Genomic DNA, 144,179 nt, shown 5'->3' on the forward strand with positions numbered 1-144,179 from the left:
GCCGTGAGAGCACAGGCACTTCACAAAGATATTTTCAGCAACTTGAAAATGGTAATATTAGCTACCTCCGTAACATAATATTGCATTATTGTATGATTACCATTGATGTATCAATGGTATTAAAGGAAAAAACAAACAAACCCCAAAACAATTTAACTGCTCTTGCGGGCCCTCTGGTGTCCACAGGGGCTTTAAAGTGGTTATTGTAGTTCGTTTAGTTAACTCATATGTCAGGCAACTCTCATCTGAGTTAAGGAAAAATGGACAATGGTAAATTAAGCTCAGTTAAGTAAAGTAAAATATGTTGTCAACAATGCGCCAAGTTTCAGCAACAGCTGTGACTGTTCACTTAGTGTTATGTGTATATGCCATACCAAAATATTAATTGTTTATACTAATGTAATTATACATGGGATCAGATGTCAAATATTCTGCACCAATAATTAAAGATTCACAAAGATCCCAGCCCAACCACTTCATTCACGAACCCATGACCTCAAGTTCATATAAAGCATAGATGAGAAAAATGTATACATATGATGTCAAATATATAGAAAATCATTATATGTGATTATTATTAAGCATTCAAGTGCCTGTCACATTAAAAATACCACTAATCACGTATAATGATAATCATATTTCAGTTCTTGCTTTCGTTTTTTAAGTTCAGCTCAGTAAGTGATTGGACTAAACATGCCCAAGACATTTTGGAAAACATTCAGTCCATATACACTGCCTGGCCAAAAAAAGGCCACACACTCTAATATTTCGTTGGACTGCCTTTAGATTTTCTTATGGCACGCATTCACTATGGCATCGTTTTCACAAGCTGCTGCAGTGTCACAACATTTATTTCTGTCCAGAGTTGCATTAATTTTTTCCCCCAAGATCTTGTACTGATGATGGGAGATTTGGACCACTGCACAAAGTCTTCTCCAGCACATCCCAAAGATTCTCAATGGGGTTCAGGTCTGAACTCTGTGTTGACCAATCCATGTGTGAAAATGATGTCTCATGCTCCCTGAACCAATCTTTTCTTAAGGCTACACAGCTATTTAGTCCCAATCCCTTGAGTTCCCTTTGCATTGTACATGTGGAAATGCTCTTACTTTCACTATTAAACATATCCCTGAGTTCTACTGTTGTTTTTCTACGATTTGATTTCACCACAAGTTTAAGTGATCGCCGATCACAGTCATTCAAGATTTTTTTCCGACCACATTCCTTCCTCGAAGATGATGTTTCCCCACCGTCCTTCCACTTTTTAATAATGCGTTGGACAGTTCTTAACCCAATTTTGGTAGTTTCGGCAGTCTCCTTAGATGTTTTCTCTGCTTGATGCATGCCAATAATTTGACCCTTCTGAAACAGATTAACATATTTTCCACGACTACAGGATGTGTCTTTCGACATGGTTGTTTAACAAATGAGAAGCTACTCACTGCATCAGTTAGGGTTAAATAACTTGCTGCTAACGGAAACATTATCACCCATGCAGTAATTATCCAATGGGAGGCTCTTACCTATTTGCTTAGTTAAATCTAAGTGGTGACCCTTTTTTTGGCCAAGCAGAGTATATGGAGATGGCTATTGTAACGGAGGCGGTACAGAGGAAGTGAGAGGCGGGGTAGCAAGGAAGTGCTCTTTATTATCCACAGGATTTATTATCCACTGAACAAAACAAAACAAACAAAAAAAAAACTTTCTTCACGAAGACAGTGTGATGACGTATCTAGACTCTCAGGTCTTTAGTTCGCTAATGTGCAGTGCTGTCTTCTGGGACCTGTGGGTTTAAATAAGTGAAGCTCAAAATTTGGGTGAATTCTTGGTTCTGCTTTCTTGTGCATAAAAGAAAATAAAAACAAAAAGTGAGCTGTTTCTTGATACTCTCATTTCTGATTCAGTGCAAGAATCAAAGATAAAGGGTTGTTTTTTGTTTTTCTATTTTAGGATTAGAAATGGAAAACCAATTAACGACAGGTACATGGACCAGAGGACAGAGGGTAAATTGGAGGAGATCGAACCTGAAGGACTGGTCACTTTGAACCAGTTTCTAACAGTAAATTCTTCTGAGAGCTCCTCATCCTCAGCTTGGAAACTGGTGCCCTGGGCAGACAAGATCTCTTTAGGCTTTTGTCTGTGGGCAATGAAACTACGCAATACCATCAGAAATAAATCACTATCTACACTGTTAATGAGATGTATGTTAACACCTCTTGTAGATAGGCATTTGAAAATTATGCCACATCACTTTTCACTACGGCAGCCTACTCTGATAATAAAAGGCCCATAACAATCGAACAAAATTAATTTAAACACAAGGCGGGATGATGTCTGTGTTGTTGGAGACAGGTGGAGTGTAAGTCATTCCCTGGAAATGACCTGCAAATCGTTCTTAACGGTTCTCAGTGACAGGTTTTCTGGTGTGCCTGTTAATCCTAATTGTATTGCTGCTCTATGGAGCAAGATGGTCTTTTCAGACCCTTCATCTAGAATGGCATATGTCATCAAGGAATGTTATCCATGCTGTAGTCGAATCTTAAGGAGAACATTATTGTCATTGCCAGGCCTGTCCAAATACAAGGTCTCACTGGATGCCTTTGCTGCTACATTTACTTTCTCACTCCCATGTATTGGCCTATAAATGGAAGATAGATGACTAGCCTTGCAGGTCTGACAAGTAACCTTCAGTCTACACATCTCCAACACTTGTGACTCTACTTAATCCACACGGTCTTCTGCTCACTGGTTATTTGTGCGAAGTTACATTTACAGCATTTAGCTGATGCTTTTATCCAAAGCGACTCACAATTATGTCTGAATACAACTTGAGCAACTGAGGGTTAAGGGCCTTGCTCAGGGGCCCAACAGTGGAAACTTGGTGGTGATGGTGCTTGGACCAGCAACGTTCCGATTACTAGTCAAGTGCCTTAACCACTCAGCTACCCCTGCCCCTAAGTTGGTAATGGAACATAGTACTGGTATTGGTGGTGAGGTGAGACACCCCTTTCATTTACATGTCTGGAGAGTTGTAATTGGTGATCTGACTAAAGGAAAGCTACTACACGCTGACTTGGTGGTTCTGTCCATCTATTGGTCTGTAATGTGTCTGCTAGAGAGCTTATGCTCTCATTCAGTTGTCAGTTCGCCTCTCTCAGAGCTTCTATTGCATTCATCACCTCAACTGGTAGACGTAGCCATTGGTCTGCACTGTGTGTTATACTTACATTTTCAGCATTTAGCAGACACTCTTATCTGGAGCGACTTACAAAATGCTTTGTCATTTACTCATAGAATACATCCTAGCCAGTACAGTACGTTAGAGTCCAAGATACCATTAAACTGTTGAAATACAAGGATCAATGCTGATGCCTAGAAGTGCAAAAAACATAAGCTCTATCTCAGACAACAATCAGTGCAATAAACAATAAGCACTAGAGTTAGCCAATATAGGAGCAGTCAACATCAGTGCAATAAACAATACACTACAAGTAGTAGAGTTTTAATTAGTCGACATAGACGCAGGGTCAGTGGTCGTTTAAATAATCCACAAATAAATGGGTCTTCAGTCTGTGATTGAAGATCGCAAGGGACTCTGCAGTCCGGACAGCAAGCAGAAGTTCGTTCCACCATCTAGGAGCCAGGACAGAGAATAGTCTCAATGATTGTCTCCCATGAGAATTGAAACATGATATTTCAAACTGAACTGTACTTGAGATATGAAGTACTCGAGGTACAGATCGGGCTTTGATCATTGACATCATATATGGAGGGGATGGTCCATTTTTGGCTTTGTAGGTAAGCATCAAGGTTTTAAATCTGTTGAGGGCAGCTACTGGAAGCCAATGAAGGAATGTCATCCAAATCCTTAAATCTGTAGTCTGAAGAAGCTCCAATCTCTGAATTTGGAAAGTCCTGGCTGGAGGTATGACCAGGGGTTGTCGAGTCGGCTGTCTTACTTCCCCGTTAACCAGGGTACTCTACTTCATAATCATCCAGGTAGGTGGGAGGATGAGTCAAGTGTTGGGTCCTGATCACTGGCTCTGTTGCAGTCTGAGGATAGCTTTTTGATTTCACAGCAATCACTGTATCTGGCTCAAAGGACCACAATTATTAGTGATGTTATGGAGTATAGTTGTGAAAACTGTGGGTAATCCGATCATAATAAATAAAATTCCAGAATAACAGATTATCTTCCAGACTGAATTTCTTGTTTATTTGTTGATACAGAGGTTGAATGATACAGTTGCTTGTAGAATGTCCACTTTGTTTTCTATGTGTACAAGTGTGTATTGTGTGTGTGTGGGTGTGTGTGTGTGGTCCTAAGGCAAACAAAGACGCGTAATCAGAACATATACAGAAACAGTATATATTTTATCAATATACATTGATAAATGGCTCCACCTAGCGTCTAAACTGTTTTACTTACTCGTGACCTACACGTGTGCGTCCATAATCTTAAACTCATAAATCATGCAAGAAATATACCTCGACATCATAATATGATCGATATACTGTAGCATTGCCTATTATATCAATATATCCTTGCATAAAAACTCGAGGAACTATAGGAACTAGACTTAAACCCATAACCAATAACAAACCCGAAATTACCAATGCCTAGAATTACATAAATTGTACAAATTGTACATCTACTCACTTGTACACAAATAGCTAATCTAAGCACAGTTGAGTTCTACCAGGAACTAAATCAAGTTGAAACGTAAAGCATCCCGTATTTTCATTACACGACTACCACGACCAATCAGAACAACGTCCTTTTTAACAAACGTTAAAGGTAGAGCTCTTTTGTTTCCATATCTCATGTTGTGTCAGAATATCTTTCTTCATTTCCAGAACAATTCTGAACGTTATAATAATAATAATAATAATAATAATAATAATAATAATAATAATAATAATAATAATAATGTCTTTTCTTTCTTTTTTTTCTTTTCTTTTTAATTTTTTTTTTTATTTTTTATTTTTTATATTTTTTTACAGAACAGTGATTTGTGATTGGTTGCAGACGTCTATCATGTTTCGACTTAGGGCGTTGTAACCTAAATGCATTGAAAATGAAATGAAAAATGCAAAAGCCTACATATCAATGAAAATAATCACAGTCGTAGTGTCCATTATAGTTGCTGCGTTAGTTCAATACCTTCTTACTGAAAATCTGCACAAAAGCTGTATTAGGTCTTTTCTTGATAATCAAAAGTTATACTGTATCATAATGTATGATCATGTGTGATTCAAACGAGTTTGCGGGAGAGGAAAAAACATGCCCATTGTAATCGTTGCGACGTAATCCTTTTTATGATTTTTTTAAACCAAACTTTGTTATTATTGTTGTATGTCGAGAGGGAGTATGTGGGTGAAGGCGGTGGGCTGAAAACAGGAAACACGTCTCTACACTGTCTCTAGAGTGTACAAGCACAAACCACTTAAATAAAGTAAATAAATGACTAACAATTTTGAACGGGCGGAGCTTGCACGTGTATCCTGCGTATTGTCATACGCAGCTTGAATTCAGTTAAGATTTATTGATCGGTAAATTTAATTTTAGGTTACCCAAGTTACCCGCTGCTTTATATGCTCCATCTCCAGCAGAATTTAGGCTGCACTGTCTCTTTTGCCAGCTATGGATGAAAAAAGCGACGATATTGGTAAGTGACTGTATTTTTTTGTGGGTACAGTGATTTGCAGGTCTCATTAATATTAGGCAATATATTACGGTCATTTCGACACACGATAATCGTATATTAACGATATGTCTTTTAGAGTAGGCAATATAAAAGGTGAAGAAAACTGAAGTACTTCACACGTTAGCTTAGGCCAGATAGCCGTTTTACAGTACATGAGTATAGGCTACTTGTTCTAAACAAAAAAAGTAAACGTTAATTAAGGTTTCTCAAATTAATTGTGATTTTCGATTCATTAGTTGTCAGAATTAAGAATCTGGGAAACAACTCGTTTCTCCAACTTCCACGGGTACAAAACATTTGCGACATGTTTTGGGTGTAGGCTATACGTAGAAAACTGTTCTGGTGAGGATGCATTATACTATGTTGCCTGAAGAGGGCTGATGAAAAAATTAAAAGGTAAATTCCAGGTGAGCAACAACACTCCCCGACGGCTGTTTATCCTTAGAAATCGAAGCATTTAAAAGCAAACTGTGTGATGAACAGCCTACGTCACCAACGTGGTGAGCCTCCCACTAGAGTCCATGACTACAGAAACATTTGGAGATAGCTGTGTTGTCCATTTATAATTTAAAAACAGAACTCTAGATTCAATAACAGACGGATATAAACCTGAAGATGCGTTTCCTTTGTTGAAACTTGTTACACATTATAATGAGGAACATAGTAAACTCATACATTTATATTTGTATTCTGATCTCAGATATGGAGTTTTATCTCAGTTTAACTGTTCACTTCAATATAACTGCTCACCTGATTTCTCCAGGCGATCACGCAGATATTCATTTCTTTCAACATTAAGTCAAATGACTTTGGGGAGCTACAGATGTTTGATCTTGGAAAGCTTCTGCCTACAAACAGTCCCGGACCTCCTGATATAACAATGTAGCTCAAGCTCAAATGTTAGCTAAGTAGTGTGTATTTTGTCAGACATTCTAAGGAGTCTGATTGCCAAGAACACTCCTAGGAGTGTTGAAAGAGCTCCAAAGAGTTGATCATATTAAAAAAATACAATTGCAGCAGTCATACAATGAAAGAATTGTATGAATAATTTCTATCATACAACAAGAACAAGAACAAGTGAACAGCATTATATGGCCTATTAAGCCACTCACTGCCTTTAGAGCACCATTTTTTTTGGACATCTTCCATTATTTAGCTCATGTGACATCCCTGCATGGTAAAGAACACAATTTACTTTGTTTGCATATGACCTTAGCAAAGTTTAAAGCAAAACAGTGATAAAGTAGAGCATTCAGTTTAGTGCAAAGGAGTTCCATCATAGTATTTATTAGCAGTATTTAGTATTTATTACTGTTCTGAAAGGCAAGGCAAGGCAGGTTTAGATGTATAGCACTTTTCATACACAGGGGCAATTCAGTGTGCTTTGCAAGTATGTGAGCCTATATTGATTTCTTTCTCATGATAAATATCCACTGACACACTGTACAAACTACATTCATACTGTTTATGGAGAGCATAGACTCGCTCAAACATCTTAGGGCCCTCTTCGTCCCTGCTGTAAATAACAGACTGCAGTCTGTTTCAGATTTTGCCCATGCTCTGTAAGGGCTGTGGTTTTTACAGCTGTACCAGATTGATTCAGGATGATAGCACAGAGTTGATGCCAGAATTATTGGCACTCTTCAAGTAACTGCACAAAAAAAAAAAAAAAAATCATATAAAAGTATATGATTATTCAAATTTTCCTGAAAAATGTTTATTGCCGATTGCTTACTATTTATCTAAGAAATCATTTCTACAAGACTTGTTTTATGAATAGTGTATTCTTTCAAAAAAAAAAAAAAATTAGGATTTCCAGTAGTTGAATTGAAATAAATTGGGATTCTATAGCTACTATACAACAACTTAATTGTAAACAAATTATGACTGAATACAACAAATCAGTTATCTGCCATAGAATAGAGAAATCATCATTTAGCCCTGAGAGTGGACAGTGGTTAAGGTACTTAACTAATAATCAGAAGGTTTCCAGTTCAAGCCCCACTGTTGCCAAGTTGCCACTGTTGGGCACCTGAGCAAGACCCTTAACCCTCAAGTTGTGTAAGTTAGTTTTTTTCCCCTACTCCAACACAAATTATCCAACTAACCACCTCATTAACAACCCCTTCCTGAGCTGGAGTGAGTGTGTAAAAGCAGCTACAGCTCTAAAATGTCCAAGGCAGGAGGTCTGCAGTATGAAGGCTGGGAAACTGACACACTATCTACATGGAAAATGAACTTTGATATAGACTATAGAGATAGAGCACATTTAGGCCACACCTACACTGTGAAAACAACTGACTTTCCATTTGATTTGCATTGCATACTTATTTTTATTGCTTTTAAGAGGATCCATGAACATACTGCCCTCCATGTACAATAAGGAATATGATATGAGAGGAAAAGTGGAACCCAGAAATACAGTTTGAACACCATCATCACATTTGGTGAACAAAAGGGATTATTATACAAAAAAAATCACCTAATATCTACTGTCAGATTTAGTGGTGAATAGCGTAATTATTGATCATTCATTATTAGAGACTGTCAGATATGGTGCTGAAGCCTTGGATCTGTTTTGTTACTAATGGCGTCTGGTGAATATCAATGGCATAATCAATTCAACTAAATACCAGGACATTTTTGCTAAAAATTTGATTGCCTCTGCCAGAAGACTGAAATGTTCAGCAAAATACTGACCCCAAGCACATATTGAAAGCTACACAGAAATGGCTGGAAAAGAAAATCAAAGCTTTCCAGTGGCCTTCTCAGTCCCTAGACTTGAATCCAATCGAAACCTATGCTGTGTATTAAAGAAGGCAGTCCACAAGCAAAGACCTAAGATTATCAAGGAACTGGAATTGTTCTGCATGGAGAAGTTGTCTAAGTTGGCTTAGCACATGTTCTCTAACCTTGAGGGAGAAAAATTGGGAAGGTGGGCACTGAGGACACTGATGACATTATCTCAGTGTCACCAGTCTGCCTATCCGTAGTGGCCTGTTAGGTAGAGCAGATGATACAGTGGGCTTGGAGTCTACCATAGAGGCCTGTCAATACTTTGTGCATGAGGGTGTCATTGACTCAGATCTAAATAGCTGACTAGTGTTTCGGAGGGTACCTTTGCTGAGGCATTCATCTCCTTTTGAGTGTTTTATCCAGTCTCAGGTTCAGTTTGACATTCAGTCCTATATCCACTACTTTGTTTAGTCTTCTAGTCCTTTTTCCTTCCAGTCCCATTTTTACCTGGACCTTAGATGTGTTTGTGTTCCTGGCCCCTGCCCAGGATTAATTGCTGCTTTGACCAAGACAAGCCTCCCATGACCAATACAAGCCTCAATGTCTTCCTTTTTGTGCCTCTGAAGCTGCAAGGGCAGGTGGGTTGTTGTTCTGTTGTCATTCCCTTCTTTGGTGTAAACGCCTAGCCAGGTACCTCTTGTTTTTATTTTGTTTTTTTACCCCAATGTTTTGTCTTGCTCCTCATCGGTGGTTCATTTGATACAACTTCATTTGATACAACTTCATTGGTTCATTTGATACTGTTTAAGCCTGCACAGCTGTTCCTTGTTTTTTTGGCTGTGTTTTACTTCCTTGGTTCCCTGTTTTCATTGACCAGTAATAACTTTTGCAAATGCTCTATCAGGCGTTCATATTGTTTTGATGTGTATTTTTAGTGAGGGATTTTGTGTGTCTTTGTGGTGTTTCATAAATATTTTTTAATTCTGCCCTTATGCTAAGTGACTTGTTTGTGCTCTATAGATTTGATCTAATCTTATTTTGGTTTTGCTTACTTTTTGTAATTTCCTCTACTACTGTTATTAATTCTTACTATATTAAAGTCATTTATTTACTCTAGTACTCCTAACCGTGGATACATATTCAGTCAATAAAGGACTCTCACACATGAATCCAAATTCTACGATTTTGTTACCTGCCTACATTACGTATAATTTTTTTTTTATACGTAATAAGGCAGCTCATCCATTAGTTTAAGTCTAAAATATCACTCGTTGCATGTGTGTTGCATTTAATATACTCATTGCTGCTTATTAAGGGTCCCAGAATTTCTGGTGTTGACTCTACATATAGCTGATTTAAAAAAGCAGGTAGAAAGGTGAACTTCACACATGCAATCAACAAATAGAAGCCTTGATTACATAACAACATGCCATTCTCAATGTAGTAGTGCATACCCTTTTGCTATTAATATTGTCTGGTTAGTTTTTTAGTGGAACAGCAATAATGAAATACTTTGCGTAGTGTCAACTGAAACTTTTAGCAGCATATATCCATGAAATCCGAGTCCACATTAATTATATCATTAATTGATTTTTATAGAAACTTTACCAGTGTGAGCTGTTTAAACACAAGTTTTTTTTTTGTCAAATTCTGATGCTGAAAACCACTGACTATTTATGTAAAAGCCTTGTCACGTAAAGACCTGTTGTACTATGGCTGTTTTAGTTGTAAGCTTTCTTGTGCCCAAATGAAAGTAAAAAATCCTTGCTATTGCCTTTTAAGTATGGCTTGTTTTTACGTAAACATTTGATCTCTCCTGCTATCTTGATAGCTGCGGTTAGCTGATAGTTTGATAACTATAATATCTCTGCCTTTACCCTGACCTCTGGGTTGGGTGCCACTGATTGAGTATAAATATACAAAACCACACTTGTTAGTGATGCGTCGGTCATCAGATTTGAAATAGAGCCAAGACAGCCATGCTTAGATGTATATATTTTTAACCAAAAGGTCAAACATCAATGAATGGCATGCCAAACTCCAGCTCCAGAGTATCTGGAGTAGCTGTTGTGTAGATTATTGCTACTTACGTAATTGTAAATGGTGCAGTGGATGTAGTGCTATTGCATGTAACAGTTAGTAGAATCACAAATTGTGCTGCTGTTTACAGCCATAAAGATGCATCTATTTGCTCAAATTAAAGAGAAGGGGAATGGGGGTATCTGAAGGCAATACTCTCATGCCTCTTTACATATAAGGGGCAGCTCTAGTCACCAGGCCAATTATAGTGGGTGTCTGTAAGTCCAGCGATTCCCCTGCGTTCCAAATTGCTTGTTTCCATTTCAACTGTCTGTGCTCAAGTGCTATTTCTAGTGACTGATTGAACATCATGTAGCCAGGCAGATTTATAAAAGTCAAAATAAGCAATGAATCAAACAAGCCCTCCCCATCTGACTGACTAGCAACATGTTTAGCGTGATGTTACAGCAAGTTCATTTTCTGCTGAAAAATCCTGTACATGGTACCTTTTGAAGTGTTAACCTTTTTCTTGATTTCATCCAAGGATGCCAGATAGGTGTTGGCAATGCAGTGATATATATTATTGTGATACATTACTTTGTGATATGTATTTCTGATATTTTCAGTATTTCTAGAACTAGTTGGGGTGAAAGCTAGTAGTGTCATAATGTACCTTTCAAAATTGCACAGTAGCATAAAGTTGATTTAGCATCCAAAATATTGTTCTTCTGTTACTTCAGAAATAAATTATGTATTAGTGAAGGTTGGTAAATCATTGTACTCAGGTTTTGATGCCATTGTTTTCAATGAGGTCCGACTGTCATACTGGTGCATTGTGTCCTTTCCGGCTTCATATCAAACATCAGAAAAATATTGTGAATATCAGATAGCATAAAAATGTTTGCCAGTATTCTGATGTTTTATTTTTGTCATATTGCACACCCCTAACACTAAGCCCTTTTTTTTATCAGTTATATAGTTGCTGTGGTTTCTTTATGCGTCATTGTTACGTCACGCACCAGGCCACACTGAATAAGCGCTTGCTCTCTTGGGCCCATATTTATGTATATTTATTTTATCCATTGTTAAGCAGTAGTGCCTCATAGTCTACACAAATAAGTCTACCTGAGGTGAATTGGTCCCTGGGTAGGGATGTATTACCATCAGAGCAGTGTATACCTTTACTTTACCTCCTACACTAAACTCCTTAGAACTCCAGCACATGGAACCTAAATATTTGTGTCAGTGGCTTGGGTAGGTTTATAGCTTCATGTCACAAACACAACTCCACACAGCTCCATATTGTGCCACCGACTGATTTTTCTGGGGAAAGGAAGTCTACTGTCCCACATGGGTGAGAAAGGTTGGACTCCTCAGGCTTATTGAACTGTCCTACGTTCAACCACTTTTAGGAGCTTTCTGCCATTAATAAACAAACACAGCCTTGCAGTACCAATGAATGCCCACTGTCAGCTAAGCCCCAGAAATGCTCTCATTCTTTTTGGCAGCAGACTCAGCTCCTCGTATAGTGATGTATTTTGAGTGCATTGTTCCTGTAGCCACCAACTCTCCCTATTCTCCTTTAGCCAAAAGATCAATCTTAAGTGTGATCTCAGCTGGAGCAAAAGCCCATTTGTACAGCTATTTATGTCTGCTGATTACTGGTATTGTTTGCTAATTTCATCACACTAAGTGTGAGAAGTTCTGTATTTATAACTTTGTATGCCAGGGCATTCAAATAGGCAAGGGAATAGTAACATGAATAGCTGACATGGACTAATTGCTAAGTAAACCTAGAGAAGAATGAGGTTTCATGAAAAGGAAGGGCACATAAAATTCCAGCGCTCTGTTTATCAGCAGGAAAAAAGTAGAAATGTAGAATTTGAGGCTTATCTTCTCTTTGATTAGTTTCAGGTTTTTGCCTTGAATTTTTTCAGCACCCATGTCCTACTTCAGCTTCTGAAGCTTCCGAATCTTTTTGGATTCTCGGTGTCCTGCATTCCGAAGTGCTTTGTACTGAAGGGACGCACTGACTTGGCCTCTTGAAGTCCTGGCAAATCCCCATGTGTTTGCTTTTGTCTGTTTGTTTGGTATCAAATCAAATTAATCAGTGGTGATGAGGACTCAAGAAAAAACAACCGGCATGGCTCCAGATTACTGTTCCAACCAAACAGGAGCACACTTTATATAAGTAATCATATGTTGAACCTAACTAAATAAACAAGTGAGATCCGGCAAGCTCGTCCTGGGTTGGAATGAAAATATGTGGACTGAATAGCTGTTTGCAGAAAATATTACCTACACACAGGCTACAAGCTATATGTTTACAAAATGCACTTTTTAAGATAAGTGAAACTAATAAATTGGTCCGTGAGAGTAGGTACAAGGTAGGAGAGCAGGTACAAGGTGACAGGTGAGTGTATAATTAACTGGCTACCAACAGCTTTTACTTTCTCCTTAAAGCAGACATTCTTAATTCAGTCTTCCTAAAGCCCATTACAGATTTTATTTTTATTTTATGTTGTAAATCACATGTACAATTCTGATGATGAACTAAGAACTGGACTGGAACAAAAATGAGGACTGGATTGAATTCCGTTGCCTCAATTTTTTTTTGCCAGAAACCTGTAACTTCACAGTCTTTATGTCTTTCCACAGGCGAATTTGACCCCAGCATCCCTGAAGAGGGTCCATCAGCGCCCCCTCCTGGCTGGTTGGACAGCGTAGAAGGTTATGGGGACCCTAAAGATGACGGTGAGTGCTTTCTGGCATAGGGAAGGCAGGATATCGCATGCATAAGTGACAGTAAGTGACAATAGACTTTAGCCTTGCAGTCAAAGCAAGGGGATGCCACATTAAGACAGAGGAAAAAAAATTAAACACAATCTGCTTTGCAATTGTTTTGAGCTGTCCTGATTTAGCCCATATGTGTCATCAGATTGCACAGACCAGATCTGCCCTCTACCGGCTGACTTTGTCCCACACCCTGAACATGACAGGAATGCGTCTGTCCCCAATGTGAAGTACGCTCAGCTTTGTACACCTCACGTACAGCAAAACATATTATAGGATTTATACTATATTATTCTAATGCGCAAATATAGCACCATGACATGTAGGACAAAGAATTGCTTTGGTGTAAATGGTAATGTAATTGTAATTGGGTTGTAACCGGGATTGTAACTGGATTTGCAGGGTTCCTCAGGTATCTGAAGATGTAGCCCGAGAGGCCTTGCTCCAGTTTGTGGGGAAAAAGTGGACATACAGCAGCAAGCCAGCCCAAAACCTCGTCTTCAAGGACCTGAAGCCTTTCACAGTGTACCGTGTAAATCCTTCCCCTAAATCGTTTAGTCTTGATTACACTGCAATGATGACATTGGTCTAGTATTGTTAGAATATACCTGATTTTGTAAGGTTTATTTTCTTTTTGTGTAGTTCTTACTTATATGTCTCATTATGTACAGAGAGATATTGGCATGCTTTTCCAATGCTGCCATGTCATATGCAAAGTCTGTGACTGGTTATTTCTTTGATTAATTTGTTGTCACTGTCATCAAACTCCAACGGGTGTATTGCCTTATACATTTAAAGGCAATTCACATTCAGAGGATAACATATTTTTCTATTTTATTTTAGTACCGTTTGGAAACGTTTACTGAGTCAAGATCAAGCTCTTGGGAGCATGAGATATATAATGGTACTGTAGCTATGGCTTTTAGATACCATTTACATTTAGTGTTCCTTCTGATTTAAAGGAACAGTTGCACCAAAATGTAATATATAAATATGGCTTACTGTAAATTATTGACTTTTAATGGATGCATTCTTTAGCATATGTCACTGTTGTTGCCAAACTTCACATACAATAAATTAATGGCAATATTAATAAATTACTGCACTTCATATACAGTACCAATCAAATGTTTGGACACAACTGAATGAATGTATGATTTTCATAGTCTTAAAGGCATTTGATTCTTGTGCTTTGTTGAAATTTGTACTGTGTATATATATGAATTAATTTGTGTGCATGTGTGTGTGTGTATATATATATATATATATATATATATATATATATATATATATATATATATATATATAAATTAAGTTTACTTTAATTCATATGTGAATTCATTATTTTTCATTTTTGAATTAAAGAAAAAAATGAATAAAATTATTTTAAAAATAATTTTTAATTCTCACTCTGCAAATAGTTTTAATTTAGAACTTTATTTCCTCACCATACAAGTGCTCTGCATATATGAGAATGCCTTCAAGACTGATGGAAAGGCATCATAGGTGCCTGCCTCATGAAGCAGGTTAAAAGAGCACCAAGAGTATGGAAAGCTGTATCAAAGTACAGGATATTTACTTTGAAGAATCTAAGATAGCCAATATTTGTTTCACATAGCATAATCACATATTTATTTCATAGTTTTGAAACCTTCATTGTTTTTCTAAAATGTAGATAATATAAAAAATAAGTAGGTGTGTCCAAACCTTTGACTGGTACTGTATACTGCAGTGTATACAAACTTAATTTGCTACATGAATGATGGGCAATTGAGACTGAAGTTGAAAAAGGAAAATCCCAATCCAATTTTTATCAGAGAAGAAGTTCTCCATTTTTATATTTTGTTTCGTCTTCAGGGCAGGTTGTGGATGGACCACAGTATGGTATGGCCCCGCCCCCATGGCTAGTGGAAGTTCAGTATCCAACCAAATTCACTGACACAGTGCAGAAAGTGCATGTTCCACACACCTCATCTGTAAAAGTACGTCACTTACGTTGATGAATACAGACATGGTTACTGTGCATATTGTTTCTTCTTTTGATTTTTAAAAGCAATTTAGTCATTGTCAGCTGCCTCTGTTCACCAGTGATCTCTATCCTATTATGAGACAGACATCAGAATGACTTGTGGTTTAATGTCCAGATCCAGAGATGTGCTTTACCAAGCTGATATTTATGAGAGTGCTTTATGGCTGCACTGTTGTAAACAAAGAAAACCAGCCACAGAAAGGAAAGGAATTAGGACATTGTTATGGAAACCGTCTTAAAGGCGTATGATCCAGTACTACTGCAACTTCCTCAGTAACTACACTGAATCTGGCATTTGAAAAGTGAATATCGTGAGATTGGACCTACCGATGGGACTTTATAAGAGGTACCTAAGCTGCTCTGAAAACAAAATGCAGCAGAGCAGCTTATTAAAGAGACAGAATATCATTTATCTTTATTAGTGTATATTTTCTGCACTTCCTGTATTAGCAGGAAGTGTGCGGTCTTTCCAGCAACCTCCTAAGTGATCTGTAGAACGTGTGGATTGACTATTGGCCCTGGAGTACAGGTCTGGAGAACCACTGGGTGTTAATGTATTACTGTGGTTCAGTCTGCCCTTTTTCTCCTTTTGCCAATACACCTGCTCTCACCGGCTGCCACAGACTTGCTACAGATGTCACGGGAAGGGGCGGGTGAGATGCACACACTGTCACGGCAGAGGACGGGTAAGTAGATGTCTCACACCCCTTGCCACATCTAAATCCAGCCTACAGTACCCAAATCTGCAGGGCCAGGTTTTGGGTCATCTTGGCCTGTACTGGTGTGGCTCGCTTACCGCAGATACTCTTATTAGGAGTCTCTTGGATTTAGGCTGCAGTGTCACAGGTGTATACTATTAACTTGCCAAGGTATAACATGACATAATGCAGCTGTATATGTTACAACAGTTCAAAGAAATGTGTTCAGATAATTCACTGGTTGAGAATGCTTTTATTTTTTAAAAACAATAGCAATACCCTGGTTTTCCAGTCCTCATATATTGTAATTAAGATCGTGAGAAACATTTCCTTATTCCCTTTCTCTTTATTCTCTTTCCCTTTTTGTCTTTCCCCCTTCTCTCCTTTTCAATTTTCCCTATTCCTTTTCCCTATTCACTTTGTCTCTTCCTCATCCATTTTCTTTCCCTATTCACTTTCCAAATTCTCTTTTCCTTCTTCTCCCCTTTTCTGTTTCCTGATTCACTTTTCCTACTTAATTTCCCCTTTTCCTTTCCTATTTACCTGTTTTACCTCTGTCCCTGTTTTTTCCCTTCTCCCTTTTCCTGTATTCCTTCCTTACTCTCATTCCCTATTTTCTTTGCATTTTTCCATATTCTTTTTCCCTATAATCTTTCCCTGTTCACTTTCCCTATTTTGGGCCATCCATCACATATAGTACCGTCGATCGCTGAATCTAAAATCTCCATGGTTTGGGTCAAAAGATCCTCAGATTAAACCCTCTGCTCTGCCTGGCCCTTGACTTTGAATGAACTGAGCTCCAAGCCATTTTGCCCTCAGACTAGCTGCATGTCCTGCCACGGGGTGAGCCACGGCCGCAACAGAAGATGCACCAGCTGTCATGGGAGAGGAAGCAGAGTGTAAGTACCTCCCTTCATCCTGGAGAAACCATATCAAGTGCTTCTGTATATATTGTTGCCTAATGATAAACACTGGAGCTCACTTTACATTAGCAAGCTCTGTATTCCATAGGAATGTCACCTGCAATTGATTAGATGTGTTCTGTATTTATATATTGATGAATTTAGGTATTTATGAATTAATGTATTTACAAATTAATTAACATTATTCCAAAGACTCCAGTGATTAAGTACTGCCCTTCCCCTGCCTGCAGGTGTACATGGTGCCACAGTAGCGGACACAAAACATGCCGCAAATGCAACGGCAATAAGAAGCTTTTACACTTTATAGAGCTCAAAATCACATGGTAGGTTTGCGAGATGAGCGTGAGGTGAGCTGTTTAACAAATCTGGACACAAGCTTTGTAGACATTTGTTTAAATAAGGAATTCATTTCCAATAGCCATTTCAATGTTTCTGAATATCAAAAATAAATTTTGGTAGTGTTATGTTACATGATATTAGGTTGGCATATTAGGAACTGCCATGTCCCATGATGTTAGGCTGGCGTGTTCTGTAGTGTTATGTGACATGGTGTTTCAGTAATGGTATGTTATATGGTGTGTCTCAGGAAAAACCAGGTGTATGAGTTCATACCTGACCGACAGCTCGAGTTCCCCATGAAGAAATTTGAGAAGGTCTCTGGGGAAGTGTTCTTCACTGATGAAAGTATCCTGGTATTCATTCACTCATTCGTTCATTCATTCTTTCTAAAGCTGTGAGGAGACTCAAAGTTCATTCAGGCAGGGTCTGCTATAATCTTATGATTTCTACCACTGGAACATACAGAAAAAAATGCAGAATACAGTATACGTGGAAAGTATGCAAAACTGCAATTGAAAATTCAATTTTTGCATCAGTTTACTGTCTTTTTTAACATCCTTAACATTTACAGTAGGATTTACAACCAAAGTTTCAGTCAGCATATGTTATTACAGTCTCAGGGGAATGGTAAGATAAACAGCACTCAAATATACAGCTCTTTATTTATTTTATTTTTGTTCTTTTACTGTATATCAAGCATCAGTAGCTTATAAAAATGTATGGGTTTTGGCCTTAGCTTTCTTCAGCGTTCCCAAAGGGGAAAAAATGTTTAAAAGCATATGGTTATTTTTTATTATATTATTTGCAACATGGTATCATCTTATATTTTGAAATGCTTGTAAACCTTCACAGCCTATAACATAAACGCTGTTGAATGAGGTTCCCAGGAGCAGTATTAAACGCAGAGCCATGGTTGCAGGTCTATCCGATAGTGGGCTTCCCTGACCAGGATATCTGCGATGCCTCCAAAGGAGCGATCCAGGAGCATCTAACCAAATATTCTGTCGTCAGCCGCATTCTACAACAGGTGAACAAACCTCCGTATTAAGGCGCGATTATTACTCACAAACGGTTGCCTTGTTAACGACCGTTAGAGAGGTTGTGAATGTTGATGTCTCCACTAGGGGGCAGCAATTGCCAGCATTTTAAAGTTTATACTGGCTTGCTACAGCACTGCGGAGTGCATTGCTCTTGTGTAGTGGATTCAGTTCACTCATAAGCTGCTGAAAGAACTCTGTTCGAGGAAGGCCTACAGTATACACTGACGTGCTGTTGCTCTTCAGGAATGGGTTTGAACCAGCATGCTTAAATGCATCCAAATGGTTTGCTTTGTCATTTTGTCATTTTTATAATTCAAACTTGCACAATGATTATGATTTTCTCTCTCTCTCTCTCTCTCTCTCTCTCTCTCTCTCTCTCTCTCTCTCTCTCTCTCTCTCTCTCTCTCCGCCCCCCCCCCCCCCTCCCCCACAGCGGCAGACAATAGAGCTGGTGCCTCTTACTCATGCTTTCTACTCATACAATGGGAAAGACTATGACTATTTTGTTTATGGGACAGAAAACAGGGTTCACACCACTAAATATCCGTCCTCCTGCACTGTCCTGTAACCTTCCTGTCTCATCCCTTCAGGTCGATGAAGTTATTATTATCTGTTGTTTTATAATATATTTTAATATAGGCTGCTGAAAAACCTCTGATTGTTTATGCATTAATGTAACTCGAAAAGTCTGTTTAGTTGGACAATAATGGAACAAAAGACATAAAATGAGTGAAGATTTTTTTAAAACTATGCTTTCAAAAGCTCCATAATCATATTACAGTATAACTGTATGAATATGCTATACAACATTAATTCCACTTTTTTCTTAGCTCAAGTGATGGCTATATATTGTTTAAGATCTCCAGCTTTAAAAAATGGAGCTAGGAGAAGAAAATGATAAAACGTTAACATCTGCCAGTGGAACAAGTTGTTTTGGACCATTGCTATTGCTTAAGTCTGCATGAAATCTTCCCACAATATAAGGGTAACTGATGTTTTCAAATGGTATGTTACAATGAAACTGTGTATGATATATGAATAAAACTGGCAAAATGTCAGTTATGAGACTTTTTATGACTTTGATGATTTATATTTTGTTTGAGGGTGTGTATTTCTGTGCGCATCTCTCTCTCTCTCTCTCTCTCGCTCTCCTTCTTTGTGTGTGTGTCTTTATATGTATGTGTAATTTATATAATTTTCCACCCAAAAATGTTTGCTTGTTAATGACTGAAACACACCTGCACATAAAACACTTTTTGCCAATGACATACTGATATTCTCTTGCTCATCCTAATTACATCTCAATTCTCACAAAGCTCAGCATTTGTAAATGTTAAGAGCCCTAGAAGCAATTTAGTTTTAAACTAGTGGAACTACAATGGACACTCCCAACTGATATTACTTCCTTTAATTTGAATGCAGAGGACAAGCCCTCAGAATTTTAATGTCTATATACAATTAACTGATTTCCCCACTCCAACTACTTTTCATATTGTTAATAACATGGATTAAAATTTTAAATTATTTTAATTACAATTAATTTGAATTAGCATTTAACCAGCACTAGACACTATCTAAACGAATATATGCTAAATTAAAAGTGTTATCCCTTTTAAAAGTACTTTTTTCAGATCAGATTTATCAGTTTTGTCCTTCGAGTAGTTGTAGCATATCCGGCCATTAATGCTCTAGTACAGCATTTTTAACTGCTTGATGTTCTTGTGACGTTCCTGTTTGGTCTCACTTTAGATTTTGGCATTACGGCGAGTTCCTCGGCGTACCTGTCCCATTACATGCAAGTGTCTTGATTTCATGACATGATTTCAAATCCCCAAATCCCAGACGCCTGTAGGGGGAGACAGCGAGCAGATACTGCCCCTTCAAAACCTCACCAGGAGTTTAGTGGAAAATAAAAGGAATTTACAAACAACTTTGGCTTTTTTGGAGTTTTGCCAATAGAGGAGCTGTTTTATTCCTTGAAGTCAAATGCATAAAATACACATGTAGGAAAATAGGAAAATTCGCAAGCGTGTTTCTGAAGACGATGAAAACACATTTATTTTGGACTAACTACAACTCAAAGACATTACCTAATACCACACCACTTGCAATTCGTATTTGAGTTGTCCAAACACTGCTGAGTTGTCCAGTTACTCCAGCTCTTCTGAGCTAAGGCAGGTGTGTACGAGAATGAAAACCAGAAATAAAATGGAAAAACCTTGCATTGCACACATCTTTGGATGAAGATGGTAACCTACGTTAAATTACGAACTTTTTGCTGCTATTAAACGAATGTGAAGGCGCTGTAATCAGTAGAATGCCATTGCTCAAACCTGAAACAGCAACAGGAACACAGTTGCTGGCCAGCATTAGGCTACACCTGCATAAGAAGAATATGTCGGCACAATCTGCGTCATTAGCAAAGTGGACGGATGTGACTGGGAACAGAACGAAAGAGCGCCAAGGGCTTCCTCTCAGTAGGAGTGGCGCGCACGCACGTTGTCCGTTTGTTTATATTGTCTGGGTGAGGACAAGGTGTGGACATAGGCTACGCGAGACCCGAACGTCATAGTCCATTCCTGACCGGCCAGAAAGCTTCTCAAAAGGTGGAATAAATAATTCATTCAGTGACGAAAGAAGAGGAAATTTACAGTTTGTAAGTAAGTTTTGTGTAAGGCATTACGTTTCACTGTGTAGAGTTTTTAATCTGGATTTGTGCTAATATGACCTGCCGTGGAATTACATTTTGTAATGACCTTATATGAAGCTCAGACAAATCCTGTAAATTCCCAGTGTGTTTTTTTTTCTTTTAATTTAATAATTAATTTTGTTCCACTAATTTAAACAGAGCAAAACTGGTGGGAGTATGTTTAATTAATTTGTTCATATTTGGTGGGCAAATCAGTATAAATTAATTAAGAATAATTTCACACGGGTTATTTCACACATGACAGTAAAAAAAAAAGTAAACTAAAGAAAATAAAAAATGTTGTAAGCCCTAGTTTTAGCAAATATAAATGTAAACAAAGCAAATCGTATAATAAATGCTCTTGTGTTTGTTTTTGATACTTTCCTTGTCCTGTTATAGGGTTTACTTCCGTACATGGAAGTTACTGATTTATTTGTTTCCGCCGATGTAATTAATTTGGCACAATTATCTCTATGTACCACAAAACTACCTCAGATCGTGTTATCCGATTCATCGTTCTGTCATGTTTGACTTGATCTGCCAATGAAATTGATCACGAACTTTTTGCCAAGAAAAACAATTTTCTTGGCTGACCCATGTCAGGTGGCCAACTTTTCGCTAGTGCTGGCAACGTCTAGACTTTCGCAACAAATAAATCCATTGAAATCGAACTACTCATTCTTATAAGGGTTTTCACCACTCGTCTCTTGGTTGTAATGTTTACAGTTAACGATGATTAGATAGCCTTATAAATGGAGAAGAGCGGGTTTTCACGCACATCAAAGGGAGATGATGTGGGGAGAAGTGGAGTGGGTAGCTGGCATATTTGAACCTTTGCTTAGAGATGGGTTTGTTCTTGGCACTTATGCAGAAAGCAGGCTGTAGGATGCTTATGTGTGCTGGGCAGGACTTCAGTGCAAAATTTATTGTTCCTTATCTGTACTTTACTCAATTGATAATGATGATAACTCTCACAGCGGGGGCAACAATGGGCTGTAGATATCATGCTGTGAATCTACTAATGTCCTGTCTTAGCTTATTTTATATAAATCACATTAGCAAAGTGATTATGTGTAATTGTGTACTTTAAGCCTTACTGTAGACAGCTTATTCTAATTCTAATAATGATCAAACCCAGTGACATCTCTCACATATTTTGAAAGCTTTAACTTCCTTGATGTTTTTTGGGGCTGTTTAAAAGAGAAACAAGTAAGCTGCTAGTCAGATGGATCCCATTTACAGTTTCATGCTAGTGTCTTGTAAAAAACAGAATTCTTTTCAGTCAAAGGTCCCAATAGCATCGGTAAAAGAATACAGAAACTCTGGGGTTGTCAGCTTCCTCAAGGTGTTTAGCTGAGGTGAGGACATCCCATAATATTTAATAGGGTAGATAACAGAGATTTCAGTTTGTAAGTGAATCTTTTCCCTTTACCTCACTCTCCATTTCAAATGAACTGAGCTTTGTACTTGCCAAACTTTCTGGAACAAACCCATCTCATGCCAGTATGTGTCTGATTTATAACTTAAAATCATTTTCTGGTTGTCTGACCATCTGTACCCATTTAATGTCTACTTTGATGTCTCATCTGTGATGTTCCAAAAGAGACGGTGCTCTTTTACATGGCTGAAGCCAGTTGCATATTTATTCCGCTATTTAGAGCATCACTCCATTTATAGCGTTTCCATGCAATCTGTTTGACACATCACACATGAAGTTATGGGCTGTGGCAAATTTGAGTATTTTCCTTTCCTTTAACGTGCCAGAGGGATTTGGGAATTGATTGATAAATGTAATCCTTTGAAGTGCTTTAGATTGGTGATCGCACCAATCTCTGCAGTGCAATTAAGTCCTGTAGGTAAGGTGAAGAATGCACTGGGGAACAGAACACTGAACATGCCATTGGAGGTTTTCCTGGGATTCACTGATATGTTTCAAATCCCCAGTGCTTGGGGCCAGGTTAAATTCTGTAGCATCTGTGCCAGCAGCTGAGACCTTATAGTCTGTAATCTGATCTTAGCTAAAAAGACTTTGCCAGGCTTCTGCTGAAGCTGTCAGGATCAGCTCCTTTAAGCCCAGTTTGTTTTGTGGAAGGGTTACAGATGTATTATCCCCTCTGCGCTGTTTCCTGAGGCCCTTCTTTGATGTTCCTGACTATCAGTCTCCTCCAGCCACCTCCTCTGGATGTTTCACGCCTGAGGCTCTGCTCTGTACTCCATTAACTGAGACTAAAATCACTACAGGCAAGATGAGGCTGTTGCTGTTGCCATTGTAGGGGAGAAATGGGGTCATTGTCCCTCTTTTGACGATGAGCGCCCCCCCCGTAACATAAGGTCAAGATGCAGGATGTGCTTCTTGGAGCTCACTTTTCTCCTGCATTGTTCATGCAAGGAGTAGTGTTAGTGTTCATAACACAGGGCCATATGATGTCACAGTAAAGGAGATGGTTGCAAGGAATAGGCTTCATGCTCTTGCACCATGGTGCTACTCAAGCCTCTTGTGGGGCAGGAGATCTGAAGCATTTTCACAGGGGTTATTTTTACTGCATCTCTCTGGCCCTCCATTGTTCCAGAACCATATGAGCAGGCAGGAAAAAAAACACATTTACTGATCTGAAGAGAATTTGCGGCACAGGGTCATGGGCAGGCTTGGATTCATCCTGTGTGTAGTTGAAAGTAAATTTTCTACTTTCAAATCTGCCTAATCTGTCTTCATTTTTTTCTAAGATAAATTGAATGGCACTATACTGTCTTAAAACCTACTTTATTAATTTTCTGCCACATGAACCTTATGGCAGAATTCAGTGCCTTCTAACATTAGGGAGGAGCAATATCTGTTTTTATTCCCCTATATTGGTTTTGTTGATTCATACTGGTTGTGTGCAATAATGATGCTGATCACAGCTCACGAATCAGTGATATAAGCACCAACCCAAGGACTTCCCCTTTAAGGCACTTGGGGTTTGGGTGTTGGTCCATAACCATTCTGTTTCCTGGTCTAGGACTACAGCAGGTCTTACGCATGGTCTGTGGGAAACAAAGCTTGCACTGGAAGGAGAAATAACATTAGCAAGAGGATGTCATGTGCACTCAAGCCATTGTGAAAAGCCTATTGTAGCTATCGGGAGTCAGTTGTCTCAGAAGTCTTTCTTTTTGGTTTCTTCCTTTCCTGCTGTTTCCTGTGTGTGGAGGAGTGGAAGAGAGAGAGAGCGAGAGAGAGAGAGAGAGAGCAAATGTGAGTGGAGGACACTAACCACCCAAACAGAATGTCATCAGTGTCCTGCTCTCTCACACATCATGTACTGTGGTCTGCCTCACAAATGCTGTGTGTGTGTGTGTGTGTGTGTGTGTGTGTGTGTGTGTGTGTGTATGTATGTATGTGTGTATATATATATATATATATATATATATATATATATATATATATATATATATATATATATATATATATATATATATATATAATCAGCTTCTCACAGGAAATAATAACAAGAATTTTCAAATTTTTGTCTGTCTGGCAGAGTACATGGGATTGATGGTGTTGAGACAAAACAATACTGCTCATAAAATTTCTAGAAGAGCTACATTGCCTGTCACATATTTCTATCATTTAGGGTTAGAGCAGGAGTATTAGAAAGCAGGTGAGATGAGGATGTACATATCAGTGTTGAGAGTTGTGCTTTGTTGTGGTGGTATGAGTGGGAATGCATACCTGGCTTTGACACATTTGTTTGTTCTATATTAAACGTATTGATTCAAACCATTATATATAAACCCGTTGTTGAGAATTTACATTAAACACTTGGGATTTGTAAATACTGTTTTAATCTTTTAACAATTTTATGTTTTTGAAGGAATATTGATATTCAGTATTAGAAAAAATGTTTTTTGCCATTCCATTAACCTTTTGCAATCCAACATCATTTTTCAATTATGAATCTCATGACATTATTCAGTAACTGCTATGAATTATTCAGTATTATGCAATGAGACCAAGAGTGGTAAATGTAGGTGTGGAATTACTCATGGTTCCTTGGAGGTTAGGTTAAAAAAATAGCTCTTTCAAGTAATAGCTTCTGGTGACTTCTAAAGGCTGCTGTTCTTGAAAATGTTTTTGATGTGCTCTCCGGAGTACATGTAAATGTAGCAACACAGACAACACAAGTCAGGGTTGAAGTCTCTGATGAAATGTTTGCTCAATGGTCCTTAGTAGACACAGTGAGGTTCCCACACTCTATAAATGCACAAGGAATTAGTGACTTTGTTTAATGTTTAAACCTAGCTTGATAATGATTTGTTTCTGTGATGTTCTGTACAACACTACACCAATCCAGAGGTAATAACCTGGACTGATAAATTAACCTGAACAGTTGGCAGCTTTAGACCTCCAGCCAGAAAACCAGAAAACTAGCAATAAAACTAAGCCCAATCCTTCTCAGGTTCTCAATAAAACAGTCCGTCTGTTGGCAAGAATGAAAAGCATTATCCATGCCAAGTGGTTCAATTGTACTGCTACTTTATCACCTTAATTAATTGCCTCTTATCTTCATCAAGTCAACAGTTACAGAGATCTGCCAAGGAGTACAACTTGCTTCCCAGCATGCATCTGCTTAAACTTGTTGACTGACACCAACTTCAGGAAGATAGAAAGAAGAAGCTGGAAGTGACTCCATTTGGGGGCAGACAGTGGGAGGTTTTCTCTATACACCTGACCTGCTGCTGATCCAAAGAATAGACGAAGATGCTGCAATGTTGGAGTGTCCTAAATTCTACCATGTTAGTTCTGACTTGGAGAGGTGCAAAGTGTTATTTCCTAACCAGAAAGGTTAATTTAAGAAATGACAGTGAAATATGGTTGAGTCAAATTTTGTCCTCCCATATTTCCTTGTGAATGATTCCATGGTTTGGAGTGGATTAAACAGATGTTAGTTTTTATAACAGTGACTATGAGCTATGGTGCAGAAGCTTGCAGTGGTGGGGCCACTGGGCTCAGTGCACGTATGGCTTTGGTGACTGAATAACAGGTTATGATTTATGTGCTGAATGAAACAGGAAACAGTCCCCTCGATAACCAAACTGGTGTCCAGACTTTTGGTGAGTCACAGTTACATGCAGCCTTTATTCAGGGAGCCACTGCCAAACAGTCTCATGCTTCTAGTCTTGAGGTAACAGGAATCAGTTTCTGTAAAGCTACAAAGACTCCTCTGAGCTGCCAGGGTCTTTTTTGTTGTTGTAGCTACCGAGTTGTTGTTGCTTTTTTAAATCTTTTTGCTGAAGACTTTGATTTCAGGGTTAGTATTCATTTGGGTGGTATCCACATAAAATGTTTCCAGTGAAAATCTAGCAGTAAAATTCTTACCCATTCCAAGTGTTTAATATTTTATGTGTCAAAATTGGTTCAGTATCCTTGTCAGGGGATCTGTTATATATGTACTTTCCTCATAAACATGCTGCGTTCGGACACACAGTTTGTTACACCCCAGGCTCAAAAACTGGACTGAGCTATGTGATTAAGTGTCATTGCGACCTTTACATCTTAACCCAGCTATATCACTGCTGCTTAAGTAATTAACCATCTATTCCTCCTTACACACTCCAAGTGATGGGGGAGGAGGCCCATTCCTTGACCAGAGAAATAGATGGTTCCTTCTCACCCTGGCCAGACGGTGAGGCCTGGGGTGGCCCCCCGCTACCTCAATGCGTCAGTGGAAACGCTCTAGGGAACTTCGCTTCCCTGAACCAAGGTCTTGCTGCCAAGGTCTTATCTGTGTTTTCTCTTGCTTTTTAACCACGAGCGCTGGAATTCCTCGGGCCAAAAGAGCCAAGATAAATCAGGTGGAGATTAAGAAGTAGCACACGTGAGGTATGGCTCAGAAGTGGAGGTAAAAACCCATTGTCAGGAACTCACTTCGCATACCTGATTTACTTCCTTTCTTGTATCATCTTCCAGACTTAGGCTCTATTGTGAGATGTGCATAGTGGGGTGGCACTGAACGTTCATGGCCCTGATAGCTACAACCGAAGGGATTAAGGCTGTCATCATAATTTTGCATTCTGTCTGATGTCTGTTTTGGATTAGGTGCATTTGTGTAAATCATTTGCGTCATGCCACATAAGTACTGACAGTACTGACCTCCGGCAAGTTTCACCATCATCAGGCCTTAATGTCTATAACTTAGCTCCCAGGGCTTCATCTGCTATCCCTCGACAGGCCTCTGAAACAATGCAGGGATCAGCAAATCTCTCTCAAAGGCCTGGCACAGGAAGTTGCAGCTAACAGTTATTGTTCCTTTAGCTTGTGTCCCTATAGGTCTTACTGGGTATGAAATGTGCTTAAACTTTGCACCATTTCTCTTAATGAGGTGCATCTATGGATGATAGCATGACAGACCCCTGAAGTTGTAGTCAGTCATGGCTATAAGTAAGAGTCCTTGCTAATGCACCTGGGCTGTGGTTATGGATAAATGGGGTGCTCTGGAAGTACTTTGCTTACTTGCAGCAGAGGACCGTGCTTCATAATTAGGCTTCTCTGGCTCAAGAGTTATTTCCATTTTTAAAAAATGTGTTGGTGCTGCACATATGCAAACTGTGTTTGTTGTATGCAGCTATGCTTTATATTCTAACTAGCCTGCATGTGCACAGAGATTTTGGAAAAAGGAGAATGATGGTCTCAGTGTTAAGCGCCAAACACTACATGGAGAAGTGGTCAGACAGAGTGGGCTGTGAGACACCAGAGAGTGGATAGACCTGTTGTTTTAACCAAACTAGGTCCACTGTGAGTCTGAACTAATAGTCAGATGAATAGCTTGAACTTCCTCTGTGGGGAATTATGAGAGCATGTTTCAAGGGTGGAACGACACCCAAACTCTCGGGAGTGAGGTCACTCAGACCACCAGGGACGATATCTACTATAACACAATGTATATCATCTGTTAAGCAGCAGTGTATTATCTGGTGTTGGAGATAGAAAAAAGGGCTAAAAGCAACAATTCTATTAAAAAAGCTTCATGATAAGAATAAAACCTGCTATCACCTATGATATTGAAATATGTGGCATGCTCTTTTTATAGTAATTGAAGATTTAATGTGATAGGAATTTCAGCATGATATAAACCATTCAGCATCTTCAGAGGCTTCTAGTGGTCTGCCCATATAAAGTTCCTACAATAAACTTTATCTTGTGTATGCAGCGACATGTATTGTTTGTGTTGTATTGTTAATCATATCCACAGATTGCCTCTGATAATATGTGCATGAGGTTTTTGATGTGTTTTTGGCAAGGACATGCGTTTGTTGTTCATGTCTTCACAATGAAATGAATTGGTCTGAAGTGCAGCAGGTGATGTCTCTCTCTGCTCAGTGCAGACTAAACAAGAGCCTAAAGCAACATATTGTGTCTAGACAGCAATCTTAAAAAGCTGCCTTTCACTTGTGAGCCCCCCTGCAGGGAGAGGCCAAAGCAGCACCAATATTTATCAACTGTCTCAAAGCCTGTGAGCTGACCTTGCATCAGTGCCCTTATTCCTGCTTGGCTGAAAATCACAAATAAAACAGTTTCCAGATCTGTTTTTGGAGTTGAAGCATTTGTTAAAGATGAGCACTACCATGTGCACCTTGCATGTTGTCTGAGCAGGGCAGAGGTCATGGAGCTGTGGGCTATGCTGCTGTAAGTCTCTGGGAGGACATCTCCTGCATGAATGTTCTCCAAAACATCTAATGGGGAAAATGGCCACCATGCTCTATTACCACCGGCCCTGCCGTGTTTGTAGCAGAAACTGAGGAAAGCAAGTGGTCTCCCTCAGGCTGCATGCAAAGCGAGGCCAGCACATACAACATTGTTTTCAGAGTTTGCTATCTGCACTAAGGCCAGACTGAGTTCAGTTGCCATAGCCTTGGAAGAGAACAAGAGGAGTTTTGACATTGCATTCCTCTTCTTTCCTCTCACCTTGTAAATGCAATTGGTACAGTTGAAACAGCTTGATCAGTGCAGTGCTTGATCAGTTCAACAGCTTGAATTTTTCCGAGGTTGCCTGCGTTGTGTCTGAACAATAATTTGAATCTGTTGTGGGATGACACATTGTTTTGTTCCCTCGCCCTTCTATTTTAATGTCAACTGTCTGGAATTGAGCACTGTGACATTCCAATCATGTGCTTGTCTTTTAAATATGAGGATTTCTTTTTTTTCCACCCAAACCTTTATCTGACTCCTATCTATTTCAATTTCCATCTCATTCAAGCAGTAATCCTCTTTAAAATATACAGACCACAGTGTCTGTTTATTTTAGTACGGTCAGAAGAAGAGAGCCTCAAGAGTTGATAATTTATAGTATCATTTAGCAGTATAAATGAATGGCAAACCCCAGCAGTCGGGTGTTAGTCAACAGCTTGCTTGTTTGGAACTTTTCCCCAGCTGACATGAGCTGCTGTTTTATGAATCCCAGGTTGCACCAGGGGTGCTTTGTAATGGCAGCCACAGGGATGTACACTATAGAGTGACGGTGGAAGAAAAAGGCCTTTCTTTTCCTCTAAGGCTTTGTGGCGACATAAGACGTCATTCCGGGGGCTTGTATGGGAATCATGCAGCTCGGACCATAGTGAATGCCCACCTCCCATCTTAAGAAAGTGAGATGTGTTGAAATTATACAATTAGTGGCTTGTATAGGGCCTGGATGCATAGGGGATTAAGGTTGAGATTGAGCAGAGATGTGAGAACTGTCACATGGCCACACTCTAAATCAGCACTGACACTGTGCATAGACCTACTTGCTGGATGACATGTTAACCAACTCTGCATTAGTCATGGATGTTTGCAGAAGTTTGCAGAAGCTGTTTGTATGACATTTAGGAACCTCAGCACCAGCTGTAAATCTGTTAGGTGTGTTGGTGCTTGTGGGCTGCATTTTTTTCTATCACATTCGTTCTTGATTCCTTAAATGGACAGCTGCACACAGTGTTCCTTAGCAATAAGTCAGAATCATATATATATATATATATATATATATATATATATATATATATATATATATATATATATATATATAAATAATAGTGTGTGTGTGTGTGTGTGTGTGTGTGTGTGTGTGTGTGTGTGTGTGTGTGTGTGACATTTAAATTGTAGTAAGTACACATTTTCCAGAGAAACAACATTTTGAACAGAGGTCTTTCATCAGCTTTGCAAGCAGAGTGCTTCTGAATCATCTGGAATCACATTTCACATCTCTAAGATTTTAAAAAGTTTTATTTGCATATCAGCCAACCCACAAATTATTACTGCCAGCATGTTATAAATATGCTTTTAATTTCCATGAAATATGCTTTTAGCTTCAGTTTAGCTGAAACTGTAGAATCTGAAACGATGCAGTGTTTGCTTGAGATGGAATAAGCCCAGTAATGTTTATCAAGCCACTCGAAAAATGTTACCAGGAGAATAATATAATCAATTATAATGTTATTATAATATGTCATGTTACACCAGATCACACATATAATATGTGTTGTTACACCAGCATCTTATTTAGAAAATGCGTGGAAAGCTTGATTAGGGAAGGGAGCATGAAGGATGGAACTAGCCTACCAGAGAATCTTCTTTGCATATTTTTGCATAACATGGAAACAGTTGTAATGTTATGGTATCTGACACTAAATATACCTTAAAACAATCTTAAATCTAAAGTATTTTTACAAAAGTAGTTAATGGGCAAACAATTGTTGTTGATCATGAATTAGACATTAGTTCATACTTTAGTGAGGCATTTGGTTTTAACATTGGCTATCATTGATTCCATATGTAATTTTAGAATTACATCATCCCTAAATGATTGAACATGCTTTTTGAATCTTAGCACGGTAAATGTCATTTTCATCTTCAAAATGTTTAGTAGTTCAGCTACTTCTATCCTGCTTTAACTCACACATCCGCAAGAACACACACATCCTGAGAAACATCTCTCATGCCTTTGTCTTATTGTCTCTTGCTGGTAAATCCCTGGCAACAACAAAGGTGTTAGGAATTGCTGGAATTTGGTCATCAACATGGAAGTGAGCAATCCGGACAATGGTCACTTGTGAAAATGACATGAATTGGTTTCGCCAGTGCTCCTCATTTTTATGAGGCAGGGAAGTTGGGGGGGGGGGGGCAATGAAAGCCACCCTTTTGCCTCTATGTGGATAGGTACAGGCTAAAATGTTTGCACTGCTACTTTTTAAAAATTGCGCTTTTTTCTATTACTAATGGAAGTACTTTAATTCATTTTAGTTAGAGCCACCTTGTCTGTTCAGACAATCAGATTCAGTTTGAGTACTGGCTTGTGATGATGGCCTTTTGTTTTAATCAGGTGCTTCTGCCATAGGAAGCTCCCCAAGAAATGCCACCGAAAATGTCTACTTTTGACTTAATAGCAGCTCCTGGATCTTTGCAAAGTTTAAACTTCTGAAGAGGACAGTAAATCTCTTTGTCTCCGTGGCCGCTCCATCTTGCCAGATGTGGGTGTCTGGAGGTGAGGAATCTCATATTTTGGTTGGCCTTTTGGCCTGGCATGTGAAGGAGGGGAGCCTCGTCCGGGCCGTTACTTGTGGACTCCACCCCAGAGCTGCACTGCCTTGTTGCTGTTTGTTATTGCCGGATGTCAGATCACCGAGCTGGTGGTGTGGGAGGACTGCTGCTTTTACCTATAACAAAGGAGACAAAGGCGCTTCAGAGCTGTCATGAAGAGGATTAGCAAAAAGAACATAGGCAATATCACAGAGGCTCCAAATGGCTATAGTGACCATACAGAACCTGGACACAGAACTAGTAATGTTCCATTCATAAATAAATAAGATACAGTATGAAGCATTTTGAGAGTTACTGTACGATAGAAATGACAGAATTGGGAAATGGGTTTAGTAGCTGCAACTCCTGCTGTCTGCTCAACTCACCTTCATCACGGTAGTCAGAGATGATGCACACAGCATGCAATCATGCAAAGAAAAAAACCCTCACCTATGTCTTAAAGGCATGGCATAAGCTTGGCTGTTACAAGAAGAGTCAAGAAGAGACAAAGATAAGTAAGGCCTCTACAGGCACTAGCTTTAAAACCCACTGTATTTCTTAATTTTCTTCCACTGGATTATGCTTATGGTGATGAGCGTATTTTGCTTATGGGAGTATTCCTGTGGTTGTTGACAGCTGAGGTGAATAGACATTCATCATATTCAGATGAAATATTTTTGTTATGTTTGTAACTTTGCATGCAGAGATTAGCAAGGGTTGAGGTTCTTAGCCTGATAACTCCAGTGCCTCCCCTTCTACATGGCAACATTTTAAATGTTCTCACCTTGTTCTTATCAAACCCATCACAGATATCCTGACTGCCCTGGAGCTTGGGGAAAATTTTAACCTTGTGCTGTCTACTCCTGGTGCTTACTATACACATGTATGGCGAACAGCTGTTTCAAAAAATCCTGTTCCTGTAAACATGTTCATGAAAATAACCCTGGCTAGAGTAAACCTTTAAAATGTCTAAGCCAAAGGGTTACTGATCATATTTATAGTGATGCAGTTTGAGCAGGGATAATTATTGGCATTTGTCTGGTGCCTCATCCTTTTTTCCATCAAGATGTGTTGCCATTGGCTGCCTGGAGGAATCGAACAGTTACCAGACCTCCCGTCTACTTGGTTTTGTCATTCTGCACCCAATGGAGCAACTGGCAGACATTCAGTGGTGCTCACAAATTCCATGTGTGCTGTGTATTCTTCGAGACAATTCCTAAAGAAAGCCAAAATTCGAAGGTCATCTGCTGACTGTTGTCCGGACCGATCAGGCAGCATAGACCTGCTTTGAGCTATTTTGGCCAGCTGGAGGGTGAAATACAGACCCTGTGTGCTAAAGGCCCGCTATAGAAACAGTGTTCCTTCCAAGTGCTTGCGTTTCGGCTTTGCTATGAAAAGAAGCACTTTGAATTAGTCTGTGTTTGCTCCTAAAGCTCTCCGGGATCCCCGTCCCGCCTGCTTTAATCCTCTGCCTTTGTGTGGGGCTAAGCGACGGCGCTGACTGCTTGTTCTCCGCCTGGTTGACTCTAGTGTTGCTCACTCACAGGGTGCCTACGGTTTTCACAACTCAAGACGGGATCCCAATATCTTAATTGCTTTATACCAGGACAGTAATTGCTCTATTTTTATTAAGTTAAATATATATGTACCTTGGTAATGGGAAGAGACTAATTTCTGAATTTTACATTTAGAACATCCTTCTTCCAAGACATTCACAGATCCATGCTTAATATTGAAAATCAGGCCCAAGAATGGCAATTTCTCATTTTCACATGTGCCAAACAACCAGCCTACCATCTTACCTGAAGTTTATATCTGAAATGACATCACCCAAATGCTACAGTTTCATCCAGTTACAGTTTTGTCCCACTCTGAAGAGCTCACTTTAAAATGACCCATTACATTCTTAGTTCACATAAAAATCCACCATCACACTAGCCATCGGATTTATTGCCCTCCCTCCGGGGAAGGTGGTGGTGTTAAATGTGTTGAGACATTTCTCAGTGATTCACAGCCACAGAAAACTGTGTTGTCCTGTCCAACTCTGTCCAATTGCTAGACTACCCAGCACAAGAGGGGAAGTACAGGTTTACATGCATTACGCTGACCCACACTGCGTTTAGCTTGGAACCAGCCAGCAGAATATGTATTTATTTATTTTTAAAAATACTTATGTAGTCTTTATTTTCTTGGAAGAGTTCAGTGTGCATTTTCCTCTTGAAATAGACCATGAGAGCTACGAGGGATTCTTGGCCAGGTTGTTCACATTGCTGTCACACGAACCACTGTCGTTTGCTTTCAAATGAGATGTTGTCAAAGATAGATCAAGCAAAGTTATCTAGTGCCTCCACTGCTCATGGTAATGAATTAGGGTAATTTTTCAGTTTGTAGCTCAGCAAACTGGAGATTGGAGCTTTAGTTGTTATCTGATTGGGCCGCCATTTGCTGTTGTTTTCTGATTGGGCCGCTGTTTGCTGCTGTCTTCTGATTGTTATCTGATTGGGCCGGCATATGTCAAAGGATCCTGGAGCCGTGATGTAGAACGCAGCCCAGGCTTGACCCTCTCAGCAGCCTCATCACATGGAAGTGCTGGAGTATTGGCTGCTTCCTCTTCCTGATGTGTGATGCCTTTCCCACAAGTTACATGTTTGTTTTCTTTCCTTGTATTCAAAAAGCCAATAGCCATCTTTTTGTCTGCATCACCACAGGAACTGAACTGAAGGCTTTATTTGATTTTCTCTGAGAGCTTTGCCAATTTTCATCAAAATCAAGTAAACTTACAACACTTTATTAAGTATAATTCCACTGATTATGACACTGATTATTTTCCCCATACTCAAAAAGTCAAATTTTAACAAATTACCACACTCTGTATTACTACTCTTGGCTACTTTGAGGTTGCATAATCATTTGAGTGTATGGAGCCACCACACTGAGTCTGTATTAGCTTTGCACCATTGAATGTAGGTGGCCAGCACATACAAGACAGCAAGCCAGAGGTCTGCATAGAGTCGTTAATGATGAGTGAAACCATGTTCCTTGTTCTTTATACAACAAGTTCAGTGAAGAAGTGAATCTCCCATTTTAATGGGAATATATAGGGTGTAATTTAAATACTTTCTTTCCTCCTAACTGGATTTTGTTGATGCTGACATGGGCATTACAAAAACAATTATTTAGCAAAATATATTTCCTGATGTCTTATTCTTCCTGATGTATTCTTTCTGCTAGTACTAGATGTAGGTGTTTTTTCAATAAGGTTTGCTTCTTTTACTAGAAAATACAAATTTTTTTTTCCAGTTAATTTGTGGGATTTTTTTCAATGGTTCTTAATTCCCGTCTGAGCCGAGCACATGCACTCCTGCCTCAGTCTTGTGTCTAGGCCTTGTAGAGCTGTAGTGGCCTTGTAGTGGGTCTAAGGTGTAACTCAGTGCTTATCATCTTACTGAGCTGCTATCGTAAAACTGTAATCTCTTCCATCCATCTGCATGATCCCAATTCATCACTCTGTGCACCAAACCAGGACATGCAGACACCATAACCATTGACTGATGGGACCCGGCAGGGTTTCATACCAAAACTTAAGTTCGTCATTCATTCAAAGTTAATGTTTGGCCCGAAGGCTTCTTGTTTGGGAGTGGCTAGTTTCTGCTTAAGATCCTGCTGCAAATTATTATGTTGAAGTAGTGCCTTAATTGGCATATATTCTGTGGTTGTGAAAGCTAGGATAAAAAGCTCCTATCTTCAGTTTGCATATGTTTAGCCCCAAGCTTTCGCTCGTGTTTATAACTCTCCCTAGGGGTCTTTGCAGTAGCACAAGTGGGCTCTGTGGTGCACTCCACAATAACCCCAGCATGGGAAAAGGCCTGGCATGCAAAGCTAGCACAAAGAGAACTACCCATTCAACGAGCTTGCCTATTTTTGGACTTTCTCGACATACACAGAGGAAGAAAATTGATAATGAGGTCAAACAAAATCCACCGTGTCTTGTTTTCCATTACAGTATCTATTTGTCCTATTTGTAGAGCCATTATAGGGTCCTTTGGAATGTTTGAGGTAACACAAGCAATTTGTTTATACAGCATGACCTCTGAAAGAAAACAAAGATCATGGCGGGCAGATTAGCCATGGGAACACTCCTCCAAACAATACCTCGTTTTCCGCCTCAGCATGACCAGTGTCCTGCAGAGGTCATACCCCAGGGCTGCGTTCGTGCACTCCGTGATTGGGTATCGACTTTCTGGCCATAGCGTTTGACCCTGACACTCGGAAGTACCTGCCACTGACTTTTGACACTAAAGGACTTCCTTGAACACCGCTGACCTCGGGGTAACGTCAAGCCACAGAGTGTGTTGTCACAGACCACGGTGCATGCTATGGCCAGAATGACCCCCCCCAGCTGAATCCGCTTAGGACTCTTCAGAAAACAAGATGGACATCCAAAGGTCCATTATGGCAGGAATGTCACATGGAGCTCTATTGAACCTTGTTGAGGCAAATCATTCTCCAGCTGAAGAGGAATGGGTCTTGTTTTTCCCCCTTGGCCTGGCCATTTGACAGTTCTGAGAACATTAAGTACCCTGCCGTGTTCTGCCCATAAATGGATGTGTGCTATGGAAAAAACTATAAACCGAGTGGTTAAATCCATTGCTTTATGCCTACTAGACATTTGAGAAAACAGTTAAGAAACCAAAAAGGTTCATGCTGTCTTAAATATTGTACAGGTCTATTGTGAGGTCCAAAAAGCTATTCAATGTCAAATGATAATCTATTTTTTTAATGGAAATAGCCTATTAAGAGGTGTGTCAATGATTTGTATATAATTGAAACAATAAGAATAAATCAGGTTGATGAATACAAATTTACCAAATTGCTGACATTTACATCCAAAGCAACTTACAATTATGACTGAGTACAACTTGAGGGTTAAGGGCCTTGCTAAGGTGCCAAACAGTGGCAATATGGCAGTGGTGGGGCTTGAACCAGCAACCTCCCAATTACAAGTCAAGTACCGTAACTACTGACCTATTGTTCAGTAAACATATACCATGAAACACAACTACATAACCATATACTTAAAATCATAGGTTGCCAGTGATTTCTACATTTTGCCTGAAAAAATATAAATGTTTGTGAACAATATTGTTAGATCTAAGATGCCTTTATTCATGTGTTCTCCACAGCAGCACAAGGGTAATGTGACAGAGGACACCTCCTGCATTTGTACCCGAGGGAACTGGAGATGAGGACTGTGGGAGTCTGGAGGACAGGGCACATCTGTGCACTGTTGGCTGCTTTGCTGCTCCAGTTGCTGCAGCCTGCTGTCGGAGGCAGCTGGGCCTGGAGCCAGAACGTGCCGCGCCTGCAAATCTCCCACGCAGGTTAGGGGCCATGAAAGTCTTCCACCTTGTTTTCACATACACTTTATTTTCCTCTTCCATTGTTTTTCTATATGACTGAGATTGTGTATTATTAGTGGTGTGTTGTGCAGATGTCCATCATGACAGATTTGTGTTCTAAGATGACCAGGGCTAGCCATGGCGGTTTATGTCTATGACTGTAGAAAGTTTGAGTGACTTGTGAGTTTGTGTTCCCTGGATGAATGACTTTATGTCCCATGCGACATGAAAAAAAGCATGTAGGAATTAGTTCCACCAGATAATTTTGTAGCTTTTCTAGTTAGATTGCTGAAATTGAATCAGAGTCTCTTAAAATCCTCTTTTTACTGCCCTACTGGGAATAATAACTATCCATGACTCACTGAAAGAAATCACTTAACAGACCTTACAAACACAAAATACTGTTATTCGTAGAGCATATTTTTAGGTCTTTATAAAGTGTCGTCAGAAGTCTTCCACAGCTTGCAGGTAATGACACGAAATTCTTTCCACCTTAGCATTCATGTGAGAGACATAAAGTCATATACAACTTTATATATCAATTCCTCTTTTGTGGCTGTTTAACACTCTGCAGTAGCAGCACTTAATAATGTCACTAGCTATAAGGCAGAGGCTCCAGAAAGTTTCATGTCCTTGTGTTAATGTAAGTCATTGAAGTCCCTCCTGAAAAAGCAGTGATGTATAAGACTTTGTCTATGCTGCCGTGCCAGGTTCATGTGCTTAATGAGGTGATCGCTATTAGCTATGGTGCTAACTGTCTTGCCTTATATCCGCCTGGCCGTTGGGACACCAACTGGTCAATGCCCTTATTAAGACACAGCACAAGAGGGAGCAGCTGTGCTGTTAACTCCTGTTTACCTAAAGTGGACTCAGCATTAGTGGTACTTCCATGTCATTATAGCCTACAGCAACATTTGCAATGTGTGGGTTTAAATGTGGCAGCATAAGAAAGTGTAAATTCTTTTCATGTAGTGTTTTTGCTAGTGTTACATGAAAAAAATAGAACTTATTTTTTGAGAAGTGGCTATACTCTTCTAAGGAATACTAATACAGACAGATCGAAAGACAGATAGATTAATCTCTTTCAAATACACAGAACAGACATTTATGCCTCTATGTTCTTTTTGTGAATGTTCTTTTTTTATGTTCTTTTTGTCTCTTGTGTGAATTTTTAAAAGAATTTACTAATATAAAGCCTCAACTCTTTCTTTTACATAGTCTTATCATCTCCATGAATGCAGGTGACAGTTACAGTCTCCATAAACCACAATTCCAGAGATAAACTCATCTCTCTGGTGATATTTCATTAGCTGTCCCACAGGGTGTCTGTCTGCTCATTCCCTCCACACTGGCACTCATCCCCAGAGCCCTCTCCTGTTATCAGCTCATCCCAGCCAGTCCCCGCCACTGACCTCTGGAACCTTCCGGGACCAACCAGGACTTGACTGGCTTCCTGACAGGAAAGTTCTGTACAGAAGAGGCGCCAGACAGACAGTGCTGAACTTTTTCTGTTACCATGAAGCTTCGCATTATCTCCAGCATACATACTGTATCATCTCTGAGGCGCCATCTATTTATGACACAAGAACAACAGTCCTCTGAAGTTTATCAGAGAGACACCAAACCTATACACTATTCATTAACAATGGCAGGTTACCCATGCAGGTATCTTTAGTGAGGCTGAACTCTGTTAGGGAGGAGGTGGTAATTCATTAGAGAAATAACAATAAGAAAAACAAAGAGCAGTTTTAAAAATATGCTGGATACAGTGCTTGCATGTAGAGGTTAACTGTCAAAGCTTCCTGTTTTAGAGGGTCAGTTGGTTTTTGTGCCCATGTGATAGTTCTAGCATTTATAGAAGATTCAGCAGAATAATCTTCACAAAGTTGCCAGGAAGAGTTCAGAACTTCATTTTACTGGAGGCCTGGTGCCAAGAGCAAAGCTCATTCTCCTAAGCTTGTTGACAGGAGTACACGGCCGCCATGCATATCTCTTTCTACACTCTCTGGGAGGAAAAGTCAGGTAGTGTCAGCACCGCAGCTGACATCAGATGATTGGAAAAGATGATTTTATTGTCTCTAAATGGAGCTGACACCCATGCTTGCTGCTTGCTTAACCCCTGAAGTCAAAACCCTGATGATAGACTGACATGGTATGGGTGTTCTAGTAACTCCTGGCATTATGTCCGGTACTTACCAGACTAATTCCCTGTCAGATATTCCTCTTGGTGAAGGACACTGATACCAGACTGGATGACAACAAATGTAAGCAGGCCTTCTCAGTGTGAAGGACATAATGTTTGTTCAGAAAAAGAGTGAGCTTCACAGTCATATTTATCATTCTGACAGAACTTCTGCACTTCTCAGAATCATGTGTCATGTGTCATAGAAATGTAGATTAAAGATATGTGAGGATATGAAGAAAGTATGAAGGAGGGATTCAAAACAACAACAAAAAAACGATTCCCTGAGAGCCCTTCAATACGATGAAAATGGCTTTATATCTATCACAAGAGAACATTCACGTGTTAATGAAATCGGATTAGACAGAGCTGTATGTCGGTTTGATGCTTGGATTCCTCAGGGTACACCTTCTTCTAAATGCATTGCCACATGTTACGTGCCTAGCCCTCTTAATGCTTTTGGGAAGCAGTTCCTGAGAGCAAGGCTGCTCTTGCCATGAGGTGTCATGGCGATGACCCCTGGCAGCGTGACATCTGTGCACATGGGGGATGGCTCTGTCCTCTGAGCTCTGGCAGGAGCTAATGAAGCCATCACGGCATGGATGCTGAGCAGAACCCGCAGCCTTTCTGAGGAATGCTGGTAATTAGATGATGAGTAGGGGGAAGCTTGCTTGCTCTGTGCCATGGGGACATATTTGCACCTTCCAGCATACCAAGGAAATACACAATTAGTTTAGGAAAGAAAGCTGCTGTGATCTACAGCACCATAGTGGTTATGTAGAATGTACCCTCAAGAGATTTTTTTCAAGAAGTTTTAAATATATTCTTTGGTCCTTATCTTCAATTGAACCTCACTCTAACCTATGAAAATCTCCTTTCTTAATTTCACTAAAGAAAAAATAACTATATTCTTTAAGCTCAAGCTTGCCCTTAGGGAGCGAGCACTGATCCCTTCTGTCACCATCTTGGTTCATTCTTCAAAGCCATACCCTTTAGATAGAACTTAAGTCACAGTCAAAGAAACCACTCTAGTCTCTTAATCTTACTCTTCATCTTCCTGACCACTTGTGATAAAAATGCCAAAGCCTTTTAGACTTTCAGTGATAAGAAATTCTGCTCAACTGTCAGTGACTGGGAATCTCAGCATGGGGTCTAGTTTGTCGTCAATCAGCAGCTGCATCTGTATTGTATCACGTGACTGGAGTCTGTCTCACACCGTCCCCTTTAAGGAAAGCGTGTGTGTGTGTCTGTGTGTGTGTCTGTGTGTGTGCGCGTTGACCAGAAGCACAGTATTTGTGGTACTTCATCGCTTAGGTTGTCCCTTAGTCTCTCCAGAAGTTGATGTGTTACAGAACCTTCAAGAATGTAATGGAGAAAAAAAAAGCCTGCTGAAGTTGCTGCCGCTCAAGCAGGGCAGCCTCTCATCACCATGGTGTGTCTGCCGAGATCCTTTACCTCCTGAAGCTCCATTATCCTTCTCTTCCCAGGGAGTCACAGGCGATGCTCCTCAGGAAAAACCTCAGTGTCACACAACTAAAAAGTTGTTAATTTAAATTGAACACATCATCGTAAAGTTGGAAGGAGTAAATAAGGGTTCTGATGTATTTGTGTGGTTTTTTTTTTGGTTTTTTTTTGGTGCAATCTGATAGCGGCATAAGTGGACTGAGGGCTAACGTGAGCGAGTTCATTGAGCTGCCCTTCTATATTTGTATTGGACAGTTGCTTTGTCAAGGAGTGCAACGACCCCCTGGAGGGTAGGACATGTGGACCCCCGGAGGTTAGGCAGTGCATGTGGTGGTGGAGAATGAGCTCACCATTAAATCAATGTGTTGTACTGCTTTTCAATGACGGCATCCAGCACATAAGTGCTGTTTGTTGCTTCGTTTTATACTGATTGAGAAGGTCCCTTCAGGGGTAGGAAAATATTACTCTGTCAAATGGAGGAATTATTTTGATGCTTTTTCCTCAAAAGAATAGTAATTACACAGGAACGTTGGTCACAGGCCTTCACACGCAACAGTATTTGGAGGGAACAGAAAACAGAACCACAATCTGATGGGCATCATGGGAGTTAACATAGGAGTCAAGCAATTGTTTTAGTTTAGGAAAAGTAGGCTATGCTATACTCATGGTATTGTATTTTAGTAGGCTAAGCTATACTTGTTGTATAGTATTTTAGTAGGCCATGCTATACTCCATGGTATTGTATTTTAGTAGGCTAAGCTGTACTTGTTGTAAAGTATTTTAGTAGGCCATGCTATACTCATGGTATTGTATCTTAGTAGGCTAAGCTATACTTGTATAGTATTTTAGTAGGCCATGGTATTGTATTTTAGCAGGCTAAGATATACTTGTTGTATAGTATTTTAGTAGGCTAAGCTATACTCATGGTATTGTATTTTAGTAGGCTAAGCTATACTTGTTGTATAGTATTTTAGTAGGCTATGCTATACTCATGGTATTGTATTTTAGTAGGCTAAGCTATACTCATGCTATAGTATTGTAACAAGAGTTACAGGTGGCTTGTCTCAACTGTTGTAGAGACTGATGGGAAAGGATGTGAAATATTTTTCATGCTGTTAAATGAAAGAAATGACACAGACATGCACCCCCACCCCCTCATATTATGCGCATACACAAACATAGGGTCAATCACAAGAACAACCTGATCTCAGGAAAAGGGTGATTACGGTTCGTGTGAAGTTCATACAAATTAGCTGTTGCCAGGTGATATTTACAGGAACAACTAAACCCCTTTCATTTCATTTTTAATAATAATGAAGAGAACCAGTTACTTTCTGAGCATTCACCTATCTTCCTTCTGTTGGACATAACATATAACATGAGAGATTGCAGCTTATGAAAGCAGATGAAATAACAAATTTTGAGAGCTCAATGAGCAAGAAATCTGCTAGCAGAGAGGAAGTTTACAGAATAGCCCCATTTTTGTTGTATTCCAAAAAAGACAAGGAAAAAATCTTCCACAAACCATTTTAATACAACTGACCAGCCTAGGTTATGTGTTCAGGAAAAATGGCAATTAAAAAAAAGCAATGAATGATTAAGGATTGTTATTATTAGGGGAAATACAGCACACTTTGTCCTTAACTGGGGTATGCACATGCGCACACACACACACACACACACACACACACACACACACACACACACACACATACATATTTCCCCTTGCACCATAACCCTGTATGCTTTTTCACACTTTCCCTTATCCCTCATTTTGTTCCAGCTCTGTCTGTCTGTCTGTCTGTTTGTCTGTCTGTCCTCAATTTCACCTCAGTTCCCCACTTTCTCCTCTTACTAAAGCCAAATGCCCTCAGCCACCCTCAGGCTTTCGTTTGACTCCTTAATAAGGACAAAACTATATTTTGACACAGTGTACTTCTTTATGGAGTTCTGCTTCCAAATTCATTTATTCTACCTCAACCATTTGAGTGCGATGCTCTTCTGACACCATTTCAGAAGTTTATAACAAAACATGGACATCAGAATGAAGGCTTTGTTACCTAAGATCAGAAACTCTGCAGTCCCTCATTTTACACATGGCCCCAAAAATACCCATTCCATAGCATTTGGTTTGATGTACCACAGTTTAGTCAAAGAGAAGTTTCTATTCTTTGTTAATGGAAGGAGAGGGAGAGAGAGAGAGAGAGAGGGAGGGAGGAATTACCTTAGTTCTTGTCATTCCCCCCCCCCCCCATTCTACTAATGATGCTGACCCTCAACACCACCTACAGTGGGGGCTTATGAGTACTTATGGATGCCACTGACCCTGGCAAAAGATCTCACAGTAAAATGGAATTTCTTCAACTCCTCCATCACGCCAAACAGGATTTCTGCATATTGTGAAAGGGAGGGGGAGGATGAATGGTGGTGAACCTCCCTTCAGTCTCCACAGAATGGCCTTGTCTTCGAATGGGTGCAGTATACTAACCAGAACTGAACTGGATCCAGCATTGTTAAATTACAATTAATTCAGCACTTGTTCTGTGACCACAGTGATGCATGCCCTGAAATGCAAGGACATTTTTGATTCTCTCCTGACAAGCCAGGTTGGTTTGCTTTCATTTGTTACATTTATGGCATTTAGCTGATGCTTTTATCCAAAAAAATGCTTACAATTATAACAGAGTACAACTTGAGCAACAGTGGCAGGGCTTGAACCAGCAACCTTCTGATTACAAGTCAAGTACCTTAACCACTTAGCTATACAAAACTGTTTGGATAAAAATGTGACTTTCCCAAATCTGAAAAGACACATTAATCAGAATTTGTATTAAATGTATTCAAGTTACAGAATTTAATGAAATATAGGACACTGCAAAACTACCCCCCCCCCCCCCCAGCTAAATATTGTTACTGCAAATATAAATGTAAGAAGAAGAATAAGTAACACATTGCCCAGGGGTTTTGATTTTTGATTTACTCTTTGTGTGTTTTCTACGTCCCATTTCAGTTTACGGGCCCCTTCTTTTTTCAAGAATGGAGCTTTTTGACTTGGGAATACACCCAACCTGCATACCACAGGGTTGGACAGGCTTCTTCCTAGAGCTGCTAAAGAAGGAGGAAACCCTGATGAGAGTTACATTTTCACTTCCACATATTTCCCCCTTGTCCTCCTTGAATAAACAGCTATCACAGAAATCAAACACGGATGCATCCTTTCACCGATATCCTCTGAAAGGGCGGAAGGTTGACTACATGATATGCAAGAAAATTACCTAACATCCCATACCTTCCTATCTATTCATCATCTCCATGACCACAGAAATGCATCTTCATAACTGTCTCACAGACCGTTTGCAAATCGTTATCTGAACCCATCAAGGGGATATTTAGGTCGGCTTATGTTGATACAGTAATTAGCATTTCGTCAGCTGCCATAGAGAATTACCCTTTGCTGTCAGTGTGGCTCAGGCTGTTATCATTGCAATGGAATGCTCCTGTAAGGCCTACCATTGCCCACACGACAAACCCAGCACTGTTGTTTAAACACCCTCGAGGTGAACGTAATCTCTCCTTTGGCATGTGGTCATAACTCAGTCGCCAGCTTTTATTGCCTCACGACTTTGTTTTCTTTTCTTTCCAGCTGCGCTAACATACATGTACACTGTTGTGTGGTACGACATGGTTGTGTTGCCCTCCTGTGAATGGCAGCTGCAAAACTTCAGTATGTGACATAACCAAAGTGGTTCCTGCTTCACTCCACAGTACCGATAACATGACAGCCCAGTCCTAGAGAAGCAGTCTGAAAGCATTTCATGCTATGTTGGTGCAAAACAATGCGCTGCTTTATGGCATAATGCCGCTGTTTATTCAGTGAAAGTCATCTGAGGCAATGAAAACATTGCAAGGGTGTTTTGTTATTAGTCTGTTTCTTAATGTTATCCAATAACCATGGCAGGAATGTTTATTAGACATGATGTATCAAGCAACGGGAACTGTGTCAAAAGGGGTATGCTTTCTTCCTTGACCTGACACTGACACTGACCCGATGCCGAACTTGCAGAATAAAATGTCTGTGGTATCTCTAAATCACGTTCTTTGTAATGTTATGACACTTCGTGTATTTTGACATCAAGGAATGCAGAGGCAAGAGGTTGAAAAGTGTGGTCGTCCTGTATCTGATCGCACAATTAAATTAATCTGCGGCAGCCTCAGGTCAGAAGTTCATCAAAGGATCGAACCTTTTCCTTGGCCAGATCTGATTCTACCTAGTTTTATTTAAAAAACAAGCAAAGTCAGGCAGAGTAAGGAAAAACAACTTCCCTCACCTACTTTCATAATAATGCTGTGAAAAATGGCTGTTTGAAAGCCACTACTTCAACATTTTAATGGTAAACACTTTCCTTAATCAGGAAGATCTAGGGACGTCTAGCCTGCATGTGAGTTTTTGCAGTTTGTAGAGTCTGCCAGACACCCTGAGCTTCAGTCAAATTCCAGATGTCCACGTCAAAGAAGTTTAATCTGACATTTCACTAGTTGGAGATGACGTTTTGTTGGGAGTGGGGTATGTAAAAGTAAAAAATCTGTAGAAGTATGAAATGTGTCATCCCTCTGAAAGGCATTTGTATAAAATGTTTATACATATGTAAAAATAAAATGTTTTTATTAAATGTTTATACAAGTTACTCATTACATGATTACTTCAATTTGTTGATTCATGCTTGATTAACTTGATATGGGACTGTGCCTTGAGTCATTACAACATATGGCAATGGTAACCCTTAGAAAAACAGTCTCCAGTGTCAAGCAGAAAACAAAACCTTTATGAAAAAGGCTGGAAAACTTGCCAGACTTAAGATGTTTACATGGAATTTTTCCCTACGCAAATTGCATTCTTGCATCCCTTCATATGAGGGGGACAGCCTGACCGTAAAGAGAGCAGCTGCAATCAACAAACCACACTGCCTGCAGTAAAAACTCACTGGCACGGTTTGAGTGTTCAGACAGCTAGACAGCCTTGCACACCCTGACAAAAGTGGAACTCATGAAGTCCTAGCCCTATTCTGTCCTTCTCAACCTACATAATTAATGCCAGTGATCCAGTTTATAGCTGCTCACAGTGAGAGAGTGAAGTCTGTTGGTACAGATATGCATCCATGGCCCCCCGCAGATGGGAGAGTCCTCGAGCTGACAGACTCAACTGTGTGCCGAATTTTATGCTGCCTAGCTCTTTGCTTACTCAAGTGTGAGGCCACAGATGCAGTGGTGGGAAGATGTTTTCACAATTCATGTTCCTCCTTTGCCTCCAGCTCCTGGGATGTGTGCCCTCACTCAAATCTTCCGATCTTTTGGCATCCCCATGTTTTCGTTACCACTCATGCTTTAAGTCCAGTCGAATAATCCAGACGTGAAGTACTGCAGAGGGAACATGAATAGGTAAGACTGAGAAATGTCAGGTATCCAATGAGACATGAGGGCTGACCTTTTACAAGCACTCCTGAAAAAGTGCATTTGTCCTTGATCTCCCGCCATAATGAATCTGCCATCCCTAACGTCACCTCCTATTCAAGTCCATTGCAAGGACGGTAGAACACACATTACCAGCTATTCCCAAGGGTAGTTGGCCTTTTCCACTATTGAGCTATCACAAACAAGTTGCTTGTGATCATGCATTATCCACTAACCTGTGATTTCCTGAAATCATTCATTTTTGATGTAGTCTCATTCCTCCCTGCAGCTTTTTGTTGAAACTCATCGGACATAAACTTGTCTGAGGTTGTTGCAGGTGTTTGGGACAGACCCAGCACACTCCAGCCTTTGACTGCAAACAATTTCAAACAAACATTAGCAACTGGCTTGAGTTTCATGCCAGAGCTCTCATCCACACAATCGATCTGCTCTCTGAACTTGACAGAATCTCTCCCCATATGTCCAGGGAACAAGAAGAGAGAACCAGGACTGGAATTGATTTGATGGTTTAGGATCATACTGGTTTTTATCTCCGAAGATATTTAGTTAAAGATCCGGGGGTTGTTAAGAGGTAGAAGCTTTAGACAAACCTGCATTCCTGGGTGGCCTAATACACATGTTGATGCCTAATACACAGACTTCACTTTGTAAAGAGAATGGTAATCAAGACGCCACCCTTGATCTCTCAAATCTTCAGCTTTTCACCAGCTTGGCTATGGAAACACTGCTGAAACTAAATCAAAACAGTCTTGTCTATGGACACTGACCTGCTGAGAAAAATCAGTGCTGAGTCAAGGTGACATCACATACTTATTTCCTCTACATAGTTTGATCACTACCAAAAACTCCAGAATGCTGTAAAATTCTAAAATCTTAAATGTGGTGGAATCTCAGTTGCTCAAAATGAAAACCTGAATATAAACAAATCCAAACACCCAGACATATTTACATATTTAGGAAAAAGAGCATTCTTTCTTAAAATTTGTCTGTACTCTTCTTCAGTACTGTTGTTGGTAGTGGGTCGCATTTAGGAATATTAGCAAAAATTAGATTGCAAATGGGTAGGATACTAAATGCTTTTAATGTAGGATACTAAATGTCACAAATTAGACATTAAGTAACTTTTTTTTTTAAATGGAGCACCGAATATGTCATTGTTATATTTAGAATGTGTTTTGTAAAAAAAAAATAATAATAAAAAAAAAATTACATTTTCAGATTTTTCCTTTTATGACTCTCAATACATGTCAGGTCTGAGAAACAAATATATACCAAAATGAATTCCATGGAATTTGTTTCTTTAATACTTTAAGTGTACAATGCATAAAATTTTCATTGGAGCTTCGTAAGGCAACTGGTGCCTTTTGACGCCATTTCTCTGTGGTTGGTGCGGCTAATCCCAAATGTGTACCCGACCATCTGCATCACGTCTGTCTTGATTAGGGCTGCCTCATGTAGCAGACAACAGTGCATTGCCTAGCCTGGCCCCCAGTCTATGGCTCTAGTCAAGCCAATTACATCCTTGCCCAATTACACCCGTGTCATGTTTATAAACATGTCAAAACATTGATCGTTAACTAATAGAATAAAAGTGGGTCAGCTAGGTCAATTTCTGGGCATACGCTTGTTATTGTTTTCCATTTTTGCCTGGTCGTACTTGTCACATTTGGAGCTTTGGCTTTCGCATAGTGAGCTTGGAGATATATGTTTTGTTTGTAAGTTTGATGGCAATCTTTGAGTCCTTGCCAAATGGAACCAGGCTATTTGAAAACTCGCTTGTTTCAATTTTGAGAGGACCCTGGCTGCCTCGTTTCAACTAATTCCATCTGGTTTAGGTTCTCTGTGAAGTACATTCTCTAAAGTTAATACAGCATAATATTAAAGACTCACAATCAACTTTTAGGATTTCAACTGACTGGAAAGCCTAGCTTTATACTAAATCTTACACAAAGGGCCTGCACCTTAAATGTCTCTGATCAAAGGAAAGGCTAAGTAATGACACAGTAAAGCCTTATTTAATAAGAACATATGACATTCAGAATGGTTTAGGGCAGGATTTATCAGCGAGACGGAAAAAATGTTACATATGGGAAATAATTCCTATCACATTCATGGAATGTAAGTAGCACATGTAAAACCTTCCAAAACCACATCTATGTTTTTTTTCTATTGCTGTATGGCTTTGTGAGGAGAAAAGGGTGGTCAGATTCAGCATGTAATTCCATAAATGTTTTTTCAGCAATGCTCAGTAGATCCTCTGTGCTCTGACAAAGAGGTCTGCCAGCATCTTACCACACAGGGAAACCCAGTTCCTTCCAGGTCTCTGGGTAAAAGGTTGTGACGGCATAGTGGAAGACCAGCCTGGGGGTGGTTGGGAGCGATGACATTAATCCAGCAGGTGCCATAGTTGCTTTGTTGCCCTTTTGCTAAATGGTTTCCATGATGGATGGGTCTAGTGTATCCCTGTTAGAAGATTTATTTGTACTTGTCAGTGAGAAATTGCCCTATCTCACCTCTAGGTCCATTTCAAATTGGGCCATGCTCTTTGGACTTAAAAGAGATTATGAGTGCTCTTAGACTACATACACACACATTGTTTGTGGCTATGATTATACAAATAACTATATGGTGAAGCTCTGAAAGTGCTAAGTAAAACATATTGTCAGTATGTATGAATTGCTGCATAGCCAAGCAAGACATGTAGACATGGTAAAGGCAAATATTATGAGTTAAGCTCTACTGGACAGGCATTACCTATTATCCTATAACAAAACTGAGGGAATTGTATAAGAAAGGCTGTGATTCATATGTGGGTCACCTAGTGTAGATGTAAATACCTCTGAAAGCTGACGTTCTGCCCCATAACCTCATTGTCACAGTTTCATTCCAGATTTACAGACTGCACTGTACGCCCTGTCTCAAAGAGGTATTCAGTCTCTTTAAAATGTGTGGGAATTCTCTGTGGACTTCTGTGAATGCAAACGTCTGTCATGGAGCTCTTAGCAACAGCTGAAGAGGATACTTCTTCGTGGCCTGGGTTTCTCCCTCCCTCAATTAATCTCCATCAGCAAGTAGTGAGCCCTGGTGACAAGTCCTGCTGCCTTCAAGGGCCCCGAGATGTGAAAAGGGGGTTTTCTTTCTGCTAAGAGAAAAGAAAGAATGAAACAGTCCAGGGGACAGTGTAGGTTTCTGCATTAGTCTTTTATTCAGTGGGGAGCACAGGGAGGATTCATCTTTGTGAAAATTATTGGCTGGAAAACTGGTTTTAAAATTCTTTTCAGAGTTCACAAGAATGTACTTTCTCCATTGTTATTGTTCAGCCTGTCAACTACATTTGAAATGCATTTTTTCATGAAAAAATTGTATTTTGCTACCATAAGGAACATTCCGTGCAATAATGAAGATAATACAGTAATATAAAGTTTATTGTGTTAAATGGAAAAAATATGTGGTGAACCAATCTTGAATGAAAAATCTAAAGATGCTGATATTATTTACATTCCTGTACAATGACCTAATACATATTTCTATTCTTGTACAATGACCCAATGCATATCTAGAACTTACAAGTACATGCTTACTGGCACACATGGTTATATGCAAGCAGTTTGCTTTATACATCAGTGTGGATATTATTTCAGCCTCACTGGCATTTTCCTTACTGCATATCATTTCCATTTCATAGTGCATCTCAATAACGCATGAAGCTTAAAAAACAGCAGCTAAGGTTTTCCTAAAATTCCAGTCCAGTGTGATTAAGAATCTTCCGATTCAGTGTGTAATCATATATACTCCTCCCTCTCTGAGGCTGTGTTGGAACTGGTGTACATGGAGGGGTGGTGGTGATGGTGGTGGTGGTGGTGGTGGTGAGTGAGGCCTGGACACCGAGCCCCTATAACAGGCCAGTCCCACTGGGAGCACCAAGGAGTGTGCAGAGGGAAGCTGTCAGGGAGGGCGGACAGGGTTAATTCACAGTGATTGGATGAGGCCATTTTCTGCCCGGTTAAACTCCTTCTCCCTAGGGAGAGGGGATGCAGCGAAGCATGGTTTAGCTGTGAGGGAGAGTGTGTGTGTGTGTGTGTGTGTGTGTGTGTGTGTGTGTGTGTGTGTGTGTGTGTGTGTGTGTGTGTGTGTGTGTGTGTGTGCACATACATATATATGTGTGTTGTGTCTGAGTAACTCACAAGTCTCTGTGTAAGTGCTTCCATGGAGCCTGGCTGGGGAATGGGCTTCATTCTTCAGCTGAGTATCAGAAGGCCTGATTTGTGAAAGCGGGTCTAAAAGGTTGTGTTGTGATGTCTGACTGATGTGTTTATTTTAAACGTCTCTCAAACTGGAGACACACTTTCCATTACCCTAACACTAAGATAGTTGATTGGCGTTGGACTCAAATGCATGGGTGATCTGTATTCTGTCTGCAGTTTTATACTTTCTGAAATATCCATAAATGGCAAACATTAGAACATTCCTGAGCCAAACTCTAGTCTAGTAACTGAGCCAAGAATCTGGAAAATAGTGAGGATATAAGCATAAATATCATCTTAATTCCAGAGGGATTTTAGAAAAACTGGCACCCCAGTGGCATCCTCAGAATTCCCTAGGCAGAAACAGGTGTCAGAAAGAGCATGGTAGCATTAGCAACAAGATTACAGTTCATTTTAGTCAACACATTATAGTTAATTAAGTAGATAGACTTCTCAGCTGTTCTGGTTTGTGGTGGGGTGGAATATATGTTAAGTGAAAAAATATGCATCTAAAAGGTAATAAAGATTTTACCATCTTTGGGAACGAATTACAAATTTGATGTAAAAATAATGACATTAACTTTACAAAATGTGACTGTACCACATGGATATGCATATGTCACACATTTTCTACTAATTATCCTGCCCCCTGTGTCTTGTTGCCTCAGAGCTGCGATCGAAGAACAGTTCGGCTGTGTTCTGGCGGGGCAGGAGTGGTGGTGGGTATCGGGCCCTGCTCCTGGATGAAGACCGGGGTTGGCTACTGGTGGGCGGAAGGGACCATGTCTACTTGCTCCATTCCGAGGGCCTCACTCAGCCTGAACTAAAGGTTTGAACCCCCCCCACTGTCTCTCCTATGACCCCCGTTTCACCATGGTTCTAACTTGAAATCAGTATGGGGTATACTTCATGAAGCATGGATTGAGGAGATGTTAGAAACGCTTGGATGGAGATGGTCGATGACACTATGTGTCGTTGCTCTGTCCACAGCAAGGTCAAAGCATGTAGTTCTGTTGATGTAGGCATGGGGAATACTTTCGCAATGATTCGACAGGGCTGCATAACACTGTGACCTCTCTGTGTTCATTTGTTTTTCCACCTCATGGTCCAGATCAGATCCTAATCCATCATGACCATTATAGGTTTTTGTGAGAGTAAAATGGCATACTTGCAATAAATGGAGTTAACAGTGTCCCTACTGGTTGAGTGGCATAGAGGAGGCATTATCTCCAAATTTGCTATAGTCCATACTATGTGTGACCTTCTGTCCCCCTCATATACAGTCTGAATCGCAGCAGGTACCAGGTCAGTAACTGCTCCTTTTCAAAATGTCCATCGTATGAGAGGTATGCATTCATTGCATCTAGGTCTGCTGCATTTATGAATATTCAGCTATAATGACCAAAACACATGGGCTTATAAATCAGTCTGAGATGAGTCAAACAGTGAGCATTATTCTTCAACACTGGCAAGCTCAGCAATGTTATGTGGTTAGTGATTGCATGGGGTGTGTAAGATTTTTACCAAAATATTATGGACACACTTACCTAAAACTGTGCTGGGAATGGGAAAAAAGAATCTACAAAAATTAAATAATTAAAGGTACTAAAAAAACCTGTAGTTTACAGGTTGTGTTTATTAATACTTATCTATCAGTTTATCAGACAATCAAAGGCAGGCGTAGTGTTGCCATATTTCTGAAAAAAAAACTGTCTACACTGGACTGTGACTTGGAAAAACAGTCTCTATCCTTCATATTTTTAGATTCATTGGCCAGCTGGGAGGGAACATACTGAACGATGCAAGTATGCAGGGAAGAATCTCCTGGTAAGTCATCCTTGTTTCAGGGTCAGTTAAGGGCAAACTTTAAAAAAAAGAAAAATGGGTATTTTAGTGTTCAGTACTAGCTGCCATATATAGCTTTGACATTCTTCCACTCTGTGATATAAGCAAGACCTTTCAAAAGTTACATTTATTACCCTTTGGAGAGGTATTGCTAATTGAAAATCCTCTAGGGAGCTAAGTTCACCATCTCTCTTCCTTGATATTGATGTGTGTCTCCCTTGCAACAACATAAAAACATCAAAGAGTGCCTGATGAGGTGATTTAAAGCTACTGGCAGCATTTTGCCTCCACCTGTTTTCTGCAGTCACTCATTTGAATCGAGGCTTTATTCAGATCTGCCATGTTCTTTTCTTCAGACGGACTGTGCCAATTTCGTGAGGCTCCTGCAGCCGTTCAACAAAACCCATGTGTACGTGTGTGGAACAGGGGCGTACCACCCTGAGTGCACGTACATGGACCTGGGTCACAACATCGAGGTGAGATAACTGGTCTCCTGTAGGGGCAGGCTGGGCATGTCCCACATCTTCCTTTCTCCTGCCTTTTATGGTCGTGACAGTCGTGCGTCACTTCGCCTTTTTACAGCTTGTGACAGAACCACAGGTGGCAAGAAAAAGACAACAGGCCCTTCAAAAGCCAGCTTAGAGCCTCTTACTTTGTCAATATGAACACCAACAGGGGTGAAGAGAGTCCTCAGTCCCCTGCTGACATATATTGACTGAAAGGCTGAGCGAACAATGAAAGCACTATATAGATAGAGTAATATGGTAAGAGGGTGACATGCTTGCCTCTGTCTCCTAGGAGCCCACGTTTCGGTTGCTAGGCCATGCTGTCGAGTCTGGCAGAGGGAAGTGTCCCTTCAGTCCACACGAACCTTTCGCCGCTCGACTCACTGGTAAGCATCTGTCTGGAATGAGAGTGTGGGATGGGGTTTTCGAGAACTGCAAATGGATCTCCAAAACATCCATAATAGCAAAGATGAACAACCGTAGCAGTGGCACTTTGCTGAAACTTCTAGTGCAACCCCCCCCATCCTCTTTCCCAAATCCACCGCTGTTCAGTTCAGTCTCAGCTGACCCTACTTTGACTCTATGCTCCTCATACCCTTCTATTAGTCTGCCAAAGGCAGACACTTTGTTATATGTCCTTCAGCTTGTGATGTCATTGACTGACAAACGAATCCATGTGACTTGAGTGCAGCTGTGTGGTTATGGTGGGGAGTTTCCAGCACCATCTACAGCTCCGTCTAAGACTGGCACTGTCATTTGTCTGTTTCCTTTGAGTCCTATGACAAAACCCACCCACCCAATCACCTAATGTTAAACCATGGTCAGGAAATGAAAGCTAACCAAGTAATTAATATTTTTGCTTTTTTTTTTTTTTCATGGTACATAAACCATATGCCTCACAATTAAAGACTGCTCTGTATTTTTAATATTACAAGGAAATCTATAATAAGCAATATTTTGTAATCACACAAGCCACTATTAATAGTTTGATTAAGGTTCTGGAGATCAAAGTCAGGCTAATTTAATTTGGGTTTATTCTATTCTTAGAGCAGACTTAAAGTCCCCCATTTCTCCTTCTTCACCTTAGATGGAGACCTATATGCAGGAACATCGGTGGACTTCATGGGAAATAATGCGGCCATATTTCGTACCTCTGTACACACAACCAGTATACACTACATTCGTACTGAGGCGAACCATGAACACTGGCTCAATGGTGAGAGATCTCATAAGCACATTATTTGCCTCATTTATCATTTATGTGACATGCAGTTTTAAAATGTATTTTTATGCTGTGCACATGAAAGCAAAATTAATTTCGATGTGCTTTTTCAGAAGTTGTACACTTTAAATGTTCCTATGATCTACGTGAATATTGTGGTAAATAAAAATGGGCCTTTTTATTTGCTTGCATATAAGCATAATTTCCAATTACATATAAATGTATCTACAATTTTGTGTCAGCTCTAAAAAAACACCTCTAATTAAATGACAATCACTTCTATAAGTCAAATCATTCCAGTGCATACTGCATCACAGCCTTGCACATGCCATCCTTTTCCTGATGTCATTTCCTCCCCAGAACCCCAGTTTGTGGGCTCCTACTCCATCCCAGACACGCACAGCCTGGACGATGATAAGGTCTACTTCTTCTTCAAAGAGACCGCTGTGGAGTCCAACCAGCTGGACAAGCGTATCTACAGCCGTGTGGCCAGAGTGTGCAAGGTGAGCATAACTGACAAACCACAATGTAAAATGACACGCAAAAGACATTAAGATGACTTGTGCACATCAGTGTACACTGGACAAATTAGGTATAAGATTAGGTATAAGGCTGTGTAACATCCAGACTAATATCCAACGAATTCCAAATTATTAATAGTATTATTCATATAATAAAGAATGAATGAGGTGTTTATAAGAAGGTTATACGCTTATTCTGGCCATAATAGCATATTGTGTTGTATTTATTTTGTGTGGGCTTATGGTGTTTGTTAACTTTATTACTAATTTTAACTTGCGTTTCAATATTGTATAGCCACCTTGTTCTAGGTTCTCACTTAACTAAACACTTCAGCAACACCATTGTTGATGCAACAAACAATGAAAGGAATTTAACTCACAAAGATCTAATATGCCAGGTGTTACCAGAGTAAGGGACGGGCAGCCACTTTGTGGGTGCTCCAGCTCATAAGTAAATGCCAGCAGTTATTTACATACAGAAATCCAGTGCAGAAAATGATTAATTATATGATCTTGAGGTTTACACCAACTCTTATAAAGGTTTCAAATACAACTGTGTTCAGATTTTTACTGCCATAAAACTCACACATGACCATGTCCCCATTGTAAGTGTGCGATCAGCAGCTTTTAGCCAAACTCTACAGCTGTGATGTCTAATGTATTCTGCCTCACTTCTTCACCTTTGGTCTTTTGAACAATGTGTACATGCTCTGAAACTCCTTGTTAGGCTTACAGCACTCTGCATCAGGGCTATAACCCTGCAGTGTGTTTCAGAGAAGATCCTGAAAATAGGTTTTATCTAGTACATTTCAGCTGAAGCACAGTTATAGGTACTGGTAACACAAAATACTATTCTACAGTCTAGTTCTGAATGGATACATGAATACACTGCTTTAATGAAACCTTGTTGCCATCACTGCATAGTTTTGTGGTAATTCAGTCCAGTATGTGAAAAATCTTTTTTAAAAGATGACATTTTACATGCATAGAATGTTAACCAACTGGTATATGGCTTCACTCTGTGTGAGATATCTCCCGGAGAGTTGGAAGCAATATCATGAGGCTTTAATTTAAAATTACGGTTCCATTTATGTATCAATCCATTATGTTTCAATTGGAAGCTGATGTTTGGATCTGCTTATCAGAATGACATTGGTGGGAAGAGGAGCCTGATTAATCGTTGGAGTACCTTTCTAAAGGCAAGACTGCTGTGCTCGGTGCCAGGGCCGGGGGGTCTGGACACACACTTCGATGAGCTGGGTAGGTACATACCAACACAGACTCTGATGCACAAGGGGATTTCTATAGTACTGTATTTAAAAAATATATATTTTTGAACTAATAAAATAAAATCTTGTTATATCTCAAAAGGTTTACATTTTTTGTTGATTCTTTTTACTTTTTTGTTGTATTTTCAGAGGACATTTTTCTGTTGGAGACCAAAGATCCACAGAATCCAGTCATCTATGGAGTCTTCTCCACTTCCAGGTAAGACCCTGAACAAATTACTTTTTGTGTTTAATAAGGTTTCATCTCTCTCTCTCTCTCTCTCTGTCTCTCTCTCTCTCTCTCTCTCTCTGTGTGTGTGTGTGTGTATGTATGTGTTTGTGTGTGTGTGTGTTGCTCCGTGTGTATGTGCTTTCCTTAGTTAAAGATCATTAGCTACATTTAAATTAATAAATAGGTGAAAGCTAAATATTATTTAAAAGTAATTAAATTCCCTTTAAAATTTAGTTAGTTTCCCAAACCTGATGTTTGCTTATGATGCTATAACTAGGACTATTCATATATTTTTTTATTTAAAAAAAATGGAAAATGTATTGACTGATAGTATGAATCTGATTAGTGATGTCCACTATAATTGCTCACAAAAGCTTTGACTAACTCTCATTCCACTCTGTGGGAAATATTGTTACTTGAAATCATGGCTGGGAACATGTTTATACCGTGAGAGTTTTGGAGAAGCTGCATCCTGCCAAGTTCTCTGTGCGTGTCACACCTTCAAAGCAACTTTTCTAAATCATAGCTGCGATTGATTTCATCTGATTATCTCCCTTTGTCCTGTCACCTGACGTCAGAGGTCCTACGCCCTTAAAGACAACAGTCTGGTCAAACAATGTTTTTCCTCCCCTCCTGATTTCTCCAGTACAATCTGTCTTCCTTCACCCCTCTTCCCACCCAAGAGAGGAGAAGTCTGGGGGCCATTCAGAAGGGTTCAAAGGTGACCGGTCTGAAGAGACCATGTTATTCTAACCCAGCAGTAGGCTAACTATCCCTTCCCATCCTTCTCCTGTTTCTTAAGCTCTGTATTCCGAGGCTCGGCTGTATGCGTCTACTCCATGGCTTCCATCCGTGCTGCCTTCAATGGGCCCTTTGCCCATAAAGAGGGTCCTGACTACCGCTGGGTGGAGTTCAAGGGAAGGATCCCATATCCACGTCCAGGCACTGTGAGTCCTCCACTGGAAGATATTCTGTATGAAAATAGGGTGTAGGCCATAGTGGGAATCCAATTGGAGGAATTATTGTAACAGCAGACGTCTTTCAGCTCAGCTATGGGTTTTTGGCTGACAGTTGATGTCTAGGAGCAAACATATCTAAAGCAAGTAACAGTGTAGAATGCATATGTCATCCTGGCTTTAAATATGTTGTGTGCTCTATTCTTGTCCTGTGGAATTCCATCCACCACCAACACACTAAAAATAGAGTGGCATGTCGCCACAATTCTTTATATTTTAACATACACAAACACAACTGCTTAGACATTCTTTAAATATGTTACAAGCATTTATAAAGAAATGTGTTTTCTCTGATTGAAAACATTGAAACATTGCATTATAACATTATCATACAGATTCAAAGTTGTTGGTTGTTAGTTTTTTCCAAAAGACAATTATTTATTTATTAGCATAGAAGAACAAGGTTTTAACTAACTGATTCTTAATCTGTTTTTCTTTAATTCTACATTAATGCAAGTATCCTCATTTGGTTTTAATGACAGCATAATCTAGGTGATGCATTCTTTCATGAAGTTCCAGCAGGATTTGTTGCTGGTACGGCACTCCAAGCCTTTAACAGTTCTTCAGGAAGCCTTTTTTACTGAGCATTCAAGTTTGTCCTGGCTTTGATTGCTGAGAGATCTTGTGACTGTGGAGGGCAGACCTTTTCCCACGTTACACCTTGATCATCTTTCCTGCCAAAGTTTGGAATACCATAAAACCACCGTTTGCATCCATCCTTTTAGCGGCTGTATACTCGTGGTAGCTGTGATCATGGTGTGTTGGACCTAGAGTGGCAGTCCTAATGCTGCTGGCTGTCACTCCTCTCCCTGGCTACCCTGCCTCGCGGGGGCTGTAAAAATGTTGGCGGCCGCTTTTGGGGTCAAGCTTTAGGGTGGTTGTTGAAGTGGCAGAGGTGTGTGCTGTTAGCACTAGCTTTCCCAAGGGAGGAAAATACTTGGCAGGGGTGTTAGCTCTTTGGATTCGCTTGATTAATTCTCAGGTCAACACCACAAAGTTCTCTGAAGCTACAACTACACCTTTTCAAATTAGAGCACTTTTTTGTGCTTCTGCCCATATGGTAAAAACTACATTTTTTAAAAGGAAATGAGGCTAATTTCAAGTTATTTCCCAGCTATATGGGATACTAACACTTTCCAGTGCCTCGTCATGGACCTCCAATTTGTTTGGTTGACTTTAGCTTGCCTTGATTAAAATCTTGGCAACTAGCATGAATTGTAAATGAGTTTAGAAAGCACTTCCCCTCCAGTCTGACCTACTGGTAAGCATGTTGAGCATGTTGGAAGAGAGCAGTTGTTGTTTTTTAAATCACTTTGTGTCTTTTGTGTGGCAAAAGTGATTTTCTTTTTGGAAGATACTCCCTCAGTATACCACAATTAACACTCATGTTGTGTCTCTTTAGTGTCCAAGTGAGACGTATGATCCTCTGCACAAGTCCACCCGTGACTTCCCCGATGATGTTGTGAGCTTCATGAGGGGGCACCAGCTAATGTGGGAGCCAGTGGTGCCCATCCACCGACGGCCACTATTCACGCACATCGGTGCCCCCTACAGGTTGAAGAAGTTGGTGGTGGATAGAGTGGAGGCAGAGGATGGCCAATATGATGTACTGCACTTGGGCACCGGTAAGCTGGAGAAGTGACTATCAAGAGCTTCACTAAGATCTGCTCCACTGGGAGCTTTTGAAGTTGATCTTAAATGGACCTCACTTATCTGAGGTTGGATATTTTGAAAGTGTGTTATCATTATTCTGGTGGTTACATAGGCTCATGTTTAAACCAACACATGGTCATAAAAACCATAACCAGAGAATAAGTGATTTCACTGTATTGGAAAAGGAGCCAGATTAAAATGAAGTAAACTGTTAGCCAAGTAATGAGGGTACTGTTCACCGTTTATACAACATGGCCTGTTGCTTTTGATCAGATCAAACCCAGCTACATATCCCAAGACTGCCTTAAGCACTTACACTTAGGATCATCTTGACACTCTGAAAAGCAAATACTCCATTTCTTATGCTACATTCATGGACCCAGAACCTTGTGTTTGGCTCACATTCTGGAAGCAATACCCTTCTACTGTGGAACAATGAACATCACCACACCACCTTTCTGCTAATGTAAACACATACTGGTGTAAATATCAATGCTGCTGATTACACAGTGATGACTGGCCCCTCTTACACTGCACTTCATTGAAAGGGCAAATGAGGTTTTGTTCTTTGCAAAGTTCTTACACAGAGACTATGTAAGCCACCACTGCTTCATATGCATATTTGATCCTCTGAACTCTGCCAAGTGTAACTGAATCATTTAGGGTAAATACAGACTCTAGAAGCAAACACACTTTGTGTAGAGGATGGTCTTGCCTACTGAACATCCCAGTTTCCCCATGGCAGGAAGTGTAACAGCTGGTAGCGCATCCTCACTCAAGCTTTTTGTTGCCCTTTATCTCTGATTCATCAAGGTATCAAGGTATTCATACAGTTGGGAAGTATTTTTAAAATAGCCTGGGGAAAACAGTTGAAATATATATTAAGTTCAAGGTCAGTGTTGAAACTTGAAAATGGTGGATAAGACAAATGCTGAAGTATCTACAGTCTTGTCTTGAATTACATCATAAAAGACACATCTAATCATAGAACAGCTGTTACTTCCTGTATGTTACACTAAATGGGGATGCCTGGATAAACTGAAAATTGTTTACTCAATTTATTATATACATCTAAAACTGGAAGGGACTCATCCTCACTGAGATTATTTAAACATGTTTGGATGTGATACATTGAATGCACACTTTAAGGTAAAGTTTGTGTTTGCAATTTAACAGGACGTGTGCTGCCATTTTTTTTTAAGTCCCCAAATGTTTCTATTGTGCAATCACCCAATTCCATTGTCTTCCTCTAGATGAGGGCAAAGTGCTGAAGGTGGTCTCTATTCCTAAGGAGAATTGGGAAACTGAAGATATCATACTTGAAGAGCTGAGTGTCTTTCAGGTACCTCACCACAGTCATGCTTTCTCTGTCCTCTCCATACCACAGTGTCCTAAGCATCTTCTTCCTTTCTGGTGACCTGCCACGCAAAGCCTGGTGTGTCATGGCTCTGTCTAGTCGTAGTTTCCGTGCGAGAACTCCAGCAACAGAAATAACCTTTTAAAAGGAAAAACAGATTCTGGGCATATTTCCAAGTGCTCTTTACCCAATCGAGTGAAAGGGACGAATGTTAGGAAGAACTGATCAAATAAAAACTGAAAAAGAAAATGGATCATTTTTGCTTGCTTAGCCAATGAAAAACGAATCTTCCATTCAAGGTTTTAGGCAGGAAGGAGTACAGTTGACTCTTCTCCCAGAGAAGAAGGGAAAGAGAGGGAAACAAATGGTCAACAAGTGATGAACAGGAGATGTGGGTTAAAATGGATGAGTTGTGAGGTCACACACGTTTTTGCACGTCTCATTGAACTGAAATGTTATTCTAACAGTTCCTAGGTCCCCAGTATAAAGAATGAATCAGTAGAACAAAAACTGCTGTTTGGATTCACAGTTGGCCCTGTGCTTAAGCCCCTATATCCAGGCACTGGAGACATATGAGAGTATCTTATCAGCCAGCACCCACCCCAAACCATTTGTAAAAGAGAGAGTTGTTGTAAGAGTCAAGGATCATTAGTTCCCTGACTTATGGAGAAGAAATGAACCAATGAGCTGGAAAAGCCTGCAACTGGCTCAAGATCCTAAGATGAGTTCCTCTTGTTCAGTGGCAACAATGCGTGTGTGTCTCTCCCCCCCTCCCCACCTGATCCGGGAGGTGATTTATGGGGCCACATTAATACATGCTGAGTTTGTTTTTTTCTTTTTATCTCATAGAGTCCAATACTAAGTATGGAGCTCTCCACCAAGCGGGTATGTACACTTATTTTGTGGGTGGTCATTTAGAGGTAGCACTTAGCAGTGTTTGAAGACTTCCTATTGGGGAGATTAGAAGCCAAGACAGAAATTTGAAGTGCAGTGAAAAATGGCTCATCCTTGGTATTATATTGCACCTTGTAAAAATTGTAGTACTTTTTGTCATTGAAAAAAAGTTAAAGGACTAATAACTGAATTCTGAATTTTCTGAGTTTAGTTTTTTCTACATTTTTGTCTTGTCATTCACAACATGCTGTTTACTGTAATCTTCATCTGTGCACATTTATACATACACTGACAAGAAGTCATTTTCAAATTTAACTAAAAATTGGAAGACGCCTCTTTTAAATAAAAAGTATGGCTGTACATGTCAGAGAAAAAAAAATCAAAGCCTATTTTCTTGTTTAGCAAATCCTGTTCGTGAGCAGTGAAGAAGAGGTTGTCCAGCTTCCTCTGCATCGGTGTGAACTTTATGGCCAGGCTTGCGCGGACTGCTGCCTGGCCCGGGACCCCTATTGCGCCTGGGATGGGACGACCTGCAGTGGCTACATCCCCATCAGCAAGAGGTGCCTCCCAGAGCCTTTCAGTCCAATAGTAGTGAAGCCCTTGTGTCGTTGTTGTATGACCATGCTGCCCACCAAGGATATATGGCCTCTGACTCCTACCGATGCCCTGTTACTATGGTGCAAATGCAGTTCTCTTGGTTACCTTTTAAACCATTTTACAATGGTAACTTGTGGCCTATCCCAGCCAGGTGTATGTGTAAGGAAGTCATGCTTTAGTCAGATGTCTCTGCTCTAGTATGTTCAGATGAATATCTCCTGTTCACTAGGGACTGTTTACTGTAAGGCAGGAGGAATGGAAAGCCTTCAGTGTTAAGTGGATATACCACTGTTTTATATGGATACGAGCCTCCAGGCAAAGCTGTAGTCCCATTTAAGTAAACCACACTGGCATGCACTAACCCAGTAAAACAATAAGATGTCTGTGCTATGCCAATTGTATGCAAACAAAGTTGTATGCAAGTTAAAATGTAAATTCTATTTTTCCTTATTATTTGTAAATGAAAGCTTCTATTCCATATAAAGTCTCGTAAAAGTTCCTTTAGTATGACTACATTTCACACAGATATATAGCTGAAATACAAGGAAGGCTTAATATAAATTTGTGAAAAGAGCGCTGATATCAGTGTTGATAAATTAATTGCATTTCATTTTTTTAATTAAAAATGGTAGACCCATTGGTATAATGTTTATTTTATACATACAAAATCCTTCCTGTTAAAAACAAACAATTAGTCAGGATCCAGTGAGGCACTGTCTGACCGACATGTACTTGCATTATGCAGGCGTGCCCGGAGACAGGATGTAAAGTACGGAGATCCCTGGAGCCAGTGTCAGGATCTGGGAGATGGTAATAAATCTAATGCTCTATGCTAAACTCACCCAAGTGACTCACTGCATAAAGCCAACATTGGATCCCTCTGTATTCTAACAAAAGCCATATACAACTGCTTTTAGTGGTTAACATCAATCATGAATTTTGCCTTATGTATAATGAAAAGCAGACTATTACACATCTTAAAACTAACATTTAGCATTGACTGACTAAGGCCAAAATGACTGCTGAATTATATTGGTTTTTGATAGCACATAGCGTTCCTAATAATAATAATAATAATAATAATAATAATAACTGAAATGCTTTGCAGGCTTGGATGACATAGAACTGAAGGTGATTTACGGAATAGAGAACAACTCCACATTTCTGGAGTGTGTGCCGCAGTCTACTCAGGCAGTGGTCAAATGGATCATGCAGCATGGTCACAACCAGAACACTATAGAGGTCAGTAGGAAGACCTTGGAAGTAATGCTTGACTTTATGAATGCAACATGTGACAACAACTTGCAAAGCAAAAATATTCAGGGTTGATGATGCACCAATATTCTAGGTTGATGACCACAAATAGTATTTCCATCTGGTTATATGCCAATATCAATTATGATACCAATATTTCAGATTTACTAAACATATTTATTTATTAAAGATGGACTAAATCAAACAGATTCGAAATATGGCATGACCGCAAAATACAAACCAAAACAAACAACAAAATACCCTAATACACAAAGAGTATGTTCACATAGTGTAATATTCTTTGATTTACAAATGGTCCCAAGTTTTGTGATTTAATTTTTTTTGTTCGTTCCCAGCTTCTCCCGGGTGATAACACCATCCACACGCGGCGAGGACTCCTCCTGCAGCACGTCACCTCCTCGAACGCCGGCCTCTACACGTGCACATCGCACGAGCACTCTTTCTCTCGCACGCTGGCTCGCTACGAGCTGCAGGTTATTCCCGAACGGCAGATGAATGCCGCGCGTAGTGCGCGACTTGCTGAGCCCAGGCTGGCCGGCAACTACGCGCCATCCCCGCCACACTACAAAGACCTGCAGCTGATCGGGGTTAGCGGCCAAACAGCCGATGAGTACTGCGAGAAGCTGTGGCTCCGCGAGAAACGCAAGCAGAAGTTACGCACATTGAAGTGGAAGCAGACCGCAGAGAACCGCAAGTCACGGGTTCGGAGGCAAAATCCGCCGTACGAGCCGCTACAATGAAGGCTGAGTAACGGACGTTTAGGGGAATGAGAACATGTGGGCTTGTCTCGGTTGAACAAAGTTTGTTTCGTAATTAGTTGCCCTTTTATTTTGTATGGAGGCCAGTTTGGATCATATTACTAATAGACGCACTCAGTATTTTTTATTTTTTGCAATTGTCTGCCTTATTTTCCCAATAAAAAAGTGACCCTAGTGACTTACCAAAAATGTATAGCACTATGTTAGTACTATATTATGTACAGTAGAAAGCAGCTTTGCTCTTAGCAATTTTTCTGCTGAGGAATAGAGTATTCAGCAGCTAAATGCACTGTAGGCTACACTGTGAAAGCCTGTGCTTTGCCCACCGTTGCCACCTACTGGCCAAAATCTCACATGGGAAGCTTTTCATTGAATATAACAGCTAATACTGAAACAGAACGACATGCAAACAGGCTACCCTAAACACGCTATCATACAAATGTGAGCCGAATTCTGTGTTTTTGCTGGGATGGTTTCATAGTATTCGTATGCAAATCTGACGTTTGCAATCTAGCTGCCACTTCGTATGGTTGCTTGAGGGAACGTCTTGGACTATGCTCTGACATGAGCAGGTGTCTCTGAGATTGAGCGGAAGTTTCAGCAGGATGTTCCCTTCATCTCCTTCCTTCCTTTCTATGTGCTGTGTCTTTCTCGCTTTCCTGCAAACAACCCTGAGAAAATCTAGTTTGCATTTGTGACTGCATTAAAAAAAAAGAAAAAGCAAAGCGTGAAGTGCAGCAGAAGACAGAGTCTTGCTAATTCGTTTCCTTGTGCATGAAAATGTCTTCCATAATTCCCAAGATTACTGGAGCACAGCAAATGGGATTCCTATTTGTCTTGTGTTGACAGGCTAGGAAGGTTTGTGAAAAATGGCCTGGCATTTGTGTAAAATTAAGGACTATAAAATGAAAAGCATGATTTTTCTATGGATTAACAAGATCAAATTCCAATAGTGTTTTGTAACTTTTTGCATGTGTATCTGAAAACCGGACAGTCAATGTAATAAATTAACTAGTATCACATTTACAGCATTCTAAATGATATTTACAGATAATATGCTGTATTATTAAATATATGCCCAATATTTCTTCAGTATTTACATTTACATTTTACATTTTAACATTTGGGTTTTGCTGTAAGTAGAGTTATAGTGCATTTTCAATTTCAGTGATGTAAAGATTGTATTTAATAACAATTTTTGAAACAGTGTATTGTATACTTTTTGTTGTGAGCAGAGTACACATCATGTTATGTTGATTTTATTTATCACAGCAATGACGACAAAGTAAAAGTGTCACTTATAAACTACAGACCACACAGATTTAGCAGTGATTCATAAAAGGCTAATGGGAAGATTATGTTGAACAGCTGTAAATGCCATTAGTCATCTCTGTCAGTTGTTCATTTTCATAATTTTCTGGTTTTGATAACATGTACATCTGGTGTATTGCATTAATATTATTCTAATGACTGCTGTGTAGCCATTAAGCTGTTTTATTATGACAGTGTCTACCAGTTACCTCTTAAAAACAAGCAGCTTTGTGTTAATATGTTGCTATTCTCATAATGTAAGCAATTTATTAGTGTTAGTTATATTATTTGCTGTTTATAGGCTAGTTGTTTAACCAGCCTCCATGCTTTGTGTTGAAAAGACCCATCATTCTCTAGATTAAATTTCACTTGAAGTAAGATCTCTGATGATACCAGAAATTATCTTAATTTTGTACAGTTTTTAATCTTTAAAACTCATTTAAATCCTTCTCTGTGTAAAAATAACTGTGTGAAATCTATTAAAATATTCATTTTTTGTGTATATTCATGCCTATAATGGTGTTTATAAGATTATAATTCTAGTGGAATATACATTTATTTTTTAGAATTATGTCCAAAATGTCCAAGTAGTTGCAGCCAAATAACAGAAGAGTAGATTAACACTTAAGTGCATTTGTACCCAGAGAAGCATATAGAAATGAACTGACCTCGGATAAAATGTTTAAGGTGATCCCTTCTATTCTAAATTAAAATATCCCATCGTTTTTCCCTGTATCCAACACCACCACGCGTTTAGCTCTGTCGTCTTAGCTCAGTGATGCACCCTGCTGGTTGACTTTCATATTTTCACATTATATACCGCAGCCTCAGGTCGTACAGTTTGATTAACGAGCCTTTACTGCAGTTCAGTATCACAGTGCCAAGTCATTTTATAGCAGTGATGTTTTAATCTTCACCGAATACATTGGTTTCCATACTATTGACATCTGATGTTCATAGAAGTAGCTATACGTTACAGGTTACATGGAACAAAAATCACTAAACCGAGAGGATTACGAATACCCATACCTTCCAGCAGACGTTTAACCAAACTGGTTTAAAATATATACCTTTACCAACAATTTACCTAACGTGGTTTAATCTATTAATCTCTAATTATGTAGTTGTTCACAAATCAAGCATGAAAAAAACTGCGTTTATAATTTTGATACCTTAGTTCACGGCAAGGTGAGCAGACGTATTTGCCATGTAGGAAAAATAAATATATTGGGGCATTTTTAAAGATTTTACTCAAATAATTAAAACTGTGCAGAAATGTAAATAAACATTAAATATTAAAGGTAATCGCCTTAATGGTATTTTGTTGAGAATAATTTGACTAAAACTATTACTCTTAATCTCCGAAAGAATACGATACAACATCTGCACATCAGTGTAAACTACATCTGTAGAATTACGCTGTTGCTACTGAGGGGAAAAAAATAAAATAAAAATTCACAAACGCTTAAAATAATGTGTCCCTTGTAGAGAATACCATGACCACTAGAGGTCCGTATCAGCCCATCAGTGAAATTCAACATCTTTTCCAAAACATATCTAGGACCAGGTTCCACGTGTCCAAACCACTACTGAAAATCGTATGTTGTATGTATTGTTACCATTATATAATTACATCTCTATGTTAGTTATTTTCAAAGATAATATTAATTTTAGATTTTTCGAGGGGTGTGTGAAATGTTAGTAGGAAAAACAACAGCACTCAGAATCATTGTTAATTATCCAAATTGTAATGCCTTGCTTTCTAAAACCACCATTCCATTGTCGGTAGCTTGCTCTGAGAGCTAGCGTTAGATAGATACAATTTTGTTGATCATCTACCATATGACGCTACAAAAGCAATATGGAACATCAAATGACCGCTTAATAAAAAGGTCACATAATTACACAAACAAGACAATGGTAAAAACACTGTATAAAGAAATCATTGTACTCTTCCGTAGGCTAACTGAGAACCGAAGTGACATTCTGAGGTTAATTAAAAGTCGCTGAATGGATAACACAGATACTCCATATGGAAAACCTAAAAAAACTTATAAAAGTCTTCTGTTGCTTTCTAAAGGCTACTGTATGCACATGCACGTTGTTATCTGGCAAACATTACAAAAGCACACAAATTAATACGTTAATTATATAAACAAACAACAGCATTTTAGACAACTCTCCTGTTTTGATGCTGCCCTAAAGCATGGTCACTGCTCAACACCACTTATAGAGTACAACATATAGATTATTCAAAGAGCTATCTTTTATTAATGCCTCCCACCATCTTTCCAGTTCATCTTTGGCCTTGGGATGAATGCGGCGCTGAGCAATGCATGGCGCGATACAGGCGTCGCTTCACGTTCGAGACTTTTGCGCTGGACCACGACTGATTCCGACTCTCGCTTACAGAGTCCTTTTATCGACCCGATACAAACAGAGGGTCAACAACATCCCCACGAAACCTTTGAGGACCAAATTCTTTTTAACCGGCCCACTCGCAGAAGATAAGATTCTGGCTTATCACATCAGTTCTAAATAGAATTTAATAACCTAAACTGAACTAAAGTGGTGGATTCACTCAAAATGGAGGATTTTTTATAGGGAAAAGAGAAGCCGATTTAAAAAACAAACAAAAAAAAAAAACGGCGCGGCTTTGATGCTATTATAGTTCTTGGGCATGAATGGGGTCTCTGCGCGCTTTGTTTGCAGGCTCAGTTGTGGTGACTCACAACTGTTTATCTTTTGATCCTGCTTCAGGTGACCCACTGATTGAACAACTGATTGAAAATTGCCGGGCATCAATTTAACATAAAGGGTGAGGCCCTAGCACACATTCCCTTGATTTTGTTTGTGCTTTGATGGCACTGTGGGTAGCCTGTGGTGCCTACGGATACATTTGCAGACTATGTGGACGCTCACTTCTATGCATTCATGACTATCACAGTTTCAATATAGATAACCACGCTTTTGGTTTTATGAAAATGCTGACTAGTCTGTACGGTTTCTGTCATGTCACCTACTCAAAGTCCAGCTAAATCAAACCTTTCCCTAGCGGCTTAGGGTCCAGTGTTTACATCCATGTTATAGGCTAATTCTAATAAAAATTCTAATGACAATCATACTTGAAATACATGAAATCATTACGTACATGTAAAAATCTGTATCACTACATATAAGGGAGTTATGGGGAACAGAATTCGTCAAAATAATGAACGATTTTGGAGACTGCTGTACTGCGTTAGCTCATTACTGTGTGACAGCAGATTACGTCGCATACGCAAACAACGTCATACCACAGTACACTAACACATTTTGACAGCATACCAAGCAGGTGGTTTAATGTCTTCATATATATAATAGAAACAATTAGATGGATCAGTATCTAGCAGGCTAGCTAGCTTGTAAGAAAAATTTTAAACCAAAATTATTTGATCTGAAAATCTAGTTAAATTAGTTAAAATCTATCAAATCTAGTTACCTATAAAATCAGCCTATCTGATTACAGAAAGAACTTTGAAAAACTGAAAGCATTTCTTCAGTTAACCTGTTATTTGTAACTCCAAAGTAGTGCACTTTATCAGTTTGGGAAACACCATTTCAGTCAGCAATGCTGTGTCGGAAACTGCGTATTGAGTGCAAGAGCTGATCCAGACATGATCCTGACATGAGCTGAACATCAATGGTTGACATCCTCAACTCATAATAACTATCAGCCAAACTTGTTAGAGGAACTGAGTCATGCCACATCCGACTGAAAATGAGCCGAAAATTCAAAAAGCCTATCCTGTAAAGGACTGCTACCTTTGCCGAGAGTATATCCACTCAAGGTGATAACCGACTCATAAAAACAGGAAACATATGTTTAACATTGAATAATGTTGTTATTCTAGTTAGAAGAAAGGTCCCATAACTTTAAATATTACATTTACCTGGGACAAGGGCAACAATGTCTACATCCAAAATAATCTGATTAGGTAAGGTTTATGTTTGTCATGAAGTTATGTTTTAGCCAATCAGATATAGGCCTAAGGCAAATGACCATGAAATGGAAAAGAGAGTTAATCCAAGTTCTGCCAATAACAATATTAAGTGCAACCATTTCTTTATTTCTTTGTTTCAATAGTCCAGCATAATTTCAGGTTTTTAAAAACTTCATGTAGTTACAAATGCCTAATTATGTTTCTGTTACAATGTAGCCTAAAACACTACATAAACAGCTCTCAAAAACATATCACAATTCTCTATAATAATCAAAACAAATATGAAATAAATATAAACTTTAATCTATTCAACTGTCAAGGTTCAACTCTTAGTAGTCTGCACATAAGGTATTAGTGATTTCTTATATCTCTCAGTCTGGCATCTTGGCATTGTAAGCTTGTTTGAATTTCTTGTTTGGCAACCTATAACTTCCCATCTACAAGGAGATAGCCAGACAAACATATGAGTGTGTTGTGTACCTTTATACCTGAATAATATAATTCTGCTGGCTTTTTTTGGAAATTGTTCCTACCATTTGTCTTGAAGCAAGTGAGCTATGTCAGACAGGAGCTGCATTTAGAATATGAAACCCAATTCATTATCATGAACACCAAATTTCTTAAGGTGGAACATGGCAAATGCCTTTTTTCTTAGTTCACATACCATATGGTCCACTTGAGTCTCTTAGTGCACGTCATCCTAAATGGTAATAACCAATACCTTTGAAAAATAACAGACGTTATTAATAAACAGACAATCATATATGACTGTTGGGATCCTATATTCTATGTCATGTTTTGTGACATGTAGAAACTATAGGACAATAGGACTCATTTGTGGGAAATCTAGGGGAGGGGCTATGTTTTCTTGCAGAAAGATGGTTGGGAGAAATAAATGTTTTATAGTTGGTTTTATATGTTCTTGCATATAATGGTTTAAAAAATTGGAACCATTTTAACATAATTATATCCAACAGTAATGATATGTTTCTGCAGTAAAATATATTCATTAAAAATAATCTTGCTATAAATCATACATCGAATGGCAACAAGGTTTCAGAGAGATCATTCAGGCTGTTTCTGGACAGCCTTCTAACTTTCTAATTAGATGAGTACAAAGATTTGAACTGAATAGAGGTGATTATGAAAGCCTAAGTCCTTGATTAAGGAATGAAATGCACAGGAGCTCGCCTGGCTGGATTGTATGGAAGCTACATTGCGCACAATGACCTCACAATGACCACCGGCAGTTTGCTGCTTGCATCGCCATGGTAACCTCATGTTCCAGAAACTCGTTAGATTCTTTTAGGATCAATCACCTTTAGAGGCTAAAAATAATCAGATAAATGGAGTTTACTCATCTTCTGCTGCAGGGTAAACAAACGATGTAAGATGGCATGTATGCTTCGGGCTTCGGCTTAGAACAGAACGTGCCATATGCTGTATGCTGTATGCTGGACTGTTTTGAGACTTGTGCACTTGCATCAGGAGGACACTCCTATTAGGTTCCAAACAGGACCTGTTTGAGAAGGAATAATTACACTAAAAACCATGATCCAAATATGGACACTCCTGTGTGAAATCATCTTCTCTGCACAGTTAAAGGATGTTCAGGAGTGCAACCAGAAAGAGAAAAAAAACAAAAAAATTAATAGAACATAAAAAACATACACCACTACCAGTGAATTAGTCTTATGTATAGAAATATGTAAGTACATTAAATAATTGTTGCAGTCTGTATATTTTACATACAACTTTGACAAACTGTATTTCACTAAAATTATAATCTCTCCTTTAAAACATGACATGTATTAAAAATTCAAAATCTATACATTTGTCACTGTTGTACCATGAAGGGACATGTCATGCTCTACCACTAACTTAGGCTCAGGCACTGGCAAATCCTCCACCCTTCCCAGCAGACGTACCCATGGGCACACAGGCTCTGGATTCATGTGGGCCAGGTAAGTCGCCTGTCACAGGCTTGGGCCCTGATGATGACACTGTCGCCTTCGCAGTGGACAGGCTTAGATGATGTCGACATGTTCATGTAGGAACCCACTGAACCGTGTCCAGTTTGGGACCAGGAACCTCAGTCAGGGCCTCCCCAACCTCCATGTGAGAGTCCCTCGAGCAGTCAAACTCTGCATTTGAATTTAGGATGAACTCCACACCATAGCCATAATCCTCATAGCCATCTCTGTAGTAGTCCAGGGAGGGCAGGTAGGACCCTGTTGAGTCCAACCCTGGACCACCAGACCCTTCCCAAACCTCCCTGGGGATCCCTCCTTCTCGATGCAGGGATGCAGTGCGCCCACTTGTATGAAGGGTTCCCCCACCACAGGCTGGATTGGGGTGGCGAACAAACCAAAACCAAAAACAAAACATGAAGAATGACACTGAGAGATAACAAGGCAAAAATATGCTAAGTGATAAATGGTTTTAAGCACAATTGGGCAGCTGAAAACAGTGTACAATGGGTCAAACACTGACAAAGACATGAACAAACACAAGGCCTTAAATATGTGAGGTAACGAGGAGTGAAACTAGGAACAGGTGTTACGAATGATTGACAAAAAAGAGAGGGGCATGGTGATAAGGCGAACGACACACATACACACAGCCAGGACGAGACACATACGTGCTATGTGGGCTTGTGGGGAGGTGTTGAGGAGGGGGTCGTGACAGGATGTGAATGCTTGTGGTCATGTGTGTGATCATTCTCAATGCAGAATGCATGCATGTTTTGTATCTGAAACTGAAACTGAAAGTGAAGTTTCCAAAATTCAATATTGTACTATGTTGTCTGCTGATGTATGGATGATTTTGATGTGCCAGTGTGAATATGATGTGCCAGCATGTAAAACTCACGAGCATATCCCCAGCTGCATGCAGGTCTAGGCATTTGTGTTTGGGGATGGGGTTTCATAATCAAAAATGTACTTACTGGTCATGATGAATAAAACTGCTACTATCCACCTGTCAATTGCATGCAGGGTAGCTGATTGGTGGAAGGACAGCATGGTGATATTTGATTGGCTTGTGGGCGGTCTTTTGTAAACCTACTTTTCATCTTCATCCTAGCCATAGACCTATAATTGCAGCTACCTGTAGCCCCCACCCAACTACACACACACACACACACACACACACACACACACACACACACACACACACACACACACAAACAGATCAAACAACTGTTTGCATGACCAACCATTTTACCTCTTGGTTTAGGCTGTATTTTATCCATGTAGATAATAAACTACAGGAACCAAGAGAACATCTTTCACTATCAGTGTCAGTTGGTGTAGTATATAGTTGATAAGACCCGTGGATAAACACTTGGAGGAATGCCATATGGCTTAATCACAGGATTGTCAGTCAGTTCCTGCACGCTTACAAATTCCACGCGCATTTAGCTGTTATTTTACGGCATAGAGCGAATTACGCGTAAATAACTAAATTCTGGCACGCTGTCACATAGGAACGCAAAATAACTCGTTCTCACTTGCTCGAACTTTAACATTACCCCCTTACTACATATAGGAATGCATTCATAGTCGTCTCTGTTGTATAATGCATTACTCCTTGTAAATACTCCAGATGACCGGTCAATCCACATTCGAAAGGGGTGTGTTGAGTCCGTAGGTGATCTGCACGGTTCAGTTTGCGAGTGTGTATTAAACTGCCAGATTACTTCTTACATATGAATATATGAATAATGGCAGTGCATTAATTCATTCAGATTCTGCCAAATGCTATGTTAACAATAAGTACTAAAGAATAGTTTAGGAAGAACAGAAAGTTTACACTAGTGGGCTGATGAATACTAGCGATGTGAAGTATTTGGGAATCAACTCCTACACGTAAATCAGTTTCTTATGCGCAGCATGACAAAAGCTACCGTTAAACTGGTCGATCCTAGGTATTTACCCACGAACTCCTCCGGAGTCCGATTAACAGCGAACTATGTGACAGTTTACATCATGTGACGGCGGACGGAGAAAGATGGCGCAGCACTGTCTGTAAAGAGTATCTAGTTCACGCTGTTACATCGTAAACAGCAGGACGGTTCAACGTTGAAGGGGAAAAAAAACATGCGCACATGTGCGTGACGCTCTTGAGGTCCGCAAATCTCTGCGTCTCCCTACTCGCTACTACTTCATATTTCGATATTGGACCTCACGGCGATTTCGGACTGTCACAAGAGGGGACTGACCGACGGAGAAGCTGACGTGCGACCCATTTAAATAAATAAATGATTGTCTTCATCCTGTCTGGCGTTTCGGATGCTGATGCACTGAAAAGAGAAGTGAAGAGAGATTGTCTCATGATAGCGGGGACAAGATTCAGTACACTATGGTTGAGTGTTGTCATTCAAAGAACGAAGTATGATTACCAAAACCCTTAGAAATAGATGTTTCGATATAAACCTGCGCTGTAGTTTTAACGTTTGGGTCTGCTGTAGCCTATTTTCATGAATAACTGTACATGAAAACATTTGAATCATACTTGATATCTTGGGAGTTTAACTGGGATCATGTGGACACCGACGGAGGACGAAAAGCTCGGAGTAGGTGAGTTCACAAATTTGTGTTTGAATTCTAATACTATGATGCATGTTTTGATCTCGTCTAGTCTAAGACCAACCTAGACAATCAGACGCAAAAATGGAATTCCTCGTCACTCAGGCTGTTAAAACGTTGATTGCATCAAAAAGTATGTGCACCAATACTGTTGCAATTATAGCAAACTACATTATTGGGGAAAATAGAAAATCTGCAGCTGTACTGATGGTTTATATCAGATGCGTTCTGTATTGGTTTTGATGTTACTGACATGAAAAAGTATTTCTATAGCATCTCTTTGTTTCGTATTGATAATTTATTTTATTAGACTATTGTTGAATACTAATGTGTTAGTATATCGTCATATCGTAGATTATAGTTTTGGCCGATAGATGGCGGCGACGGTACTGAGCAACCTTTCCAACAGGTGCACAGAAAAAATACAGTTATAACTCAAGAAAACACGTCTCATCCATCTTCTTTTCAGTCAACGGGAATAGCCGCAGTAGATACATCACCCAAGGTATCCCACACAGTAACGATAACATTAAAAACTGTTTACCAGCAGTCCTGTTCAGAATATTACTGTTTTTCTAACCACTTTACGACTCTTGACATGTTAAAGAGCAAAAACATTTTATCATTGGGTTTATATGGTCTGGCAGAATAAGTATTTCACCCAGAAAGCATAAAAGCTTCACAAAATAATGAGAAAGCGGAATCAACTACTTCAAAAGAGTTGATAGGACTGTTATGAATTAGAGACCTGGTGTCATATACTAAGAGTCAGTTTTCATAGTTCAGCCTGAATTTTTACTAATCATTCTCAGTACTGGAACAATATGCTAAATATTGAACTAAATGGCTTAAAACTACATCATTAATAAGGAAACAAAAGGCTCTGTTGCATCATGGTTTCAATGAAGCTCTGTTTAATAGAGTACTCTGCTGAGTCATAAGACAAAATGGCAGTCCTCACATCTGTACTTGGTTTAATTAGCCTTTATTTATAAATACTGACCCAAATGTAATATGCAATGAAAGTAATATGTATTCAAACAGGGCACTACCCAAACCAGACACACAATCTTGCTTACACTGCCCTAACACATGATATGTTTATGATCTGCAGAGGACAAAAATAATGTTATGCTTCACCCCAAGTGGTACAACAGTTCTGTCTAAGTAGTGATTTATAGTGGATGTGTGACCTTCTGACTAGATGCAGCTCCATTGCATCACCTGGGATTTTTTATATACATTTTTCCCTGTCATCTAATGTCATTTATTAATCACCAAGGCATCTTCAAAGTTGAGTAGGCTCTAGCTCCAGAGATCCAGATAGGCTCAAGCTTCAGAGAGCCAGGGAATGACAGGGCATGGCTTTCATAAGGACAGAGGTCTGCATTCCAAGATGGCAGGAGGAGGTAACTAGTGGATGCGCTCCAAAAAAAAAAAAAAAAAAAAAAAAAAAAGAGCTTGTGAGGTTCTGCTGCACCATAGAAAACCCCCCAGCCATTCTCTCTGCCCGGTTAATGAATGGCCCTTTGTGATAGTGTGGGGCCACAGGGAACACAGCGCGGGTCTCCGATCTTCCAGTGCCTGGCTGAGCAGTTCCCATAACTGAAGGTGGTTTCCCCCCATCCTGGGCCTTAAAGCATTTATTCTCTCTGTGAAAGCCATGTTGAACCAGCGTTGTCTGAATGCTAATACTACATGACAAGCGTTATGTGCAGCCTCCAGGAAGACTTAACACCACTGCAAGTTGTCAGTGCGAGGCAGCCGTGTGTAATAGAAGTGTGATGTGATGTGATATGATATTTAATCACATGAAGTATGGGGAGAATAGCAGTGGATCAGTAGATGTTAGGGGACAAACATCATCACATATGATGTGAATAGAGTGGCATGCCTTTAGGATGTCTGACCCAGATCAAATCAGCACTACAATTTGAGTCTGATAAAACTGTAATCAGATGTAGAACCCTTGCCGCCTTTCAAGTTACATAGATGCCTTTTTGATATTTAACGGTATTTGAGAAATAACTATGGGCAACCATAACTGACAATTGTTTGTCACAATAACCATTATTTGTTATAATTCTGCAATATTTTATTAATGAAACGTTGTACACATAAGAGCTTAATATGGGTATTTAGTCAAGTTCATGCAAATATCTCATTTTCTGCATGCTCTGTGACTCTGTTATCCTTTCAAGCCTAACAGAAGGCAGTGAATTAAAAAGGACCATGGCAGCTATTATGGCCTGTAATTGAGTTCGCATTGGTTGGAGGGAATGGAAGCCCTGGCATTGCATAGTTTGAGTTAATTTTGAATATTCTTCCTTGAATATTCATCATTGTATAATGAAGGGGGTGAGCTCAATTAGTATATAATCGAGACGTGGCTGGCAGGGGCACACAGTACTGTTAGGCAAAGCTATTGGAGAGACTGGCTGTTATTCACAAGATCATTATATCCATTAGGGGTTAATCACAGTCTCTGATATTAACTTGAGTATAACTGGACCTGTGATTGTTTTCTTCCCCCACTTTGAGTTGCAGGATTGTTTCAGTGTAGCACTCAGGAAATGTATCAGATAGCATTTGTTGTAATTTAGTGTATATAGTGCAGAGATATGCATTTTACTGGTGAAATGAAATATTTATTCAGACCCATTTGCATCTTAAAACACCTCGCTGGATTTTGTCTGCATGCATTAATTAAGGATGTTCAGTTTTCTAACCTTTAACATTATGCAGAAAGGATTGCTTTGCTTTTTGAAATGCGCCTATAAAAGAGCATCTGTCTTGTATAGCGCACCAGTGCCCGTGACATGATCATGAATTGGATTGCAAATAATGTGATGAAGGAAATGTGTCCCTGTGTAATGTAACTTAGTATGAGAGAGCGGGAGAGATCAGCATAGTCTCCGTCGAGGCATAATACAGAAGGACAGATATATGGACAAGATTGCTTTGATAAGTACTTCATTGCCCCCTGTGCCCAGGGAGGTCTTGTTCACCTGTGCTGCCAAGAATACACAATGAGACATGAACACAATGAGACATGAATATCAGTTTGTGGAGGGGCAAGAGAAGAGGACAGAATTTGCCGTGCCAACAGTCTTCTTTCCAAGCTGTTATAGAGTTACACATCTCCTATTACCCCCATGGGTCAAAATACTTCCTCTTCATGCAAATTGAGAGTTCACATGGCCGGATGTTCACATATCAATAAACCTCAAGTATGTGATATTTGGACAGAACACTGTCCAAACGTCTTTCCTGATTTTTCTATCTGTTTTGGTTTCTGACTTATGTCTATGCACATGAGTGATACTTTAGTAAATTCAGAAATTCCTGTGTGCTGGTCTTGTTGCTCTTATTATGCACTGCAACTTTCATACTTTCATCATAGAAGTTGCTATGCTGAGCTGAAAAAAATATCAAATGATCCTTACTAACAGTCTGTTGCCTAATTTCAGTACTTTTGCTTCTTTTTATGAATTTAGATTGGAGTACTTGTGCTACAAGGCAGCAGAGAGAGCCTAATTGTATGTGAAGGTAGTTGATGCTAATTACAGCTGATTAACGAGAGAATCAGCCAAAGGTGAGAGATGATTGTGCACAACCCTCTAGAAGACAGAAAATCTCAGTGGAACTGTCCAAGGTCCTGAGCTCCTTTAACACATGGCGTGTGCTACTTCCACGGCAAACCTGAAACTAGACTTTAGCTAATAGGGACTTTAGCTCTGTGATACCCAAACAACTCGGTGTCCTCAGGTGTAGACACTTCTGTGCCAGATAACTTTTGCAAAGAAAAGTGTCAGAAGTCCTAGGTGTGAATGCAATAGAACAAATCCTGCGGTGACAAGGGCAAGATGCATTTTCCTATGCTTTCCTTTTCAATTAGGCAAATGTTGCCTGGATGAGTGACTCCATTAGCAAAACATTGACTTGGAGCTTTAAGTCAGAGCAAAATTTTAAAAAATGACAGTTTTAACTTGGCAACCCATGGGAGGGTCCAGACTAATTTGAGGATTGATCGCTCTAGTTTATGAAGCAAAGTTGTTGTTGGGCTTGCCCCCTTAAACCCTAGCAGAGTGACATGTCTCACTTTATATCAGTTATCCCATTCCTTAGTGGCGTACCCTTATTCACGTCCTAGTTGAAAGTAATTACGATCCCCACTTCTCACATACCTTTCAAAGGACTTTCTATCTGTCAGGTCTTTTGGCGCTTGCATTGTTTGTTGTCAGTGAGTCTTTTGAGTGGTCCTGCAAAAAAATTCCTTGGTGGAACTTAGTGGAACATTAAAAATAGAGGCATGTTGTGCCGACTTTTTAACTGGCTGGCTTTTAACTGAAGGTTCAAGCTTTGAAGCAGCATTGGTTGCTCAAACAGTGTCATTTTTTCCCGCTTTGTGATATTTAATCCAGATTTTGATTACTGCCTGTCCCACAGGGAGAGGAGTCTTATGTTGCCCTTTTCTCATCTTCCCCAGCTTTTGTCTAGAGGTTTCCTACTCTGCTTTAGGAGACAGCTTCTGGCCATGCTTGACAAGTGCATAGGGTTGAATGGGCTGACTGAAGTGTACTGTCATAGGCAGTTTAACATTCTGATCTAGAGGCAGTCTTCGGTTATGTTATTCTACTAGACACACCTCATGGACAGCTGTAAATAAACACTCCTGTGGTCAGATGCTTGAGGCAAAAGATGTAAATGTAACAGATAAAGGGGTATTGTCTTTACCAGCTTCAGCTTTGGTAATGCAGCTTAGTGAATTAGATTTTACAAGTTTTCATTGGCCTTTAACCCAGTTAAATATTATGATCATTCTGTGTTCATCATTTTAAATTCATTAATTTAATTCCCTGATTATCTCCAAAAGCTCTCAAGTTATCTTGATCTGATTCATGGAACAGGGAAAAAGCGCACATATAAAGTCCAAATTAAGCATTGTCCATGCTTAATTCTTATGTCCCCTTTAATCACAACTTTGTCATAGCTATGTATGATACTCACTGATGAACCTGGGCCATAAAGAAGAAGTAAATGGGCTTTGCATCTGTTCCTGTGCATGGTGGTGAGGGCTTTTGGATATAAAACATCTCCTACTTTTCAGGCAGGTAGTGTACACTAGCTGCCTGTGAGAGTTATCTTTCATACAGCCTTGTCCCAAGTGAAGGACCCTAAGCATTGTGGGAATTCTCACTGAGAGTTCCGCTGTTGTTATGGCAACTGCTGTGAAACAGAGGCCAGCCCTGCAGAGCTCTGGCACAGGGATTCCTGCATTGCTATAACAACCCCTGTTAATACCATCAAAATGTTGCCAGATTGGCATTGTTCAGTAAGCAAGTCGCTGCAGAGATGCAAAACATGCTGGTCCTCCCTGTCTGACCAGCAAGCACTTACTGCACTTGAACTGTAGTGTTCTGGTGGTTACATGATTTGTTAGTTTTGTGGTACTAATCTTATTTCATCATAGAATAATATATATTGCAGTCTGCCAGTAATTGGACAGTGACAATTTTAATTGTTTTAGCTCTGTCACTAGGACATTGGATTTAAAATGAAATCTTGTGAAATGTGAAATGAAAGTTCAGACTGTTAGCATTTGTTTAAGGGGAGTGTCTGTGCATGTCAGGTAAATGAGTACGAAATACAGTCCTTTTTATATTGCTGTCTCATTTTAATGAGTCGACAATTGGCTGCTCAGTTGTCTCTTGTGGCTGGCTGTGTGCCACAGCATCATTAGTACATAAACAGGATACATAACCAAATGTCTGGAACTCATTCTAGATGTGGCTTTCAAATCTGAAGCATAAGTACTGCTGTCTTTGATTTAACATACCTGATTTAGCTCATTAGCTAAATGCTAGGCCTTTCCTTAGTTGCTGTGGTAATGTTATAATAGGTTAAAGACAAAACCCTGCAGGACCTGAGACTGACAACCCTGACACCATGATGGTGGATTTTATAATAGGGCTGATCTCAAAGGGCCTTTAGGTTAGTATTTGTTTTGAGCACTTTACAAGGCACTGCACGGAGTGACCAGCATTCAGAGCTCAGTCCTCCATGAAGTAGTGCAGTTTTAATTGGTTGTGTTCATTGGGTCCCAGAGGTTCCAAATGAACTGATGAGTGCATGGATTTATTTTTTTTGCTCCCAGTCTTGCACAAAGGGGGGAAGTGGAATTAATTCCCCTGTGTGCCATGTTCTGTGCGCTGAGAATAGAACCAGGCAGTCAGCTGTTGCAGTCAGGCACTTTTGTCTCTTGGAAGGCAACTCTGGCCACCCTTCCTATTGATTAAGGCTGGATGACTTTGCTAATAGCTGTGTGTTACGGCTGACTCCGGCGCACCTGTGTGAGTTGCAGCCTGTGTGTGTGTGTGTGTATGTGTGTGTGTGTGTGTGTGTGTGTGTGTATGTGTGTGTGTATTGTGTGTGCATGGGTATGTCCATTGGCACAGGCCAGCTGGACCTTTTTGGCCTGACAGAAATGAACAGGCCTCCAGTCAACCATTTTCTTCTGTCAGCATGTGGGTGTGCATGCCTGTTTTATTCTTTTAGGGTGAGGGGAGATTTGAAGGTGCCAATTAGTGGCTCTTTTCTCTCTGAGTTGTTGAGGTTTTTTTTTGTGAATTATAAGTCAATTCTACCTTTGTGTTTCACACTTTTTCTTGCATGGTGCTCACACTTTTGCTTGCCTTGTGGTCAGGACAGTTTTACATGAGAAATAACATCAAACTGTGAGCTGGAACAACTGGTATTAATAGCTTGTTCCTCACATCTGTAAATGCAGCCGCCCTGAAGGAGGTACTGGTCTTAGCTCCTACTTAACCTACCATGTTAAACCTCTGGAATCTGGATGAATTAGTGCATCCAGATTTTCTTGCATGGTGCTCACACTTTTGCTTGCCTTGTGGTCAGGGCAATTTTACAGGAGAAATAACCTGTTAGGATATATTTGACTTGCTCAGTTACACCTCAAACTGTGAGCTGGAACAACTGGTACTAATAGCTTGTTCCTCACATCTGTAAATGCAGGTACTGGTACTGGTCTTCACTCCTACTTAACCTACCATGTTAAATCTCTGGAATCTGGATGAATTAGTGCTCTGTTGTTGTGATTGACAGGACAAAAAAGTTTTGTTTTTGTTTTTTTGTTTTTTTTGGAAGGACCTTACCTCAGCATGGCGTTGTCGTTTCCCCTTTTCCCCTTTTTCCATTTTGTCACATTTCAAAAATTGCTGTGGTGTATGTTATTGTGCTACACACGCTTGGCCCCTCACTGAGTGAGCCGGTGTGTTAATGCTCCGCCAGGTTTACCTCATGCCATTGTGGGTTTGTGTCATAAAGAGAAGAGGATTACTTTTTTTTCTCTTGCCAGACATGTCTGTGATGAGGGGATGTCTTGGAGTTTCTGCCTGTGTGTGTAAGTGAGAGAGAGATGGTACATGTTATATACAGTTTTATATCCATCTCTTCATGGTTGTTAATTGATCAATGGCTAGCTTTTTTGGAGGAGCGCACCCTAGCTAGCTTGCTGTGTTCTAAGTGTTTTTTTTTCTTTTCATTTTTTAAATAAATTTGAATAAAGCCAATGATTAGTTGTGCTGTGAATGAGAGTATCTATAGTTTATCAGAATCAGAATCAGAATCAGGTTTATTTGCCAAGTATGCTGACACACAGAAGGAGTTTGGTTCCAGCTATTGGTGACAAGTGAACAATACAGAAAATAAGCACATAGGATGGATTTGATGACTGCATAGGATGGATTCGATACAGCTGCTTCAGCAGACCATACTTCCAGTCAGTTCATCCAGGTTGCAAGTTGCAGTTCCTGCCCTGCTTTGCCTTACTGGTCCATTTCTTAACTGTTTAGACCACAAGGTTGCAGATTTTATATGATGAACCGGGTAGTCATCAGTGTCCCAGGGTTTCAGTTTAACAATTGTGTAGCAGTGGTCCAGTGTAATATCATTTCTGGTGGGACAATTAATATACTGTCTATATTTTGGTAATTTGTGGTTTAATTTTGCTCTGTACGCAAGGATGATAAAAGGTCTATATGTTTTTGTTCTAAATTGGTCAGCCAGAGTTTGCATTCACATTGGCCAGGGGAGGATGTAAACACCGACCAGGAAGAAGAAGGAAAACAGCCACAGTGAATAAAAGGCTTGCAGTTTCTGAAAAATTACAACAAGTTTGGGTTGCAGTATTTACTAAAAAAATTACAAGTTTGGGTTGCAGTATTTACTAAGCATTTTGACATCTGTACAACAACCTTCACTGATGTAGAAGCAAATTCTGCCACCTTTCATTTTTCCTGAGAGCTCTATCATGCGATCCGCTTGATGTAGGTGGAAGCCACTGTTGGGGATGGATTCGCTGAGCCAGCTTTCAGTGAAACAAAGGGCAGCAGCCCTTGTTCATCCCATTGAGGAGAAGGAGATCGCCCATTTTGTTGAGCAAGGAGTGGAGATTCACCAAGTTACTCGATGGGAGTGCAGTTTGAAAACCCCGCTGACTTGGCTTCACCAGCGCACCGGCATCTCCTCCATCTGCATCTCCTCTGTCTCCTCCATCTCACACAGAGAGCCTCTGTTCCTGCAAGCGTTTACAGGCAAAAGAGGTTTAAGCATTGAATTAGAGATATAAAAAACAAACATATATGTATCCTTATAAAATGATCTGTGCAGGGGCTCTGTAGAGGCATCTGCAGGCTTCTGGGTAAGCTGCTGCAGACCTCTGTGTAAGGCTCGTGATCCCTCCACCAGGTACAGGATGATACAGAAAAACAACCTTATCTTTCAGATGTAAGATGAAGTCTTTTTTTTTTTTTTAAAGAGAAGTACCAAGCTCCAACTGGTATAGGTATTGAATATTAATTTGCATAATAGTAAATAATGTATAAGTTGGACATAACGGTGGAAAGTTCAAAGATCAATATGTAAACAATGCAGAGCGATTACATAATCACCCTTGTATAAAAATTGAACTCTCATGTACCCCTCAGACATTCTCCAGAGGATGCCTTAATATTTCTTCTTAACGCTGACCTGCAAAAAAATGGGACCGGCTATTTTCTTCAACTAATTCTCAAGTCTGCATTTTTACTCTTGAAAGAAATAGAAATGATTATACCAGCATAGAAAGGAATTTAGGAAACTTTATGTGTTTGTGACAAATGGTGGAAAACGAGGAGTGGACTGCCTGGTTTTATGCAGTTTGGGTTTGAGTAAACAAACACAGTGAATAATCAAAAACAAAAAGTCCTAGAGAGTATTGTACCTAGACTGCCATCTGTGGTGCCATCTTGAAAAGGACAGTAGTGTTAATGTTTATAGCGTTAATGAATTCCTGGCTTAGCAAAATGACATTTTTAAGCAGCTTTGCAAAGCATTTGGCAACGTTATATCTTGATTGTGCTCTATTAAAAAAACAACAACAAAAAAAAAAACGGTTGCAACTGCTGCATTAAAGTAACACTGTCTGTAACACAATCAGCCATGGAGGCAATGGTGAGCACATTAACACAAGCCTAGCCATCACGCCATTTAAAAAGAGTTTTCATGTAGCTCAACTTAATTCTCTCCTAAATATTTTTTAAATTTTAAATCTAAATGGTTTAGAGTGGATTCCCGTGTGCTCTTCTGATGTTTCTGATTGCCTCCCCTTCATCGCCCCAGGCCAGGCTTCCACAGAGTAGACCCATCTGAAAGATGTGCAGTGTAGAGACGAGCACGTAACAGCCACTTACCACATGTTCACCGGCCAGTGCTGTAACCCTGTTGTTTTTAGCAGCCAATGAATTTGAGGTGCTTCGTACGGGCTGCCACTCCGGCTGAGCTCCCTTGCGGTCCAAAGTGGAACTTTGCTGTGCAGACTTTTCCCAGACTTGTGTGCAGCTCTCCTCTGCTATAGCTGGGGCTGTGTTAAGTCACCACTTGGCAGAGCACATGCCCGTTCTTGGGTTGGACCTGCTCTCCGTGCCTGGGGGCTTGCGTTGAGCTGTGTGCTCAAGCTGGTGATGTTGCTTGCTCATGCCCTCCAGGATCCTGGGATCGACCCGTGTTCTGCGTTTTTTGGGGTTTTTTTTATGCCAGCATATTTAGGGGTTTGTGGCATTTTTAAAAAAATCAGCAGTTGAACATTTCATAAGCCAACCCAGTTTCACTGCAGTCACCTCGGGCCCTGCTGGCTCTGTATTGCCTCTGTCAGCTCATGCTGTAATGTGACCCTGAATTCCAAGCTCAATCCTCCATCCAGAGGGAAACTGCAAATAAAACTAATTACTAATTAATCATGGTCTTAAGTGAGTAGTCCTGGTTCAAAATGTGTGTTGTGGTGAGATGCTGGCTTAGTCCTCCAGGCCCAGCTACACACATGGATCTGCAGATGGAAGCAAGTACAGGAGATCCATCACCAGTGTTCCACCAAATAAACATGATTTTCATGGAGGGAAAAAAGTCCTCTCAGGCTTGAGCAGCACATTTCATTCATTCTGTTTCTGTGTTTTTCCCCCTTTTTTTCTTGGTCCCTTTGTTAGAATTGCTCAAATGATGTCTGTCTGTGTTGTCATTACCTTCCAAATTTGATCTCAGCCCTTTGCCTAAGTTTATTAAAGCACACCATTGTTCTCTAAGCCTACGCATTTCTAACTAGGGGGCTGTTGGCAGGATCTTTTGGTCCTGTTGTAACAGTCGGATTTCATTCAAGTCATTTCATTCTACAGAGCCATTCCATTCTAACTCTTCGTTAATAATGTCATTGTGGTGGGACTTCTGATGGCTGGTTCAGTTTTTCTATATTTTCAGCCTAGTGTTTGCCCACTTGATGTTAAACCAAATGTATTATGAAATTTAGTTATTTCTCTGTGTGAAGAACTTGATGCCACTCTCCTTTCATAAAAGAAAGGCAGAATGCGTGTCTTGTTCAGAAATGCCATTGCAATTTGCAAAAACATGACTGTGTGCAAAGAGCATTGTTTTAACATATGTTTTACATGACACAGATATTTTACCAGATATTACCAGATATTTTAGGAGATGTTAACAAGGTATATGAAATATGAAATAAACAGAAAATAGGAAGTACAGAAAATATAAAATTAAAGTGCAGTGTGGCCTTAATGCTAATAACAGTTTGCAGGAAACACTTACATGATGTTATTGCAATGGGTCTTTAAATTAGGAAACTCTGAAACTCTTCTTTGTATATTTTTTATTTTACACAACAACAAACTACACTAGACAACAAAGTGCTTGTTTCAGTGTGCATCTTTTCTTGCACTTTTCTAAGTTGCTTGACCAATATTGGTTGTGTCTGAAATTCTACGTTATTTCATGGCTGTATGGATCATGGTGTGTTATATGATTATGAAGAGAATGATTTATGGTCTCTGCCTAATCATATAAAACATTCCAGCACCTGCAACGCCCCATAATGCCAGCAAAAAACAGGCGTCCCATCATGCCCCTGTGGCTGCAGGATTGTGTGTGTGCTCTGTGACTTTCTGAGGGATGTACAGATTTTGTGGGGGATGCCTGTATGGATTCTCCCTGCCCTACTGCAGGTGGGTGGCAAGTTCGGATTTGCCAGCGCAGTGTCAGGCCTGCTGCTTGCCTGGCTGTATTATTCATTATTACCGGGCTCAAGCATCTACACCCAGCACAGTTAAACCACTTAACCTGGTTGTATGGATCCCCCCCCCAGGTGACTACCTCTGTCAAGCCACGGGAAACTTTCTTTTTCCCTCAAGAATTACACGCGTCTCCACAGATCTGTGTATAATAAATGCAGTGTTACACTGCTGTGCCCTAGTCCACAGCCTGCTTTATTGTACAGACCCAACTCAGTTGGCAGGAAAGTCTTCTATAAGGCACATCATATTAATAGTTCTAGCCTCCCATATACGCCATGGCTCATCAAGACTAGATTAGCTGGAGCTTTGATCTTGCGAGCCATGAAGTAATTTATTTGGACGGCTGCCAGTGGGCAAAATGGTCAGTAGATTCGCGATGACCCTTGGCTAAATCTGTCCACAGTGGAACTCACTCAACGTCCGATGTATCCGTTGACAAAAGTAACCTTTTGCTACCCTTGGTTATAAACTCCTATAACAAAGAGCTTTGTATTACATAGATGTCAGGTTTAATTTTTTTCCTCTTCTCTTAATCAGATGGTTGAGACAGCGTTTGGCAATAGGCAAAGCTAGCACGGGTTAAAGGATCTTACGCTAACAATTAGGGCCTAAGTAGTCACATCAAATGCTATTAGAACAAATCCCATTTGCATTCTTTGCTAGCACAATGATAAAGTCCATGTTATAAACATCAAAGCATGCTTTTTAATGAGACTTGTGTATCACTAATCTGCAAGTCTTCCATTGCTGTTACTTATGATGTCAAACCTACCTTGGCTACCCCTAAGGAAAAGATGTTCTCTCTTTTCAAATGGGGAGGATGAAAGTCACTGGCTTATTATTCTCCAGCATGTTTACTTGTTCTGTTTTTAATTGGCAGGGAGGTATCTTGAGTGTAATACGTCGCTGTTACCTTGAAGCCACACTCGTTTGGAACCATACCTTCTGAAGATGACGCAATTTAACCAGTTCATTCAAACTTACCAGTCAAATGGGCTATGTTTTTGTTGTTCAGGTTATATATTAAAATGGGCATTTTAAATGGAAGAAGTGTAGAACAATAACTGATCTGTCATAATGCTGTATAACATGACATAGCTAATGATGCAGCTGGAGCACATGTAAGAGGGTGAGCACTACGTCATGTGATAGTGAGCTCGAACGGCTCAAGGAGTGTTCGAACACACTGCCCATGTTTAAACACACCTGCTGTGTTCAAACGGTCCCGGGAGTCCAGGAGAATGCGCCCTACATGGGCGTAGGAGCCTGCGATGGTGCTGGGGTTTCAGGTGAGGCCATCCTTTCATCTCCTCACCTCTTGGTTTTAGTTAGCGAGATGGAAATTGAAACACGGTTTGTGTGCGTGTGTGTGTGTGTGTGTGTGTGTGTGTGTGTGTGTGTGTGTGTGTGCGCGTGAGAGACAGAGAGAGAGAGAGAGAGAGAGAGAGAGAGAAAGTGATAGAGGACTGAAAAAGAGGCGGAGTGAAAACAAGCTTGAGGAACAGAGTGAAGTTGTCACTGGTGTCTGAAGCTGTTGTGTCTTCTCAGTAGCTGTGACATGTCATTTAATGTGTGCTTTCTCTCTCTCTCTCTTTCTCTCTCTCACCCTCACTCTCTAGTGACAGCTAGGTCTGATGTGACAGCCATCTATGGGAGGTGCAAATGCCCCCTCCTGGGAACACTGGTGATGTGAAGACTTCCTCAGTGTAATTTGATTAATTATCCCTATGATGAACTGTAACTACATGTCAGGTGTCCCGCGTCAATCAGCTCTGTGTCCAGGTGACAGACAATCCACGTCGAGACTGCTGTCTTTGTTTCATTTTGGAATTGTTTGCTTATGGCATTGGCTCTATATTTTTAAAGAGATTTACAGCTAACAGGTAGTTATGAGAGAGCAGTTTCATGAGGCATGGCTCATGTAAGGCAAGGAAGAGCATGTGACAGCTCGGCTGCACACGTACATGCCCCCCACACATCCATGCATGTGCCTCCACACATCTACGCACAGTCTACTTAAGATAACAAATGGCTTATGGGATATCGCAATGACCTCAAGATGGTGGGGTCACAATGTTTGTTCACAAGAGAGGCTGGAGTCTAGATTTTCCACTGGGCTGTGTTAGCACACTTCTGTATGTGAAAACACACACAGACACAAACTTTATTGAATAAAGGCCAAATGACAAATCTGTGCAGATATTTTTCTGCATCAGTTTTTTTTTAAAAATATGAATGTAAAAGGTCTTGGTCAGGTCACTTTTACTGTGTACATGCAGGGAATTCCATGCGCACGTGTGTGTGCATGTTTAATGAGCGTGTGCATCAACATGTCCGGCCAGGGCTTATATTTTGGACGCTAATTTGCGAGTGTGCAAGCACCATCTGGTCGTGGGGCTTTATCTGTCTTCGTCCTACAGCTCAGGTTTGATCCCGCTGTCTCACACTGATTCTTTTCTCTTTTCACTCTCCTGTGTTGCAGTCTCTTCCTAGCACTTCCAACTTCCTCTCTCACTTTCTTATTTGGTCACTAACTGTCATTCTTCCTCTGCTGTCTTTTTAATGCATTCTGCCAGTGCTCTCACTCACTCCTTAACCGTCTGTCTCTCTTTGACTTTGTTTCACAGTACTCTGGGCTTTCTTGCCCCCCCAATTAATGTTGTTGGCTGCAGTTATTTCAGTCGCGTGTCCATGCCAAATAGCGCCACACAAAACACCCCAAAGCGTAAAGGGTCCAGTGTGAAAGTGTTTATGTTCAACTGTACTTCACCTTAAAACATTAGTGGTCATTGAGTAAAAAGCAGTTGGCTTGAAGATGATTTCACATCCACTTGTTGAGGAACTGTGAAAAACACCCCTTATTGGTAAAACGAATTTCCTGGTTGCCATTTTGACTTGGGGTCTTTGTTATATAGAGGGATTATGTAAGTATAGCCAGTTGTTTTCTGGATATAACTGGAATAACATAAAGTGGCTAAAATTACCATTGAAGAAGGTATACATGACTCATTAAGGAAACATTTACGTTTATATTTTGCTTACTGTTTATTTTGTTTAAACAGAGCAGAGAACAATATACTTGAACATGACTTGAAGAGTCATGTGTGCAGCATGCAATGACATTATGACTGATTTTAACTCCACACCCTTTACAAAGTCTTAGTCTTAGTCAGGAAAACATACATCAGAAGCATCTTTGAACAGAATCGCACTGTAAATGCGATTATAGCATTTTCTTATGGGCCCTGAGCAAAGAACAGCATTAAATGAGCCTTTGTGCCTCCTATGTGTTAATTAAACAACTCTGTTCCTTCTCTAGCATTCTTAGACAAGCTCCACTGGCTCCAGAACAGGCTCCTAGCAGGACAGGGCCTGAACCTGTCACAAACAGACACTCCCCCCTGCTTCTGCAGCCGGCCATCTCCCATCTCGAATAGAAGGCACTTGCTGTTTCCTCACGCGACCAGACCAAGTCTGTGGGACGCTGGGATGTTGGCTCTGGAGACAGCCGGGGTGCATGTAATTAGTACTTCGGGACTTTGCATCAGCTCCCCCTGCTGGCTGCCCTCCTCCTCCACCCCTCTGGGTGGTACAGTTGGCACTTTGGCCTTGCCAAATACTGTGCGCTGGGGGATGGCAGCACCGCTGTGCCACAGACCTGAAAACTCTTTAATTAATCCATTAAGTGACAATACCAAATTAATTAATCGATTAAGCAAGGCAATACCAAATGAGTTTTGGCCAAAACATAAACCAATGGTAACAGCAAGACCAAAACTGGAACATTATGGGTCGAGAAGTGATTATTTTTACACCTACCTTGGAAAATCTATAAACCTGATGATCTGTCTATCTATTCTCAATACTTCTGGATCACTTCTGATCCAGAAGTGATTAATCTTCAGTGTTTCTAATTGACTTCAGTAATCAGAGATGCAAAGTTAGAAAACATGGCTCCTGTCCTGGTCATAATTGTCAGGCACGTAACTCTTTGCTGATGCTTTAGTGATCATTCCTGTTATATTATCCACAACCACTGAGTGATTGCAGTCATTTAAAAGAATTTTAAAGTATAATGGCGACTTAGCCTATTGGTCCTGTTTATGTTGGGAGTCACCATGTGGACACAAATCCATTTTTTCACATTGCCTAGACAGAGGAAGCGTATACAGATGTGTGCGTACACAAGCATGCCACAAAAGGAAGAGGACCACACCACTTATGATCTCAGAGCCTGAATACCTCATTGTGATTCATGTATCTGGTTCACTGGGTTCATAATCAAGTCACCAGCATTTCACCTGAGGAGGAATGGAATCATTGTCAGCTTTTCATACTGAGACTTTCTTGGCGCCAATGGCCCTGAATACAATTTAATAAAATATAATTTTTTTTTCTGTTAATAAGCATTTCCTGTAGCTATTCTCAAATAGCAATCCAAAATGAATATAATATTGTGGAGGAAAAGCCCCTCTCACTAAATGACTCAGAGTACAGAATGAGGTCTTTAAATACAGCTCAGTACACAGTCTAAAACACTGTAATTACCATTACCAAGTCGCTTACACTGAAAATTTATTAGGCCAGATTTTAATCCTATGAATGGGCATGGAGAGCATTGAGATCCAACTAACATCAAGGAATCAGGACTTTTTTTCAAGTAACTCAAGTAACTGTTTACTGACTTGAATCTGAGCTTTCAGACATAATATTTGGAGGACCATTTAGATGGGCAAATCCTTGTCTGAATCATCAGATTGTTTGGACCACATAAAGAGGGGGCTTTTTCACACTCTGATGTAAAGTATTGCAAATGAACTTCATAAAGTATGATAAACTGGATCACTGAAAGATCATGTACAAGCCCATTTTTTGACAAGATTTTGCTTTGTATGGTGCAGGCTCTGCTTCATTTAAAAAAGATTTGAATCATAGAGTATAAATGCAATAAATGCATTGGGCACAGGGAATTCTGACCTGCACCATTTAGAGATACTTTGAGTCTCATGCCTGGGGTTATACATGGTATCTTTGGCAAACTCAAGCAACAAACTTGTTATTTTCTGTCAACTTTTCTTGTGGAATGATGAACCCATGCATCAGCCATGCATATGATTTGATGGTGTGAGAGACCATGGTTGATTTTAATATGAATGGGCCGATGGGAGGACCCATGTCTGAAAACCAGCACGGGTGAGCACCAGGTAAGAGTCACTGGCCTCATTAAGCCCCAGAGAGAGCTGTTGCCAGGCCGACAGATCACGCTTTGGTCGCTTCTTCCCACAGATTCATCCCACAGATTCCTTCCACCCTCCATTCATCTGACCTGGAAGAGCAGATGAAGTGAAAGAGAAGGGGGCTAAGGCTGAAATAGACTCAGGAGGAGGAGTAGGGGAGAGGGCGGAGTCACAGATCTCAAATGGAGCAAAGACTTTTTTTTATCTCCCTCAAGTTGGTGTAATGAAACATCAGTTTCTAGGCCCTGAGTTACATTGTGAGCAAATGAAAGAGTTAGTTAGTACTCTTGTGCTAGTAGAGCACAAGGATTAATTACCTACATCAGAGAAATAGAGGAAATTACCTACATTAGAGAAATAGAGGAAATCTTCTGATCAAGGCATGTGATTTTTGTAAGGTGTAGAATGAGGTGCTTGATGCTGCCACTTCTTGTGTCTGTCCCTTTGACGCAGCAGAGCTCCAAAGAGATGCTTCAAAGAAGGTCACTTCAGTATAGTTTATATAGGAACCTGGACTGCATTTGCTGGATGCAATTATACTATTCAAATATACTAGCTTTTTAACAAAAACATTCAATTCATTCTGTCAGAATTATATGAACATAAGATATGGTGGATACAAGACCATTCCAGATAACAGATATTTCAACAACATCTCCTAAACACTCTGGCTGGGTGTTTGGTCCTTAGCATAGCTTTTGGTTGAATGCGGGCAGTGTAGAGTAATTTTCCAGTTCTACATTGTATTTGTGCACATTGTTGAATTCCCAAAAGTGCAAAAGCCTGTTGTGTTCTGAGGCTGCCTGTATCCCTTACCTTTCCTCTCCCAAACCCAATTTGGTCTTAAAGTTACCCAAACCTTGCACACATTAATCTACATTTGCTGTATGAATTTACATGTTTGGATAATGCATGCGTATAGTTCTGAAAGATGCTCTTTCAGTATTGTAAACACACTCTCCATCCAAGATGACTCAAGTTAGATAAAAAAATCTGAGCATTATTTGTGCAACCCCTAGGCAGAGTGAAATTGAAAAGCCACATGTATTTAAAATGCAGTGCTTTTCTCAACTTAGGAACGGGCATGCCTCTATGTTGCCAGAGATGGGTACACTTCCAGCATGCTTTGCTGTTCGCATTTGCATTTCATATATGTGCTTCCCAGAAGGCTTTTACTGTGCTTGAACACTCATCATTTCGATATAAGCATTTTGGTATATGCTGAAGCAGAGAAGGACCAGCCCTTCTGCACCTTTGAGATCAGCATCCTCATGTCCTTCTTTGGTACACAAGATTGGAAGGAATTGAGTATATTGTAGACTTTCATTAGATTCAAAGAAACTGGGTACATTACAGAGTTACATTAGATTGGAAAGAACTGTGTATATACTGAGTACATGATAGAGTTACATTTAGCCAACATGGCAGGTGACCTGGCCCTTTGACCCATGTTGGGAATGAATAGATGCTGCTGTTCACTTGCTTTTGACAATGACCTAATGCATGTCATTATTTTTTTGTGAATTTCCACTGGCTGTGTTTTAAATGTGTAAATGTTATTACACTTTTATTTGGAATTTTTAATACCAGGAGAGTACAACAATTCCAATGCATGAATTAAAAATGGTTAAATCTTTACACCATTTACTAATAATAAGGGATAAGGGTCAAGTTATTTCATTTCTGGTTTATTTGGGATAAGTTGGTAATTAGACATTTAAAATCTATTTGATGTTGGCATATTTTGGAGTCATGTGCCCATTCTATCTGCTGATGCCAAACGAAGCCTTTTGCCCACTAAAATAATTCATTTTTGCCTGGTTATATATTAATGCAATTCAAATGGAAAACAACTGCAAAAGAAAAGCTTGTGCTGCTCTCTCTCTCATTTTCCCACACAGCAACCCAAAATTGCATGTCGCACTCCAGCGAAGAGGCAAGTAGCCGGCTACGCCTAGCAGGGGAATGTGATGGGCCATGCTCCTGTGAGCTTGCTCTGCGTGGGAGCTGGAGGAAGGGGTCACTAGGGGTGGGGGGGACACTGGCTTCTTTTACACTCAAGGCCATCCCCCATACCAGGCTGCCCAGGGGGCACAACGCACGGCTTTGTTCGCCGTGAGCCTAGCACTGGCACCCGGGGTGCCATCATCTATCGCTCGACCCTCTGTCAGCAGTGATGCCAGCGCTTTGTATGCCAGGCATAGAGAGGGCAGTCAAGGAATCTCAGAGCCTGGTGGATGTTGTTCAAGGTTAGTTATGCTTCAGTGCTTACTGTGATGGTGTGTGTTGCTGGCAGCGTAAGGTCTCTAAATGGTGACCTTATTGAGCGGGGCTGGAGTTCAGAGTTTGTGCGGAGGAAGCAACATGCCCACATCAAGATTGTAGATTATCCTATCACTATGTACTTGAACTCTTAGGTTTTCTAAAATGTTATACTATTGTACAGTTACAGCATAATTGTTTTATCTATTGCAAAAAAGTAAGGACATCTCTCGGGATAAGAAGATAACATCCACTTCTAGTTATGAGGCATATGGTATCACCTCTGGTTGCAATATCCAAGTGGCATAGAAACTTTGGGGAAGGTGCTCATGGCTAAATCTATATGACCGGATGTAGGGGGTGAGTATGTGTGGGGAGTGATACATGATAAAGAGCTTCCTTCGGACTCTGTGTTTTTCCCGTCTAACTTCCAGTAGAGAAAACAGCCACAAAAAGGAGAAGAACAAAGTCACTCAATCAGGAATGCTCACGTGGCACATTCCTCCCCACCGTCGCCTCCAATCCTGGCAGCTAGTTCAGCACTACTAGGCCTGAGCACAGTGCCATCTCAGCCTGCAGTGACCCGCAGCCTTCTGGAGAACAGTGAATCCCTTCGCTAAAACCTCAGTCGCCAGCAAGGGAATGGCTGGGGGCCTGGTGCACCTTTTTTTCTTGCTTGGTTTTCCATGGATCAACACAGGCCGGGAAAATGGAGCCTCCTTTCGGCCAAAGGGGGGAATAATGTTATGTGAAAACAGACAGCTCTGGGTTCTCGTGTGTCTGGCAGTTACATAATGTGTTCCCTGGAAGAGAGGAGGCATTGTGTGTGGTGTACAGAATCATGCTGGCTAGGACTGATTGCATTGGTGAAAAGCAGAGTTTGTGCTGTGCTTTTTAACACACAATGCAGCGCGCGCACACACACACACACACACACACACACACACACACACACACACACACACACACACAGAGTTTTTGGCTGTCATTTAAGGTGGTAAGATGTGTGAAACTGACAAAGACATAAAGTAGCTAACAGAGTCACAATGCAGAGAGAAAGATAAACAAAAAAAATCCTGGATGCCAACAAGTTTGGTGGATGGTTTGTATGAAACCGTAGAAGTTGTTAATCATACTGTTCATCACTGCATAGGAAACACACACACAAACACACACACATAAACACACATACGCGCACACATTTCCGAGCAGTTTGTATGTTATAAAGAGCTCAAGCAAAATGTATTCAGGTCAGTGAGTTGATCTGATTAACTGACTGTACCAGGGATAGTAAGCTTCTCCCCCGCCCCCAACCCTCAACTGCACTAATTCTGTCTTTCTCTGTTCTAACCCTATCCCCTTTTTAATAGTAGAATGGCTTCTTCCACATCCCGTAACCATACTGAGGAAACAGAAGTTGCCTAGGCTACCTCTCATAAGCCTGTACGGAAAGTGCTCTGTATTAAGAAGGTCCTTGCTTAGATGATTTAGATTATTAGAAGATTATTTATCCTTTACTTTTTGGGGTATTGACAATAGTGAATGTTTTTGTGAAGTTATGGCCCTTTGTCAGTAGCAGGAGGTATTAGCGATGGGAAGTTTGATTCATCTTGCTGAACTACTTCTTTTAGATGGTTCATTTAAATGAATCAGATGTCAGATTCAGCCATTTCAGTCTCAACCCCATTGTGGGAGGCACCATAGTAGTGTAAGTTAAGTCAGTCTTTGATAAGCATTGATATATAATTTCATGAATGGCTGACATAGGTACACAGTTTTATGGATGAATCTGTCCATTTCTCTGTTTAAACAGAAAAATCATTTCAGTAACAGGGAGACACTACCAGCTGTGTGCAGAGATTATGTATAGCACAAAAAGTGAAGGAAGCTGCATGCTACATACATAAGTTTTTTTAGTATTTTATGTCATGATTTTATGTGCTTCAACTATAAGTGATTGTCACTTTTTAGAATTAGACTATTACACGATTGTAAACATTGCAAACTAAGCTAGATAAAAGTTTGATTCAGCTGGACTTTTAAATTGAGCCACTGAACAGTCAGTTCAAAAGAATGATTTGTTCTTGAATCAGACATCACTAGGAGATATTAGTCGTTGACGAGCTGTGGTGGCAGAGTGGAATGTGGCAGTGAGAGAATGCATGTGAATTGTGGTTCTGGTTCACACATAGGTGACTGTACTTGCTACATTTCTGAAGTTTACCATGAATAATTCTGGTAACTGTAGCTTTGTAAGCATCCTCTGCCTGTGGTAGCATGCATAGTTAAATGGGAATAGAGTCCTAAAGGAAAGCTGTTAACTACTATGTGCCGTACTCTATGTTGTTAGGTTGTCTTTTAGTGCATCAGTACGCGTGTGTTGTAATGTGCACTGAAGATTTGAGTCCGTGGTCAAATATATGCGTGGCAGTCAACTGCCTTAGCGTTCCACTTCCCGTCTCTCCGAGCGTGCATTCCCAAGTGCACTGCCGCATGCAGGAGACTGTAAGTCTGCTGTCTTGCACCTGTCCATCACAATGCCCCCTATCTGATCCCACATAATCCCTCATTAATAATTCTGTCCATGCACACATCACCACAAGATGCTGCCTTTCACCTAAATTACATACCTTCTTTTTTTCTTCTTTTAATGTGGTATTCAGTACATTTGTGGTACTCTCTCATGATTTGCTCTGTACTGAGTAATTTACTCTAATGAGTTTTGGTGAAGCTACAGTTGCAGTTAACTGGCCAAAGGCTGCTAACTGTTATTCAGCTATCAAAGCTTTTATAATGGGTGGGGAGTAGAAATAATGTTAATGGGCATGTCGGACCTCATTGATGGGGGTTCAATTCCCCTTCCAGACAAGTGCTCTATGCTATACCATTAAAAAGCCTTGGGAAAGACTCCTAACACTACATTTGCCTTCTTTAGAACATGACTGAAATCGTAAGTTGCTGTAGATAAGAATGTCTGCCAAATACATAAATGTAGGTTATTATCTAGTGTTAGAATGTAGATGTGTTAGTAGATAGACATGAGTGGTTTATTCTAATTTGGTGAGAGACAGCCAGTCATCTAGTGTCCACGAGGCTTGTCTGGGGTTTAATGTTCTTTAAAAAAAGATTTCTGTTGTTTGTAGAGAGCTCAGTTATAAGGGCATTGGTTAAGTGCTGCGCAGTTGTTGGCAGTGATGTTAATGTTTGATGCTGTATCTTCTTCCATGTTCTCACAGGCAAAGAATAAAACCCCATCAAATACAGCTGAACAATACTCATTATGGACAGTATATATTTATAATAAACTGTTCACTGACCTGAATAAAATGAAGCTTAATCCAGCGGAGGGCTGGCAGATACTGCAAAAAACTGAATATTTTGAAATTATTTTTCTAAATCTGACCAATTCCATATTGATCACTGACCTAAATGCTCTGACAGTGCCCCTCTTTAGCTCATGCAGCATTGTTTTTGTTTTAGTTTCATTTCTGCTTGCGCCCTTGTCTGGTGTTTCGCATATACCTGCCCTTCACTGTTTGCACCTGTGTCTCCTTTCCCCAAAACTACTGGTGTACACCATATGTCTTCCTGTCTTGTGTTGTCGGTCATTGTTGTAGTTATCTCCACGTTTTGCTTTGTATGTCCACATTTTTGCTGGCTACCCGTCTTTTTCTAACGGTTATCTGTATTAAGATTAATGAGAATGAATTTGTCCCAAATACACGTCACTCATCACAGCATGTACATCCTGCCTCAGCTCACTTCATATTACAATATTGCTAAAATTATATTTACACCTTTACACTTTTCTTTTCTATGAGCTCTTATCTGCTACCTGTCCCTTGTTTTGTTTTTTGTTTTTTTTTCATATCACATTTTGAAAATCATGCTAGAACATTAATTTGAATGAAACATATCAATCCTGAAAATCACCCAGCACTAATCCAGGGATCAGTGGACATGTCTCCTTCATGATAAACCTCTCTTTCAAATAACTGTGAGATGAATATGTTCACAGGCTAAAAACAGATACTAAGGCAGTGACGCTAGCAGTTGGGCTCATCTGCTGCACTGCTTCACAGCACGGCTAAAACATTGCCCTTGTTCCTTTGCTCTTTTTAATCCTATCTCTAGCTGATCAATGTACTTCTGGAAAACTTCTCTGGGGTTTAGTGTAGTCTGAGGTAGCGTGCTGCTAAGAAATGATGTTTCAAAGGATGTGGCCCGAATATTTCAAGTGCATCAAATCCAGAACCATGAGTTTGTCCGTTCATGTTTTGTCCAGGTTCACCAAAGAGACGTTCAGTTTCTAATGTGCTTGTTCTTTCGTTCCAACCTGCTTTATCAATGAACAGGACATGTTGCCAGTTTCTTATGCATAATTAATACTGAAGTTCCTAGTCTTGGGTTAGTATATAACTTTTAGGTAGCTTAGAACTTTTTGATGGGTCTTAAAACCATGAAATGATTGAAGGTAGCACAAATATCTGCTCTCCTAAAATAACAGAAAACAACACAAAATGCCTCTACTTGGATGGGATTTTTTCTTTTAAGAGTGTTGTAATTTGTCCTTGAACTATGACTCAGTGCTCCTGTAGCTAGTAGATTTAGCTGCGCTACTAATGGGATTGTTCGTGTTTTTGCCTCAGGTATGTCTCTGGTTTTGTTTTGTTCTACCTTTGTTTTTGCCTCTCTAGCTGCTTCCACTAACCTCCTGGCTCTCCAGCTGTGAGAACTCAGGAGAAGATTAGAGTCATGTCTTCATCATAGACTGGCACAGTAAAAACATTTACCAGTGAGTGTAATGACACAGCAATGAAACTGGTACAACCACTCTTTAGACAGCAGTGTGGGACAGCTAATAAGAATATATCACTAGAATTATTGGAGTAGAAGATGATCATGAACTCAGGATGCACAGTAATAACCTTTGCTTTTCAAAGCTCTTTTAGATAGCTTCAAAAAGATTTAAAGTCTTTGTTCACCATGTGTAACAAGTGGTTATTGTCATGGAAACCTACATAATGCTAGAGGTATGTGTAGGTACCACAGTATAATCTTTTAAGCATTGCTAATTACTGCCTGTATGTAATCCGTGACTAATACAGAATTGTACCTGAATTACTGTCATCAGCAGTTTCATGGTAAATTATCAACAGAGCCTGTCCTGTTCATATCTGCCCACAGACCCAGATCAGTCAGTGAGTGGCGAGAGCCATGTTGTGGAGAGCAAGCACTCGGTTCAATGATGCCCCTCATCACAATGATGCCACTCACTGGAGCATTCGGCCATATGATATCTTGAACTTACCTTCAGACGAAGCACTTGTGACTGGTTGTTCTTATGTGGAAGCCTGCTTGCGCCCTACCACAAACTCGTAAAAAGGTCGGGCAAAACGAACGGGTTGCTGTTAGCATCTACTGATCCAGGGGGGGTTTGGGAACTCATTTTGGGGGAGTGAACAGGGCCAGAAGGGAAAATACTGGGTGAAGTTCTCAAGAATCTTGAACAGCCTGCTATGGGGGCTGAGTATATTCTTGCCCTTGTGGTCTAGCTTTCAAAGTGCCTTCTTCTTCCTTCATTCTGTGTATTGGTCAGGACCTGCCTGTACCAAGATGTAATTGAAATGACCCTTGGTAGACCCTAGTAGAGGCACACTACTGACCCTCTTTCTCAGTAGCCACCCACAAAGAGCCACTGGATTTAAGAAACCCTCTGTAATAGCACTCTTATTTAGACCAGATGTTTGAGCTCTTTTTTCATGACCCCAGAGACAACATCACTTTTCTCCTTGTGTTTGGAGCTGTCAGGCAGCTACATTTGCACCTCACCGTAGGTAAGTGTGGCGGTTTGAATCATTCTGTCGGCTGCGGGCACAGAGATTACAGGAACAATCATGTTCCTCTTGCTCCCTTGCAGGCCTGAAACTACAGCAGTTCAAACAACAGCAGGTCATGTAGGAGAGTAGAAATGAAAGAGTGAGGGGTGTTGTGTTGCGTTCACTGAAGCTTGGTGTAATATGTGAGAGTGGGGGTAAATGTGTAGCATCAGCCTCTGTTTGAGGTCATGTATAGATTAGCACTGTGTGGCATCTTATGTTAACCCTCTCCACGCTGTACTGTCCTTGAGAACCAAGCTCCTTTTCGTACAAAAATCATCTAAAAAAAAAACAAACCAGAAGCTAATACAGAGGTATTGAAGATTCAGTGAGATCTGATATGCTAGGATAATAAACACACTTAAATTAAAAGGAAAGAAGTATAGGACACTCCATTTGCCAAAGAGTTTATTTTAGCACGGCCAATGTTTTTGGCTATACTGGCATTGTCATTTCTTTGGTCCTGATGTTGAGACATAATAGCAGCCAAGCCCAACTGAATCAACTCCAGCCCTTCTTTTATAGCTCTCATGTGCATGAATTAATCATGCAGTGATGCACAGCTGGCAAGAGACAACTAAGCAGTCAATGACTTATTCCCAAGGAGCAGGAAGTGAGACGAGTGTCTGAAGGCCTGTGATTCCTATATGGTTCTCCCAGTCTAGATGTAAATTCCCTCAAATTAAAGCTGACATTCTACATGTTCATTCTACAGATCCAGTTTGCTGGAGTACATAGCCAAAAAGAAGAAAAAACTACTCATGCCAGCTACTTATGTGCCATGCTGTACAGTATGTGCTCTAGGGCGTATTGTCCTGATTTGCTGTGGAATGTCATTGTTTACAACACAGAACAAAAATTAGAGCTACATGCTATGCCAAAATGTAGGCTTCCCTTCCTGGAAAAGCCTTTATATCACTGCATAGATCTCTTCTCTTCTGTTTTTTTTTTCTCTTCTCTTCTTGTAGAAAGACACATCCGTGATAATTGGTTGCAGGGTCCAATTTAATCCAGCCTGTCAATTTTAGATGCTATAAAATTCATTTTTGGACACAAACTTGCAGATCTGACTGAAATGTTATAAAGCTAAACACAAGGCAATTACTCCTTGTGCTGTACAATCTGGAAACCACAAGTTATCATCAAACCTTCACTGCACACACTAGTGCAGAGGTGGATAAAGGTGCCATTGCAAATTTGCATTTGGGCATCATGCTTATGTCCCTAACTGAGATCTAAAATGGAGTTGTCACTATTGGGATATATTTTGTGACTTCAGGTTTTAAGGCAGAGATCAGCAGATTCTCTGAGCCCACCATTGAAATTAGTAATTTAAACTGGGATGCTGGGGATAACAGTAAACAAGTGTGCACCCATGACTGTGGGTGTGGCTCTGTCTGGCTCTGATCTGTAGTTATAACAACTGAGCTTGAGCTCTCTTCACTAATCATTTGGTTTTCCAGTTTTGCTTAAATATCCTCTCCTTTTCTTAAAACAGTAAACACAATACCCAAACTTTAATCTACATTAACAAAATCCTCCACTTGTCTTACAAAATCAAGCAGTCGACTCAAAACTATTTTATCTTTGCTCAAAACCAAACACTTCTGTCAGGCAACACATAAATGCAGCCAATGCATAAACACTACACAGCACATATTACACACTACATAAAATTTCAAAACACTGTGCTCTTGGCTTAGCAGGACAAAAAAAAATCTCCATTCATTTTGCATATTTTTGTATTTATGAAAACCTATGTTAATATATGTATTTATACGTTTGCTAGTAAACTAGCAAAAATAAGTAAATAATGATCTGCAATATATTTATTCAGATTTGTATTTACATTACACTGGGCGAGGAGTAGGACGCACAGACTCCCTGAACAGTGACAGACATTTATTGACAGACACTTACAACATAAACGATGAACACAAACACGGGCATTGACATTGTGAAAACGGACATGAACAAAGGCTATGTGACCAAGGGCAATGACCGACAGTGATGCACACACCGACAGGGGTTTAAATGCATAAACACAGCATTGTGACACAGCATGACACACATCATGTCTCACCTCATTTATGCTAGTATGGAGTTTAACTGTACTTTATACTTACTTGCACATATTGATATCGTTGCTCTTTCAATCTTTCTGAGTTGCACTTAATGGTATGTGGTATGCTTTTTTCATTCGTATCTGCTTGCATTGCAGGATGCAGTCAGTGATTCTCACACTGTTGATCCATTCAAAATGTATATTGTCTTCATAAACCCCTGTTGTATTTCATGCAATTGAGTTGCATTCTGTTGAACCACATTGAGTCTCCTGTTGCAAGAACACACAAGTCCGTTCACCCTTGTGTGGCCATCTTTTAAATCTACAAATCGAGGTAATTTTACAGTATTAGAGGTGTGCATAGTGTAATACTGTAATGGCAAGTTTCCTCTAATACCTTTTATCCTGTCCCCTATCTAGGGTATTGGTAGAGCAACACACTATCCCACTGTATACTATTACTGTACTGTAACTTTCAGGTGTGTTTACACCTGTGTACAGTTTTGACCTGTAGTGTCTTAACAATGATAATAGTGCGTTAGATACATTTACACTTTGTGGCCAGTGTGTGCCATTTTGCATTAAAGTGCACCATTGTGCAGAATGTGTTTTTGTCAGAGAGAATGTGTTTAGAGTTTTGCAAAAAGCATTTATCAGATCTGAAAACCATGTCTAACTAGGTGAATACTATTTTGCAAAAGGAGTGATTCATTTGATAATTGGGTTTTGGCAGTTGACAGTTTTGTTCCGATAATGGGGTTTAGTGTTTTAGCAATTCAGAAAAAAACTGTAATATCAGCTCAAATCAGTTTAATCAGTTCATTCACAATTATGATTAATTTAGATAAACCATGTATCCTAACCAATTCTAAAACATCTAAAGTAAAACAGTCTAGGTTGGCTGAAAATATATTACATTATTTATCTAGAAACAGACTACCTTACCTTTGTTTAAACCTTTTATGGAGAAAAACCTAACTTACAGTTTTGGGACAGTGTCAGTGAACAAGCTCTGCCCCCACTATCCACCCCCTGGGAAGGCACGGGGTGATGCATGCTGGGTGGTCTATTCAGTTCACCTGCTGTAGTAGCAGGCAGTTCCTAGACTGTGAATGTTGGCTCCAAAGGGTAGTGGTAAAATGGACTTCGCAAAAGCAAATTACTCAAAGCAGAGTGCAACAGCTGCTCCAGTCTTCTCTTTGATTCCGTTTATGGTCACCCTCAGGCTGTCGTGAGAACTCTTTGCCAAGTTTCTTGTTAAAGATGCTCAAAAGTACTGAGCCGCTCTGTGGACCAGGACTGTACAACACTTTTATATATATCAGGGTTCATGTACAGCGTTTCATTTTCAGGTCATTTTCAACTCTGCCGAGAGGCCATCACAACAGCACTATGATCAATGCTTTGTTACTCAAGGCTATGGTGATACAAGAATGTTCCATACATGTGATTCTTCTTGCTCACCGCTAGCTTCCTGCTTCGCATATCTTCCACAATGACTGTAGCTGTTCCGACAGCCAGACTTTGTGTGGAATTAATTCGGGAGTATAAGCAGTGTTGGAATCTGAATTGCAACTGGCAATTATAAGCAATTTCTAACACCTGCTCCTCCCAGTGAAGGCCATGTCTTGTCTATGCTAAGTTATGCTGTTTATCACATCCTGTGTCCAGTTCTTAATCAGTTTTCTGCACCTGATACTAGTAGTGGTGATCCAGTAGTGGTGATCTGTGATCAGCAAATCAACCATGGGCTTGCATAAGCAAGTTCAAATTGAATTCAGTGGGAAGTTAGGCTGATTTGCTTACATTTGTTTGGCATTGGATAAGAGAATTGATGATACTATTTCATTGTAGATCCTTATGATATGACATTATATGACACTTGTGTTTTATAACAGTAATATCATTATATAAATAACAACATAGATGTAAATTTATAGAAATAATAACTGGAGATTTATTGATACAGCAGTACTAATAATGCTAATCACTGACTTGTATATATATACTGTACATGCCATGTTGACTCCCAGTGCTTATAGAACTCTGTGTAAAATTATTGAGCTGTCTGAATCATGTAATCTGAACCAGAGAATGTAAAGTAGGATCTATACTTGTTTTAGAATTTTGTTTATATGTTTTAGAATTTTTCATTTGTCACAATGGAAATATAATATGAAAAAAGTGTCTAAGAGAGGGGATTCCCTAATGGGCACTCAACAGACTGCCATCTAGTGTAAGAGAGCTGTAGTACAAGTTTACTGACTAGAAACAACCCCCCCCCCCCCCTGCAAAAAACAAGTAAGATGCTGTAATTTCTTCTGACATATATACATATATATATATACATAAATATGTATATATTTATTTTGACAAGACCACTGGTCTACCTGTGGATTAGTAGGTGCAAGTTATTTTACATTTTTGTATTTGTATATTTGCTTTTTCATATAATAATATAAAATCATCTCATGTAAAGCTCCCTTCCAGTTCTTTTGATTCTTTGATGCTATATAATTAATGACTAATAGGTCATTTTGCCTTTTGTTGATGTCATATCCATTACCTAAGAATCCATGCTGACCAACACTGCTAATAATAATATTAATAATAATATAATACATTTTTCAACTCAAGGGCAGAAATGAAAAAAAAAAAAATCATCGCAACAAAACAGAACCCTACACACAAATAAATTGGGAGGATTTTAAGGACCTTCTATGTTGAGGGAGACAATTCCATAGGCCAAAAGCCTGGAATCTGGCACTGTATAAATGAAGAGTAGGAGTGATGAGAAACCTGGCAGAAGTCGGGGGGGGTTGCTAGGAGAGGAGAGGTAAGAGGAGTGCCTTGAACATGAGGAGGAGAATCTCATACGGTAAATGAGCCTTGATAGGAAGTGGGTAGTGATTTTGGAAGACGGGTGATATGGTCAAGGGATGAGGAGACCCGCTGCATGTTTTATGAACCAGCTGCAGTCCTCAGAGTAACCAGAGAGGCTGGAATTGCCATAGACAAGCCAGGAAGAAACCACGGCACAAACAACTATGAACAACATGTTTGTGTCATTTATGTGACCTTTATATTAGCATAAGCCTCAGCACTAAGTGGATGTGTGAAAAGCACAGAATTATGTTAAGGTTAAATCACATGTTTGGAGAATTGTTAAACTGTAATTGTAACAATAATTGTTTATTGTGTTGCTGACGGACAAACATTTTAAATATTTACTTGACTATGACTGGTGCTCTGCTAGCCTCCTGTCTGTCAAAATACTTCCAGGTAATTGGTAAATTGCACAAATCAGAAACACACACACACACACACACACACACACACACACACATACACACACACACACACACACACTCTGTGTGCACACAGAGGGAGCCTGTTCAACTGACTTGTGCAGAATTGTAGCTAAACAATGATATCTAAACCTAAACCTAATCTGAACCTTGTCTTCAAAATGCAGTTGGTTTTCTTGTTTTCCTAGTATCATGGGGACATTTGCATCTCATAAACAGCTAGACTCATGACCCCCCTGCAAGCCATGTACTCTGGGGCTGGCAGACACTTTATCGAATGCTAATTTGACAAGCTCTTTGCCTTAATTAAAATCTAATCCTTTTCTGGGGTCATGATGTTTTCCTCCTTCACTCTCTTTTATGTTGCCATAGCTGTTCTGCTAATGTATTTTATTAGATTAACTGGTTGATCACCGAGCAACGGATTTTTAACAGTAGGACATCAGTAGTAGCCTAAATGTAGTATAAGTTTCCATTGTCCGAATAGCTCAGCAGAAAATGGCAAGAAAACAAAGATGATAAGTATATAAGTTGCTCTGGATAAGAGTTTCTGCAAAAATGTGTGGAATGGAAGTAAACGCTGGTGGATATTGATTACCGTGATAGCTAATGCTTACTGTGATGGCTAATGGGAGGTGTGATAGCGCCCATTAGCCTTGGTTAATTTTTTAGCATTGTTACGATTTTTGAAGGACATTTTGAAAATGTGTTTCTTAAAAGGAGATTCTGCTTATTCTTATTCTTTTATGAATAATATTATGTACTAGTTGTTTATTTTTATCAGATTGTATTCTTACCTAAAAATCTCTAAAGTGTTTTACTTAGCACTTCAGTTGATTATGTTTCATGAAATATATTCAGACCTAGCCTATTATTTCAGTCCAAAATGGCAACCATACAATGTCCTTCTAACAGCATAATTATGAAAATATTTTACTGCATCTTCTTGATGGAAGTCCCTTTTGAAGAGCACTTTTAATGCCATTTTGAATTATTCATTGCAAACAGATTTCTGTCACCTCTCCTTCAAGCTTTGGAACCTGGAGCACACGTTTTTATTTAGCATTAAATATTCTTCTGGTGCCATTCAAGATAGATTACAAATGATAAATAGGATGGGAAAATGACAGAGATAGGCACTTCAGATGGTGTCTTCCTGTCTGCAAATTAGCTGTTCTGTGTTGGAAAACAGCTTTCAAGTAGGATTACCAAACTGAAGTCATTCTGTTTGATTTAATCTTGTTTGAACCCCATGCACTATAGGCTTTTCTTCTAAGGAATATGGATAGCCTCTATATCAGTGGCATGGAAATAACAATTTAAATAATTATTTATAACACATTGTCCTGGCAACTGGATAGCTTTAATTTGAACATGCATTTGCTGGTCATGAATTCTGGTATTCAGGTGACCTGATCTTTGCAAATGACCAGTGGGCTATGTTTCTTGTTTCCTATGTGGGGGTTTTCCGAATGTTAAAGCAATATGCCCTGTTTCAGAACTTCTTTTGGCTTCACCTTCTGCCCACTGTAGTCCATTTGTTTAAGTCCAGTTGGGGGTATGGACATTGGCACTATGGCTGTCAGATCATTGTTATCCCCTTCAAATATAATCAACTGGGCTGTGGGTGGCACATTTTCCAAGATAGAGCTTATTTCAGATGAAAACCTGAAAAACACCATGGTAGCAGAATCTTTGTCATTTTTACAAAGATTTTATCACTCTCGAACACACATATTTATACCAAAACTGTTCATTAAGAACATCTACTTTTAATTGATGTATTTTATTTCAATGCCGACATTCATTTGCATGAAAGACAGCATTAAGATGTGCCTTGTAAATGAGTGTTATGTTGTTGTTTTTTTCTTGACGCAGTAGCTGACCAGAAGAAATGACTCATCACAAATCACCTCAGTAAGGTCTCTGTAGTCTTCAGGGGTGTGCATACACAGGACCGCATTTGAAGGCTGATCATATTGGACATTAAATTGAAACAATAGTTATTATCTTAAATTGCAGGTATGTCCACGGCAAACATGTTAAGTCATGCATGTCCATACTGTGCAAAGCATTTCAGAATTACTGCCCTTTTCTTACTTTTATAGTCCTAGTCTTGTTTATGGGACCATGAACAATTGGACAGTTGATGCCAAATTTGTTTCACAGCCATCCGTATGCTATTCTGTAATTATTTCAGGCACAAGAGAGTTAGCAAAAAGGTGACAAAAGTGACGGAATGAGTGAAGTGTGGAGAAAAAATGAGATGTTCATGATGTACAGTCCCGTTTCTCTCTGAAACAGAATGGCAACATGTGTAACTTGCTCACCCGTCTAAATGGGTGAAGTGACAGTTAATGGTAGCAGTGGTTCTGTAGTGAATTCTGAAGTGTAGAAAAGTGCTCATATCCAATCGGGTGCCTAAACACCCATTAACTATAGGCAAGTTAATTGACTATGACCCTGTAATGACCTGAAAACTTGCATTAGGTCTTGTATTCGGTAATGTGGATTGTTTTGGGAGTAACTCAGAGACAGGGTGAGAGTTTTTAAAGGCCAAAATAGTAAAATGTTTTGAGCATGCATTTCAATTATGGAAGATGAGACTTACCAAAGGCAAAAAGCCCTGAAACAAGCAGGAACAGAAATGACTGCGTTACAGACTTGGCAGCATCACAAAGAAAGATACCGACTGTCTTTTGATTTCTATGGGTTGCAGAGTACATTAAGTACATTTAAGTAGATTTTATTCAAAATGGATCATATGTCCAGTTACTTTTTGTCCCTAAACTTCATAAAAAGTTCTATCAATATAGATGCAAACACTTAAAATCTAGCTGACATTCTTGATGTTAACAAAATAGTCATTGTTCAGTTGCTTTTACAATGTCCTGGAGTAATGAGGAAAAACAAACAAACAAAAAGGCTTATAAAAAAATACTTATGGAGGCTGGTGAGGAAGTTAATGTTGTATGCTAGTATCGCAGAGGGATTGTTGAGCTGGGCAGCGGCTGTCTGCAGTAGGGAGATGACCAGGTTGGGAATGCAGTTTATTCTTAGGGGTGTAGCATAAGACAAAAGAAAAGAGAAAGATTGGCAGTTATGCCAGTGGTCCACAGAGCCTGCGAATTCAGAGGGAGCCTTGTCCTTCCAGAAATTTCTTCTCCAGACAACCGCATTGCTTCAAAACCAAAATCTCTTGACACTGTGTGCCTTCTTATGTCTCATTTTTTATTGCAATGATACTGTTACTGGTACTGTTAACTTTACATTGGCATGAAGCAGAGTGATATTCCACAGGCCCTGGAGAAGAGGAAGGTAACTGAAATGCTGATGTAGCATTCATGTACAATGAGCATCCCTGGACAACCTGCTCATGCTCCCCTCTTTTCCTATCTGTCCTTCCCAGTGATCTCCGGCTTCCGCGGCTGTATGCCTCACGGCCTGACTCTGGAGATCGGCGAAAGCATCCAGATCCTGGAAAAGTGTGAAGGTAAGTCGCTCTTGCGGAACAGAGCAAGGCTGGAGAAAATCCCCACGCTGTCATGTACATTTACTACTTTAGCCTTAGCTTCTGAGAAGGCCTCGGGCAATTAAACTGTACTGTCAGAACAGCAGAGTGTGTGTTTCATCTAGACAGTCAGTCTGTAATTGATGATCCAGGATGTGCAAGGATATAATGCAACTGATACATCTTTTCCTACCAAGAATTATACAACCATGCAATTATTTATAGGGTGGTTTTGCAGAAACATGGGCATTAATCATATGCAAAGAGTTGTTTTTTGTTAAAGTATCAGGATTACGGAGTTAAACTTTGAAGAGATTGAATAAACACTGGGCTTATTAATGCACATCATTATGATGGCTATGCAATGTTTATAATTTACAGTAACACTAAGCTTCTTCTAAGGTCATTTTTAAGGTTATTTTAAAGTATGGATATTTAGGGTGACCATATTTGGTTTGCAGTAAGGAGGATTGTATTGGGGTACTAAGGGGGCATGCATACATAACAACTATAAAGAAATGAATTGTATGTATATGTAGATTTATTTAGTAGACTTCATTCAGTTCAGAGATCACTATCAACTCTGTAACTGGGCATTTATTAAGCCCAACCCTCAGACATCACTATCAGCTCTGTGATTGCGCATTTAACGTGCCTAACGCTCAGACATAACTATCAATTCTGTGATTGGGCACTTTTTATGTCTTTTTAAGGCACCATACAAAAGATCATATAGAAGGTAAACTTCATGTATCCTCTCTGGCCATACACTATCATGAAGCAGCTATACACCCATGCTGAGGTGCAGTCGGAGCAATGGTTGCATGTATATAATTGACTGTTTGTTTGTTGCATGTGAGAAGGCGGGACCTATAAAGAATGGTCAAAGCAAAGCAATAACAGCTGTACAGTGTAGGACAACAGTAGAAAGTCAATGTCAACATGAAAAGAAAGCCCAATCCCAGACATCTTATGCCTTTAGAAATCCCAAGATAAATTTTTTTTTCTGTCCCAAAAAGAGGACATGTCTGGTAAAAAGAGGACGTACGATCACCCTAATACAGTTAGCATTAATGCATAAAGCCATCGCAGCCTGGATGTTATCCCTCTCAGATAACGAGGGTGACTGGCACAACTTTAGCCACAGCCTTTCATGCGAAACCAGGAAGTGGAGGGCCTTCCGTGGGGCAGCGCTCCAGTCTGGGCCAAGATGAGGAAGTGGAAACGCTGCTGGTAACTGCAAAAGCACTGCAGTGCAGGTCACCTAGGCAAACACTGCAGGACATTACAGGAAGAGGTTAGAGTGGATTGCATTTAGTATCGATTGCCCTGGATTATACACATTTCCACATTGTGAGGGCCAACCTGGGAAGGTCAGCAATGTCAGTGAATCAATCAATATGTGTCACTTAAATAAGTAACCTTTTTATGAAAGTTTGATGAGGTTGAAAAAATGGCCACATTTGGTAAGATGAGATAATAATCTTCTTATGAAATATCTTTAAACTATTATAATCTTTAAAACAGACTAAACAAAATAATTTTAAAAAAATCAAAAACAAACAGCAAAACAACCGAAAAAAACAAAAAAGCATGTTAGCTTTCTCAGTGTTACCCAGAACAATAAAAACACAGCACAGGTGCAGTGCTCCTGTTGCCATGTTCAGTGCAGGTTCCGGGTCCCTCTGGGTCTCTGAAAGAAAAGTGGCTCTGTTGCCGTGCATTGCTGCTGAAAGGTCAGTCATAAAGAATGCTCGTTCTCCGCCGCTATCACCAGCTATGGCTTCAGCCTGACATTTCAGGTCTCTGGGCCCAGGATGAGGGATGGCACCCGAACCTGGAGCTCGCTGGAATCAATGCCATTCAGTGATGAGTTGCCTTGTACGCGAAAGAGATTTTTCGGTGTGGAAGAGTTCTAGACATCAAGAAGATTGAAGCTTTTTTTGTCTCTCCCTCTAACCCAAACACAGTCATCTTAGATCTGTGGTTGATGGTGGGATGCTCCTGTCATCTGTTCTGTTAACCCATGGTGCTGGCATGTGCGAGACAGCACGAGATAATGAACCTAAACACTTTGAATTGCCATTTTGTATGAAACATGCTATACAGATAAACTTGCCTTGCCTGTTGCTCCTAGCTATCGATGATATTTAGTGTTGTCAGAGGGATTAAACTGTTTCTGAAGAGAGGTTCTATACTGGCAATGACACAGAAAGATAATAAGTACCTCATTTAGTGGATGAGCGTTTGTTCGGGAACTCTAGGAGCAGTGAAATCAGGCTTCACCAGCGGAAAAACATAATCTGATATGTCACTGTTGTCCAGGGCAAGGCAAGGCATGGATGGCTGGACATACAGACTGTGCACATGGGTGGATAAGCTTTGGGTCAGGTGAGGAAAGCGTTGTCTTTCACCTCAGTCTGCGAGACTAACCAGAGCCCTCAATTGCGGGGCGAGTAGTTCACCTGGCTCACTGATTTTTGGAAAGCTGTCCTGCACTTCTGCCGTAATAGACATTGCATTGTGGTCTAAGGCAGTGGATGGTTCGCTGGGAAAGCAAAGCATATGACATCATCTCTGTTGATAGTAAAGGATAGAGCATGAGCAACCAAAACACTGTGCCACTGTCTACTTGCACAGTGCACTGTAAATACACTTTTTTCTTGTATAAAAACAAGTTGAATCTTTTACAATTTCGTTGCCATTCTGAGGTCAACAGAAAAGCTCTCGTAGCGCACCTGCTTGAGCAGCTGGAACACCAGAGTCATGGGTTTGATTCCCTTGCTGATTTTTGCACTAATAAATATGTAAGCTGCAAGATAAGGGTGTCTGCCAAATGCCATAGATGAAAAGGCTTGTATGTCATCTCTCAGGTGTTGGGAGTGTGAGGAAAACCAGCCATACTTTGTGATAGACATGTTGTGATCATAACAGCTGAGGTTTGAAAGGCCAGCTCCCTCTAATAAAAGCACTCATGGGAGTCAAGTGACACATTTCAGCAGATGTCAGTCACACTTGTCTTGGTTGTCTGGTAACCCAGTTTCTGCATCCAAGGAGATTGATGGCACCATCTATTACCGTGTTTATGCTAATAAATCTACATAATTTGTTTAAAAGAGCATTTTCTAAACGGTGATTGTATCATTTCAAAACTTTGAGATTTTTGCAAGGTTTTTTTCTTCATGGTGTGGTTGTCAATGGAGATACCATTATCTAATTGGCATAATGTTGATTGGCTCTAGATAGTATTTTTGTCAGCAAAATTAGCATTTCTGGGTGAAATGATTCCTAAATTAAATAACACCATCAGTTATACTGGCCTGTGTTATATCTATAGCAGATATGCTTACTGTGTCCCATGACAGAACCCCCTCCCAAGGGGTACGGCTCCCGATGCATCCATCCCAGGACTGCGAACCCCAGGCCGCTGTGTACACATACAGACACAGGATGGCTTTGCCTGGTGCCCGCCCAACATGAAGTGGGCTAGGAACCGATGTCCCGGGAGACCTCCCAACAGGAGGGTTGGGAGGCAGAATCTCTGCCTCCTTCAGGGCAGTCCGGCAAGTTCTTTGAAACATGCAGGGGGGGAGACACTCCCTGACGATGACCCCTCCCTAGGGATGTGGTTCCCAACGCTTTCCCCTTCCAGGATAGCGAACTCCAGGCTGCTGTACACACACACACACACACACACACACACACACACACACACAGTACAGCCATGCCCGGTGCCCACCCAGCACAAGGCAGGCCAGGAACCTCCCATCTGGGGGACCCTCACCAGACAGGGAGAGAGGCAGAGTGCCTGCCTCTCTCGGGTCAGTCCTATGATTTCCCAATGGAGTAATGCGCCTACAAACACAGACAGACAATGGGCATATACATACATAGACAGAAGCGCCTTCATATAAACACTTTCAGCACTGTGCTGCAGCGCCTGCAGTCAGCGCAAGCACTGTAACCGTGTCCCCGGCCTCCAGGGACACGCAGGGGTGCACATCTGTCCCAGTTCTGGCTGTGCTCCTCCCCTGAATGGTCCTCCTTCTCCTGCTCTAGGAGTGCCCCAGAGGCAGTTTGTCTCCGAGACTTTGGGGCGGACCCCTCCAGTCTCGTTGGCAAGTCCACTGAAGGGAAGGGACTCGGGCTTCAGCCCTGCCCTCTGAAGATCCCGCTGGCTCCACCCAACCGCCCTCTTCGGCCCAGGCTCGATAGCCCCAGGCCCCACCCCAAGAAATTCCTGGGGGTATTCCCCTCCACCTCAGGAGTGGACGCAGACACCGGTCACAGTCCTGTCCTCAATATCCAAGGATCCAGGCGGCAGTGCGGGGAGTGCCTAAGCACCTCCCACTAGGAAGTCCGTCCCTGGCCGAGGGAGCTGGCGTCCTATAGTGGTTGGTCATTCTGTAAAGAATGCCCGAGTGCCGCAGGGTGTGGAGCAGGACGCACAGACTCTCTCGACATGTGACACATTTAATGACACAAAAACATAAAGACAGTGGTGGCACAATGTTCTCACAAAGAACATTAACAATGAACACAGACACACTTAACACTAATGACTTTAACATTAACACAAGCTAAACAAACATGGTTACTAATATTACATTCAGCCACTAACAAACAAACAATGACCAACCATAAGGCATGCACTGACGGGAGTTTAAATAGCCAGACACACACTAACACTTAACCATGTACAAATGCGTGCCTTCATGGGGGCGTGGCTACAAACATAAGTGAACCCCCTCTGCAGGCCGTAGGGGAGGGGAGCATCCCGTGACACTTACTTCACAGTCCCTTAGCCTTAGATAAATTGATGGTCTTTGTAGCGGATAGCAATAGAGGGGAATCACCTAATAATAAGTGACAATCACTTAATTTTGCGACAAATCTCCAGCCCAGTCTGAGGCCACATGGGAAGTTTGCTAACAAATGCGGCCCACAGTCAGTTAATGTGGCAGGTGCTACGAGCAGTCTGGGACAGATGGCCACAGGTGCTTACCATGTAGCTAGCCGGCCATGAATATTTTCTGCTCTCATCTCAGCCAGACGGTAGCAAATGGTCATCAGCGGCACATGGCCAAAATGGCCCAGTACTGGGGAGCTTTCCTGGACAACAGAACTGACATTTAATGCTCCTCTGCAAATTTACAAGTGAACTTGATCTTCATGCCCACACCATCACCTTGCAAAATAAAGCCATGGGGATAAAATTGGAGTCTCCTCTCCAAGACCCTCTTCTGTAATACCACTTTGTGTTCTAGCATATTGTTATGGATCAAGGGATTTCCCATTCTCTAATTGAGTGCATCACCATCATAGGTCCCTATTAATTACTGCGGGCCCCTACTAATCACCAGCAATTAGGTGGTAGGTTAAGACAGATTATTTGTGCTCTCTTTTAAATGAAAGAAGCTGCTTCTATTAAGAGTAAATCCCTAAGTTCTATGTTGTGATGCTTATTTATCATATGCTCAGTTCAAGGCAGATGGATTCCTCCAGATGAAGGCCAAGGGTCGGAAAGAAGAAATCGATAAATGAGATTGAACAGGAATGTGAGCGTATGGGTAAATTAGATTTGGAATTGGTCCCACAGCTTGTTGCCTGGTCATATGCCATTGGGCAAGCATGTCTTATGATTCTTTTTCTGCTAGACTTGAGATGGTATTGCACAGACTTGAGAGGAGGAGGGGAATTAGGTGTGTCCTGCTTGCCACTGAGATGTATTATAACTCTGCATTTTGTACTTTGTGCAGCAGTCTCTCGCAGGAGAGCTTGGTCATGCCCCACTTAAGAGTATGCACGTATTATGACTTTAAATCCCAGTATACAGTATTACGTACATAATTCTGTCCTAACATAGGGCTTTATGTTCAATAGTTAACATTCTCTGGAGGGCTTCTGAAAGCAAACACATGAGATATTCAGACCCTGGGTAAATGCATCAATAGAGAGTGGTTCACTTAGCCCTGGAGGCTTGGCAGGTTGAAAGCTAGCACTGATAACATGTTATCGTGATGTGCAGCGACATTGTAAATTGAGGGCTTAGGCCATAAATGACGTATTGTCTGACTGAATAGTCTGCTGCGTTCCCAACTGGTTGACTAGGTCCCACGGCAAAGTGCCAATTTGACAGTGGATCTCTCCAGAGCATGAGATGAGAGGGCGTGTGGCTCAGACCGCACTCCTCTGCATGTGGGAGACAGCTTCTTGTGTCGCGAGGCAGAAACCTTTATCATCAGTACGATCTTAGCAGCCATCTGGTGGCTCTGAGCACGCGGCTCTGAGTCCCTGCCTCAGTGATCGAAAGTCGCTCATATAGATGGCTCAGACAGCTTTACCCTGCTCATACGACACCGGGGCATCTGTGCAGGCAGCTTACGAGGTCTGTGGATAGACAGCCTTGGTGGATGGGCACAGACGTTTACCCAGCATACAGATCAGGACTCATGACAGACGATACTGTATCGCTTTTCCCCCCAGTACAGTCCATCAGTATTATCTGCTGTGGCCACTATTTGGAAGACAGCTACCTTCATATGACAGTAGTACAAACTCCATAGTACAAAGTACGGAGGGGGGTGACTGACTGGCTTTCATGTGTCCACCTTTGGGCAAAACCTGGGCCCTTCTGTCCCCATCTATTTCTCAGTCTTCCACTTATAGCCCTCCTAAACTTACAACTCCATCCCTTCTTTCAGAGAGACCTGTAATTCTGTACATGTGGAGCTTACTGACGAAACATTTCACTTTCTAATAAAATGCCTAAATATCGGTTGGGCTTCATTTCTTGCCCTCTTGCTTGAGTTCAGACCTTCCTAAGGTGAAATATAATGAGGTAAGTTAAGGTCTATTTTAAGCCCTTTCAACGCTTGAGATGATGCCTGCATTTAATAGATGTATGGTTACTGCTAAAAGTCGGAGATGATAAAAGGGATTTAGAAAAGGAATTTTGAAGTTATAAAGCAATGCACAGCTACTGCTAACCAGACATAAGGTAAAGAAATGGTTAGAATAGAAATTCCTAATATTGATATGAAGATTTTTGCATTAATATAAAGTGAGCAAGTGAGTAAGAGAAAGAGAACAAGAATGAGAGTAAAATTTGTTTCAGAAGTTTAAAACGGAAGCATTTTTTAAGTAATCTTCTAAAATATGTTGTCATATTATTTTGTTAGCTCTTCTGTTTTTTTTCCAACATGCTTTATTAAACATATATCTCTCATAACTGTGCTTCCACAGCATATTTTGAATATAACTTTTTTTTTTATTGATAAACCTTTTTCTTCTTTTTCTTAGTAGTAGTAGTTGTCACATATCTTAGCTGGCTCTTGTACTATTCTGTGTTGATTCTCCAAACTCACACTGCATTTTACCTTACACTTTCAGGGTGGTTCCGGGGGTTCTCCACCAAGAAACCAACAGTCAAGGTAAAGAAAATGAAGGCCAACCTGCTAGTCGAAAGCTCAGCCAACTACTGTGTTATTACAGAGGATTGTGATGTTGTATGTGTGTGTGTATGCGTGAGCGAGAGAGTGAGTGAATGAGTGAGGAAGTTGGATTCGATCTTTCCCAGCTGTAGGTTCCTAAAAGTCTTGAACTAGACCAAAAAATGAAAATGAAACATATGACTTTGGAACAATAAAAGAGGCACTTAGACTTTTCTGTACAGCTTTCTGGGAGAAGCAGGAAACATGCTGAGAAGAGCTTTGGAAGTCTGAATTATGCAAGGAACTATTTTTTTATCTGCCCAATTTTACAGTGATAAAGTAGTCCACAGTCCAGAAATTAGTGTTGAGTCCAGAATTCACCTTTGTAATGCTGTTTTTACCTTGTTGAGTTGCATATTTTGAAATACACTAATGTTCCTCTGAGAGTAATAACCTTGCATAGACTCACTCAGAGTGAAATTACTGATTCATGATAAAGAAAAATGTTAAAAATGTTTCTTTGTATGTACAACAGGCAGTTTGTTTATCACAAAGCACCTGTACACAGCTGACACACACTGTTCACTGTTAACACCTATCGATGCGGGTTTCTCATTCTCTCATTTACTTTCACACTTTAACACACTTAGACACGTAAAACGTACCTTTGCATAGCACGTCTTGCTCATGGACTACAGGCGAAATGCCACAAAGTCCAAAATAGAACAACCAAGCCAAATGTGCAGCGTACGCTACAGCAGACTACTGTGTGCTCTTCTACAAACCAAGCCCATTTTGTGTGTTCAAGAATGCGCTGTCGCTCCTTTCTTGAAAAAGAATTAAAAAGAAAATAAAAGGGGCAAAGGCATCATTTTGTCTTTGTTAACTCCATTTTAAGCTGTTGTTTTGTGTGTAGCCATCAGGAAAATAATGTTGCTGTCTTTGGAAAGATCGTGACAAAGCATAAAAGTCGGTTTATTCGGCTTAACAATTTCAAAAATGAGAGTGAATACCAGCACTGCAGGACTGTTACTGTCTTGTTTGTTCGTGGAGAGTTATTTACAATGAGCTGAATGGAGTCCAGTAAGGAGGTGACTGAAGAAAATGATTTTGTATTACAGGAATACTTAAAATTAGTAACGTGGTGTAACAGTAGCAATGTTACCGATATGCAATCTCCATTAATGTCTGGTCATTCACGTGATGGTAAGGTAGACTTTTTTTCTGAATTAGATTTACCAACAAGATTGTTATAGTCATATCAGTTTATCAGTTGTATCTTAACATTTGCTTAGTCTCTGTTGGAATCTGTGCTGGTGAGTGATTTTCTAAGATTGTTATTACTATTAAATTCTGCATCCTTCTATCTGTAGCAAAGTTGGTCTTTGAATGACACCAGGTATGCAGCTTGTATGTGGCTTGGCTGTGTGGTATCTCCCTCAGACTGTATGTGCTGGAACACTGCTACCCCAATACTGGGAAATCCAATCTCCTGAAATCCACTTTTGGATGAGAGCAACCTAGCAGTAATTATTTATGCATTTGTTTGTTTGTTTGTTTACTCATACATAAACTTTAGCTGACCTCATTGGACACAGGCAGAGATTACATCAAGGGGAAACGAGGACACAGCATATGGCGCTGAGATCTTCCTTGGAAGAAGGCAATTCAAATCATGTCCACCACAGCTGTTTCCATCTGCCGTGCAAATGCGTGTCCAAGTACTACCTGACAGTGCCATGTTGTTGACTTTATATTCTGTCCTTTCACTAGGCTGCTGCACGTACTGGATACAATAACTCTGATCAGAGGCCTTTATTGCTATTCTGTATTTTCAGAATATCTGAACATACAAATCTGAATGAATTAGATTAGAATCCAAATTTCTCAAATAATGATTAATTCATTATAAATGTATAAGTAAAATACTGGGCCATGGGATGCACCCAAATCTAATAGTGCTAAGATTAAATAGGTTATTAAATAGTTATGTAAGTAAATAGATAAAGACTAAGCTTTATGTATATAGCATTTTTAAAATAAGCATTACAAAGTGCTTTAAAGAAAGATATAAAATAGAATAAAAGTTAAATGTAAAACAAAATATAAATGCATGACCAGAAAAATTGGCACACTAACACAAATGATTATTTATAGCTAATGAAAAGCTACTGGGAACATGGATAGGTGTTGCAGCATATGTGGTGCTTAGGGGGAGCAAGGTGCTGGCAACACCAAGGTCACGGGTTAATTTTTTTGGGGAGGACACTGGATAAAGAGCATCTGTCAAATGTTGGCAATGGAAATGTAATAGATCTTCAGCCTTCTCTTAAATGTAAATATGTCTTCATGGTTGCTAGGAAGAGAAACCCACAGCATAGAGCCAGAGTAAATAAAGGCAGCCTCGCCTCTCTTTAGTTAGTGGGTATGACCTACATGTTACTGTTGGTAGAACATACCTAATAATCAATTCACTGAGGTACCATTGAATGAGGCCATAAAGGCATTTGAAAGTCATGAAAAGAATCTTAAACACAATCTAAAAATCAATTCCTAAATATTATATGCATACATACAACCACTTTGCTTGTATAGCTGATGAAGGACCTCTGTCCGATACATTCTTTGTTTGTGTGTGTGTGTGTGTGTGTGAGACACACACACACACACACACACACCCCACAGAGCACAGAAACCAGATGGGAGCTGGATAAGGGAACTGTCTGAGCATCTTGAGGGCAGGATTAGAAAACACTGCGGAATAACTGATGTCATGTCTGACCAAATATAAAAAGAACTAGTATCCAATTTCAAATGGTTTTCCTTTAAGCGAGCAAAGTTCACTGTGCAGCAGATTGTCAGGCCACTGTTATGCCTTGCCTGACCTTTAGAAATGAATACTCTGATAATGTGTAAAGCGTATGAAGAGCCTTCTCCTAAATCGCTTGGAGTAGCATGTAAGCTTTGCCTCATGAGACCTTGAAGGAACTCACATTCAGAGATGATATTTTTATGAGAATGCTTTGTCGACACGGAGCTTTAACCACCCGGTACTACCAGGAAATGTCAGGATTTAGGGGCAGTAGATAAAGGTTAAAGACTCATGAGAAATGGCAGATTGTGGAGTTGAGCAGAATTATAGAGGAAAATAAAAAAAAACATTCACACATTTCTGTGCACATTTCTTCAAATTATATGAACACATATGCCTTACTGCTTTGTCCGTCAGGCATTTGCATATTGTGTCCAGTACTGTACACCTTAATTTATGTCTTTCAGTATACAGGTAACCATTACTTTTGAGTAGTGATAAATGTAACAATGATTTGCCAAGATAACATGTGCTTGTATTAATCATGCAGGAGATTGTTTTGCTAACAGTGCTGCTCAGCATGGAATGTGACCTGTTTAAGCCCTTGATCGGGCACATGTGTTCTATGCTGTATACCACTTCACACACTCCTCCAGGTGAGAGCTCGGAGACAAGGCTCCATGCCCTCAGTGTGTGTTTGTGTGTGTGTGTGTGTGTGTGTGTGTGTGTGTGTGTGTGTGTGTGTGTGTGTTTGCACTTCAAATGCGCCATTTCAGAGGACCCACCATACACCCCACTGCCCCACCCCCCGCCCCTGCCAAAACACCACCACGCCTGGTGCCTGGTCTCCATGCCAGCTCTCACTGATCTATTCTGGAGGTGACATGGGGCTGGCATCGGGCCTGCAGCCTGAAGGCCAAGCCTGCGCAAGTTGATCTGCAGGGCCGCAGGCCCACTCTGTGAGCCGCACGGATCACCATTTCCAGTTCCCTGTGCCTTATGGCATGCCATTCTATGTCCTCCAGCCTCTTTGGCTTGGTTCTCATAGAACAGTTAACAAAAATTCAAATGTTCATTATATGTGGCTAATTACGTGAATTACTGTCTAACACACTCAGCATTTAGCTGTAGGTTCACTAATGATCTGTGAACAACTATGACAGATAATTACAGCTAGCCAGCAATTTTGTAACTCTTTCATAATTAATCTTTGCTGGCTAGATAAAGTCACAGCATGTTAAGAGTCCATAGTGCCTGAAATAGATGCAATAGTATTACTACATTTAAACCTCTGGTCTTAACCTTCTTACTAATGACAGAATTGCTGTATTATTATCCGTAATACCAGTATTGAAAGATAATACTTCATATCTGTTGTTGTGAGTCTCAAGTGTTTCTTCTGTTCTAAATTAATACAAATAAAGGGAACATTGCAGGTCACTTACATCTGAATAGCCTGCCAGCTAAGCTCTACCTTATCACCTAATTGGATTCTGTTTCGGTTCACTACCCCTCTGGAACTGCTGTGGCTGGCCATAGTAAAATTCACTTTTGAAAACTTGGCACAGTTATGTATCTGAGGGGGACTGTTATGTGTCTTGAGGGAACTGGTTTTGGTCTGGGTCTATATCATGGGGCTTTTGCTCTTCACTCAAAGTCTGCGAGGTACATTCTCCAGACTGTGAGGAAATCACAGTCAGCAATTCTCTATTGTTCATTCTCATAAATCCTAAGACTTAATTTAAGTGCATGAGTTTTGTATGGGAGTAAGGGTACTTTAAAGAATTTACACAGGACAGTCTGAGAGTAACCTTCCTTGGTTCTGAAATTAAATACAACTAAGTCTGAATACATTTTATAGTATCCAAAGAGATTTTTTCTTTTCATAAAAATGCTAATGAGTGATGTGAGAAAAGACAACCACATCTTGGTGTGAGGTGTAACACTTCCAGACTGCATGATTTCTGGACACAAGAAAGCATTACTTCCTGACCTCTGGAGGCAGTATTGTGCAAAAGCTTTGTGTCCTTTGAGGAAATGCACTCATTAAAAAAGAGGCTTTCTTATTTCCTGCTGCAGGAAATATCCACTGACTTAAGTGGAGTTCTGTGTAGATCTCCTTTTAGCTCACTAACATTATTTGACTAACGATGATTTAGTGATAGTATCTTAATATTGATCATCAGAACATGGGCTTAACTGACTTAACTTCATGCCTGACCAGACCTACACACACTGTTACAATCAAATTTAATACTCAAAACCACAAGAAAACTGGAAGGTTGTGAGGGGAGAACATCTCTCAGTTTGTTAGCAGTAACAAAAGTTTGACAATTGTACACCAAATTGCAAAGACCTTTATCACCTACATATTTGTACTAAACCTTTTAATGCAAATAGATCACATTTTTAAATTAAGATTAAGTACAGTGGGCCTTAGACAATGAGTATGTATGAGGGGCTTCGGTGTGTGTTATTCTAATAGAGACATGACAATGCGTCTTAGGGCTAGACTTGTGGGGGCCAATGCGGGACCATGATCACCTTGACTGGTCATTGAGGAGCTCCCCAGGAGCAATGGTATGGATCATACGTGGGCATGCACTACACTAGAGGGCAAAGTCATACTGTCTCAGCAAGATAGATCTCAGATTATGCTCTCCCGACTGTCCAACAGGAGACTGCCGAGACTGTTTGATAACACCTTAGAGGTGGGTTTATTTCAAGGCAGCATGACACATCCATACATGACTGACAATTATGTGCAATACATTAAAGAATGAGGCATGAAATGTGTCACATAAAATCAGCATGAACAGTGGTAAACATTTGCCAGGCTGCTGTTATGTACAAATGGCATTAACTCAGTTGGGTTTTTTTAGCATTACATGAATGGTGAGTGTAAAGTGATCATAGCTTACCTCATGTCCTCGGTGTAGATGTGCCAGTGCCCACATGCTGTATTTTACCTTCTGTCAGTCGGCATCCTTGAACAGTTTCTTTGTCTCCCAATATCCATGTGGCTCTGTCCGTATCCCCCATGGTACTTGGCAGGCGACATGTGGGGGGGAGAGAAATAGAAAGGGAGAGGAGATGTAAGGAGGATGTGTGGGAAAACTAAAACACAGGGGAAGAGGAAGAAAAGGAGGACGTAGTGCAGTAAAATCATCTAGTTACCGTTAGGTTTGTCAACACATTCAGGAATGCATGCATGAATATATTCTATGAGCAAATAAGTCTAGTATAAACAAAGGAATATGGATGGAAATGAAAGATTTATGCTGGGAAGTTATGTGACCTGTTGAGAGCATGGGCACATGCATTCATATTGACATTTGGACATGTGCCATGGGTGTGAGCAATGTATACCTGCTATGTAAGCTACTCTAACAGGTACCTGTGAGTGAACACGTTTGGAAGAGATTTTCAATTTTCATCCCCCCAACTGTGGATTTTACCCATGAACAAGAGAACAAGTGATGGAATCAGCATGATAGAATCCTAGGAATCAATGTGATGGAATCCTAGGAACTAACTACACATTTTTCCCAGTCTTTGCTTGCTACAGTTAAACTTTTTTATACTAAATGTCACCATCCTACTCTCCTCCAGGCAAAATGACAAGAAATTACTTGTTAGACTGGCATACCCACCAGAAAAATAAGGAGCTCCAAGATTATCATGGATGCTATACAATACAGTAAACAATAGGACTCTTTTTGATTGACAAATGAGCAATGCAGACTGTCGTTGCTGTGAACAATGTGTCTTAACTGAGCAGAGTTGGGCTATTAACTGGAATGACTGGCAAAGGGACCAAGCACACTGGAAGGCTTATGAGTGATTTCTATATGCAGTTATGCATTTTTCAATTGCACAATTTATGCATTTGTTTATTAATTGTTGCAGTTGTCTTTTTTGCCATTCTAGTGAAGAATAGAAAATAATGAGATTTTAAAGATGTCTTTGCCCTGTAAGGACAGGGCTACATTCAGATTTTTTTGCCCACAGTTTTGACCAGTTAGAAAAATGTGAGGGTGACCTGCATCATTCGGACATGAAGTCGGCTTGGATGGTCAGAAATAGGGTGCTTTTTGCTAGCCTACTCTTAGCCACGGAAAGCTCGTTTATAGCCAAAATTGATATTTAACTTTGCCAGCTTTTGCTGAACCAAACTGCGTGCCCTGTTACAAAACCTTGAAAAACCAGCATAATGATTTGTGTCTGTGAAGAGGGACAGTACCTTTTGGAAGTCAACATTAAAATGACGAAACAAAATTTGTTGTTATTTAAAAAGTACATAAATTGCATTGCATAATTCACTCACTAGCATTACCAGCAGTTGTTTTTTTTTAAGTTAATGCTGAGTCATGTTGGTGATGATGTAAAAAAAAAAAAAGGGTGTTTTTGTTACTGTGTGAGAAAACGACAGTAAAGTAACTTCAGTTGCTCATTTTAGAAACGGCGCTTTTATGCATTTTAATAAATGTCACACTGGTGTCCATGAAGGTCTTGGTTGAATACAGAATTTTTCCTCTAACATGTCAACCAACACGTTTGCTTTGAAACCACTGGGATTTTGCCGAAACAGGCTGCAGCATGGTTTTTGCAGACAGAGGCTCAGTTTGGATGACCTCAGCATGGATGACTTGAAGTAACACTAGGTTGTCGCTTCCCTCAGCAGCTCCACCCCTGCTAGAGCAGCACTTCTGCTCAAAAATCCCGCATACTGACAAGTGCACCACACTTATTTATTAGAGACTTTATTAGTTAGGTACTCTAGCTACTCTCTTTGGTCAACCTCAGAGATGCAAAGCCATCCAAATTGATCGCATGCTGATACTCTTAGGCAGCCATTAGGCCTGCTAAACTTTTAGTTGCCTCCATATGCATATGGCATAGCCTTAAGAGTTGTTGGCGACTGGGCCCATGTTGGTACCAGTGGGATAAGTTTCATTGCCATGTCAAGGCTCCCTTGGCACAGTCGAAATGCTCAAGCATTGTTTTGATTATGTTAATGTGAACCTGGTGTGCCATCTTCTTCCTTCTTGGAGCTTCATTTTTCTGTGTACCATAGTAGATGATGCCCCTGGTATTGACTACACTGCTGACATAGCACGAACATTCGTCAGTACTTGGATTGCCTGGACCCACTTCAGCCCATTTTCACTCCACGAGTGCACTCGGCTGATTGATTGCCTGCTGCACGCTAAGTTTCACTTAATTGGAAGCAAGACTACTAATGCCGGAGCTCGTTTTCTACTCTTTTTTTTTTCTTCCAAAATCCAGGGCATTTGTTTCTGCTGAGAGTGGGTTTCTATTCCGGTACCAGCATCCAGGACCCATCGGCCCAGTTCCCCAGAGATGAATTTCTGGCTATTAGAGTTGATCATTAGTCTTTATGGCAGTGGAAAGCCTGCTACCACACACGGAGTGGGATTAACTGGAGGCTGGGTGGCTAGGAAGGGAGTCTGGCTGGCTTTGGTTCACCTTTTAATCAACATCAATGAAAGTTAGAATCTTTTAAAAAAGTAATATAGTGGTATCTTGACATGGATCATGGAAAATGAATCCATGACAAAAACATCATAATGTTACAGTTATGCTGTTATTAAAGAGAACATTGCCACTGCTTAATTTGAGCATTTTCTGAATATGTTTTATTAAGTACCCCTGGGAAACTCATGCCAGATTTTCGGCCTGTGGTTGATTACTTAGATCACTGTCAGATGTTGGTGTACATCACTGTCCAGACGTTTTTATGAACTTTGTGCAGCATACTTTGTGTTGTCAGTTCGTATGCTTCTTATAGCAGTTATAGTTATAGTTATTAATCAATAGCCAACCCTATTACATCATCTCAGCTAAATAACTGATTTGCTCAAGCTAAAAGCTTTAAATGCAATGGGTGACATTCAAACCATTTTGTCAACAACGTCAACTTGTTTTGGCAACACAAAATGCCATTATCAGCGTATTTCAGTGGCAATAAAAGTTCACAACAGCTCGCCAGGGATGCATTTCTCCTCAATTATTTGCTTATTTGCTGAAATAAAAAAGTGAAGCCACTTCATTCTGCCTGGAATAGGAGAGGAAACTGTCAAGGGGCTGTGGAAGACTTGCCCTAGGTACAACCTTGTTTCCCATAATCACCTCAGGTCTTGCAGTTCCTGGTTCTGTCACATTCCTGAGAGTATTTTCAGTCTAGTGACACACTAAAAGAGACGGGTGTGTAGGAAGAGGCACATGTAGCAGTTATTTTCCTTGGCTGAATTATTCCTCCTCCACGATGTAAGGAGCAAAAACAATTACATGCAAGGACATCAACAAAAAGGCCTTTACAAGATGTGCTTGTGTGCTATCAAATAATTAAGCAAACAAATACTAGTTTATTGTGCCTCCCACATAATAAAGGATAAAAGACTGTTAGTAATGGTTCAGTTATGCAAAGGCTCACTCTTTGTCCATCTCTGTGTCTCTGTCTCTGTCTCTGTCTCTCTTGCTACCTCTCTGTCTCACTCATTTCATCTGCTTGAAGCAGGCTATGCTATTCATATTTGGCTCAGCGGTGACCTTTCCTGCTAAACGAGCGTTAACAGCAGAGGCGGAGGTACAGGGCTCACGTCTCCACTTTGTCTCTGCTTTCTCCTCCCCCTGCCCCTGACCTGGGCTCCCAAACAGCTCAAGTGCAGTTTAGCCTGGGAGCAAGACCATTAGCTAGTAACAGGTGGGCGGCATTGACCCACAGGCTCCTTTGCAGCCGGCCTGGCCCCGCACAGCGGCTAGTGTCACATGGCTAGGGGGTGATTAGCTCCTCCATAAACGCTCTGGTGCAGGCGACAAAGTCAGAGCGCAGGAGCGGGGAGACGGCTCGTGAAGGGCAAAGACGCGATGGGTCTACAGAGCATGCGGCATGTACAGGCCGATCTTCAGCGAGGTTGCAGTTGCTGATGTGCAGCAGCTGAGATTTGTACTGCATGGGTGCCTTTGCGACGAACACTCCAAATACTAAAAGCTACAAACTGTCTCAGCTGTTTTCAGCTCACCTTTTAATCATTTTAATTTAACGATCAAAAAAATAATCCAACTCATTTATCTAATCAGAATCAATGGTAGAAGGCATTGTAATGTTCAGATTATCTCTGATGAAAGTGTACAATTTGGTGCGTAATCTTACAATGTCTCTAATCTGGCAGCTGTAACGGCAGCCCGAGTGCTACAAGGTACGGGGCAGGACGCACAGACTCCTTTGACGTGGTGAAACATTTATTAACAAATAACATAAGAGACAATGGTGGCACTCACATTCAATATCAACATTAAACACGAACACACTTAAATGGAACATTAACACCAACACACAAAAAAAGCATACCGTGCATCCCGTGACAGCAGCTCAACCCAGATTCCCAGCTAAACATAAATGTGTCACTTTATGTGACTTTGACAGCAGTCTCCTTGGTCAATAACCAGTACAGAATGTTGCCTACTGATCCTCAGGATTTCACCCACATTCTCATCAACTGTCATGCTGATTAGAGCCCGTGTCATACCAGGGCATTGTGCCGGAGCATCAGGAATGCTGTGACCTGATGAGGTGGGGGATTGGAGGGGGGTTAAGGGGAGTAGAAAATTGACACTGACTACCAGCTCAATCCCCATTCGAACATTCACCCTGCCTCCTCACCTCCTTCCTGAATCACATCTTTATCTCAGGGGACAGATTTAGCAGCAATAGCAGCTCTGTGCCCTATGGTTCTAGCTGTTTCTGCAGACAAAGGATCCTCCTGGTTCCTAGAAGACAAAGAATCCTAAGTAGCCTTGGCCATCTGAATTTGTGTCGATGCAAAAACTGCACGTTATGAATCTGTCCAAAACTTCATGCATCCTCTCGTTCTGCCTTGAGCTGATTTATTGTCTCATTAATTTACCATTTTTTTCTGTCTTGCAGTCTGTAATTGATTTAAAATTTTGCACACACAATAACACTTCCTAGGATATTCTTGTCTCAACTAGTTGTTTATAAGCACATATACTTAAAAATTGGTCTCAGAGGTTTTTTTGGAGTAAACACCACAGTATAGACACCATATAGGGTGTCGATAAACACCATTTTAGACATTCTCATGCTAATGAAATGCTCATTTCCATTGTAGGTCTGTCAAGGAATGTGCAGCAAATTCTCTATGAGCTCATGAGCACTCTGACAAGAACTGGGAATGAATCTTTCTCTTTGTTGATTTCATAGCTCAGCAGTGGAACACTGCCCTGAAAGGAGAAGGGATGAACTGGAGTTGCAGAGAATATTGATCCACTGATGTTCAGATTCAGTCTCATAAATCCGGTTGGAGCAGTCATTTGCTTTGCAGCGTTTCCCGAACACCACGGCTTTTTTGACGTGGAAGCCCTGCACGAAGGGTCTGGGGAGATTTAAGAGGGCCAGCAAATTAGGAAAGCCCAAGTGAATGAAAAGCATTGAAAGTGCCATCTATGATTCAAGAGGAGCTTTGCATTTCTAACGAGCCTGGGCGCCCTGTGCTCGTCTCGCCTGAGAAGGCGGCAGCACTGTAGCGCAGATGTGCAAGCTTGCAGGACCAGCATGGCCCAAGTGTTCATCCCTTCCATAGGGTTTGCTTGTCTGCAGGTCCTGCTTTATCTGTTGATTTAGGCAGCTGTAGAGGGGGATGACTTCCTCCCAACACAAGCTGCTCACTGGGACTGTGTCAGGATCATTTGCGTGTGTCTAGGCACACGCTTTGAGGTGTTAAGTTAGGTAGTGGAGAAAGCCAATATGGTGTTATCAGCTGAGACAATTGAGGATGATTCTGGTCCTGCAAAGACAAGTCTTTTAATGTTTACTTTTTTTTATCATCTTTTGCAGGTCTTTAAACGCCCTCCCAGTTTAGTAGTTTAGCGAGTGAAGTCTGGGCATCATGCCATCAGTGTTAAAAAGGTGTATTATCAGTAACTTCAAATGGGTGAAGGAGAGACAGCTGTGTTTGAACCACTTTGTGGCAGTTCAGTGGCACTCACGGAAGACAACACAGATGATGCACTGTAGCTGAAGAGCGCATGAAATCTACTCCATGCGACGGAGGCTCCAGGGGTAAAATTTCCACCATACTTATAGCACTACAACGAAGCGTGACCCAGTGCTCCATGAGGATTGTGAACAGTGATGGTTCTAGACCTTCTGAACTGGGGCCACAGGCCAAGGCCAGTGGCTCTCTTATATTTATACCTTTCTAGCTGTTTTTTTTTTTTTTTTTTTTTAATAATTTTTAAAAATCATTTTAAAAATCATTTCTACCTCTCTAGCTTATTTTTCTCCAATTAAAACATATCAATCAGTGGACTGTGAGCATTAAGTCAGTGTTCTATATGATTCAATATTTTATTTTATTTATTTATTTATGTTGGCCTACATGATTGTTATTATAAAGACCCATGGTTAGTACTGTTTTTTCTGAAAAAAACCCCCAAAAACCCAGGCGATATTTAACAAAGTTTAATATTCACATCAAGTTCAATGCATTTTAAAACACTTTTATTTTGTTTCATTCCTCTTATCGTTTATAATTGTGTTGCAATTATTTCACGGCCATGTTTTCAAGATTCATAAACTAAACTAAACAAACAAACAGACAAAGAAAAATATAGATTTACAAGCTTTTCATGAAGTGATGGAAGCTAGCTAGCTAATAATTTTGGATCTTCCCAGGCACGAACAGACCAAGGGTACAATTATATAAATAAAAAACTACTATAAAAAGTGGTTCTGTGTTACGAAGGCAGGCTACTCACTGCTATACTAAGGTCGACTATGTACAGTGGCATGTACAGCAGTAACAAAGGTATTCACTGTTATGGTCCTCCGTTTTCTTTCTACATATTTATAGTGAGTGGGTTGCTTTTTATATCTTATCTGCTTCGGATAGTACTGAATGCAGATGGTGTGAGGGTGGAGCTAGATATTGTAGGCTAAAACAATGTGCCTAAACATATATCTAATCAAAGGGGCAGATTGCTGTATATAATATATCAAAACACACTTGCCAGATAGGCTACATAATCTACATCTTGGGGCTAGGTCAAATCAGCCCATATTAGCCAATTCGTATTTTTCTTATGACCTTTAGGTGGTGCTATTGTTTTTAATCTGCTTCTTAACTGCAAACAAAACTATGTGGATGGCAAAAATATAATTAATTATTTTGGTGTCTTTATTAGTTGAAAGACAGGGAGGGCCCTAGACCCACTAGGCCAATTATGTCAGCCGCCCCGCTTGTAAAGCTGCTGTAGCTGGATTTCAGCGACCCAAACTTGTGCGGATGAATATGTACACAGTATGTGTTGAATTCAGAGTAGTTTATAGTCACTTCACACAAACAGACACATACAAACATAGCTCAGGTGTTCCCATTTTTACATTATTACTGCAGGCTTATCTTAGATTCTCTCACGGTTGTATGACTTGGTTTTTTAGGTTTTGCTCCTGCACATTGGTTAAAAACAAACCTAGCAATAGCTCCTGCCTAGGGCACACAGACACACATACACAGACACACACATGGCATGCTGTTAAAAAACTCCAACTGATGATATTTGACTCTTTCCTTGACTCTTTCTGAGTGTCAGAGAGAGTCCCTCCAAAGGAAATGCTCTATGATGGGTTTAAATGCATGCACACACACGCAGACACGAGTGAATACGAACACACATGCACACACATACACATGCACCTAACTTCTACACATACACACACACACACATACACACGCACACACTCACACATGCATGCATATGAACACACACACGTATTCACACACACATGCACACATTCCTGCACACACACATACACATACATGCACACAGCTAATTGAGGAGGCTGAGCAGGGAGAGAAGCAGTCACATCTGCTTTGCCTCTAGCTTGAATCTACGTTTGTAGTCATCTCATCTCATATAATGTGCCTCAAATGGTATCTGAAAACAGGTCAGATGACGACAGTAGATATGGGTGGTTATGCAAAAGCTCTTTACTCATGTGGAACGTGGCTATGCAGAGATCCTCCCCTTCTTGAATTATTCATCAGGCCAATGTACTGGAAGTAGTTCTGGATGTTTTGCATCACTTTGATTGTAAGCTGCTGTTTTCCAGTGTTCATTAAAAGCATAGACATTTTTACGTCACTATATTGAATAAAGACGCTCATTAATGGAATTAAAATTTCACAAAAACTTAATGAAAATGAGGTCTTGTTTTTCTCAGTTTTCACCTTTAAAAAAATCAAATGTGTCATTCACCTTGAGTTTTGCTGATCTAAAATAGTTTCTGTTCACATTACATTTTAGCAGAAGCTATAAAACCCAAATAAAAAAGGAAACTCTCTTCATATCTTCATATTACAGGTTTGGAATAATAAACTATGATGTATCAGTTCAACATATGGAATTATGCCACTAAACAGATCGTTTTGTGTGATGACATTTGGTGCCCTCAGTTGCTAATTAATTTAACCTTTGAAAGATGAATACCTAAAAGGAATTCTATAGCAAGTGTGATTTCTTTGTTGACTAAATTGCTTTTTGCTACTTGCTAACCTACTGAACCTCAGTAGTCACTACACAGGCAGTAGGCAGTTTTCTGTTGTACATTTCCAGTCAACATGTTATGGTGCCTCTTGAATTTAACTTTCTTCTTTTTAAAATCTCAAAAAGGACCTTCTCACTTTTAGATTTGGTATTGCTAGTAAAAAAAAAAAAATTATAAGTTATGCAAACTTTGTTTTCTTGTGAAGAACTTTTATGTGTTCTGTTAAAATAACTTTGATGTTTTCTGCTAAAGTAATACAAAAGCAAAAAATGAAAATACAGTTCTCTAAAACACGTTTGAAAAAAATAAAATCTTTGAGCACAATTCTGAATTTCATCTGATCTCTTTTCATCAGGTGAAATCATGTCTGTAGTCCAGTGATCATTTAGCTGATTACTCATTTAAAGAAGTGCTCTTTGCCCTTGAGTTCACCTAACTGTCAGCTCAGTGTGTGAGTGTTTGTAAAAGCTGATATCGGATGTCTGTAAAGCGTCCTTGAGTCTGAGAAGAGCACTATACAAATGTAAATAATAATAATAACAATAATAATAATAATATAAAATAATTCATTGGTTCATTGGTGGAACATTATGACCTAAATTATTTGTGGTGAACGTGTTGGACAATGGTGAAGAAAACCAATACATAATCAGGGAGAAGCAGAATGCAGATGATGGAAGGAGTCGGGGCAGATAGGTGAGAGGAGGGGGCAGATAGGGGAGGAGTCTGGTCAGATGGTGGAGGTGTCTGGGCAGATAGGGGAAGAGTGGGGGCAGATGGTGCGGAGTTTTGGCAGATAGGGGAGAGGTGGGGGCAGATGGGCAAAGTGGTGGTAGATAGGAGAGGAGTGGAGGCAGACAGGGGAGGAGTCGGTGCAGATAGGGGAGGATTAGGGGCAAATAGGGGAAGAGTCGGGGCAGATAGAGAAATAAGAATAAGAAGAGATAGGGGATGGTGAAGACACCTCTCCAGTGAACTGAGAGCAACATGCAAATCCACTGTCTCTCCCAGGACAGAGAAGCGGAGATGTCACAATGTGTGCTACTATAACAATGCAGGGTGTAGTTTGTCACAGTGCTGTGCTGCGTCCTCACAATACAAAACACTCCTGCCCACACAAGCATGAGGCCAAGAGGGACCAAATATGGTGCATGTGGTCATTTGGGACAGTGTACAGTTCCACCGTTCACCACATGTCCGTGAATGGTTAGAAACCCAGCTGCATTTTGAGGTAATTCTACTCACCCTTTCTAAACCCCATTGGAGTTCTATTTATCCTGGAGGTGGAGAGTGTATAATGGCAATCCATATGAAAGGGAAACCCTTTTGTATACCACGGAGGAAGCATGTGATGGTATAACAGCAGAGGCATGCCAGGGTTGGATTCGACATGCCCGTCAATTGTTTCCCTGGTGGCTTGGGAGAGAGAATCTCAACTGTGATTCAGTTAAACTCTCTGGCGTGACAGAGACCAATAAAGCATTACAATATAAAGCAGTTTCTCTGAGTTTTGTGTTCATACTAACCATCAAAGAGGTTTGTGATTTTTCAGAGTGAGTCAAACTCTTCTGGGTTGAATCTGACCATGTGTCTTTAGAAACCCTTCTCTGAATTAAAGATTTTTAGGTTTTGTTTTTTGTATGAACCTGAAGAACCTTTACTTCAGTATGTTTTCTTAAAATAACTGCAATACAAATAATGTTGGATTGAGTGCATAATTTATCTACTCATTGATTACCATGCTTGCATAGGTTTGAGAAAAATCAACAAATCTAAAATTATTAAGGGAAATGTAAGCAATATTTCAGTTTACAGTGAGATTGAAAAATTTTGTAGGGTTGGCATTGTGTACTAATTGTTGTTTTTAGAACAGGTACATTTGTTGTGAGAAATCTTTTCCGTAAGTTGAGAAAGACTGTAACAAATACTTGGTGAGGGCTGAGAAATTTTAGTTGTAGTCTAGTTTCGGTGTTCTAGTACCTGTCCCTACATTATGCCTACATTGACCAAGCTAGCACAATGTAAAGACACGATGTAAAGACACAATGTGTGTGATGTTTCAATTGGAGTGAAGGGTGAGGTTTTCACAGGGACACATCTGCTGTGGTTAGAAGTTTCACTATGTGCTTGCATTCACTTTATCCTCCTCTACTAAACGGCAGGGCTGATTTAATGGCATCATTTACAAAGGCAGAAGGCTAAGCCCCTCTTTTTTGTTCTTATAGGGGATCTTCCCGGCCAGCTATGTCTACCTGAGGAAGGCCATCATCACAAATAGAGGGTGAGTACCCCATTATTGATTTACAGCAAGCTGCTCGCTTGATGGGTTAACCAGTGGACAGGAGGGAGGAGAGTGAGACAGATGGTGAGATACCAAGGGTGAGAGTCATTGTGGGATTACCATGTTTACTCATTTTTCTCTTTTACATTGCTCCTTCTCCTCTCTCTGCTTCTCTCCCCTCTCCACCTCGAGGACACCACTTTATGGCTCACTGATTAGGATAAAAACTTTTGGAACTGTTTGTGCTTTTTGAGATTGTTTAAGTTTTGCCAAATTCTGGAACTGGGTCTGGAACTGGGTCTGACTGTTACTTACACAGATTGATGTCAGGGATCAGTCTGGTGCAGATTTGATGGTATACCTGATATAAAGATGTTCTATCAGCAGTGCAGGGGTATTTAAATACGTTATGTAAAAAGTATTCAGTTGTTGAGGAATTCTTTTAAAGTATATTTTACAAGTACGTTGATCATCCATGTTGAATATGCAAAACAAAGTTATCACCCTGATTATGATAATTTAGTCAAGTATTAGCTCATGGGTAGCAAGTTCTATACCTCATTCCTAATCTGTCTTCTTTCCTGTAAATATACTAATCATAGTATATTCTGCAGAATTAATTCAGCTTGGCTGCCCTTTTTTATATCCATAAAATAGATTTACACTGAAATGGAACCACTTGAATATATATTGATAAATGTCTTTTAATATTCTTAATATTATTACATTTTTGGAATCAGTGCTTTTTAAGTAAGCAAATGTGTGTTTTCAAGCACCGTGCAGCATCCACCCAGCCATCCATTCATTCTGACATCCACCCAGTAAATGTTGTGTATAATTTATACTTGTCTTCTCATTTTGTTTGTTTTGATGGCATATTAGAGAAATACTTCTGAATGATGTTAACATCATTGGTAAGAGTAGGATTAGTTTTCACTAATGAAATATACACATATATATTAAAAAATCATAAATTGTCCCTCCATACTATATACATTTAAAAAATGAGGGAAAAGAAATTTAATTCAGGGTTTCATTAAACATAATTTTGAAGACCTCTACATCTGAAGCCCCATATTACAACACTGCATCTATCAAATAGGGATACCTCATTTATGTGACTAAGGAGCCAAGTAACTAGAACTGATAATCCTTTACTTTTGTATGGGTTTTTTAGAACAAATGCAAACCACTAAAACTATGGAATAGCACACACTAATGTAGTGTTATTAATGTCAAATCTATAAACAATGGTGACGAGAGCTGTGGAAATGACCAATGGAAAGCCATTATTGGTTAGCCATTCTAAGATATGAACCTTTCGCCCCTAGTATTTGTGTATTCCCAATCATGACAAGCGCAGTCCATGATGTAATTTCCAGCAGTTCCAGATGAGGTTCTTGCCTCATCAGGTTTCTATGGTCATTTCATTTCCAGGTAGAAAATAGTTACCTAATATAAGAAATGCACCAATTCCATTTCAGGAGAACTATTGTCACAAACTCACATGATGTCAACAGGTAGACAGATTCAGGCCAAATTGATTGAATTCCTCCCAACCCTTTGCCATTTAGGAATAGTACAATAGATAGCACTTCTTTACAAGGTACTGTTGTCCCAGTTTTTGACTACTTTTAATCTGATACTCAGTTGGGGAGAGGGTAGTTGTGAGCATGTCAACATTTCTGGTCTAACTACTGGTATGTTTTTTGTGCCAGTTAAACACTCATGTATTTTATCCTCAAAAAGTACATATACATTTACACACTGCCTTATTAGAACCACATACCTCTTAGATGTCCTTTATAGATGTACATTTTGAGTTAGTTACTGTAGCCCATACATGCCCAGTTACAATGAGACTGTAGTCTATATATGCCTGGTTACAGTTATAGCATTAGTTTCTGGTGCATTGGCCTTTCACCAGCAGTCAGTTTCTGACTTATGTCTTACTGTTGGCAGGACGTGTTTGGGTGAGGGCCCACTCTAAACACAGCAGTGACTTAGTCACTTAGCACCTAATAAAGGTACAATATAGGTGTTCTTAACAAAAGTGGTCAGTGACTGTATATGGCCTTTTTTTCCAGACATGTGTGCAGTAATATTCCGGATCTGCTATGCATTTTATCGTTTGACTTGTTAAACAGAATGAGAAGACAGAACTGTGATGGAATGAGTTTCACTGCTATGGCACCGTGAGGCACTGTTCACTTGCAGTGCGCAGTGTGACTACATGTGCTGACTGATAAGGGCAGTATACCTGTCTTCATGCCTATCAACTGGCGCACATCGAAAACTAATACGTATTAAACCAGGCAAGAGTTCTTTTCATTGCACTTCAGCAAGGCACTTAGGATACAATATTCAAGTTGGAATAAGATGCTCGCACACACACATGTGTGTGTGTGTGTGTGTGTGTGTGTGTGTTTGTGTGTGTGTGTGCGTGCGTGCATGTGCGTATGTATGCATGTGTTTGTATTCATGTGTGTTCATGTTTGCATGTGTGTGTGCCTATATCTGTGAGTGTGTGAAGGGAGGAGATCCTCCAGGTTAGAACTCTGATCATACCACAATGAAGAACACAAGGAACACCAGTCAGAAACAGAGAGGAGCAGGTCCTTGACCGTGTGCTTAAGCTTTTGACATCTTACCCTTTCTCAGAGGAGCACGTAACACTGAACAGTACTCACAGTCTGGTTCAAGTGGAAGGTGAGGTGCATGACAACTCTTTGTCACAGGTTCCTTTCTTCCTCTCTTTGTCCAGCAGCCTATTTTAAGAATTCGAGATAAGGAAAACAAATGTGAATGGGACAGCTTTTGTGGCTACCTCAAGGGACGAGCGTGCTGGGCTATCAGGCAGACACAGATTCTCCTCTATTACTGACTGGGCAATTTTAAAACCTTCTTGAGTCATTTACCGTTTTTGATATATAAAGTGAGGGTAAATAAAGTGAGATTTTTGTAGTGCCTTCCAGACCCATCTTTCCTTAACTTAAGCCTCTGGCATGAAAGACAGAAAACCCCTTGCAAGGACTGCTAGTTAGCTAGCATGGGCAAGATACCTTTATGTAAATTGTATCATGCTAAGTTGTCTCCATGGGCTTCCATTCATGATTCATTCATCTACTACATTAGCTTTTTGGGGGGACCAATTCCCTCAGTTCATATCCTAGCAATGATAATGCAAATATTATACCTATAATAGATGTGAATGAATATAATCATGCAATAGACATCCAGAAGAGACCTGAGAGGGATTATCAACATTTGCTGGATCTCAGAAGGGAATGTTAACACTTAGCATTTATACTTTAAAGGGGAAAAGGCCATGATTGCGCTCTTGTATCCCACCAAAGGTGACACAGAGTTGACATACTGTCACATGACAGCAACAAACTTTACCCACCTTTACCCAGTGGTATGGCTAGGTGGTACAAGTTTAACATAAAGACAGACATGCCAGTTGATTTATTTAGATTGGTTTAGTCTGATATTCATCTCACAGTCAGCATGGGTCTAGGAGGGAACACAGAACTGGGATGAGATACGCTATTTAATTGCCCCCCCCCCCCCCCCCCCCCCTCAATAAAAGCCACCCCATACCGCCAATAAAAATGTTTTTGTTTTTGTTTTTTTTAATAGACATGTAACGTGACATAAAAACTCAGACGCTCACGGATTAAGTTCAGCGATATGGATTTACTGATAAAAGGGCAGATCAAAATGTAAACAGTAGACAGGCAAAAGTCAAAACCAGTACAAAGCAGGCAAAAACAACACAGGAGGATCCACAGAGAAAGCAGGGACAAGCGAATTTCAAAAGGCAGAAAAAAAGTTGGAGTAATTAAAGGGTAAGACCCACCAGACAAAATCCATAGAACAGGCACAGTCAAGTACACAAAGCAGTCGACAGATAATGCTCAGTATGCATACGGAATAATAGGCAAAGAGGAAGTGGCCTGAACAGGCTTATATACACATACAGTAGGTTAAACTAGAAACAGGAAAAACTGATCAATACTCTGGAAATGTTGATCTCTGGTGATTTCCTCAGGCATGTCAGGGATGTCAAGTCCTGAGCAGCAGGGCTAAAGGGCTGCATGACAGGTCAAATATACACTGACATTCCAAAAGTCATGGGACAGGAACTAGTATTGTGTAGTACCCTCTAGGCCAGAGAAGTGCAGCAACTTGAAGTGGCATCAATTCCACAAGTGGAAGGAAGACATCTGGAGGGATGTTGAGCCATACCTCCTGGATAGCCATGCACAGCACCATAGTATTTGTAAGTGCAGGATGTCGGGTGCGAATGGACCTCTCCACCACATCCCATAAGTGCTCAATTGGGCTCATGTCAGGTGAACATGCAGGCCACACCATTCCCATATCCCATGGAAGCTAAAGAATGCTGTACTGACCTGTGGCATATGTGTATGGGGCTTCTTGCGTTGTATATGGCTGTGATTTCTTCTAGAGTCGCTTGTCTGTTCACATGGATAATTCTAGCCAGACACCGCCGGCCACAATCATTAAGCACCCGTGGGCAGCCACTGTGCTGTCCACTGTGGGTGGTAATGCCTTCTATGACATATTTCTAGGTACACACATGACACTGTGACTTGAGGGAAGTTAAATGCCTGCACAACTTCAGAAATGGAATGTCCCATCTGTCTGGCATCCACTGTCATGCCTTGTTCAAACTCTGATAATTCATATTGTCATGAGCATGCTGGCCAGTGTTCAGCCTCACTCATAAGATAACACCTCACAACCTATACAAGTATGGCCATTCCAAAGCCATCCCCTAAGGGCACTTCATAATCAATTTACATAGCCCATATGATACATTGATCCAAGCTCTCTTACACTCATATATATATTCTCTTCTCCCATTGGCTTTTAAAGGGAAAGCAATGCAGGAAGAAGATTAGCCACATCACAAGCACCTGCAACACTTATTATGCCAGTTGCCCTGGAAACACAATAGGCACGATGCTTACGTTTCTTGCATATAACACTATGTTTGTGTGTCTGTTTAGAGATATCAGTATTGCTTTAAAAGTGGTCTGCTATCCAAAGATCTGATAGTGGTCTAGTGGACAGACACCGACAAGTAATGAGTGGGATTTAGGGTAGTAATCAAGACATGTGTACTTAATAAAGTTGGTGGCGATATATAGATTCACCCCATGTCAGATCCCCTCATATTGTGCCAATATGTCCAATAATACACATTCTTTCATTTATTACTCTGCAAAGCCTGTTCAATTCTGGAAAATAAATTCCATTAACATGGTCATTTGCAAACTCAGGGCGTTAGCTAGGAAGCTGTGAATTCCAGTTTTCCTTGTTAGAGAAAAATCTGCCAGATGCAGAAGAATCCCTCCAAAGTCTAATTAGCTGTTGCTCTTGTATGCTTCCACTGTGGAAACATGCAGAGGAGACAGGCCTGATAACATCAATCAGTCTGCATAGTGCGATCTGAAATAGAAGGACAAAAGAAGAATTTAAAGGACTGACAGTGAAAAAACTGGAGGGAGAGATAAATGTAGAAGAGGACGAAAGAGACAGCAAGAATGATAATCCCTTTTAAAACAAGAACTGGTAAAATAATTAGTGTATTAGTGTACTTACTATGAGTGAAACCTATAGTGGAATAATATTCCTTTTTAAATAAAATAACAGTTCAGATAATCTGGACAAGTCGAACAGGTCTGTGTAATCTGCATGATTGCTAAATGGGTATGTGTAATGTACATGCATACAAATCAGGTCTATGTAATGTGTACACTTACAAGTTGGGTCTGTTTTTAATGTGCAGGGATGTATTTGCAATGGTTGCAGGAGCCATGCAGCTTTTTATGACGGCGGTATTGCACATCCTCAGGCTGTACTGTATTGCTGTGACAGGCTTGGTTAGGCTAAATCATGTGCTTGGTTAGTCTGTAAATAAAGCAACTCAATACAGACTAGAGTAGTGTGCTCACACACTGAGAATGGGAGTGAAATCTGGTTACAGTTTTAGAAAATGCAGTTTAAAGTTGCAGTTGTTTAGATGGTGAGTTTGCATTTTTAACCAAGTGTACTTCACTCTCTTTGATTTAATGCTCTCTCTTTCTGCCTTTCAACAACAAATACGGATGGATTTGGGGAGGCTATACAACTACATACCAGTCTCCACATACCAAACTCAATACACCAGAGAAGTCTTAGTGCTAACCTCTTTTGTGTGTGTGTGTGTGTGTGTGTGTGTGTGTGTGTGTGTGTGTGTGTGTGTGTGTGTGTGTGTGTGTGTGTGTGCGTGTGAACAGGCAGTATGAAACAGTGATGCCCCTTGAAGACCCCATTGTAACTGAGGTCACCTCCACTCTGCAGGAATGGGCTGTGCTCTGGAAGCAGCTCTATGTGGTGAGTAGTAACAGCGTCCATCTTGGCTCAGGCCTGAGCACAGCTGCACCTGCCACTCCACCAACCTTCCCTCTGCCCCCATTGCAATGTACATAACTCAAAAGTGGCTGGATTGATGTGCTGTTCTGCTGTTGTAGGATTTAATCAAAAGGACAGTGCTGTCTGTCCACAAATTGAATTTGTCTGTTGTTTGTATCGGATGAAATATACTTTGGCTCAGAAAATGGAGTCCCGCACTGTGATTTCCATGCCATTACTTTTTCAGCTTTAACTCAATGAAGATTTCACATTTTTGCCATTTTTTTCAAGTAATTTCTTATTAATCAAAGCCAAGCTAAAGTGTTCTACTCTTAAAGATAATTTCTCAGGGAGCCTAATTACAAAACACACCCTAGAAGCGAATTGTTCTAAGTCAGTGAAAAGACAATTTTGGATAATTATCAGTCAGGAAAAAGCATTTTGTGTGAGGCGTGATTACCATGCTCCGTGCACAGTAGAAAGCGTATGAGCTCTGACAGTGTGCTTTATGTAAGCCCCAGCATTACCAAGCACTAATGTAAGTGATGACAATAACAATGACTCTCTCTCTGCCTGAGTCAGCCTCCCTGTGCCTCTGCGTCCCTCCCAAACTCTATCTCTCTCATCCCTCTCTCTTATCCCTCTTTCTCTTTCTTAGTCTCTCATCCCAGTTAACCCCCCCCACTCCTCTCCCTCTCTCTCTTATCTCTTTCTCTCTATCTGTCTATCTCTCTCCTCTCTCTCTTCCCACCCAACTTGCTTTGTTTTCACCTCGGGACATTTTCACCCACGTGCTGTAACCGCCTCTGCACGGCTGAGGGTTTAACGGTGTTAATTTATTCGGCCATAGCTGTGTGTCATTCCGGCACTCCCGTGCACGTTATCGACTCCCCTGAAAGACGTGAGTCAGCACACACTGGTCTCAGAAGGGACATGGGCAGCACGAATATGCCCCCCCTCCCCCATGCAAGAATCACTGCACCATTCTCTTCACCCTTCTCATGGGCTGGTACCAGCCATTTTTACAATGAAAAGACTCTTTGTTTCACTCTGGACTTGGTAAATGGCATTGCCAGTTCACAGCTTGATGCTGTACGTGGTCCCTACATGGACGTGACAGCTCCGCTTTCAATTTTAGATGGGTTTTCAAGCCAGAGTTGAACCATCACAGTTGCAGGACAAATGCAAAACTTGTCTGCTGTCAACAACCAAGCGCTGCTTGTAGAACGATCAAACACAGTTGATCGAGTGACTCAAATTTACTTCCTTTCACATTTTTTGTTTGTTTGTTTAACATAAGGAGCGATAATAAGCTTCCTCAAGATTTGCAGGCTCTTAACGCAGTGAAAAGGAAACCAAATCTAATTTGGATGCCAGCTGAAATAAAGATGACTAATTCAGAATGATTTGGGTTGCGTAACACAGCAAACATAACGTATGAACGGCTGCATCCAGACGTCAGTGGTGAATCTCTGTCTCCACGCTGTGGGCATGATGACATGAAACAAGTGTGGACCAGAACTAGGACCACCACCTCTGGTTCCCTCACATCTCAGAGCTATTCATCCCTTTTCTGGCACTGGGCCTGAGGACACCCCTCTCAGACGTGTGTTGCACACAATGGATTTGGTTCATTTATGTGTGGTGTTTTACAAATGTGCTTACTGACACAAGTTGAGAAGGATGTAACTGACTCATCTGTAATGGACTGAAAGTGTGGAGGGAAAACTTAAAAGGAACACGGTCTGTGGAGTCAGAGATCGGGACACCATTTTGTGTCACGACAGGACCTCCTGCGAAGCCTCTCACAAACTTAATGAAGGAATTCTCTTTCTGATTCCATTAAAATAAAAGCCTGTGACTTTAAATAGCATAAGCAATTTGACTAATTTGCACACATTTATGATTAATAGTGGGTCCTTCTTTGCTTCATTGTATTAAAAAAATACCTTCAGGATTATCTTTGCCTACCAAAGCCTCATAGCATTCAAATGATATATAAACACATCTGACTTGAATCTTTAAAAAGCTATTGTGAACTGGAAACACAGGCATGAATGTCTTTTTGTACATCATGTCTTTTTAAAAGATATTCCATCCAGCCTGATTTCCTTTTTTCTTTTTTTCTTTTTTAAAGCTATAAAAATGATGAGATAGCAGACAGAGCTATAGTAGACAGGGCTATTAATAACTACCTGGCCTTTGATATCGATAAGTTAGGGTATAGCCTTGTGTCTCATAATAATACTTCCCTGTGGTTTTGAACTCAGTCATGTGATGCCAAAGTCTGGCCCAGCTGGGAGTCGTACTTCCAGTTTATTGCATCTGCAGCATGCTGGTTCTGGAATTGGGAATGGCTGACCACACCTTCCCACCCCGGGCAGTACTTATGCTCACGGATGTAAGACAGAGGTCAAGGAGAGGCAACAGAGAAACCTTTGATTGGTCCTGAGCTCTGTTTATTAGACAGTCTTAGTTAGAATGAGACAAATGAAAGAAACTGTAGAACAGAGGTGGTGGAAGCACAAAGGGACTTGGCTCATATGTTATACATGCATATTTCAATTGTTTGGGATGGTTTGACTTGTTTCCATGTCTAAGCTTCTGTAGGCTGTTTAGATTTGCATAAACAGTGCCTTGTGAATGCCTGGGGGTCCTTTTGGCATCATAATCAGAATGTAGCCTCTGAGGCGGGCAATTTCATCTCAGTCCCATCATAGGGTAAGGCTCTATATGTCTAAAATACTCTATGTTATGGGGACCTTTTGGATATATATATGTATATATATATATATATATATATATATATATATATATATATATATATATATATATATATATATATATATATATATATATATACATTAAAGGAGCAAAACAGCATTCATGTCTTTTTTAAAATTTGGATAATATTGGCTTATATGGCAGGATTGCAAGAAAATGGGTAAAACTGAGAAATTGTCAAATCCTACCTTGAACTTTCTGCACAGCAAGAGAGCTCTTGGTAGCATGAACTCTACTTGCATGACCCAGTTCATAAGAAAAGGCAGGAATAGTGACTTTTCCAAGACTTCATTCTTATGGAGTCTATTACTTCTATTTACTGAATGAGGTCACAATAAATTTGGAAGACATGAAAGAAGGTTCTTAATTAAGAATGGACTAGACGAGATGAGACAAATTGTTTCTTTAACATAACTCTCCAGCGCTGAATACTGGAACCCTGTGCAGCCGTACTGAGCAGAGGGGTGGAGACAATGCTCTGGTTCTGCAATTGGTATGCCTAGCATATCCTGGATCATGCCAGTCATCAATATTCTTAGGATAGTTAAAGGAACAATAATTCTTTTTTATCAGCAAAAAGTAGCAAACAATATTTATGAGGGTGATTTATTATTTTTGCATTTTTTCTATTAAGTGTAGCTCACATGAGATGAAGATTCAAATTGCTTTGCAGTCCTCAAATGAAACAACGGGGTCCCCCACATGGAGGCGGCCATGTTTAAAATAAATTTTGTACACAATCTCGGAAACATCCAGGCCACTAGGTGTCATTATAATGCCTCTTTCATAATGTGAAGAAGAATCATTTGAAAAACGTCTTATTGCTCCTTTAAGGTACATTTCTGTAGTGACCACACTATCACAGCAACATCCTATCCACTAGAGGGCAATAGCTTGCCTCTGCTGACCTGTTGGGACGGTTTAAATGAAAGAAAAGGTGTTGAGAGAAGTTTTGGAATAGTGGATGATGGTTGGCATGAAAAGCTGCCACCTCCTTGATTGTCTTGTTTCACATTGTCTCTTGTTTTTAGGGTGTTTGGCTGGAGATTTTGTAAAACCCTAAACCCTAAACACTGCTGTGGCATCTTGGTCTCCTTATCCTTGTGTTTTTGCACAGAGCAAGGTTTGGGTCTCCAGATAGTTAGCCTAGAACAAGCAGAACCTTTGACTCTGTGGAGGGTAACTGGCATTGTAAGTAGGCTGCTGGCATAACTTTATTATAAACGGAATGTGAGCAGAACGCCAGCAGATGCAGGAGGGAGCACTTCCACTTTTTCTTTTTGGTTGGGCGGTGACTGCTGCCCAGCAATTCAGGAATTTACTGCCTGACCTGAAAACTGGAGCTTGTCTGCTGGCAACTTGAGAGGACTGAGGCAAATCAGGCATAGAGCAAACATGAACACATCATTTAATATAAAAACCCTGAACAACAGTGCAGCTTGCCCCATATAACTGCAAAGATGCTGAATACATCATAATGCATTGTATAAAAAAATGTACTTAATTCTGATGTCTTTTATTCATTATGAACTCTATCTATAAAATTGAATGTATTGAGGAATATAAATAGATTTGTCTGAAGAGTTTCCTATGCACCAGAAGATGTTTCAGAAGGGTTTGCAGTTGACCTGTTGAAATGCCAGAAACGTTTGAAAACATTGCAGGAGTAGAGGAGGGAAGACATGATTGGCACCTTCATTACCCAATGACCTCAGAAGTGTGAGGAGCAGAATTAGAATGGCCCTCCATCATCATATAGCCTTATAAAACAAACTCCTCCCACTTCAGAGGAAGAGACAAAAGGGATGAGAGAGAGAGAGAGAGAGAGAGAGAGAGAGAGAAAGAGAGAGAGAGACAGGGAGCAGGTGAAGGGTACTAAAGTGTTTAGACGTCTGCATTAAAATTAAGGTTGATTTATTTCCCCTATTTCCCTAAAGCGCAATTAGGACTCACTTTCATGGTAGTGACATGGGCAGAATGTGTAATCACAGAATAATGAGCTAAAAGGGGGATGGCGTGTCGAACTGAGGAGAGCTGATGAGAGTGGAAGTGAAAAGTTGTCATGGGAGCTCACTTTCTTGTCAGCGGGTTGCAGTCCAAGTCCCACTATGGTGCAGATTTAGGCAGAAAGCGGGAAAGAGAAACAGAGAAACAGAAAAGGACAGAATAGGTGAGTTACAACAAACGTTCTATGTAGAATCCTATTTAGACATGATCACATATGAGTCCTAGTCATGACTGTGCATGGTTGTCCATGACATGTCTGGTGTCATTGGAAATGTACATTGTGTGGCCCATGTTGAGGACAGGCTAAGCCTTGAGTTTTCACTAGACTCTTCTGAACACTTTTGCTGGCCATGTACAATGGATAGAGAGTGCATTTAAAAAAAATCTTGTCACCCAAAGTTTGGGGCATGAAAAATTCCTAAATTTAATCCAGCAGCCTGTAGATGAATAAGTATTATACATTTGTGATGCATTGTAAATTAATTAGATGACTGATTTTAAATCATATTAGAGATGTATGTATTTAAACATTGATGAATATGTAGCTGAGCAGCTTTATTTTATTAATTTTTTTAGTGACTTGTGCTCTAGGAAACTGAATGCACTGTCAGGCAATGTGGGGTACTGAGGGCATTCACTGTTATATGTAGTTTATAATACAATTCAGATGCCTGAGAAATTTACAGGTTGTCTCTATTCAATAACTGCATTTTTTTTCGAAGGGTCAGAGAACTGTGAAAATGATCTCTGATAGGACTGTGTTGTTTCTTTTAGCAGGCAAGTTGACTGCACTCCTGACAAACTCAGCATTGCAACTGAGAGAAGAATCATGTAATCAAGACATTAATTCAATTGCGATATGGATTGGCGGCAGCAGTCATTTTAGGACCGGTTGTGACTGGGTTTAGTCACTTGGTCCTCAGGAATACACACTAAATTGTTGTGGGTTTAGGATCTACTTTTAGAGTTTTTAGTGCTTTTAGCGCAATAGCACAGTGGATCTTGTGATGTTCTGAGGTGACAGGCAAGTCACTCGTATGTGCAATACTCACCACTTGTTGTGATGAGTGATCTCATCGTGCAGGAGGATGAGCACATACATGTCAGAGAAGTAAAGAAGCCCTAAAGCTCTGTTGCCTCTCACCGTGGCAAGCTGCTGTTTGGCGACTCTGCCCATGCACATGGCTCCGCCCACACATGGCTGTTTCCCTTTGCCTTGCGGTATGTGGTTGTTACATAGACCTTCCAGGTACGGCAGGCCTGTTCTCATGCACTTAAAGATCTAGTCAGCAGTGGGAAATCCATGGATGTTTAGGACAAGATGTTGTTTTTTGAAATGGCCCACATGCGCAGAAAACGTCAGAGTACAGACATTTCCTGTTGTTATATGAACATGCTCAAGCATGTTCTTGCTACTTAGCTGTACATATTTATTATATTTATTTTAGTTGAACAACAGCAACGGTTGCAATAATAAGAGCAATTAAATAATGAATACTTCCTGGATGATGGGTGTGTAAGATATTAATTTGGTTTTTCACTGTGCTTACATCTTTTCACTGTCAACTGAAATAAATCCATCAAAGAAATATTGGCATTAGTTTTATTTTATGAACATAAACTGGAAAAAAATATCTTTTATAGATTGCTTTGGCTAC

General features: G+C 40.3%; 3 protein-coding genes across 5 annotated transcripts in view; all 3 read left to right on the forward strand.

Annotated features, from left to right (window-relative positions):
* Window positions 1–5,470: 5,470 nt before the first annotated feature.
* On the forward strand, window positions 5,471–19,359 carry ssuh2.1 (ssu-2 homolog, tandem duplicate 1). Its single transcript, XM_027020218.2, has 12 exons — window positions 5,471–5,669; window positions 13,122–13,217; window positions 13,402–13,486; window positions 13,659–13,788; window positions 14,100–14,160; window positions 15,114–15,238; window positions 15,909–15,971; window positions 16,803–16,882; window positions 17,137–17,229; window positions 17,493–17,598; window positions 18,165–18,272; window positions 18,719–19,359. Exons 1-12 carry the CDS (start codon window positions 5,645–5,647, stop codon window positions 18,851–18,853), a joined length of 1,107 nt encoding a protein of 368 aa, XP_026876019.2. The 5' UTR covers window positions 5,471–5,644; the 3' UTR covers window positions 18,854–19,359.
* Window positions 19,360–20,477: 1,118 nt separating this feature from the next.
* Window positions 20,478–65,219, forward strand: si:dkey-49n23.1 (semaphorin-3D). Of its 2 annotated transcripts, none has more exons than XM_035520395.1 (18): window positions 20,478–20,945; window positions 36,686–36,883; window positions 50,929–51,089; window positions 52,025–52,087; window positions 52,462–52,581; window positions 52,904–52,997; window positions 53,699–53,827; window positions 54,194–54,336; window positions 55,500–55,614; window positions 55,773–55,842; window positions 56,657–56,801; window positions 58,273–58,495; window positions 59,777–59,865; window positions 60,730–60,765; window positions 61,177–61,334; window positions 62,117–62,181; window positions 62,480–62,613; window positions 62,982–65,219. In XM_035520395.1, the coding sequence occupies exons 2-18, from the start codon at window positions 36,745–36,747 to the stop codon at window positions 63,384–63,386; spliced, it is 2,289 nt and encodes a 762-aa protein (XP_035376288.1). In that variant the 5' UTR covers window positions 20,478–20,945; window positions 36,686–36,744; the 3' UTR covers window positions 63,387–65,219. The 2 variants fall into 2 exon arrangements, with proteins under 2 accessions (XP_035376288.1, XP_035376287.1); XM_035520394.1 differs by having other exon boundaries at window positions 20,478–20,941.
* Window positions 65,220–72,719: 7,500 nt separating this feature from the next.
* dock3 (dedicator of cytokinesis 3) overlaps window positions 72,720–144,179 on the forward strand; it is a 157,045-nt gene continuing 85,585 nt past the window's right edge. For both annotated transcript variants that reach the window (XM_027001845.2, XM_027001846.2), the window contains exons 1-5: window positions 72,720–73,278; window positions 107,084–107,167; window positions 114,578–114,618; window positions 131,249–131,304; window positions 137,616–137,712. In XM_027001845.2, the coding sequence (XP_026857646.2) occupies window positions 73,242–73,278; window positions 107,084–107,167; window positions 114,578–114,618; window positions 131,249–131,304; window positions 137,616–137,712 (315 nt within the window). In that variant the 5' untranslated portion in view covers window positions 72,720–73,241. The remainder of the gene's footprint in view (window positions 73,279–107,083; window positions 107,168–114,577; window positions 114,619–131,248; window positions 131,305–137,615; window positions 137,713–144,179) is intronic.

This window comes from Electrophorus electricus, chromosome 20, assembly GCF_013358815.1.
Source record: "Electrophorus electricus isolate fEleEle1 chromosome 20, fEleEle1.pri, whole genome shotgun sequence".
NCBI classification, from domain to species: domain Eukaryota; kingdom Metazoa; phylum Chordata; class Actinopteri; order Gymnotiformes; family Gymnotidae; genus Electrophorus; species Electrophorus electricus.

What these genes read in the sequence shown, in the direction of transcription:
- ssuh2.1 (XM_027020218.2), top strand. Translation starts at nt 5,645, where the DNA reads ATGGATGAAAAAAGCGACGATATTG. An exon ending in TGGGGACCCTAAAGATGACG is followed by an intron (nt 13,218 to 13,401) that starts GTGAGTGCTTTC and finishes ATGTGTCATCAG; the next exon opens with ATTGCACAGACCAGATCTGC. An exon ending in CACACACCTCATCTGTAAAA is followed by an intron (nt 15,239 to 15,908) that starts GTACGTCACTTA and finishes CGGCTGCCACAG; the next exon opens with ACTTGCTACAGATGTCACGG.
- si:dkey-49n23.1 (XM_035520395.1), top strand. Translation starts at nt 36,745, where the DNA reads ATGAGGACTGTGGGAGTCTGGAGGACAGGGCACATCTGTGCACTGTTG. An exon ending in GGAGTCTTCTCCACTTCCAG is followed by an intron (nt 55,843 to 56,656) that starts GTAAGACCCTGA and finishes CTGTTTCTTAAG; the next exon opens with CTCTGTATTCCGAGGCTCGG. An exon ending in GTGTCAGGATCTGGGAGATG is followed by an intron (nt 62,182 to 62,479) that starts GTAATAAATCTA and finishes AATGCTTTGCAG; the next exon opens with GCTTGGATGACATAGAACTG.